The sequence below is a fragment of the Larus michahellis genome, chromosome 3, assembly GCF_964199755.1.
Source record: "Larus michahellis chromosome 3, bLarMic1.1, whole genome shotgun sequence".
Lineage (NCBI taxonomy): Eukaryota > Metazoa > Chordata > Aves > Charadriiformes > Laridae > Larus > Larus michahellis.
Genome location: NC_133898.1, coordinates 17965174 through 18109352, shown reverse-complemented (window position 1 = coordinate 18109352; position 144179 = coordinate 17965174). Strand labels below are relative to the sequence as shown.

At 43.5% G+C, this 144179-nt stretch overlaps 1 protein-coding gene across 2 annotated transcripts; it reads right to left on the bottom strand.

Moving 5' to 3' along the window:
• Positions 1 to 40855: 40855 nt before the first annotated feature.
• On the bottom strand, positions 40856 to 125014 carry FSHR (follicle stimulating hormone receptor). 2 transcript variants are annotated; one of them, XM_074578890.1, is made up of 10 exons: positions 124769 to 125014; positions 95043 to 95114; positions 71268 to 71342; positions 70803 to 70877; positions 62818 to 62889; positions 59722 to 59799; positions 56130 to 56198; positions 55940 to 56014; positions 50859 to 51044; positions 40856 to 43154 (listed from the first exon to the last, which is right to left on the bottom strand). In XM_074578890.1, the coding sequence occupies exons 1-10, from the start codon at positions 124951 to 124953 to the stop codon at positions 41927 to 41929; spliced, it is 2115 nt and encodes a 704-aa protein (XP_074434991.1). In that variant the 5' UTR covers positions 124954 to 125014; the 3' UTR covers positions 40856 to 41926. The 2 variants fall into 2 exon arrangements, with proteins under 2 accessions (XP_074434991.1, XP_074434990.1); XM_074578889.1 differs by lacking the exons at positions 59722 to 59799; positions 62818 to 62889 and having other exon boundaries at positions 124769 to 124986.
• Between the last annotated feature and the right edge of the window lie 19165 nt (positions 125015 to 144179).

The following is a 144179-nucleotide window of genomic DNA, read 5'->3' as shown; positions in this document are numbered from 1 at the left end:
AAGCAGATACTACCTGCTTTCTACCAGGCATTATAACAGACTCAACCTGTTCCTTGGCAGTGTGAGAGAAAAACACCTTCTGTATTTCCTGGCAAAATGTGGACGTGCCACTTGCCCTCTGCTTATTATCATAAGCCGAGAGCTAGCACATACTCTCTGCCTTGTATCAGCAGTAGAGATCGGAGATTGCTTGTTTATTTCAGATGCGCTCTCACCCTTAAATGCATATGATGTCTCATTTTTTGCAAACAATTAGTAGTAGAAGCAGTCATCACAGCGATAACAGCAGTGCTGTATTTGTGCCTGAAAGCTCGGTCTCGGATCTATTCAAGAGGCTGCTGGATTTTTTCCGTAAATAAAACTTCAGGAAAGGTACTAGCTGAGGTTAGGTAGTTCTTCCTTGTTTACCTTGGCTTGTGAATTAAATTTATGGCAGTGCTCATGCAAAGCTTAAAGAATCTGTGAGCGTTTTGAGCATGGCGTTTGGTTCTTGGCGTTTGGGAGATTTGCTTTCTCTCTCGAACAGCTGATCAGCTGGTGGCCGGACCAGGCTCAGGAGGAGTTCAGGCTGGAGTGGACACCCTCATGCTGCAAACGCTGGCTGGAACGAGCCATTAATACCTCCTTTGTAGCAAATGCTTCTGTGGGAAACCTATAAAATTTGCTAATGCTAGAATTAAAAGCTTTGACAGATACTGCTTGAGAGGTCTGGAGAACAAATCAGAGTATCCTGGCAGTTTTCTAGCTGTCCTGTGAAATGCTGTGAGAAGGATAGAATTCATCAAGGATTTTTCCAAGCAAAAGATCCATCCATGCAAAGTACGTGAGATGGGCAAGCGCTACCCTTTATGTACGAACTTGCGCATATCAGTCCTGAACGCTGCTGCAGAGAGAATTTTCCTGGCTGATCCCTTCGACTACTTGTCTCATTTTTTACTTCTCCACAGCTCTCCCTTTTGTGTCAAGCATTAAATATACTTGTTATCTGTCCTCACTTTCACTGACATATCTTACCCTTATGTATTATCTCTCATTAAGGTGTTGCTCCTGCTTCTTTCCTGCCCAAGGCAGCAGCTTGCAATACCTTTGCCTTATTAACATTGCAAACACTTTCCTGTCTTCTCCCATGCTGCCTTTCACGCTTAAATAAACTTCCTGTAAAAATTCACAAACCCCCTCATTATCTTCCTTCAAATCTCTTTTAAAAATACTCCTAGGTTATGATACCCACAAGAAACCCCTTCATAGCAGACCACTGGATGTAGGGACCGTTGCTCCTTGCAGGAGGACCTTGGCGTTTTCTCCCATCAGGTGACATAGTTTTATATTGCCTTCATTACATTTCCCGCGTGAACAGTGGAATTTTGATGCTGCCGGAGCTGGCCAGAGCTCCTGCAGACCTTGGGAAGACACTGTGCTGTCTCCTGCAGAAGTATTTGCCTTGCAGACAGGCTGGAGGAAGCTCTTTTGGGCAACACGAGAGCCAAAAATAGAGTAGCAGCCCAGAAGGATGGCGTGTGTATGCCTCGTTTGAGCCAGGACAAAAGGGTCTAAATTCGTTTTTCTGTTGCCAAGTTAAAATTCAATTTCAGTGGTTTCCAGCTTTCCATTCCTACACAGCTGTTACAATTAGGATCTGGGCCCTCTCAACTACTGACATAGCTTTCGTTTTAAGCGTTTGTGATGCTGGTGGAGCAATGTTATGCCATGCAGCGAGTGCCCAGCAAGCCGTGTGGGCAACGCAGACTAGAGGACAGACTTTCTAAGGAAGCAGGCATCTATTTGAGCAAGCTCTTGGGCACATCAAAATGTCACATAAGATTTCCATGACGAGCTGGCATGAAATTCAAATTATGGGCAACTATTGCTTTCTACTCAGCTGACAATTTATTGGGAATCGCACGGAGTCTCTGCTGCAGGCCACTGCTTTAGCTTAACGTGACCTGACAGACAGTACCCAACGTTGCGTGTCACAACACAAAACATCGCACGGTGCATCTGAAGGGAAAAAGGGCCGATCCCGGGAACAGAAATACTTTTTAAAGGTTTTATAGTAAAAGAGGAGTCTTTCTTTACCAAAGCTCCAGATGGAGGGATTTGGCTCTGATTCCCTTCCACATCCTCAGGAAACTGGTGATGCGCAACTGATATAAAAACTTCGACCACTACCATCCTCCACCATGGATGACGCTTGGGACATTCCATGACCAAATCCCTTGCTTGCCTTCCGGCAGCACATTGACGCCCTATGCCTGGGTGGCAACCCCTGGTGCGTCACACACCGAGCGCATCGCAAGAGCAGCGATTCTCAACCTGGGTTCATACGGCTTTCAAATTGAAACTCGCCTCCAGCCCTTTCTTCTGCAATTCAAATGTAAATGGCACTTAAACGCTTCCTCCTAATTTAATTTGGAAATAATATAAATCTCAACCTTCTCCCCAGGTGGTCAGAACTGCACATGCTGTGTCAGGAAGAGACCGTGCCCAGAAAGTTAGTTTGGCACAACTACCTTCATTGTGTATGAAATATCTAACTGCATTTCAGACCTCATTATAATTTGTCTTGCTCTTCCCTTCTGTACTGCTTTTCCCCCATATATTAGGTTCTGCACAGACTACGAACTCACAAAGCTTGAGGTGTGAATAAAACTTTTCACTGTGCTCTTTTACAGCAGGTTTTAAATTAGATCAAACAGTAAGAAACTTCCCTGACACTGCCCAGTGTCTCAGTGAGCCTGGGTCCCCCCAGAAGGTCCATTCCTGCAAATACCATGTTTCTGTAAGGTCAGTAGCAAAGCGTTAAGGCAAATAGACGTGCGAATGTGAGCTGGCCTCCCTGAACCTGGTGGGGGCCAGCACACCAGCTGCATCCGCAGCATCAGCGGCAGTTGCGTTGCATAGAGACTAGACACTTTGGAGCAGCCCCATTTGAAATGATCCGGGAAAGCCACAGCCCTTTGCCTGACCGCTGTGCGAATACAGATGTCGGCGCGTCCCTGGAGAGAACCGGTGCGCCTTTTCTGATTTCACCGCTGCACCGTAGGGGTTGCGTCAATAGAAGGCCGCAGCGCCTTTCTTGGCCAAGGGACGGCCAGCAGTTTGGTGGAAGGGGATGACGGGCTGCTGATGTAATTACAGCGGAGGAAAGCACAGCAGCAAGTGGCTTTGTGTGCCAAAGGCTGCGGGGCTGTAAGAGGGGAGAAGGGCTGTACGGTTTAGCAGCCGTGCTGCCCTGTCTGTGCAGAAAGTTAAGCACTAGCCTACAGGACCGGAGCTGTTGGCTCCTGATCAGTTCCGTTCAAAAGCAGAGTCGCAGTAAAGTTATACAGAGGCATCATTCAAACAGAGTGGAATTAAGGTTTTATGTGGATTTACATTCATTTACCAATTTCTGATTTTCAAGATGCGGCTTTTCCTGAATTGGAAAATTCCATCAGCCAACCTTAGCTCTTCGCTTTGCGATTCAATCCCTCCTTCTCTCTGGCGGGAATGAGAGCATTATTCGTAAGAGTTAGGATTATACAGGGAGCTGTAATTGCCATCCATATTTTCAGTTCACGTTATGGCATGGTTGAGAGATCCATGTAATTTCCGAGTGTTTTCCACCCTCTTCTGTTTATGCTCTACTGGCAGTGGAATGGGTGCCACGATCCCCCACAGAGGAGTTTCTCCAGTGCAGTGTTGGAAAGCCCCGCCTGTTTTAGTATAAGGAGGTAATGGTAACTCTTGAGTCCTTGATGCGGGTCCCCCACTGCCCGCCTCTTGCAGCCCCTTCCCGCACCCCCTGCCCTGATGCCGAGAGCCGGCTCATCCCTGGCTCGAGGAGCTCACCTGGCACTGAGAGCAGCTCTCCCTTTCCCTCCCTCAGGGTAAATGCTGAGTGATTAGGGTTCTAATTAGAAAAGCGGTTCAGCTGATCGTGTGCGAGAATGAAAATGAGAAGTCTTCATTTCACGGAGGAGTGCGGGTAGGGGCTGTATGCTGGGCACTTCTGCTTTCCACGTGCCTGTGCGGGATAAGCTCTCGCCCTTGTGGTATACAGTATTTCGCCTTTAAACTTGAAAGGGTTTTTTCAGAGGTGCGTGGTGTGCCACGTTTGACTCCACGTGGTGTAGTGAGCTGAGCGAGAACAGCCCATGTTGCCTGACGCAACTGCTGCAAGCAGCGGGACCCCCTCCATTCATCTCTGAGGGTCTCACACCCCTCGGACCACTGCCTGGGCCTGTGACAGAGGTGACATTTGGGTGTCCCTAACATTTCCATCATTTCAGGCTGCTGGGGTTGGAGGCTTCAGTTGTGCAACTCTCAGCTCCTGCACACGTAGGAAAGGCTTTTCCAGATCAAAGTCTGTGGGGCTGCAAGGACGGGGCTCAGGGACCTTCCAAGAGTGGGGACTCGCCACGTCCAGCACACATACAGGACATAGGAAAAGGCGATGCCACGTGGCTGTGCTTTTCCAAGTCCAGCTCACAAAAGGGAACAGAAACCTCCTGGGACTCAGGGACAGTGAGGTCCCAGGTCATACAGGAAAACCCCATCCTTTAGCTCATCTGCCGGAGGAAAATAGACCATGAAACTAGCTGTGCTGTTATTCTTCCTACCTTGTTTGGCTACCTACCCTCATATTGTTTGTAACCTCTTATTATCCTTAGCTGCATCTCCATCCTTTATGTGAGTCCTCTGATCTTTTTTACTTCTCGCACGTCCCATTTCCTCCTTGTCCCCGTCCCATATCCCCTTCCTCTTCCCCTTCCCTAATCCCTCCCTGTAAGCATTTGCACGTGTCTGTCACTTTCTCTTTGAAAATACTTCCGAGCATCTTCTGTTCTTCTTAGATCGCATGTACCCAAGATAAAAATACCATAATGAAACCCCTTTTGACAGAGTCAGGCAGCAGCCACATTCGTTTTTCTTTTCCAGGCTCCTGCCAGCTCTCCGATCCGAGCTGACACTGTCTGGGTGTAGGTCAGATTTGGTGGCTACTGCGTGTCCCCCCAAGCTACCCAGTGGACGTGAAATCTGGCAGGCTAGACAGCCTTTCCGCTACTTGGCCTACACATGCACTGTGCAATTTGTTTGGTCTGTGAGCATTCGGCTCTATCTTTATCTCTCCGCGGAGCTTAACTCTTCACTGGATGTTGTTGGAAATGGCGCTGTCTCCAGGTGTACCGTAGATGCCATTAACTGAAGTAATTGTTGTTTGACCCCATTGTGTGGGAAATGCGAGAGTTCAAGGAAGACACCCCCCCATCTGGTAACAGATGGAAAGGATGGTGTCCAACCGCCTAATCATGCAGCACGTGGGGTAAGTCATGAGTGGTGCCGTACTGCACAACACGGCACCGTCCCGTGCTGCTGTGATACTAAATGAGAAGGAAATACATGTAAATGGGGGGATAGGTACTTTAAAATCCAATGGAAAGATTATCCTGAAGAACACTAATATTCACCCGGTAGGGTGGAAATCTTAACATAAGTAGTAATTACCTCTTGAGAAGAATTTGGGTATCTTCACATCGAAACGTCTGGATAAGTATTGGCCCAAGGGGAGGTGAATGCCCTTCCCTGGCCCTCTCTTAAGTTTCTTGATTACTGCTGTAAAGGTATCTTAATCTTAAACAGATATGGTCTTACCGTTTTAAATAATTCTAAATAAGGCAAAAATTATTTCTGTTGGCTACTGTCCAAAAGATAGTTAGTCTTTTTCTCATTTGCTAGTCTGAGACCCTTAGCTCATTTCTGCTTGGATTTTCTAGCATTTCCTGGGCATCCAAACTGCAATTAGCCTGTCTAATGCTGCGCTGACACAGTCTGACTGCTGTGTTACTGTATGCTAAAGTGATATATGACAGCTGTATGATATCTAAACCAGCTGCATCTATACCTGGATCTATCTGTTCTTGCACGCTAAATATTACTTTTCGGCCTGCGATTAAAGGATGGCTCTATACCGCTGGGCAACCAGACCACTTTGGCCGTTGTCACCACCTGTTTTGAGGCTCGGGTTGGTACTAGCAGGACAGTGTGGTGGTCTGTCAACCTGTCGCTCCTTTCAGCTATGCTCTAATGTCTCCAGATGGAGCTCAAACCCTTCCTTGTACAGCCCCCATGTAAACTAAATGAACACCTGAGCACTCTGAATACTGACTTGTGAACAGAATGGGTTGTCCCCCTTAACGTGGTTAATGCATCTTGCCTCTCTCTTTTAACTGGTGTTTTGCTGTAGTGTTTTACCAGTTAAGCTTAGTTGGTGACCTGTGTTAGGACTTGTGACCACCTGGAGATCCTTTCACTGTAGCGTCTGTCGTTCAAATAAAGGTACTGACTTCGGGATGGATTTACCACACCCGTGGGAAGAGAGCAGCTCATGATAAAGCTAAAATTGGTGGAGTGAAATGGGCAAGTAACACTGGCCCACCAAAGGGTATCTGGAGCCAACTGCAATGGCAATAGAGATCGTTCTTTAAATGGTGTGGTTGGGTGGGGACGTCTCTTGCACAAGGTGGAGCCTCAGGATAAACCGCTGTCTTTACAGGTCTGGAAAGAATATTTAGAGGCTGCACCCAGCCCTTTACCAATGTGTTACATTATTTCAAATTAAGCCAATTTACTCAAGCGATAAAATCTGAGGTAGACGCACTCAGACAATATTCCTGACTGTTGATGAAAATGGAATGAAATAAAAAGCTTAATTATTTTAGCTCTTAGAGGTTAAAAAAAATAAATCCTACTTTATAGCTTTTTCAAACTTGATAATGGCAGATAATAAGAGCTATGGGACAGTGGACTTGATAATTAATGTCACCCATAAAACCCAAAATAGTGGGCCAAAACCTCCTCCTCTGCATGTCAAAAGTAGCAAGTTTCTTTATCAAACCTATTAGTGTGCAAGGGCCGTGCATATCTGAGGTGCAAGATAGGGCCGACGAAGAATCATATTCCCGAGCAAACTTAAAATGCTCTAAAATTAATTCACTATTTATACGTACCAGTTTATGACCTCAGTTTCACGATCTTGATCTGAGTAATTATCAATAAAAAGAGTGGATGATTGAACGTAACTTTGAGACCAAAATCTGTGAGTGTGATACTGCTGACAGTGAGGTACTCTTTCTTCTACAGCTGGCTGGAGCATCCAGCTCTGGATTAAGCAATGTCACCAGGACGCCACATCCTGAGGGAGAGAAGCATCTTTGGACCCCTCCGAACTCAGTGGGAGGAAATTTGGTACCTGTGGGCTGTTTCAGGGCAGAGAGCAACATTCAAGGCTGGATGTGCGTGAGCACAGGAAAGGGCTGGATGTCTGCTGCTCTTCATTATTTTGTGTGTTCGCTATATAGACCAAAAAAACACTGAAATTAAAGCCAGCACCCAATCAGCATGCACCAAGTGGAACTGCTTGGAAGTATTACTTTAGCAGGTGGTTTAAGGATAGCAATTTTGCTAGTTAAAATAAAGCTGTTCCCCATTGTTCCTCTTTCATTGCCTTCACTCTCCACTTGTGGCTCAAGTTTTTATTATTTTATCCTGTTCTTTTGCATCCATACCATTTTTCTTCTCTTTATCCCGCTCTCCCCTCTCATGCCTCATTTCTTGTTCTTCATTATTTTTTTTCTCTCTTCTCTTTTTTTTTTTTTTTTAACGTTACGGTTTTCCTTTGGTTGTGCCACATATGATTTCACTACCTTTGTCCCCTGTAGCTTATTTCCAAATTGCCTACTCCTTTCTACTGTTGATCTGTTCCCTCACGATAATCTACCTTCTCCTCCACAGGACAGTAACGGACATCAGCCACCACCTCCCTCTCCTCCACTGCATGAGGGTCTCAGGGAAGCAGAATTAGAAGGAACAAAGGCGTAACAGGAGCACGGGACCCTCCTTTGCTTGCTGGTCAGTAGACCAGCTACTCTGGTGGGATGGAGATGGGCAGGCAGAATGACTAGGAGGAAGCCAGCTCGTAAAGCTCTCCTCAGGGTGTCCCTGGAGACTGGGAAGCAGTCTGCTTCTCTCTGTTTCTGTATTCTCCTGTAGGCATCTGCTCTTGGCCACTGTCAGAGGTAATGAGCTGGATGTCCCTGTTGTCCCTGGTGAGGCCAGCCTCGGGGCTGTCTGCGAGTGGGCAGTAGAGCTGGGCTGTGGGGAGCGCTCAGGCAAAGGCACCCTCTCCACTGGAGGGGTCTCGAGCTTTCAGTGAATCATGTCACTTCTTCCTCGGTGGCGGAAAGGGTCAAATCCTGACCTCCTGGGGATTTGCACAAGCGTTTTCAGCCAAAAACATACAAGCAAAGTTTCACGTGGGTGGCTGAGTCTTGCAGCTCTTTTCAGGCTAGAGGGACAACTCTGCCTGCCCTCAAAGAAATAGCAGAAAAGGAAAAGCAAAATGAATAGCACAATCATCTAATCAGATTCCAAACATCTGAACTTGATCTCCCTCTGCTTGCGCTTGCTGATCGTCTGTAAGACAGACTTTCCCCACCAGCAACCCTAGTCCTGGTTTGGGATGTGCTCAGCACCTGTGCTCAGGGCTCATCATAGAATCACACAATCACAGAATGGTAGGGGTTGGAAGGGACCTCTGGAGATCATCTAGTCCAACCCCCTGCCAGAGCAGGGTCACCTAGAGCAGGTGGCACAGGAACACGTCCAGGCGGGTTTGGAATGTCTCCAGAGACGGAGACTCCACCACCTCTCTGGGCAGCCTGTGCCAGTGCTCTGCCACCCTCAAAGTAAAGAAGTTCCTCCTCATGTTTAGGTGGAACTTCCTATGTTCAAGTTTGTGCCCGTTACCTCTTGTCCTGTCCCTGGGCACCACTGAAAAGAGCCTGGCCCCATCCTCCTGACACCCACCCTTTAAGTATTTATAAGCATTGATAAGATCCCCTCTCAGTCATCCTTTTTCCAGAGTGAAGAGACCCAAATCCTTCAGCCTTTCTTCATAAGAGAGGTGTTCTAATCCCCTAATCATCTTGGTAGCCCTTTGCTGCACCTCATCAGCAGGAACGGGCAGGTGGCGGCAATGCTGTGGTCAGATAGAGAGGAGGATGCGCGTGGTGCTGTGCTTTTGGGCTAATTAGCTCTTTGTCAGAGAACTATGAATCACTCGCCTTCTTTATTCATGCCTTCTTCACCTCGACCTGGAAGTCACGGATGTGCCACTGGTTACGGCGCAGCATACGTGACTGTGTCTTGTTGCAGCAGTAGCCCATGGAGAGTAAACCTGCAGGTCATGGATGCAAAGATGGGAGACTGTCTGGCATCAGATGATGAGCCAGTTCATGCAACAAGAAAGCAGCAGCAGAAAAAATAGGAAATAAAATATGCTGGTGACTATTTTAAAGGAAACTCATGGTATAACACAAGGAAAATATTAAATTTAATACATATTGGTTCTAACCTACTAACATCCATCCTGGCTCCGTTTTAAATGCTGACCAAAGCAACCTTTATTGAGTGCTGAACCGTCTGCAAAAGAGACAACCACCAGCTACGCAGCCAGCAGCAGGCACCTTGATTCCCCACAAGGATATCCCTACAGACCCAGAACTTTTTGGTAAAAAACTGGGCACCAGGATGAACTCGGTGATCAGACTGCAACAGCAACCTTTCTTCTGACCACCGTCTCCCGCCAACAGGTCTGCTTTGGCTGGCCACTGTCTGCTGCAGCCTCCTCCTGCCCCGCTCCGGTCTTTCTGGTTCGCAGTGAGAAATGAAGGCAAAAGCAATTTGTGACGCCCCCGTTGGCTTATTGATAGTCTTATTCTGGTCAGTCGGTGCACGTCTTCGTCTCAAGGAACGGCACCACGTGCCCGCGTGCCACCCCTGAGCTCCCCCAGCTGCCCAGACTGCATTTTGAGGTGTCCCTGCTAGCAGGGGGTTTGCTTGCCTGGCCTCTAATGGTGCAGAGCTATGGTCATCTTCACATGCCCTCCGTCACCTTGCTGACTACCGGCATTTGAGTTCAGGCTTGGGAATGATGTGCTGAATATAGGAGGTAGGAACTGGACTTTCGTTGAAAATGGGATTTATGGGGTTTTTGTAATGATTTTTTTTCAATCAGTAGGTTCTGGCCAAAAGTTTAGCCTAGAGACTAAAACTGCTTTCCTGCCAGAGGTAAGACAAACACTGGGTACTTAAAAATAAGCTTATAGGCACTGCAGTGATAATCTGATTTTAGAACTCAGCAGTCATCGTTTTCTCTACACCGAGAATGACAGACAGGTAAGAAAATACCTCGGCTGTAGCTCTCTATTCCAGCTGGCAAAAAGGATTCACTTACCTTCAACAGGAATTTCCAATAAATCTATATTTAGTATCTTTCATAGTCTATCACTTGATGAAATTACTTTCCTTCATGAACGTGCAATAAAGTCTGACAGTGATATATGTAAGGACATTAAATTTTCAATGGCCGTTATGAACAAAGGTGATCTAACAAAAAATAATATACTTTAAAGAGCAGACAGCAGGGCCCGGTCTGTGATCTCATTGACAAGGCTTAGCAGTGGTAGACCTCTCTTTACATTAGTAAAATCATTCATTTATATGGATATATGGGAGAGGAGCTCTTTCTTCTACAGGTCTGCTTTTCCTCTCCCACGCGTCTGTTCAAATGCATGATTTTACTGATGTAAATTATATTCTTTTTTGTTAGATCACCATTGTTCATGAGGTCTAGTTCAGTGTAAAGCCAGAGATAGAAATTCATTAATGAAAGAAGAGAACCAATTACATGTGTGACATAGCTTGAAAAAACTGTTATTATCCCGCCCAGAAAAAATATTTGCCTCAGCAGACTATGATTTCCCCTATGCCATTTCCCATTTATGTTTGGAAAGCTAAAATTGTGCTGTTTCTCATACAGAGGAAAATCTTCATGCTGGTAGTCAAGTCTCTGTGGGTTCCTGATGGTTATTATCTACTCCTCTGACATGGTTACAGATCCAGTTCTATTTTTAGAGGTGAGGAAAAGACTAGTATTTCCTTGAGGATTATGGTTTAAAATGATCTATGTGCTCATATGTGTTTTCTTATGACTGGGTACTTTGCATATTCTGTTATTGTCTCCACTTTGCCTAGGAAAACCGACTGTCCTTGCGTGGCCCTTTGCTTTTCTCTCTCTTTTAATTGCGTGTGTTTATTGGATTTCATTTCTGGAGGACCCCTTACAGAAAGGTTTTTCGTATCCTAGTTAAAAGGTGCTGTCCTTTTCTCACTCGACTACGGCTGAAATCCAATTTGAGCCCTCCTGTGTGCCACTCTTTATTTATGGTATCATTACAGTTTGTTTCAGAAGAGCAAACCCTCTGCAAAGCTTTCAGGATACTTATCTAGCAAACACTGTCACTTAGCTACTGCTGGAGCCCAATCCGATGCCTTAAATTCTAGCCTCACATGAAGATAATGCTTTTAATCAGAAAAGTGAGACAAGTTGTAAGAGCTTGTTCACAGTATCTGTCAGCGGGGAGCTGGAGTGAAATCAGGACAGAGTCTAAGTCTTTGTTTCCAAAGATGTTTGTTTCTCGAGCTACGCAGGCTTTTTAACAGCGGGACTAGATGAACGCAAGGAGAGGAAAGGTGAGCGTATGCCGCAATAGCTTGTGCTTGGTAACCGCTGCACCTGCGCTCCCACCCTATAGAAAACGTGAGGTTGTGGGTCCTCAGCCCTAGAGAGGCAAGTGGCAAAAGCGTGGGCAGGGGTGGATGCTGCAGAATCCTCTCTCGGATCCTCCCTCTGGGTGTCTAAGAGAGGCTTGGACAGCTGTGTCACAGGTTTGCTATGGAAGAAGTGGAAGCTGATGGGCCAACAAAGCGACTACAAAGTGTTGGGGCATCTAGGCTTAGCGGCTGTTGTGGGGAGCGTGGGTCAAATTGTTTTCCCTCTTCTTGGAGGCCACCACTAGATTTTTACGGAAAAAGTGTCAGTTAAGGGAATTTGGAAATAGCTGCTGAACCTGTCCTGCTGATTGCCTTCCAATTGCATCTGACATTTTTAATGTGGTATTCCTGTTTCACTTCCAACATTTCCTCTTATATAATGGGTCAAATAGGAACAAACAGAACTGCTCGTTACATTAATGCAGGAGCTGATTCGCATACATGAGTGTAAATTCCTGACTGGTACAGATCGGCCGCTTCTGAGCTGAGGTAATTTCCACAAACTCAGAGTGGTATACTGCTGATGTACGAAAAAAGAATTATTTTCTTAAAAATAAAGAGCCCGATACCCAACCCAAATCTCTGAAGTAAATATAAAAGCATAGTAATGTTCATAAGCTTGATGAAGTTCTACTGGAGTTAAACATTTCCTCAGCATCTCTCTATAAATGAGTGTATAGGGAAGTGCCGTCCTTACAATTTAAAAGAAGCAACATTCTGGGACAAGATAAGCATAATTTTAGCAGTTATAGTTTTAAATATAAAAGATTTCATTGATTTGAAAGTCTAGTTTTAGCTTTCTATAAAAATATAAATATTAATTGGCTTTGAATAAAAGACAAATCAAAAGACATGCTATTCTTAAAATCCAGCTAGGTGTTAGGTATGTATTCTGCAGCATGGATCTGAAATAACAATTTTTACATAAACTGCACATAACGATTAAAATACATTTCTGAACCTCGCTGCCTTAATCTTCAAAGTAGTTTTTTGTGACATGGAGAAATAGCAGAAGTGCTTATGACCCATACCTCATTAAGGACACTCAATTTTTAAGACCTTATGCATTGAAAATTTATACACTTCTCAGATACAAGGAGCTGGAGTTTTTATGTCAGCTGGAACTCTGCTATATATACACCGGGTAAAAAGATCTCTGCAGAAGACAATATCAGATCCAAATGAGACCGGTAAGTGCTTCACACCTAATCACAAAAACAGTGTTTGGTGGAAAATGCCCCTCTCTCAGCAGGAGTGGCAAAAGATGTAATCAGCAAAGCAGGGCAGGATTTGCACATATAGCTTTTCAAAAACCCCTTTTCTGTCCAAGCGTTGAGACACCGTGCGTCCAGATCTCTTCCTGGGAGTTTGCACGAGGCTGAGCCTGAAAAGCAGTTATATGGCTTTTGGCCCACGTCTGCATGAGAGGTAGAAATTGAACTGAAGTTGTGAAGACACTGAGGAAAATTCATAGCATGCCTGGACGCTCTCACTCAGGAGCGTTAAGTGGCTTTAGATCTCTGTAGTTTATGCCTTGGAGAATTAAATTATAGTGAATTAAAGACTCTGCTGCACAAACTCAGGTGATTCATGTTGGGCAGATGTAACCGATTAGCAGTCTGTTCCCTCCTCTAGCTGGAGACTTCTTCCAGCAGGGTCATAACTTGGCCTGCCTTCAGCCTCTCCGCAGTGCTGCAGTTATCACTCTGTCTTATTAATTGCTTGCACAATCAATTGCAGTTTGGATTAACTCTGGAGTCGATGAACTGTGGCACTGGGAAATAGACCTTCCCTGTCTCCTGCACGCTTGCTTTGGTGATAGGAATAAGCGGGGAGGACAGGCAGGTGGAAAAGGCCGTGTCCTCTGTCACACCAGCTAAATCTTGCAGAGCCTATGTGCTAGGACCCTGAAGCCATCTTAGCATCTTCTTGCAGACTGAGTGTGCTTTGAATTATGTGCTGCGTCGCCGCCTGCCTGCAGCCAAGTTTGCCTTGACCTTCCTGAGTATGTCTGCGTGTCAACAGGCCCCTAAAAAGGGGCTTCTGCCCTACCAGGGAGGGTGGCGGAGTGTTCCTGCCACCCAGGGAATAGTTACCCCAGGACCAGTCGCGTGAGAATTAAAAGGCACTTTTGCTGTTTGCCTCGTTGTGTTGCCTGGCTCTCTCACTGAAGACGTAAGCTCCAGGCTGTTGCTGTAGCCAGGGATGCTGAGTGACAAAAGGTCTGTACGACCCACTTCAAGAAAAAATATGCCAGCGTGAGTAGGTGTAGAAGGAGCTGAACCCCACAGGGATGTAAGTTCAGAAGTGCCTGAACACTGTACTGAAGGAAACGAAATAGAAGGGAATGAGGGCATGAACAGACTCGTATTTGCTGATGTGGAGCGGCTCCCCTGCCTGCAGTGGCTGGGGAAGGGGGTGCTGTGGCTGCGGTCCCTTTCTGTGCGGAGGGCAGGAACTGCAAAGCAACAGACTGAGAAGTTAAAAGCAACCATCAAGGTCACAAGACGGCCTCGAGTTAATTCTTCTTTGAATTATTAGTCAAACCAAACCAAACCCTCCCCTTTTAACGCAACCGTTTCCTGTGATGGAGAATCCAATTTACTCATGGTAAATTGGTCCAGTGATTAAGTGCAGGCATTGTTTAAAAACTACACTGGGTTTCGAATCTCGTTTTTTCTAGCTTCAGGTTCTAGCCATTTGATCTTTGATGCATTTGACTACTGGGTAACAGACTGAGATCTGCTCAAATTCTTTTTCCCCAGGTAGGAATTTTTAGGTCCTGTCTGAGTAACCCCTCAGACCTGATGGGATAAATAACGTGAGCCCTTGGAATTGGTTGTTCTTAAATGTGCTTTTAAATCCCCCAGTCATTCTCAGGAAATTTCTTTAAATCTTTTCTAAGTTTTCAGAATTTTTTTGAGTGATAGACGCAGCATTTCCATCACAGATGGGTGAGTCTCGTATGCAGAGAAAATCTAAGCTCCCTACTTCTATCAATACTCTTTAATTATGCACCTAATGACTACATTTGTCCAGGGCCACAGTGCTGTACTAAGAACTCACACTGAACTGATGATCTGCAAATCTGTCCTGCTGAAGATAATGTTTGTTTACTGTAGAGAGCCAGGGGAGGATTTATCCCGCTGCTGCCTTAAAATGCAAATACTTTTTCTAGATGGCTGTGCTAAAACATGCACGATGCCATTCCCCTCAGTCAGAGAGCCAGGATCTCTAGCTCAACTAATGTTTTGCAGTGTTTTACCATGTGAAGACCAGGAGGCTGTTTTTTGCACGCATGACGCATCCCACACTTGGTCTAGGGACATGAGAAAGAGTTTAAATGGACTCATAACTGCCAAGGGAATGGAGGGAGACACAACACAGCAACTGGCACCGCTCCACTCTCACTTGATTTCCCACTATGGCTTTGTTATCAGGACTAGATGCACTTGTCAAATTTCCTCTTCCTTGCAGAAAAAAATGAGAAAAGTTGACAACAATACATCCCTGAGGGCTGCGCGCCCAGAGCTAATCTCTACAGCTCATCCCAAGGCTGTGCAGAACCGCCCGAGGAACACCAGCTTGTGAAAGCAAACTAGCCAGCGTGCGGTTTATTTATAACAACAGTGAGACCCAGAGGAACGGTGCCTGGGGGAGGGTGGAGACCTCCACGTGGTTTTGCATATTAGAGAATGAATATTTAGTCTCCCAGGCCTCTGTTTTTGCTGCAAGTTTGCACGGTGATAAGGTGACTTGCCCATAAGCTGCAGATATTAGAGGAGTAGGAGGTCGTACCCTGGAAGGGGTAATGCCTAACATCCTAGGGGAACGGTGTGATTAGTGGGGCTGGAGGCAACTCGTATGTGCTGCAGCGATGAATTGCATGAATAGTAGACAGCAAAACCAGCGTGGTTAATAATTTCAGTGGCATAGATACATGCCACCGTGACATACGGACATACAGAAGAGCTTTCTGTCGTGAATGTGCTTGGGAGGAGGAGAGCACCTCTGGGCTTAAGCATCATAGGATGTAGACTGGAGACATGAAGATACAGGAGGAATTACATTTAACAAGGGTTTTCAGTGTGATTTTTCACACCATTAAGCGTGCCTTAAGTGAGAGAGGGAGTGTTTTATTCGTCTGTGTGTTGGCACTGCAGAGCTGTGGGTGACAGCACACCGGAGGGGGTGGCAAGGGAGTGCACGCAGCTGGAGGGCTGGAAGGCGTGTGAATTGCCTTGGGTCTAAGACGGACGCCCATCTTTTGGGGAGTTACCTGCCTAAAGTGACCCCAAAGATTTTAAACCAGCGTTCAAATGAGAGCGAACTAAGGGACACTAACATTGTACATTTGCTCAAGTCATATTACTTAAGCTCAAGGTTACAGCAATGTAAAGAACCGAAGTACCAAGGCATTTAAAGAAAAGCAATTCTTTAACAGCCTTTCTATCAACACGAGAAGCTCGAGCAATAAACAAGAGGAATTACACATTCCCATTTGTGAAAAGAAATTGGATCCCATCAGGAAGAGTGAGAGCTAGTTGGAAGACCAAGATAGCTGGAGCGCCCAAATCACTGGCCATAGCCTCTGCAGCAATTTAAATTGGGCAGCAGGGGGTGTGTGTGTATTTTGGGTGCCTGTGGTAAGGCGGGAGGAGCTCTCTGCATCAAAGATGCCATTTGTACCCCAGAGTGATTTATTTCCAAAAGGCTAAGGGCTCTTCTGTGCTGATGGTCACAGGGCTACACACAGAAGGGCTGGGAGGCAGTGGTTGAGTGGAGGAGAAAGATTGAAGGAGAAAGACCTTTGTAGGCCACCAAGAGGTAAGTGAGGTAAGCAGACGGAATAAGCAAAGAAGGTCATGTTTTGGAGAACATGTGCATTCTTCCACTCACACCATAGCCTTAGAGTTTCTAAAAATGGTAGGTAGTTTTCCAAGAACAAAAGAAATACCCGTTTTACATATCATGAAGAAAACCCTGTATTAGATAACATTCTTTTGGATAAGGCGACTTGGTTACTGCAGAAGGAATTAAAAAGCATTGTTGAAATGTGAGTGATCAAACCCAATTGCATTTGCTGATCCTAACTGGAAGGCAGATATATCCAGCAATCTCACTCCCTCGCTTCCTCTCTGCTCTAAAAAGGGATAATTCTCAAAAGACAAAATCATAATGAGAAAAATTGAAACACCGCAGTACAAATGATAATAGAAAACTCTTCAAGAAAGGTTTATTAAATTTCAATCCCCTGCAATTCAGCAATCGGGGAAAACCAAGCTACAGCCTGCTGCAGGTTAGAAACGAGAGCTGCGATTCCATGTGAAACCAACTACATGTATATATGTTCATGCACATTCCCATATAGCAAATTGCAATATGAGGCTCTAAAATTTAACAGACAATTCAGAAAATTGATAAAAGAGACTAAAGACAGTGCTGAACAGCTTAAACCTCTTTGTTTTAAAAGGGTTCCTTAAATGTACGAGGAACAGATGAAACCTTAGCGTTGGTACATGGAAAGTCGTAGACAAGGATGACAAAATTATCAGTCTTGATATTAAAAAACTAGAATTTTTCTCATAATGGTGCCGTTGGAGCCATGATAGTTTAAAGATTCAGGTAAAGCAAATTTTGTAGGGAGTGATAAAATCTTTTATTAGACTTGCTATCAGTATGATCAAAACTACCTGTTAGTTTAAAAAAGATATTATCCCTTCCCAAAAGCTTTGCCTCAGGATTGTTCAATAATTGTTTGCCCAGTAGTCAGAAACAAGCAGAACAATGGTTTTGTGTCTCACAAACACTTTCTCTTCTGTTCTTAATTAGGGAGGATGTTAAACAGCAGCTATTGAAGTTAAACAATTTAAAATCTCAGGGCTATAGTGCTTGTATCCAGAAGCATTGAAAGGATCGCCTGAGGAGATTTATGAACTGCTTGCACTGATTTCTAGCAAGTCTTGGAGCATGAGGGCTGAGGGATGCCAGAGCTAATATTATGCCACAATTTAAAAGGGTAAATTGAATGACCCAGCAAATTACAGAACAATTAATCTAGCACCTCTCTGGAGAAGCCATCATGTAAAAATAGAAGAGGAACCATAAGTGATGAATTAAAAATAATAGCAGAAGTGTTGCTGTAGGTTTATGAAACATCAGTTTGCTCAGCTTAATGATGTCAATGCAGTGTGTTTTGATTTCTGCAAAACAATTGAAATCTGCCATCTTGAGGAAAATATTGGCAGTCTGCAAATATCATGGTGGGCCCTTGCTAGGTGGGACATACGCCAATTAATCCGCTAACTGCAAAATGCAACTGTGAATGGAAAACTGTTACCCAGAGGAGGGTATGTGTGTCGACTCTCCACAAGAACTCATTCCAGTATGGGTTTAACATTTTAGCAACTACCAACCCAGTACTATTCAGCAATTATTATTTATTATTTAGCAATTTTATGAATGATTTGGAATAATCTTCTGAAGAGCTTGCAGCGGTGGTGGAACTGGTGAGGTGGCCAGTAACGTTGGAAGGAAGACCAGCAGGCGTGCAAGGTGACGTGCCTAGGGAGGAAACATGATGGGCATCTCATTAACAGCATTGTATCTTTCAACGCAATAATGCTGAGATCTGCTCAGGGCTGGTAGTGGAAGGTGCATTGAACGTGTGTGCCTGCCAGGCTGTTGAGGCAGAGGGGGTGGGCGCAGTGGTTGGGTGTACGGGTGGGAGGCCGTCAAGAGCAGATGGGGATGCGGCAGGAGCTCTCTGTGGAGCAGCACCGATGTGGTTAACGCTGCACTGCACCCCACCTTGACGTCCTGACGGCAAAGCACTGAGAAACTGGAGAGGGTTCAGAAAAGAGCGACTAGATTATGGGCAAATCTGAAAACATGCCCTGAAGGTAGCACTGCAAGTGAGCTTCTAATCAGGACAGCCCAATCATTCACTGCACAGACAGCTTCAACTGCCATTAGATATTTTTTTTAAAGAGAGATTGAAGTTTTTTTTACTGGGGTGTCTAGTTTATCCAAGATAAAGAGGCGAGCTGTTCGTTGTATATGTCTACCTAGAGGAGAAGATGCTGGTAAAAGCCAGCTCTGTAATACAGCAGGAAAAAAAGAGCAAGAACAGAGATGGGAGAGATATTCAGGATGCACATAAATATAGAAATACATTATTTCCTTTTTTTTTTTTTTTTTTTTTTAAGCAGAGACATAATCACCCAAGTAGGCATCTTATGTTGGGGTCACTATGCTGCTTAGATTTCTAACCACGCTCTTAGATTTCTAACCACCTTTCCTGGGGACTTGGCCCAAGTGCACCAAAGCTGCAGATGGTGCGGTGAGTTTGGCTCGTGCCATGCAGACACCACTTTCAGAATTGCCTTCCTAGCCTTAAAATCTTAGAAGTAAGGAATGTTGCATGTGTTTCGATGAGCAGGATCTTCAGCCTGGACTGCCGAGTAAGCTCGGTTGGCAAAATAGTGGAAGGCCTGGTTTGAAGGGCAGTTGAGGGTGTCCATACAGTGAAGGATTTGGCTCTTTTGACAAAGCAGTTCATTTGTACCGCTGTTTACACTGCCAGCATCACATTAATTGTTTTTTTCTTCCTTCAGAATTTTAATGATCCTGTACAGATTTAACTTTGCCATTATGGAAAGTGGTTCTTTCTTATGAACACAAGTGCTCAGCTTGGAAATCTCAAACCACCTTTACAATCTCCACCCCCGCAATAAAAGTCTCTGGATGGAAAAAACTGCAGAACACCCGTCTAGCTTTTATGAAATCAAACCCTTAGGCAGAACTCATAAAAAAAAAAGCTGCTGGAAAAGAATGATTTTATTTTGAAGTGCCTTGCGTTTTGCTATGTATTAAAATATATTTTGCTCTAATCTATTCCTATATTTGCAAGAAGAATCTAAAAGGAGATAATATCATGCAAAAACCACAGTGACCTGATACATGTACTATTACCATATACTTGTAGAAGCCAAATGAAACAAGTGTGTTTTCAATTCCATGTAAATAAATATGTATTTTAATAACAGTTAATGCCAGTTCATAAAGGGAAGCACACTAGGAGAGTTCTTTAAGAGAAGATTACACTCTCGGTGCAAAATCCTTTCCTAGAAAGTGATTGAAAAGAAATACGAACTTACAAAATATCATCTTCAACACAGGGAAGTCTCAGTTCCATTTTGTTCTTCCTCCCTTAGGAAAGTGGAAAGGCATTATTAAGGCATATCAATCAATTTTGGTAGCACCTTTATTGCCTAATATTATCTCTGTGTACATCCTGATAATTTTTCCGCATATTGTTTACATAGTACATCTTACCAGCCCCTGCTTCCTCTGTGTAAAAGTTATCACAAAAAAGTGCATGTCTTGAATAATGCATGTGCGCCAAGCACCCAGTGATACTTTGACATTATCCACCAGTGGCAGAATCTGCGAGAAATGTAAAGAAGAGAAGGTCTCTCTTGCTTGGGTAGCATAACCCTGTAACGTTAGCCATGGACAGTACTCCTCATTGGCTTTGCCTTCAAATCGTACAAGTATCTTTCAGGAGAAGCATGTCATGCAGTGGTACACGAAGAATAAACTATAGGTGTAACTGGAAATTAAAAAGCTGTACTTTATCACAAATCTGCTGTCAGAGTCTGGATTTGGCCAGAGTTCAGTACTGTTTGGATCTTGAGTGTTATCTCAACTCGCCACGTAGAGTCAAGGTCAAAACTATGAGGGGTTGTCTCAGCATCTCCTTCGGCTCACATTTATTGCTTACTTAGCCTGAAATAGCACATTGTGAGTCAACGCTGCCATAGAGGAAGGTGGGACCGCAAGGAACCAGCTGTGTCTTCACGGCCACTCCTTCCCCATCACAGACAACCATGTTTTAGGCACTTTGTTATAAAGAAGCACTGACACCTCTTGCAGGTACCATTCCTTTCCTCACCGGCTATAAAGCAAACTGAAGAAATGTGGTAAAAGACCAAAACCTCCACATACAGTGTGCCACAGGACAGCTGAGGAGGTTTCCAGTGTTCAACGTCTTGCAAAAGTGAGGTTTTAGTTGGAGAAGACTCCCAGACTGTCATGAAGTAGGCCATACCAAGCAACAGAAAAAGATGGAAAGGAAAGAAACTAAAAGCAGTCAGCCGGGAAACACTGATCATCACAAACTGATCTGGAGAAAAACATTTTTTAACTCCAAAACAGGTGAGGAGTTTAACCCTAAACAAATGAGGAAAACCCACAGGCCAGCTGGACACCTGGGAGTGGGGGTGTGTGTTAATATCACTGAGCACATGCTATACTGTCATGGAATCGTAAAGTCATAGAATCGTTTTGGTTGGAAAAGACCTTTAAGACCATCAAATCCAACAGTTAATGTAGCACTGCCAAGTTACTGTCCCTAAGCGCCACATCTATAGTCTCCTGTGGACAAGCTCTTGTGCTTCAGAAGGAGATGGAAAAAGCCCAGCCCTTCGGAAGCCACATTATGTATGTATAAGGAGCAAGAAAAAAGCAAAAGAATCCCCCACATCCCCTGTCCTTGTACTCTCAGAGATTTGAGGTGTGTGTAAGTGCAGAATAAATAAATAAAATGTGAAGAAGCACTATTAAGAGGCAAGTTCTGATCAACTCCCTGCCCTGCAGTTATGGAGAAAGTGGAGGTCTCAGGACTGACACAGCAATCCTATGTTTCAATCCCTTCTTTATACAATCCCTTCCACAAATTTATCATCCTCATTTTAAAACAATGGGAGATCCAAGTTCCCACTATCTTGTGCGAGGACTGCTTCACAGTTTCTTTTTTTGGTTAATCAGAAACAGTTTTCGAATTTCCAGTCTAAATTTGTTCTTGATCCACTCATATGTATTTGATTTTGTTCCAGGATTATTCTTACCTTAATTGATCTTTCCTTGGTATGCACTTTCAAATCCGTTTATAAATAGTCATGATAATGGTGATGTCACCAAGGAAACCGTATGTTTGAAAACCGGAACTGGGACAGCCCACATCTTCTGGCAATGAGCAGTAACTGTTGACTGACTGCGACTACTTCTCAAACTTACATTTTTTGGCTAGTACTGTTGAAACACTCAAACCATCTCACAATAAACCTCTTGCAAGTTAGAAGTGAGAAGATGACATAAATGTGGCCAGAATTAGCATTTCAGAGAACCTGAGGTCTCATCGTACACGCTATGTAGTATCCGCATTAGCATTTTTGACCAGATTCAGAGTGCGTTTTGAAATTAATTTCCTGACCATCCCTCCTCACTCTACATTTGGTTCCCACTGTGAAGTAGTCTTGGACCACATGGCCTTTTCGGAGCAAACTAGGGACATGCACCTAAGGAATTCTGTCTGAGAACGTGGGCTCAGCGCTATGCGACCAGACTAGAAATAAATAAACAGCAAGGACTATCCACGTGGGTATTGTGAACCGCACACAAATATTGTGGACCTCTGGTCTTCAGATATTCCTCCCTACAGCTCCACTCTTCCTGGGCTGTGCTACCTGATAAGCCTTAGATGTCCTGCACGTCCACGAGCACGACCACATGAGCACGTGATTTCAAGTATCTGTGCCCCATGTTTGCCACCTGGAAGACAGGGCTAACTTGTGGCTTTTCTTGAGTTTGTTAGAATTATCGGGGACTTGTGCTACTTGCTCGCAACAGGGATCACAGCAGTTTTTATAACCTCTTCCTTTATGTGGCACCAGAAATTTCCCATTGCTGTTAATTAGTAACCAACTGAGCAAAGGAAGAAGGAAAAAAAAAAAAAGCTGACAATGAATTTAGTGAAAAAAAACCTGTTTTTGCAGAACTAAAATCAATTACATGTTTGGTTTGAATCTATTAATTATTTTTGAAGCGAAAGGTTTTGTTTTGACATTTTACGTTACTTTTTAAGATTTCCACAAGACATGTTATGTTTCATTTAAAATGAATGTAATTTTTGCTTTAAAATATAAGACCTGATTATATAACAGAAAACTATATCCAAACCATTTGATTTTTAGGTCATATATGATATTTTTCTTACTTCATCCATGTCCATGTCTGTCTCCTTGGAGACAGAGGTGGGGGAGAGCATCTGTCATTTGTCTCAGTGGCCAGTCTGGCTCAAACCATGAAAATCTGGAATATATATTTTCTAGAATTTTTCTTTGTAACTTTTCAGGTAAAAGTGTAAATATTCTGATCTGACCCGGAGAAAACGTCTTATAAGTTTTCAGATCGATCATGAAATCGAGAAGAAAAAAAAATAAAAATTCCATTATTTCCCAAGCTACCCAACAAAACACTGAAAACAAGCAAAACAAACTGGGAGTGAGATTGCTTTTAAAAGAAGAAAAAAAAAAAAATCCTCCCGTAACCTCAATATTCAGCGCAAGCCTCCGGAGGTTGCGCTACATCACCTGAGTGCGGCTTTGAATCCTAGAACAAGGGTCTTTGGTGCACTGATACATCATGAATGTGTCTGCCTTTGCCGTGGAGCTGGCAGACCGTCTCGGCAGAGCATCTCTGCTTGAGACTACGAGATGTGCAGGGTCTGGGAAGAAGGGTTTGCAGCTCGATGCAGCCCCGGCTTGGGCGAGTACCTGTCCTTCCAGGGCTGTCACCGTAAACAACCGGGTCTCATAGGCAGATGTGCTGAATATATTCACACGCTTAAAGCATCCCTCTTTGCACCGACTTAGGCTCAGTTAACAACGTTAATGAACCCTTTTAGCACAGTTTGACGATAGTTCCAAATTAAGCCGGGTTTCTTTCTTTTTTTTTCTTCCTCTCTCCCTGTGTTGTGAAGCTAAGACAAATATATCTGAAATGTTTTCTTCTTGTGACTGCAGCTTGAAATAATGAAATTCAGTAACTCCCTTCTACCCAGCAGTGAGAAAGACTTTCCACCAAACTCAAAAGTCCTGTGAAACTCAACTGGTTTCTTGGTTCCTGACTAGCTCCGGTAGGGACTTTCGTTGAGATCTATTAGAGACTGCAAATCTTCAGCAGAAATTGCAAATGGAATAATTTAGCTGCCTCCAGAGCAGCACAAATTTCTGGTGTCAGAATCCCATTGATTTGTTTCAAGATCATTAATAAAAGTCACATGGCAAGTATTCTGGGCTTGCATTTGTCTGAGCTCACACGCAGGAGTTGGTAGAAATAGTTTCGATGCCAGTCCCTGTTAGGTATTTTTTTATGCACCAGAATCTTTGTTTTCTTGCGGTTTTTCAGACCCCCCCAGTGAGCTGGATGTAAAAGGCTGTAAACTGCCCAGGTCTGTAAACCACAATTCCCCAACCTGCCTACAGGAATGGTCACACTGATTAATTTTGTAGGGAGGCAATTAATTAACACGAGATTTGATGCCATAGAGCATCTGTTCCAATAAAGACAGGCCAGTCACTTCAGGCTCTAGAAGAAAAGTGATAATGTAATGCGTAGCAGTATTGTCAAAGACGACTAATTCCTCCTGTGACCCTCCAATCAAGCAGATGTTAAAGGAGTTTTTTTCAAAATTGGTCGGGCTCGGTTTAGCCATGGGGAACGGTGCTGGGTGGACCTGCATGACTGTCCCCGCAGTACCGCTGCATTGGTTATTTTTGTCCTCCTCCTTGAAGCAACGGAACAACTGAGGAGCCTTGAGCTAGCCCTGAGAAGAATATAGTCTTCTAGCAACCTGGGAAGAGCTACGTGCATGCCTAAGAGCGAAGTGGATTGTTTTGTCCTGATTTACACCGTGATTTAGGCAACGAGTTGCATAGTTTTGTTCTTTTGTGGGGTTAACACCCTACTCTAGGGTGTTAGGTAGTCACACCTAGGGTGTGATTAACACCCTACTCTGATCGTGTTGCCAGAGTGATACTCTGTATGTTCATATGATAAATCAACTATATCATGAAAGCTTCAATGACGGAGGATGTAAGGTAGGATGGCCTCTATCTTGAAGACTTCATTACTCTTTCAAAATCAATGACAGGAAGGAAATTTTAAGGAATAAAACCGCATATGCTAAGAGCACATGAACAAAGCACTCTTGATGTTGCAGATATTCCTTTTCTCATTATTTAACAAAATTCAGGCACTCCCATTGGAATGAGTCTCCAGTCTACCACAGGAAAAGCAGCAAACTTCAGTAATTCAGTATTTTCTTACTACACAAAAAAAGAAAATAATTAATTCGTCAATAAACATGTTTGCTCAATAACACTGCTTTTAAGAAGAAACAAATACTTTGCAGGACAGAGCCTCTGCTCACAGTCCTGGAGCCAACAGCTACAGCTCTGATGGGAGCAACCAGCCCACAGAGAGCCCCTTCTTCCTCCGAGACTGACGCCTCCCTTCTGTGGTCATATTTTTCTGCCACTGGCAACCCGTCTGCACGTTTTTCTCGGAGTCTCATGGTTCATTGTTGTGGATCTGGTGTGTTTGGTGGAAAAAAACCCCAACCCGTTCCCCTGTCACCTTTCCCTTCTGGGTGTCAAAACACGCTGAAGGGTTGGGTAATTTGCTTTGCAGTGTATCTCCCTTTTGGAACATATTATTACGTTTAATCTGGCAGCGTGGTGGGTGTTTGGGGTTCATGCTGAGCAGAATGCTTGCACACATTCCCTCCCAGAGATTTCACACAAATATGACAACCTTTCCAAGAATAGCTCTGGGAACATGGTGGTGTTTTATGTTTCATTTTGTGGGGGTTTTGCCACTGCTGGTTTAATCTTCAGACTTTTATCAAATTTTGCAAAGAAAGCATTATCATTCATAACTAATGTGTGACCATACTAGGCCAATATATGACACTTAAATTCTTGGTATTTCACTAGATAAGAGGGGTACAGCTGGCAATTCAGAAATGTTGTTCCTTTGATTATTAGTTTTCCAAAATATAAACTTGTTTTCTTATTAGAGAAGATTTAACACCAATTTCTCAGTGTAATCGCCGTACTGTATCTGATACCAATCCTCAGCGAGCATCACCACTGCAGCCCTTTGAAACTGTCCATAGGCAAAACTCGGAACGCGGGCATCCACTTTTGTCCAAGGTGATATGGAAAATATTTATTTCCAAGGCAACTCTGAAGATCTTCCTCTTGAGGCATAAGTTAAGCCGTGGAGCATTTTGTAGGAGACACCGAGAACCTCAGAGAGCCAGCCCCCCTACACAGGACTTGGTGTCCCAGTATAGAAGACTTTTTACACCCAGAGCACATAATGGTCTTTTTATTGATATAATTAATCTTTTGTCCCATAAATGGAAATTTCTGGAAATGCATAAAAGCCCCCTTTGAAAGCGTACTCTAAATCTTTACCAACGCACAGAGAGAGAAGTGAATGTGCATCTGTTATAAGGCTGGAAATAAACAAATCTATTTTTCTGAATTTCCTTCTAGGTGAAACGCTTATTTGAGAGGGAGGAGAAAGAGCAACAAAATGACATATTTGCAGCAGTAGGTGACAGAAGATATACCAAGACGAATGTCTGCCTCTTTGCTGTGAACAAATCTCTTCTGTCAGACTCCTGTAAGGGTTCACTCGTGTGCAGCACTGTCTCCAACTTCTCACCTGGTATTAAATGCATCCTAACTCCTGTCGCCTTCAACAGCATGGACAGGAGAAATGAAATCTGGGGATCTTTTACGTAGCACAGGAGAAACTACCACCCCAGTCACGGTCACTGATCTGACTCAGCCCAGTTCTAGTGTTTTGTTTTTTTTTTCCTACGCACCTTTCAGATGCTGTTGACACGCAGAGAGCGGCAAATGCTGAGCATTGTGCTTGCAGACGGGATAAATTCGGTATTACCTGCTGGTGCTGAGGGCCCTCTGACGGGCTAGCAGGGCTGGCCGTGAGGCAGGGCCAGCCACGTGAGCATCCCCTGAGGTGCCCTTTCACCCTCCCATGTCAAACTTGGTGCTTCATGGTGCTTTGCTCTCCTCAGGACCACCCCCCGGAGATGCTGGGCACCTGTGTGCTTTTGCGCAGGTGGGTCACAACGTTGCCATTGCGCTGAATTCCTGCTAGCAATTCTGGAAACGTCTGTGGTACGAGGTGCGATTGCTGCACTGGCAGCAGAGGAGGCCGAGGCACCACAAAACTTCCCTCGCACGCCCCATCCTCTCTCTGACGAGTTATGTCCCACGGGCAGGGAGCGGAGGAACAACACGGACAAGGTCACAGGCACTGGGGTGGAAGGGGCCAGCCTCTCCCGCCCCTGCCTGCCAGCGCCCTTGCATTTTTTTTATCACGCTTTTTCAGACAAGCTTTCTGCTGTTGTCCTTAAGGAAGGAGTATTTCTCAGTATAGGCATGATGTAATGCTCCTTTTTTTTCACTTGGGAGAGAAAACAGGCATTACAGTCTGTACTTCAATAATATCTATGCAGTTAAACAACTCACTCTGCAGCTGTGTGTGGGAGCAGGCGGCAATGTCAGGCGCGGAGTAACTCATTTTTCAGGCGCAGCAGCGCTGAGGAGGAGACTCCTTGGCACAGGGCTGACCTTGGACGCGGGAGACAGCGCCGTGCCGGAGGCTGCTTTGCCCGCTGTTTCCCATCTGGGAGCAACGGCCAATCCAGGCAAAAATCTGCCCACCCCCCCCACCCCCCCCAAAGTGTACTGTGAACTGAGGCAGAGATGAGCATCGTGGCCGTGGCTCCCTGCGATGGGCCTGTGTCACGCCGCTTTGTCTTCTCGCCTTTGGCTCCACAGCTGTCCTCTGAGCCAGCAGCTGCAGCAGGAGGGAGCTGCTGTCCCCTGCAGTTTGTGCCCATTGCGGGGGCATTGCGGATATTTCCCAAGGACGAAGGGGATTGCATCACGGTGGAGGGTGCTCTTTTCCACCACCTCGCAAGGCTGATGTGCACGAGACACGAGCTGGAAACACCAGCATCTTTCTGGGCCATGGGCATCACTGATATAAGGCAAAATTTCCCTTGTGTTCATCAGCTTGAAACACTCTTCTTATTGGCATCAGCAGCACGTTTTCCATAGCCCAGAGCATGGGTGAGCTGCCCGTGCACGCTGATGTGTCCCAGCACGTTGGACATGCCCTTTGGGGTGCTGCTCACCCACCTCTCTGGGACCGCGCACCTCTGCCATTTACGCACAGATAGCCCCAAGAGCTTGATGTCGCCATGGGGCATACCCATCATTTGTACACTAGCCTTCCTGTCCGCAAGCTCTGCTGTATTCCCACAGGCAAAAATGTCTGATTTTTTTGAGACCGGTCAAAAGTTTTGCGTCGCTCAGAAACTTCTGTCAGCTCCTGCTGCTCAGCCCTGGTTTTCATGTCCTTCTCCGAGCCTGAGCCTCCAGCATAAAAGCCTATCGTATTGCCATAAAGCAAGAGCAAAATTTATTAGTATTTTTTTTTTTTTTTGCTAGCACAAAGTGACTGCTGTGAAAGCCCCTGACGATAAATTCCTCCGGGATGCGATGGCCTGAACCTGATCAAAGGCGTTAGGGAAGCAGAGCAGTGAGTGAGCGCTTCCAGCTGATGCACGTGTGCCGGGAGTGCCAGCATCCCTCAGGACTGGTGTGCAGGAGAACAAGAGGTCCCCAGCAGCGTCCTGACAGCAGCCAGCACGTGGGCGCTACTATGGGAAAGGGATTGTGTTTTGTTGTGTTGTGTGGGTTTTTTTTTTTTTAAATGTCATACCTAAAAGCTTTGCAAGGTCAGGAGTTCTCCAGCATAGTGAGCGCATTTTCCCGAGGTGTGAAAGTATGGGATTTGCTAACCCATAGTATTTTTTTCCAATTGAACTGGATAGTAAACAGAAACTTCCCTGCAGGTCAACGGTACCTTACTTTCCAAGAAGGAAAAATAAATCAGAGGTCAAAAAGGATCTCTGGCCTGAGCAACTGCATAACACAGTAAGTTTTACTTCACAACAATCTCTAGCGTGTCAGGACCTTAAGCCTCTGCAGAAAAATTTATACCATTTGTTGTTGGCTCAGAGGTCAAGAGAAGCTTGACTGAACTTGCGGAGTGTATGCTGCAATGTGGAGACTACTGCTGTCTAAACTGAAAGCAACAAGTCAGTCCTGTTTTTCAGTACCATGTGCACATTTTCATCATGCTGCACTAAAATCGCACATCCTTCTACTAGACTAAATCAGAAAAAGCTATAGGTGGAATAATTTTGGTCTAATTCCCCTAAGGGAAGAGGTTTGAAGGAAGAGGGCAACAGTTTCTTCACCCTTCATCATGGCAAGAGAAAGGGTTAACTGAGTTGTCCAGAAAAAAATGGTGTGAGAAAGGAGAAAGCAATACACACTGCTCGGAGAAGGAAGCCTGAAGTCCATTCCTGGCAGACGCATGGGTTGAGTCTAGAAAGCAGAGCAATCAGGTTATAAATAATGCTGAAGGATAGGACAAACCCAGCTATTGAGCAGCAGTGGTAGCTAATGCCATCCCATTCATATGCTAAGCACTGGATGCTGTAGAAACCCAGGACAGCTGCTTTCTACTTTAAGAGGAAAGGGAAGCTTCCGAATTATTAATATGGATGGGTCGAGACTGGATATTCTATGCAACTGCGGGTTAATCCCATTGAAGGGAATGGCTAGGAAACCGTGATGAAGCACCACAAGCACTAAAATAGCAAGTGGCCACAAACCCCTGGTGCTGTCTGAGTGTGGGCGCCCTGCAGAAGCCCTCCCTGTCCTCTGACACCCCCTGCCCCAAGCCCAGCTGGCAAGAGCCAGCGAGCAGAGAGGACAGCCCGTCGCCAGGTCGCCATCTGCAGATGCTGCGGCCTTTCCTCTCTGCCTGCAGGGCTGACCAGGCAGAGAGAAAAATGTGCAAAGAGCTGGGGAATGTGGTGCGGGGGAAAATAAAAAAAAAAAAAAAGCATGGTCGCAGCAATTGCCCAGCAATTGGCACTTCTGCTTTCTGGAGCGGCTGCTTGGTGCTAGGAGCTTGGCCAGGCTACCTGATTTTTGTGGCCAGAGGCTGCCCAGCAGTGTTTTTTTGGGGGGTTGTTTTTTTTGTTTGGTTTTTTTTTTTGCGGGGGGGCGTTCTTTTCTGGTAGGGATTTTAAAATACAGCGGCTTTCTTTACGCTGCTATTGCTCTTTTGGGCTGGCAAATGCCAGCTGATGGCATGCAAATAATGCGATGATCAGTTTTTGTAATTGCTAGCACCTCTACCTCTCCATCACAATGTATCCAAGCCTAGGGTCTTCTGAAGGGTTTAGTCTTTGGTTCCAAAAGTCCACCCCAAATCTGGACACAAATGCTTTCAGGGATCCTTTGGGCTTGGCCAAAACTTCTCCTTCCATTTTTTCTTCTAAATCTCTCAAATTGTCCCACCTGTCAGCCTCTTGTGCACCCTGGGGCACGCTGACCAAGCTCCAGATTCCTGCCTTGAGCCCCCCCCGCCTCAAGTCTCCCCTCTAAGTTTCTTGTGTGCTTGAGGAGCGCAGGTTATTCCCACCAGAAGTGAACCGTCTGCCCCAGAGCCGGGCGCCTGGTCTGCTCTTGTAGGCAGAGAATGGAAAACAGAAAGGGAAAGAAAAGGCAGGCTGTGTTTGTGTGTGCAGGGGAAGGGGGAAACGCACGTGCAGAGGGGAGGAAGAGAGTATTGAAACATCTCCTTTGATGAAAAGTCATCGCTGAAGCAAATGAAAACTATCACAGTGCCTTTCGTGTTTACTAAGGATGTTTCAAAGGGAAAAAGACACGCCAAAAAAAAAAAAACCCAAAGGAAAAATGTATTTTTCTGTTTCAGACATTACTTTGTAACTCTATAACTGGTGTCCCTTACAGGTGGGGCAAGCGCTGAGGCAGGAGGGAGACGCAAAAGCATTGGTTCAAGGAACGGTAACAAGGAGGGAACGGGCAGATAAGGGAATATGTACGCCTTGAGAGGTGGTGGGGGAAAAGTGGGAAATGGATTACAGAAGACAAATGTGGTGCAGCTTGGTGAATAAGGAAGGAATCACGGAATCACGGAATCACGGAATCTTCATAGTTGGAAGGGACCTCTAGAGATCATCTAGTCCAACTCCCCTGCTAGAGCAGGATTGCCTAAAGCACATCCCTCAGGGCTGCATCCAGGCGGGTCTTGAAAATCTCCAGAGAAGGGGACTCCACAACCTCCCTGGGCAGCCTGTTCCAGTGCTCTGTCAACCTCACTGTAAAGAAGTTTTTCCGTGTATTTGAACGGAACTTCCTATGTTCTAGCTTGCGCCCATTGCCCCTTGTCCTGTCGCTGGGAACCATTGAAAAGAGCCTGGCTCCGTCCTCCTTAAACCCACCCTTTAGATACTTGTAAACATTAATCAGGTCCCCCCTCAACCTTCTCTTCTCCAGGCTAAAGAGTCCCAGCTCTCTCAGCCTTTCCTCATAAGGGAGGTGCTCCAGTCCCATAATCATCTTGGTTGCCCTTCGCTGGACTCGCTCCAGTAGTTCCCTGTCCCTCTTGAACTGGGGAGCCCAAAACTGGACACAGTGCTCCAGTTGTGGCCTCACCAGTGCAGAGTAGAGGGGGAGAGTGACCTCCCTCGACCTACTGGCCACAGTCTTCCCTATGCAGCCCAGGATGCCATTGGCCTTCTTGGCGACAAGGGCACACTGCTGGCTCATGGATAATTTGCTGTCTACCAGGACCCCCAGGTCCTTCTCCTCAGAGCTGCTTCCCAGCATGTCCGCCCCTAACATATACTGGTGTTTGGCATTCTTCCTTCCCAGGTGCAGGACCCTACACTTGCTTTTGTTGAACCTCATTAGGTTCTTCTCTGCCCAGCTCTCCAGCCTGTCCAGGTCACGCTGGATGGCAGCACGGCCCTCTGGAGTGTCGGCCACCCCTCCCAGCTTGGTATCATCAGCAAACTTGCTGAGGATACACTCTGTCCCCTCACCTAGGTCATTAATGAATATATTGAACAAAATTGGTCCAAGTATTGACCCCTGAAGGACACCACTCGTTACAGGCCTCCAACTGGACTCTGTGCCGCTGATCACAAGGAGGCACGACAAGAAGGAGCTGTCGCGATGGCAGAGCCGTAGGCACTACAAATGCCACCTGATCCTCATAACTAGCTGGACTGGGTGCTTTCTCCTGCTCTGAACAAGTGGATGCTCTAGCTTTTAACATGCTGCACGTAGAGAATACGTAGGCTTGGGGTGGAAGCAGAAGGGCTAGTCCCCCCCCCCACAAAAAAGCCGGGGCCAGCCCTCAAGTAGCTGTCAGGCTCGACTTGCTCCCGCAGAACCCCCAGACCACGCCGCTGAGTGGTTAACGGCGTTTGAGCACCATCTAATTTTTGTGTCCTGGCTCTTAACGAGTAGCAAGAGCAATGCAGAAGCAAAGCACAACATGTTTATTTCCCCAGCGCCCTTCTTGCTCCCTTGCTCATCATACACCTTTGCATCAAAGAAAATACTGCAGTAGGACGAAGGAGGTGTGTGAGACGGAGAGGAGGAGGGCAGGGTCCCCGCAGCCCGCTGCCTGCTTTCCTCCACGCAGCCCCCCACGATCTGTTTTGCTTTAATGCCCGCAGAGCGGGCAGGGACAACATACGCTCAGTTGTTTCACATGCTTTTCCCTGCAAGTTACTCTCTTGCGGCGTGTGATGAAAAGCGATTCTGCAAAAGCACCAAGGGCTTGCTCTCATTTTGCAGCACCTTGCATGTACACGTGTAGGTTTGTCAGGCTGTGCAGCTCCAGCGACCTCTGAGGAGCCAAGGAGGGGCTCGAGTCAGCCCGCAGACACCGCCGCGATTGTTGATGTCGGCATTATCGTCCCGGGAGTAGTGAGGGACAGGGTCCCGGCATGCCTGTCGCCGTGCAGATGCCAGGCGGGAAGAGAGTTTACTTCATCGCTAGTGGAGACATTAGTACCCTGCGCAGGCACGGGAACGCTGCGAGAGTGACAAATGGGATGCTCACTGCAGACGGGCTTTCTGGCGGGAGGAAGGACTCGGTTAGAAATGGATCAGTTTCATGAAAACGGAAGGAAAAGATGGAGATAAGGCCTGGAGGTGATGAGGCAGTGAGAGACTTGCATTCAGCGGTGGTAAAAGTGGTGCTTGATGATGAAACAGGTTTTTTTTTTGTGTATGTGTGTAATTCAGCAGAGGAGCTCATTTCGTTTGTTTCTAGGTGAGAATACATACAAATCCCTGCCAGAATCAGTGGCCAGCACAGGTGCTTGGCTGTTGAGAGGACAGAAGATTTTCGTGGGCTCTCCTGCCTTCTCACCACCTTCCAACGACCTTCTGCAGAGGGGAGAGTGCTTGCTTGGAGAGGCTGGGAGCCAGGACACCCAGCTCCAACACATCTTCCTTTTGCCCAGGCTTTCTCCTCTCTGTTTTTTTTTTTTTTTTTTTTCCATGCAGTTAGAGCAGACAGGAGCTCAGGTGATCCTGTAGCCTGTTTTGCATCCTTTCTGGGACTTTCAACTCAAAAAAGACCATCCCGATCCCAGAAGACAGGAGTTGCCCATGCAGAGGTGGTAGATGCCCCATCGTTGGAAACATTCAAGGTCAACTGGGCACCTTGATCTAGTTGAAGATGTCCCTGCTCATTGCAGGGGGCTTGGACTAGATGACCTTTAAAGGTCCCTTCCAGCCCAAACTATTCTATGATTTGCCATGCCTTTTTTTTTTTTTTTTTAAATAGTATGTTGTTCTGGTGCTATTTCATGATGCAGAGCCTCGGAGCCAAAAGGGCACATAAACAAATACGTGTTAGGAGTGGCTGGGGGCGATGGGGCAGGCGTGGGCAATTTCTCACGGGCGAAAGGCAAGCAGTCCCTCCTCAACATGCAATTCGCTGCAGTGCAGAGGGCCAGCACAAAACTTACACATCATGTCAGGCCAGGCTTTAAAGGTCATTTATTGTGGAAATGGTCCCGGTGCTGGTTTCTCTGAACAGGGATTAATATTAGTCTCAGCGCAGAGCATTGCTCGCAGGAGGCCCACCTTAGAAAAATTAAACATTGTTTTTTTATGAGCCTCCTCAGCGCAATTCTTTTCACTCCCCTCATAAGAATTATTTATATAGACTTATTTTAAGTAAGAGAAATCTCATTCTCCCTGTCTTCCCTCTCCCTCCTTCCTCAACACTGTTTCTTCAGAGTTTGCCAACATTAAAAAAGGGATAAAGCCTTTGAAAGCCGGACCAGGACTCTCTCCTCAGACAGCCATATTGTCTTTGCTGGCTGAAGAGCACAGGACATAGAAAAATTTTCCCCAATACCATCTGGTTTCTGGGTGCAGCCTTAAGAAAATCATTCTACTTATGACATATGGCAAAAGCTCCTGTTAAGTGTTTTATCGCCTCTTGTTTTCCTGGATGTTATCTCCCCCTTCCTCCCTCTCTCATTTGTGATTCTCCTCACTCTGCTAGCATCAAGTGCTTCTCCAGGCTTACCCCTCAAAAGCCTTTTTATTCTTGTGGTCTTTTGGGAGGGGGAGAAAACCGTGAGGGTAAGAAAGAAGGGCACCGCTGCGGACTAGCCTTTGCATAAGTAAGTGTTAATTAAAATAGGGCAGATGATCATCTTGTCTCATGCAAAACCATAACCCCCTCCCCCAAAACAGTTTTTTGAGACTAAAGGGATGCTAAAAACTCCATTCTTCAAAGGAGGTCTCCTGTGAATGTCCATGAATGCTGGCTACCTAATTCCTTAGGTCCCTCTGAGGATCTCGGCCTACATTCTCCACCATTATGTACATGCCACCATTAACCTGAGCTTTGCAAGGTGAGGGAAGTGTGGAGATTGCAGTAACTCGATGAGCGACGGAAGCGTGTATTATGCACACAGCCTCAGCTCGCTCACAGCCTTCGGCGTCGCCATCTGTGCCTGCCAGGAGAGGGGACGCCAGACAGAGCACCGGCGTTGTCTCTCACTTATTGAAAAAGCGACACAGGAGCTTTAATTATGAAAGAAGTAACGAGAAGCCACTTGGGCTTCTCATGCTCGTGGGCTTCGCGTGGGACCTTTCATAGAAAGAAAATAAATTTACTTGTTAATGAATTATTCCTGAAGAGGAAACAAACTAAAGGATTCCTGGATAGCTGTTTTCCAGAAATTAGGTCAGACCTAATTAGTTGCATAATTAGTTGCCTAATTAGTTGCCTAGTTACCTAACTACTTAACTGTTAGTGACCTTTTTTAACTTGTGGTGACAAATGCGTGCATGCATGCATATTTCACACGAGAGGTCCCACAGTGCTTCACAGACTGCAGCTCCGACATGGCGAGTTCTGGGACACACCTCAGCAATGGTGACGCGGCCCCATGATGCTACGTGATACACGGAGGTTTACCTGAAGGAACAAGGAGAGAGGCCAAACTGTAATTACATATTGGTTTGGCTGCCTTTCAAGAGCCCTTCAAGGTCTTGAGCAATGATAAGGTTGTCCTGGATGCAGGTGGCCTGTTTCCTTCCCAGTTTCACATGATTTCGCAGATGGCTCTTCTCATGGACAAAAGCAGATGTCTTCTGCTGGCACTGATGAGCATCAAAAGAGAACTAGCACCTACAATCAGGGCAGTCAAAATAGGAGGTCACTTTTGAGGAGCTGAGAATGACGATGCTTGCCTAGTTAACGCAGGTGACCACGGGACAGCGAAACCGAGACCAGAGACGCTACTGAGCTGGTGCCATCATTAACGGCACGCTGCAGGACAGGTGCTGAAGCTGAACGCTGGTTAGGATGGTGTTAAATGCATGGAAAAATTCTGTAGGCAGAGTGTTAACATGAGGTAAACAACACCTTTATGTGAAAAAATAGAATACTGACGCCTTGAAAGCTTTTTTGGTGACTAATGAGTGCTTCAGTTGTGACACTGGCGGAATCACGCAAAAAAATGCCACCATCCATGAGAGGAAGGAAAACTAATATTAAAAGCAGTGGTGTGGGCAGCAGCAGTCATTGAAGGAAGAGAGAACAAGTAGTCCAGGAGAAAGGTACTGTTGGGTAGCAGAAGAAGCTGAAGTCACTGGAAAAAAAACCCTCAAAACTCAGTTAAATCAACATGGTGAAAACACAGTGACATCGGTATGCCACCTCTAGGAAAATAAGTCTAGTTTGACTCAATTTTTGCCTAGTCCAGGCAAGTTAGCTCCACTGAGAGAGTATATTAGCACAGGTACAGCTTTGCACAAAACCACTGTTTCTGGTGCCCTTGCTAACTCGGTATTTTGGCATGGCCTCCTACCGTTCGACATATGCAGAGACACCACAGTAGACTGAATCCTGTCTTAATGCAGCCCTTGGCGCAGGAATAAAAACAAAAAAAAAAGAAAAAGGCTTTGGGCTTTTCCTTGATGTGGGTTCAGGGAGTCCTTGGAGCATGTGGGGATTGTTTAAAAGCTGCCCGATTGGACTCTACTTTTCCAGTTTTTGATGGCCCCACTTTCTCCAGACTGTTTCCTCTCTCCTCCTTCCTCAGCCTTCCCCCAAGGCACTTGTGGTTGCCTCATGCCACCCAGACATCTGTGGGACAAGGCAAAGCTGCAGCTGGCAATGAGGGGAAGGAAAATTCTGAATTGCCTGTGTAAAAATACGATTATTTTTTTCCCAACAAAGTCCAGGGAATGTGCAGAAGGCAGGGAGAAGGATCTGTGCTTTTCACCCTTTTCTGTGATTTATTCAAGTCATCTGGCTCGAACAGTGACTGTTTCAAAGCAGAATCTTTTAAGCTTGGGAAAGGGCCAGTTATCCTCGCAACAGTCACTCAAACAAATAGCCAAAATCGGAGATATAGAAACTGGAAAGCAGCGTCAGAAGATGTGTCCACCCCAGTACACAGAGAGCAACGATCAGACTTCAGATATTCCAACTGCTGCTTCATGAAGAAATATTTCTAAGGGACAGGGAAGCTGTTCATACGTGGCTACAGGTCAAAGCTGAACATTTCTAAGCACAGGCAGCACGAACCATCATCATGGAAAGGACCAAGATGGGGTAAAGCCGAGGCAATGAAGAGGCAAGAGTACAGACGTCCCAGGGGCACATGCCTGTCCCTACAGCATAGGCAAGAGAAGAAGAAGAAACTGGGAGTATTTAAAGCTAATTAGGCATTTGTAGCTCACAAACAATACAAAGAATTGCAATGGTGATGATGATGCAGTGTGGAGCTGGATGGCCCCTAAAGAGGATGCTATCCCTTTTTCCAGAGGCAGCATATACACACTATGTGTATATGTTTTGCTTTTTTTCCTTTAATAATAAAATAAAAAAACCTTGACTTGAACTTCCTTTTAAGTTTATCTCTTGATAGGTTTTTCCCATGCAAATTTCTATCGCTTGTTCCCTGGGAACTATACTTCAGCCAAAATGGCCCCTTTAATGCAGAATTTTAGCACTGGATATTTGGATGACTCAACAGAAAAGCCCGTATTGCTCCCTCCTGCCCTGAAATCTTCCACCCGCTCGTAAATACAGCACATGTATTTATCCTACCCGTGCACTGCTCTTATTGAGACCCTGCTAATTTTTTCTGTTCTTTTTTGGTGTGAGTACAACTTGCTGCAGGTGTCCAGGTTGGGGGTAACAAAGATCCTTGTAACACATGGCAAAATCTGCATGAGACAGAAAAAAGAAAAACCAATATTGTAGTTACAACAAGGTTAAGTGAAGCATTCATCTGATGTGTTGGACCAGGAAACAAATTTTTCCCTCACCCAGCATCATTTCTCTTGGAAAACCAATGTTTTATAAAAGATTTTCAATGGACTTGGGTGGGGGTGGGGAGCAAAAGGTCCTCTGCAGTTTCTTAATGCTTGAAATCCATTCCTGAGTACTTTCATGCCTAATTAAAGGTCACCTACTGGTTCGAGAACAACTGTTAATGAAGAGTTTAATTATCCAGATGACAGCTATAAAATCCTTCTCCTGTGCTTGAATATTTTAAAGCAATAAGGCCCAGATTTTCAAATATGTGCTTGCAACCAAGTACTTAGACCGAGAACTCACTCTGAAGAAAAGTGTGTATATGCACTTCACATTTGCATACACAATGGGAGATTACACGTGCCCACATTAAAGATGCAAATCTGCGAGGGGGTTTGTATGTGCTTACTTGACCGTTTGAACCAGCCCCACCTTTCTTTTCTGTTCTTTTCATTCAGGGAGGGGGAGGGATGGTTAAATTATTCCTCGAGGATAAATCATTTCGCATTATTAACTCTTCTTAACAACAAAGCTGCATAAATTAAATGTAAGATTATCTGCTGTGTCCTCAGAGGAATGATTAGGAGGGAATCTACAGGAAAGAAATGTGGTCAAATGATTTGAAGACTTGCTAAATGGGATGCAAAGCCTCATCTTGCATTCTTAACGAGCTCAAATGTAGACCTGCCTTCTAATGAGCAAACCCTGCTTGGCATATCTGTGCAACCCCCAGAGCACCGCTGTAAAGAAAACAGCTCGTGGTTCATTTTCTCTACTGAGTCAGGTTTTTGCTTTTATCGATGCTTTTGACCAGCTGCTCCCATTACCTTTAGATGTGGTGGCAATTTTCGTGATGTGGCCATTGGTCCGCCGAGCCGAAGCGGCCCCATTTCTCACTTCCCATCACAATACCAGATATGTGTTTCTCAGGGAGGTCAGGTATGGGCTCCCTACAAGGTACGTGCCTGGAGGAGTGATGCTTCTGTCAGGCAGATGAAGGCGTTGTTTATTGTGTCTTCAAAGGCAACAAATTCACTGGCAGCACAATCTCTTTACGTCACTCTGATAATGGCACCAGAAGGGCAAAGACAGCCGTAACTCTTTAACTGGGCATTTTCTGGCTCTTGGTGGAGGCTGAAACGCAATGACCGCATAAGGGCAGGGACGAAAACCAGAAGGTATTACAATATTGTCAACAGTTAGATGGTCTTTGGAGTGAGCTAGGAATAGGCTCCACGTTAGGACACCTCTAAGGCTTCTCCTGTGAGTTAGAGCTAGGCTTTGACTTGGTTTCCTCGTTACCTGTGGCCTGTCTCACCTACGCACACGTGCGCACAAGTGCACACACAAATACACACTTATTTGTCTGAACAGAAGACTCAACAAAACAGAGCTTCCAAGCCTTCGATATATAAAAGAGGGAAAGAAAATTAGAGTGTGTCATATGAGACGAGCCATTTATATGTATTAAAAAGGAGAAAAATTCCTATCAAAGTTCTGTCAATAGTTTATATCTTATTTCATAAGAAATGTGAATTAATAGAAGAGATTGGTTAAAATAAAGACAGGTCAGTGATGCTAAGTTATCTGTTTAAGAGGTTTCAAGCATACCTTTCTGCGTTTTGTTAACTCTTCGGGAGGCTCCAGGACGGTTTTCTTTGCAGAGTCTCTCATCAGCTGAATTTCATTCATAGGTCACAGTGACCCGACTGTGGAGGCTGTGCCGCATAAACGGAGCTCTCCAGATAAGCAGTAACATTTATTGCATACTTTGTCAGCGTATCTCTGGCCATACACTTGTTCTCAAGGCACTTTGTTTTGATATTGGTTTTATTAAAATGGACTTCAGAAAGAGAAATGTAAAATGGTTTAAAGATTACACACATAAACATGTTCAGTGCTGACAAAATCCACACCAGACACCAGCAGGCTTTTTTTATATTACAAGCATGAATAAAATCTCTTGCTTTTTTTTTTTCTTATATTGCTTTCTTCAAAGAAAAACTGCTTTAAAAATTGCTATAAATGGACCAATGTCCCACAAAGGGAAATATACAGGTCCTACAATGCCCTCCACAATTTGGAAGATGCTTAAAATTAAAATCCAAAGAACAGTGAAAGCCAAGGAGATCTGAGGACTACAAGAAGGAGGTTATTGTCTTGGCAATGACATGGTCAGCCTCCTAGCTTTGGAGCTGCTGCCAGAGCCTGAGCTGCCACCGCAGCTCCTGCGCAGCAGGCGTGGGCAGGATGACATGTGCCTCCAGCATTTCTGTGCTGTCCTCCTGCTAGGGACGAGGCAAGGTGTTCGGTTATGCAGGTTCTACTTGCGCTTTGAGTATCATCCATCCCTTGCCTGCTCTGGAGGAAGAGCCATGGGCTAGACAGCCTCTTCCCTTGGTCCCTGGTCTAATTGGCTACAAGGCACAACCCTGCAAGGCTGTTCTGGGGGTTTATTTGTAAAGCGTATTTAAGCAGGACCTGATTCTGCAAACGTCTGGGCAGTAGTTTCACAGGAATTCGGTAAGTTGTACCAAGCTTGTGCCTGACGTAGCTGTGAGAGGGTTTACAAGGCTGGCTTCTAGACAATGCCTGTGCTTTCCTGAACTGCCAGGTCCCCCCCTTTTGCCTTTGCAAATGGTAAGGGTGCAGGCAAAAAAGTGAGACGTGCTACAAGAATTTGCCCTATTTATCAACAAAAATGGGCTACTATTTGCCAAAGAATACCCCTCATTTTTGGCCCAAGAATAGATCCGGGATTCTCTCTTTAATGCAACTGAACATTTGTCGTTTTGGAACATCATTGTTAAGACATTTCCATTGGGACAGGTTTTAATGGCTCCACACCAGTACACTGTATATGACATAAAGCATTTGTGAAGAAATGATTCCTCTGAATAGCCAGAAGAGCTTCCCAGAGATGAGCTGTCTTTCTTATTTTGCTCTTTCATTCTTCCTTCTCCTGGATCTTGGAGAAGGAGTGTTACTTGTTTTGAGTAATGAAATTCCCGCCCCCCCGCAATGCACTATCTTTGATCTCCCCTGTTTTATGCACTAGGGAGCTGATACTTCCTTCCCTGGATAGGACTGAATGAATAATCGTCTCCTGGAGTTATTCACATCAGGTTCGGATGCTGAAATGTGATGCTGATGACAGGGGAAATTACGGATAGAAGCATCAAGAATTTCTACTGAAATTTTAGGAGTTGTAGGCAGGAAATATTCAAAGCTCATCATATTTAACCATGAAAACTCCAAAGATTTATAATCTCATGGGTCAAAACCATGAATTGTTTGTGAGATGGGAATGAAACCCAGACTCCTGTCCTGGTGTTTTCTTTATGCCCACATGCCCACACACAGACACACAATCAGCCTGAGAAAACCCTCCCCAACCCTAAATATCTTTGGTGTGATTTGGAACAATTAACCCTCAAAAAAGTTTGATATTCAAATCATGTAAAAAGGCAGTATGTTCATTGAGATGTTATTCAAAACCCCCATAAAATTAGGAAATCTTGATTAAGAGGGGTTTTTTTCTTTTTTGTTATTTCAACATATGCAGTGCATGGTTTCTTTCAGGTTTTTCAATCTGGACCATTGTCTGATAATGTGCTCGTGAGGCTTTTTTTTTTTTCAGAGGGGAAAGGGAAAGAGAACTTTTAGGATTTCACAAAAACTTTTGTACAGGTTTTCAAAAGCCGTATCTGGATCCGTCGTCCTTTACATAGCCCAGACAGTGTAATGCACTAATACTGCTGTATGGCAAACCTGCCTCAGGCATCATGTTAGAGCAGCCCGTTGGCCCAGCCCCACTAACATGATTTCAACCCGACTTTGTGAGACCAACTTGAGAAACATCCCCCTTATCCCCGCTCTCGTTCTTGCTCTTTCTCACCTTGAAAACAAACCCCAAACCAAACTCCTTGATCCAAACTCCGATGAACTCTGGTTCTCTGAGACTGCTAATCTAGATCAACAAAAGTCCTACCCAAAGTGACACTTTTGTGCAGGGTAAGGCAGGTCCGTGCAGTGTGGAACAGCAAACTTCAGCAAAGCTGGAGATGCCTCCTGCCCCTCTGCTGTGGTCAACAGAAATAGAAACAACACAAGATATTGTCAATCCCAGTAAGTCTGTGCTGAAGGGGGGCGTTAAGTTGGCCTTCTGTCTCCTGTAACCCTAGGAGATATGATTAATGAAAACAGCTAATTACCTGTCATTGTTATAACATATTTCACAGGCAAAAAAAATTAATTCTACCTATTTTTTTCTTTCTACCGTATATAAACAGTATTTAATTCTCAATAAGCAGTTAACATCTTCCTAGAAGGAAGAGAATCTCTGCCTGCATGGTGGGAGATACCAGTTTATAATCTCATTTATTTCTTGAGACAATTCTACAAGAACACTTTGGCACGTACTAAAGTTTTGCTCTTTGTCCTTCAAGAACTGATGAAGATGATGTGTCATCTCTGATGGCTGTTCATTGAACAAAAATAGCAAAGTGGAAACCATTTTTTTTCTCATAAAAAATAAGTTTACATGCTATGCTGAAGTCATTATTCAAATTCACAGTTGAAAGTGATTATCACACTGCCTCAGACACAAATTCATGCAAGCATTTCAGTTCAAGTGATTCAGAGGAACCGATGAATAAATAGTCCCATCACTGTTTTTTGATGCAGGAGGGCAATGGCCATTTCTCGTGTGGAAATTATGAGCAGATGAGGAGGTCTCTGTTCTGTAAATTTGGGCTTGCATTTCGCAGCAACCAAACTTGCTCAACAGAATGAAGAAATCCCTGCGGAAAGTCTTGGTGAAAATGGCATAGAGGAAAGGGTTAGCACAGGAATTGATGGGGTAAAACAAAACCAGAAGGATCTTAGATTTGGACACTGTGATGAGAGGAACCCTGAGTGAGGCTGATATTGCAAAAAAAGATATTGGTGCCATGCAGAGGAAGTCCGTGAAGATCAGTATGGCCATGCGCTTAGCAATCTTGGTGTCACTATTTGAAGAGATGACATTAGGGTTTCTCACAGTAAAGTAGATGCAGACGTAGCAGGCACATATAATCACAAATGCAAGTACGTTCAACACTAAAAGAAATATAACGTAGGCCTGAGAAAATGGTGTTTCTATATCCATGGGCAAACAGATGCTGACCTTCATGTAGCTGCTGACTCCAAATATGGGAAGAAGTGCCACCGTGAAAGCAAACATCCAGCCAAAAACCATTATAATCACAGCATGACGAAATCGAACCTTGCGGTCCAGTTGCATGGCGTAGGTGATGGTGTGCCACCTTTCCAGAGTTATCACCGTCAGTGTGTAGACTGAGAGTTCACTTGCAAACACCGTAAAAAATCCTGCAGCATTGCAGCCTGCCCCAGTTTGCCAGTCTATGGCGTAGTTGTAATACTGGCTTTTGGTCTGGATATCTACAGATGCAATAAACAACAGATAGATACCTATGCAGAGGTCTGCAAATGCAAGATTGCACATTAGAAAGCGAGGTACGGTGAGTTTGTATTGACTGCTTATTAAAATAATGAGGACAACAATGTTCCCAGTGATAGCTAAAATGTTGATAAACCATATCAAGACCCTCAGAATGGTGTATCCCATGATATCTTCACACGGATTGAAAGCATCAGGTTTAGGTGAGCAAGCTACATTAACTACTTCATTGCATAAACCATAGTCAAAATCATTCTCTGCTGGGTCAAATCCTATGCCGTAGTTGGAAATAGAATCTTCAGCTGCAGATCGTTTATGTATCTTATCGCCAGGCTGCTCATCAAGGTCTTGCTTGGCCAGAGATATGCTACATATCGGATGCAATTCGGTGCTGAAATTGTAAAAAGAGTAGAGTTGGCAACCAAGAGACACAGCACGAGCCATACAACATACATGAAGTCATCCAGTTTCCATTAACAGCTCAGTTTTTCTCGTTAGTTGATTATGTAGACCACCCTGGAGCCTGAAATTAATAGTCTGTCTGGTCCCTACTTATAAAATATTACATGAAAGTGTAAATGATTTGGAAACATCACAAAATGTAAGGGAAAGGAAAGCCTGATGTCTGCCTTGCTAACACTCATCCAGCTGGATGTGTTATCCAGCTGGATAACACGTTCTGTAAGAATCCTCCCTTATTTCACTGAATTTCTCACATAACCTGTCATTGATAAGCTGATTCTTGCATGGGGACGATACATGATGGTGAATTCTGATGTAAGAATCAGAACTTTGAAGAATGAGTCAATTCAGCTGTGTAAGGGGTCTGTATAATCACAATAATGCTACTATGCCCTAGTATTACTTTTGAATTCCCTTTTTCCTAAAGTTTTTGACAGTTACCGTGCCATATTCAATCTTGTAATTCTTTCAGGCACAGAAGAACTCCAGTTTGTTCCTTTCATTTTAAGTATAGCATATTGATAACTGGCCAGTAACACAAATAAATAGCATAAGTTCATGCAGGCTCCCAGATAACCTCTAGAAGCCAGATGCCAACACAGATACAAACACAAGACATGGCAGAATACTTTGCTTAAAAGTTGCTTTTCAAAGAAAATGGATTAAAAACCAAGCAAAATGAAGCAAAGCCAAACCAAGCCAAGCCATGCTTGAACCAAACCAAACCACACCACACCACACCATACCAAACCAAATTAAACTAAACCAAACCACACCAAAACAAACCAACATTTCTATAGATACAGGAGTTGCTTTTGCTTCTGTTAAAAAGTCTTTTTTTTTTTAGATGTTTTGAGAATTTTCAGTAGCAAAGGTAAATAAAGGAAAAGAGTTTCAAGAAAAAAATGCCTTTTAAGGTAAAACTAGTATTTTTTAATAGCTTTGTGTTTCACTTTATTTCCTAGAGTATTAACTTTATATGCCCTTCTCCATGCCTAGACCAACGGAAGAAACAAATGTTTTGGTCGAGATGATAGAAAGATGACCAGATCCAACAAGCTAAGAAATATCAAGGCGTATCCACAGGAGAGAAAAGGTTAAACTTTAACAACTGATTCTCCTAGGCCACCTTTGAAGTTTGCTGTCCCAGAAACCTGCATCCATAGCTTTGCATAAAGTGGATCCAGACCTAATGTGAGTTAGGAAATAAAACAGCTGGCAATGTGTTGCAAACCCAACACAGTTCAGCTCTGCCTACTTTCGTCTACAGTCCAGACAGCAATTCAGGTGTATAAATTCTAGGACAGGACCCTACCCTGACCCAGGTGTTCCACCCTGACTTGCAGTACGGTTGAGAGAAGAGCTTTCTGGGCAAGTTAGGTTGAAATTTTTAAACAATTGGTAGCAGCTTAAAAGGGAGAATTCTTTTTTGTAACCTAATTTTACCCTTTGACTTTGTGCTCCCACTGCATCTTCAAAAAATTGAGTTTAAAAGGTCTGCAAGAAAGGAAAACTAATGAAGGCCCAGCACCAGAAGGTGAGGGACATTTCCTATGAGGTTCTGAACATCCTCTACTATTATCAATATTTTTTATCTTGCCTGTCAACTGAGGCAGAAAACTGATTTTCTGTGAGGTCAAATATGCACTACAAAGGTCACCACAGCAATAACAAGGCATTACATTTTGATCCCCTGTGTTCTGCTCGCATAAGGAGGAGTGAGGGGTCCAGTGTATTGATCAATATATCAACAGTTCTCTAGCTGAAAGGGAATACATGCTTCCAAGGAGCAATAACGGGAGAGAAAGTCCCCAGTTTTGAGTGCAACAGGCACTCAAGGGCACTGAAAGCCGCTGCAATTGGTGGTTCTTCATAAATGAACTGAGGGAAATGTTTTTATCCAATCATTTCTCAGCTATGAGTTAAAAATAAACCTTTTCCCAAATTATGGAGGCACTGCTTGTAGCTAAATCTATGCCCTGGTAAAACTGCTATGTAAGGCCAATTAAATATTTTGGATTATTACAATTTATTAATTCTTGAATTCTTTTACACACAGAATCACAGAATGGTAGGCGTTGGAGGGGACCTCTGAAGATCATCTAGTCCAACCCCCTGCCAGAGCAGGGTCACCCAGAGCAGGTTACACAGGAACGCGTCCAGGCGGGTTTGGAATGTCTCCAGAGACGGAGACTCCACCACCTCTCTGGGCAGCCTGTGCCAGTGCTCTGCCACCCTCAGGGTAAAGAAGTTCCTCCTCATGTTTAGGTGGAACTTCCTATGCTCAAGTTTGTGCCCGGTACCTCTTGTCCTGTCCCCAGGCACCACTGAAAAGAGCCTGGCTCCATCCTCCTGACACCCACCCTTTAAGTATTTCACAGAATCACAGAATCTTAGCGGTTGGAAGGGACCTCTGAGATCATCGAGTCCAACCACATAAAAAAAAAAAAACAACAAAAAACCAAAAAAACCCACACACACAAACAAACAAAAAAAAGCACCCACCTACTAAATTCCACACCCACAACCCCACACACAACACCCCACCACAAACCAATAATCTTGGTCACTAGAGCATGCCCTGAAGAGCCATGTCTACACGTTTCTTAAATACCTCCAGGGATGGTGACTCCACCACCTCCCTGGGCAGGCTGTTCCAGTGCCTGACCACTCTTTCAGTAAAGTAATTCTTCCTAATATCTAATCTAAATCTCCCTTGCCGCAGCTTCATACCATTTCCTCTGGTCCTGTCGTTATTCCCTTGGGAGAAGAGGCCAACCCCTGCCTCTCTACAGTTTCCTCTCAGGTAGTTGTAGAGGGCAATGAGGTCTCCCCTCAGCCTCCTCTTCTCCAAACTAAACATGCCCAGCTCCCTCAGCCTCTCCTCATAGGACTTGTTCTCCAGACCCCTCACCAGCTTGGTGGCTCTCCTCTGGACACGCTCCAGCACTTCAATGTCTTTCCTGTAGTGAGGGGCCCAAAACTGAACACAGTACTCGAGGTGAGGCCTCATTTATCAACATTTCAACATTTATCAACATATTTATCAATTTCAATATTTATCAACATATCAGCATTTATAAGTGTTGATAAGATCACCCTTCAGTCGTCTCTTTTCCAGACTGAAGAGACCCAAATCCTTCAGCCTTTCTTCATAAGAGAGGTGTTCCAGTCCCCTAATCATCTTGGTAGCCCTTTGCTGTACCCTCTCCAGCAGCTCCCTGTCCTTCTTGGACTGGGGAGTCCAGAACTGGACACAGTACTCCAGATTTACAGCCAATAGTCCAAAATAAAACCAGGGTCCCATGGAGTTAGCTGCTCTGTTTGCTCTGAGGATGGGTGGTGAGGTGTCTCCTAGCTGGTTACCTGTACCGTGAGCAGATGAGATGGGCAGCTGCGAGTTCCAGAGGAAAAGAAGAGGCATCCTCTGGTACTGACTGCTTACCGGTTCTTTGCCCTGGGATGTTTGCCCTTTGGGCTGTGCGGTACAGTCAGAGCCACACATTAAAACATTTTTTTGGCAAGGGATGGGTCCTTGCTTCCTTTGGAGAATTAGTATTGTAGGCATTGTAACCATTTATTCAGTCTTTTTGTAACCTTCTGTTAGTGTTTAACATTGCTTTGCTCAAGTAAACCCTCTGAAAAATAAACTAGAGAAAAAACAACTTAAAGAATAACACTAACATTGGCAGAGTGCTCTGACAAAAATAAACAAAAATGACTACCTTTGTACAAGTGGTTATTTTATGTGCTTCGTCTGGATCCGGTGACAGCAGGATCTTGTGTGCTGAGAAACACGCTCGGCAGAATAAATAGTCCTGACCTGGGTTCTGTATTAAAGCCTATCTCAAACCAATCATCCTCACTGCAAAGTGACACCAAGGGAGTTGTGAGCAACCGGTATTATGTTCTCATGAGACGAGGCCCAAACACGACTCCTGATGCTGCCACATTTTTTAAAAAAAGTAGGATTTCAAGTGACAGCTCCTCCAAAGAATAATGATCAAGTGTAAGGACAGAGTCATATCAATGTCATTCTTTTAGGCAGAAGGTGATCTTTATGTCAAAGAAAGCCAAAAGCCTGCTGAAGTTCATAATGGTCTATGTCAGGTTGAGGGGTTTAACATCCAGCCTCTGCCCCATCCGCACTTCAAGGATATTATTTTCCAGTCACAGGAAAATGTGAGGGGAGCCCCATGCTGCACTGGGCTTGTCCTAAGAAAGTAGTTTACCTTCTGTTAGGCCAGCATCACAATATTCCAGTGTGATAAATCTACAGATCCATACTTAACATATAATCCTTACTGGAATGAAGAAAAAAAAAAAAGCATCAAAACTGCCTATGTTCAGTCTGGTACAGCTCTGCTTGATTCAACATCCTCCAAAGTTTAGAAATCACTGCTGCTATAACTGTTTTAAGCTTTCCGTTAGCACAACAGCCCCTGTTCACTGGTGCAGATGGATTTGGGAGAGGTGATCAAGCATGATCCACTACAGCAACTTCTTTTATCTAAGGTTCTTGAGTGCTGCAAAAGTCTCAAAGAGGGGAAATTTAACATGAATGGGGCAGCCAGAAAGAAGCCACACATCCCTGTCTTAATTCCTTCCTAGATTTCCTGCATGAACACCAACTGCTGCTGTGATCCTTAGAAACGCACTTCTGGGGGTGACGAGACATCTTGCTTATCCTCCCTGGAATACCTGGAGATATTCTGAGACCCAAACGGACAAGGAAGAATGACCTTAGAATCACAGAATGATAGAATGTGTTGGGTTGGAAGGGACCTTTAAAGGCCATCTATTCCAACCCCCCTGCAGTGGGCAGGGACATCTTCAACTAGATCAGGCTGCTCAGAGCCTCATCCAGCCTGGCCTTGAATGTCTCCAGGGATGCGGCCTCCACCACCTCTCTGGGCAACCTGTTCCAGTGTCTCACCACCCTCATTGAAAAGAACTCCTTCCTAATGTCTAACCTAAACCTACCCTGCTCTAGTTTATAACCATTGCCCCTCGTCCTATCGCTCCATGCCCTTGCAAACAGCCCCTCCCTATCTCTCCTGTAGGCCCTTTTCAGGTACTGGAAGGCTGCTATAAGGTCTCCCCGGCGCCTTCTCTTCTCCAGCCTGAACAACCCCAACTCTCTCAGCCTGTCTTCATAGCAGAGGTGCTCCAGCCCCAGCATGATCTTCGTGGCCCTCTGCTGGACGCGCTCCAACAGGTCCATGTCCTTGTGCTGAGGGCTCCAGAGATGAACACAGTACTCCAGGTGGCATCTCACGAGAGAGAGCAGACCTTCTCACCACCACCATAACGCCCGCTGCACTGAACCAAGCACAGCTCTCACCAAAGAAATCATACACGTGGTATGATCAAGCACTGCCAACTATTAATAACTCTTAACAAACTGAGCAGTCTTCAATGCACACGCAGCTTGTGCCAGCTGTCAAGAAAACTGCTTTGAAATGAAAGCGGGTGCAGCTACTGTACGTGTGACTCATCTCTGCTGAAGTGTATGATAATAACCTTCAGTATTCAAACTGAACTAAAACGCATCCATTTTCTCTCTTTAAGCTGGAGACACACACGATGTCACTCTCCCACCAATTTCAGTACAAGACACATGACTATGAAAGAAATTACCATTTTTAATTACGTCTTAAAGCAGTTAAGAGGAAGAGTTGATCTAAATAACTGGTTATAATAATTTTTGCATTTATGCTCAATATTTTTGTAATATCTAGTAACTATTAAAGATATATATAAATGCATTCAACTTCGTTCTGTTGACCAGGGTGATACAGTTCACATGCACATTTATTCAAGTAATCATATATATCATATATCATAAAGAACATCTCCAACTTGCATACTATTTCTTACCGTTGCATCACACCTGATAATATAGGGGAGCATGAAATTGCGACCAGACTTGCTCCAGAAGCAGCACCCACCTCCGTGTGGTGCTCCAGCCCGACTCACTGGCCATCCGCACTTGGCTTATGTGAGCTCTGCACAGTTCATGGGCATTTCTTTGCAAAATTCCCCTTGGCCGGGCTGTGGGAAGGGCTGTCAGTGTCCTCCTTGGGTTCTTACCTCCTGGGGCAGAGGCTCCTGAAAGTGGGGCTGCTCTAAGGGGGAAGTGAGTGCTGTGGGCTTCAGTTCCCTGGGCCAGGTGTGACATGGAAGTTATTTAAAGCTCAAGTGAGGGGCTGAGAGCTTACCAAAAGGTCTGGGACATTTCCTCTTGTAGCTTTCCTAGAATAGTGACTCTTACTCTGTTTTTGAAAAGTCCAGTTGCCTAATTTAAGGGGTGGATGCTGGGATTTGGGTCTTGATTTGTCCCAAGCAGCCCAGAAGCCAAGTACCCCCAAAAATATGAATCATAGTGATATTGAGGTCCCTTTGCAGGTTCAGGACTAAACATGCTTCCATTGGACTCTTTGGCAAATACCACTTTGCCACCAGTGCTGGAAGGACCAGACCCATTTCTATTTAGCGAGTTACTGAGCACTGTACCTGCATAAGCCTGCAGAAGTATGTGAAAATATCGCCGACTGATAAACTGCCCTAGTGAAAAGTTTAGTATTTTGGATCAAAAATGGGCAACGAGGGATGTATTCGGTCAGATACTTCCCTTATCACCGCAGTCTCCACCACCAGGCTTGCACCCTTACACAGATAGTTTTGCAAACACATGTAGGTGATGGTTATTAGTTATCAGCACAAGAAAGATCAGTTATATTTCATTGCCTGGTGACACTAGAATGCTAAAAGTAAAATAAATGGCTATTATAAGTATTAAAATAGAAGCTACTAATAGTTTATGCTTTCTCTGCATGGTTTTACTTTTCTTTGAAGTTTTAGGCAACTTCTGAATTATAACAATGATCCACAATTCTTTTTCTGCCATGGCAAATTCCAAGTCTTTGAGGACATCCAGTAATAAGGACAAACACTAATAAGTGTTTCCGTAAAATTAAAACAAGCATGGAAAATTACTTTGGGAGTCTAAAAAGACACTTCACCCTCCCACCCCACTCTGCTGATTTGGGTAAAAGGCGTCTGCTCTAGGTTAACCATTTCAGAAATCATGTACAAAGACATTGTGTATGAAGACTTGACAGACAACACATCTGTGGCGCTTCGTTGGACAGTTTTCCAACATCAGCGTGGCTTTCTGAGAGAAGATGGCTCAGTGGTCCTGCTATCCTCCTGAACTGAGGCCTATTGACCACCTTCTCTGCAAACACAGCTTTCCCTCCAGCTACTGCTTTTCCCTCCTGAAAAATTAGCAAGCTTTTCCTGTTGAATGTCTTCAGCGTGGCTCCATGCTGATCCAGGACGGCAGGTCCCAATAAAAGATGGGCCTAAGACAGGTGGGGGCTACGGCCACAGCTGGGAAAAATGCTGATGGTAACACAGCTATCAAAATTTATTACTCTGCTGTAATGGAGAGGCAGTGCACTGTAGAGCATGCATAAACCTGTATGTATTGTATATTAATATATTTCTATCCATTTACTTACTTGCACTGAAGAGACCATTTCTACCCAGATTTTGAGGAAGTTTATTTAATTCACTATCAACTGCTGAGAAGCATCAAAATGAAAAAAAAAAAAATGAAATCACTTACTTTTGTCTTTTCCAGTTTGTAAATGCACAGCAATGGCTAGGATAGGTGAAGTTTGCTTCAATCAAAGATCTAAATTTGCTTAAATCAGGAAGCTTTTTTAAATTGTACGTAGACCTTGCTCTTAGCTTCTTAATGAGTTCTAATCCGTGACTTGGCAGGAAACTGATTCTTGTCCTTGAAATATCCCTGTAAGAAAACATATTAAAATCTTGGTAAAATGCAAACTTCCTTCTGCTTGATGGTGGATATGTGTTTTAGACTCTCCTGCTATTTTTCAGGGTAGTGATTGGAAAGAGATCAACTGGAAATCTACACTAAAAGAGGACTCAGGGATAAATTAGGTGTTCCGCCAGGAAACCTGAACTGATATCCATTGCAAACAACAATCAAGTGATGTTAGTCTGGTCTGAGAAAAAAGAAGAGAAACCGATAACCCTCTAGGTAAGAATTAACAGAGACATAAACCATTAGTGCCATATGATTCTGGGTTTAGTAAATACCCAGTAAATGCAACAATCATCCCAGAATACTGTCACCGGATAAAAAAGGCTGATGAAATCACAACAGAGGTTTGCTGCCTGAACATCACATCATGGGAAGGCTGCTGTGGAAAAGGCAATAAACACAAAGAGAGCAGCTCACAGGGGGTACAGGTGTGAGGAGAGGGTGGGGATATGAAGTTTTGTACTCATTAGGAAGAAAAAGAGATTAATCAGAGACCGAGGTGACATGGTTCAAACTGTGAGGAACAAAAATAACAAAACATTTCCAGAGGTTTAAAAAATAAAAGGAGCACAGACTGAAGTGAAGAAAGGGGCAAGATTACAGGAGGTTAGGAGAGATGTATTTATGTGGAAGGCAATTACTGTGTGGGACAGGCTATCAAGGGCAGCAACGGAAGCAGCAGCTATGAATGCATTAAGGAGAGCATTAATGGGGCTTTTAAAAGGATACACATTGTGCAAACACTAAATCTTGACTTGTGCCATGCAGGTGGGGAAGGGGAAGAAGGACCAAGGGTGCTCCATCTCCAGGCTAAGAGATACTCGGGAGCCCATCCCCTTGGCTCCAGGGTTTAACAGCTGGGGCAAAACGTCCCCACATTTCCCTAGGACACAAACTGTGTCCCCTCAGCCTGTGACAGCAGAAGAGCAAACTGCTTTCTTTTAAGAGCAACAGTAAAAGTGAACTGCACAAAATCACCCTGTCCGCCCTTAGCTCCTGTGCTTTTATTGCCTGAGACTGATCCAGGACGCAGCGCTTGCTGAGGCTGCCCTGCTCTTTATTCTCCAACAAAAGAGAGGAATTTTCCCTAATCACGGAATTGGACTGACAATATTTGTAATTTTCTCCATGCCCCCTCCAAGTTACAACTTCCAATTCATCCGTAACAGTACGATATCAGGACAACGTGTTATTTGATCTCTATTACGCAACATGCGCAAATTGTTTTTATCATTGTATTAATGCCGCGTGAGGGGGAGACCAGGCTTTAGCAGCATGTAATAAAATTTAGACAGTTGCTATGTACCACACGCACATTTGCACCTCTGGTCTCCATTCTAAGAAACAACATTATTACCAGGAAATGTCTCTGTTTGAACTCACGGTCTTCAGCTTGGGGTGGCCAAGTCCAACAAACTCACAGGCAGCTAATAAAGCAGTTAGTAAAACTGGCGGTGGGTAAAGATGATCTTTGTGTCCACGCTGTGCCCGCAGCTTTGCATCCGGGCTCTGAAGGAACGTACCACCTTCAACAACTGGACCACGAGCTGTGGCAGCGGAGGAGCAAACACAGACCCCACTCTGCTACCCTGACCTGGGGCCATGGCTTCTACTGGAAGGGCGAGGCAGACCGGCGGAGCCAGAAGTGCTTTGAGCTTCTGCAGGTCAGGCTCAGAGGAGCCACGCTGTGGTCCTGAGGTTGTTCTGGGCCCGACCTCTTTCTCGCAGGAGCCAAAAGCAGCAGCCAACGAGAAATTTTAGGCTATCGATTTCTGACTTAGACACCTGAAGAGGTAATTAGGTTGCAATGAGTAACCTCGATGGTTTCATGCCCTGACTATTGCCCTTAGTACGCCACCTAATGAAAACTGTCACCTAGAGTATATGCTCATGACTCAACAACTAAACAGCAGTTTTCTGCCTAAATCCACAGCCAGCATCACTCGTGGCATCGTTAAGAGCCTATGAAGCCTCACAAGGGCTCATAATTCTGAACAGGAGCATGGAAAATGTTTTCTTTGGCTTGCTAGCTAAAAATCTTTACCGAGTCTAAACTGTTATTACACTGGGTGGAAATAAAAAGGAAACATGAATAGGAATATCACCTGGACCAAAATGTTACTGGATCTCTGGGCATACTAAATGATTTCATAATTATTAAATATTTTTGCACGAAAACATTTTCTTCCTCTTTTAAAAAATTTTCTTTTTATGCTCATTATTGCACACGAACAGAAGCCAGTTAGGAAAAGTGCTCTGCATACTCCTGTGGGGCTTGTTGGTACGTCTGTTAGGGATAGGTACCGATACACCACTGACAAGCCCCTGAACAGCAAACACAGACATTGTGCAGGTGGTTTAGTAACTTACTCCACCGTGTCACCACGCGCAGACCTTAGTGCAGAGGTTCTCTGGGGCGCTGCTCTCTAGTTAGAGGCTTGATAAATTAAATAAGCATGATGAACAAGACGATAAAGTGGTAGAAAATCAAACCAGAAAGCATCAGTGACTGGAATACATATTCTTGTGATATTATTGCTTGGCTGCTAGTCATCAGCCTTGACAGCAGCCGGCGCAGGAACGGCTAAATAAACCTGACTTCTCTTCCAATCACTTCCCTTTCCCACTGGGAGTCTCTCTTGGATTAGCAAAAATACTGACCAACTGATGAGGTTTGAAAAGCACATACAGAAATAGCAAGAAACGGCTGGTGGAGCAGAAATGAGAGAGGGGTAGACTGGTTGGCGAGAAAATTTTCTCTGTACTTGTGTCTGAACTGATTTCTGGCTCTGCTTCGGGGACTCAGCTGTCAAGTTAAGGATCTACTGGAGCTCTCCTGTGGCCCCCATATGTGGGTTTACTCTTGAAGACAAACTGCAAGAACGGGATGGACCACAGACATATCTTGCCCTGCATCCAAGTCAGGACGCAGCCAGAGGGCTCTTAAGGACTTCAGTAAAAACTGGTGTAAGCCACTGCAGCTCTGCAAGCACCAGAAGATGATTAAATGAAACAATCTGTCTGAAAATTGAGGCTATGAAACTCCGAGTTGGAAACACAGTGTGTTTCTGTGTAGAAGGAATGTGTATAGGTGTGGGAGTAATTAGCCATTTGATTTACTTGCCTACTGTCAGTGCTGAAAGCCTTTAACTGAAAACTTGATGTCTTTCCAAAAGAGATATTCTAATTCAGCCAAGTGCTGTAAGCCTGAAGAGGGGAACTGATTCGTGAAACCGTGTAGCCTGTACAAGGGCTAAGATTGGTGCTTTCTGACATTACTATTTGTACTATTTGTGCTTCTTTCACATTATTTTAATATGCTGAAATGTAAAATAGAAGTTGGTGTTAATTGACTGTACAACACTGGTTCGGGAAGACCAAGAGTTAAAACATCCTGACGTTCATTTTAATAAAACGTTGCAGTCTGCAACACAGATTTGAGTGCCACAACACTGTTTTTCCCAGCAAAGATATGATTATGGGTCAATCATTTCCACAAGTGAACGTGCCTTCCTGGTGTACACTACAGTGACGGATGAGTAAGCAGGCTCTTCTTTCATGATCTCAGTCAGGATAAAAAGGTAATTTCCCATCCATAGAATAGTGTATGTATTGGTAACGGAACAGAAAACCTCTTACACAAATAACCCAGTGTTAGAAATTGAACTATCAAATGACTCTGAACTACAGCCAAATCAGATTTATAAACCTCCAGAATACGACTGTATCAGCTACAGCTTGCAAAGAAAACACATTTACTTTTTGCTACAGGACACACTGCTTTTCCAAAGAAACATCAATGATATTATGGCTGAAAAGATGCTCTAATGGCAGTCTTTTCCAAAGAAGGAAGACACCACTTTGAGGGAGTGATGGAAGTAGAGCAGAATGCAGTAACCCATACCATAGGTTTTTATATCATAGGTGCACTGACCATCACAAGGTGGAAAAAAGGCCTTCAGAAGAGCTCTGATCTGAACTCAAGGTTAACCAGTCATTTTTTCTCCCTCTTATTTAGATTTCTAACCACTCTAACCTTTGTGTAAAATCTTCCAACGGCTCCAATGACCCCTTTTCACCCTTTCTCGGTGACTCCTAGCCCTCTGTTGGACATCCAAGGTAGATGGAAAGAGAGAAAAGCTCTGATGAATCAGTGAGACAAGAAAAGACTCCCCTGCCTCTGTTGCCACTTTTACATGTTCTGACTTGTGCTCAGAAACACAAGCAGTTGTGCACACTCACAGGCATTTTCAGACCCCATGGCAAACCGTGGCTTGAGTTAATGGTGACCAAGATCCATGACCATCCTACTGCTGAATTCTCTACTGGTGAGATCTCGTTTTCCAGCTTATCACCCACCAAAGACATCCTGCTGTACCTGCGTGAGATAGATCTCATACCTATTTCTACAGGGGATGGGACGTCCCAATCCCTATACCTGTAGGGGATTCAGAATTAAGCTTCAGAGATGCCCAGGCAGATCTTCAGTGGTAAACAATTCAGATTTAAGCACCACTCACCTATTTTTGCTCAAGCAAAAAACTAACAGCATTTTTCTCTGGAAAAAAACAAAGCAGAACTACTCTCTTACAGACCTTAATCAACTCTGGAGAGGAATCTGGATCTAAATTCCTGGATCCAAATACTCCCAAAAACTTGAGGACAAAGTGAAAACATGGATCGAGACTGAAATTTCAGTTATGGCTTCCAGTTTTTTTCTGTATTCAGAACTACACCTCCAGTTTTGAACTCCAAGATTTGTGAGATGTTGAAATCCAGATTGACATTCATATGTTCTTCTCTGTTCTTTTCTAGGGAGTTAATAATGAGAAAAATAACATCTGAATATTACTTACAAAACAACGGGCCCATTGGCTCCTTGGAAGACCTCATTTGGTAATTTTTCTAGGTTGTGATTATCACTTAGATTCCTGAAAAACACAACAATGTTGATGCTAAAACAATCTGAGATTAAAAAAATAGCTTGCAGCAGTTACTACCTTCTAACGATCACTTTTCAGAATAGTGAACAACAGAAATAGTTACAGCTCATCCAGGTAGGTTCCATTAAATGCGTGATTCTCAATTTCCCGAATCCCATTTTTATTCAACCATCTGTAATAGAGAAAAAAAAACCCAAAGGGTTGTGTTCTTATTCATGCTTCATAACTAAAATGCACGTAATTCAAAACAGTGAAACGGATCTCAAACAACATTATTTGTATATGCATATGCAAATGGTGAAATTTCTATGAATACTAGCCGGTGAGATGCCAATAGTTTGAGGAAGGCTTTGGAGAGTACGGACATGAATAGGGCAGATGAGTGCTACCATCGGAGGTGGTAGCTGGAGTAAGTTTCTGAAGCAAGGGCAGAGCTGATGGAGATGCTCCCAGCTGCCCTGGGAAGGCTGCAGCGGAGGCAGTGAGGCTGTTCCAGGTTAATCCCAGGGGGGTGAGACCTGGATCTTTCCTGCTGGTGTCATCGGTGTCACTTAGTTTTACGTTTTTCAAGATGCTTGTGAAGCACTGGGCCACAGCTTAACCTTTGCCAGCTATTAGAAAAAAATTCCACCGCCTGTGGTGGTCTTGCGTCCTCAACAGGGCAGATGGAGGAGGGAGGGTGACCGTCCCCGAGCCGGGCAGGAGGGTAGCAGGGGGGTGGTGGTGGTGCCAAACTGCCTGGGAAGTGGCTGATTCCTCCTACCCCTGCCCCTCCACAAACCAGGCTCCCTGCCTGCTCTGGTGCCCCGTCCCACCTCCCCGGGCTCCTTCCCCCGAGGGGAGGCACAGGCAGCGAACCTGGGAGTCGAAGCTCCTGGGGCTCTCTGCCAAGTTTTTACTGTAGTGCATTAACGAATTAATGTTTAACGCCCTTCCCTCTCTTCCCTTCACGGTCCTAAAAATTTACATTTGGGTCAGTTATATTTATCATCTTTACGGTGCAATCTTTCATCTTGCTTTAGAGCGTCACTTTGCAGCTCACGCCCTCTCCAGCAGGCACTGACAGGTCTGACTGATGCCAAAAATGGCCCGATTTAATTAAACTGTCAGCAAACCTGGACATTTTGTTTCTAATTCACACTGAAAGCTGAGCATGCAAGTGGCCCACTTATCTCAGGTCCGAGGCGGTGAGCTAAGGTCAGCATGGAAATCAGTTACGGGCCTGGCCGAAAGGATTACCCTTTTGACCATGACAGGCAGATGTACGCAGCTCCGTGTCCGTAATGTCTGTCAGGTCAGATCAGCAGAACTGTCACCGTCCCCTTCGCTTGCAAGCACTATTCGACATGAGCGAGCAGGCACAGAGGAGAGACATGTCCCTGCTCGTAGCATTTAAAGCATTTATTATATTACATCGATCTTATCCGTTCGGAGCTGCCAGGCTGATAGATATGCTTTTAATCACAGTATTAGCACTTACTGCATTCTCTGACCGAACATGATGCTTAACGCAATAAGATACCGAGGTCATAAAATCAGAGTCCTTGTTGCCACACAGCGCGGATTAGACACTCCTGTCACCTGTCTCACTGCATTCGAGTAGCAAAAAGAGCAAAAATAAAAATTACCTAAATCCCAGGACCTCATTATACTACATATAGACAAGTTTCTCTTGAGACAAACTCTCCCCTGACTTCAGCCAGCCTTCTTACCGATTCCACTAGCTCTCATGTTAGCAACAAGTGACAGTGGAGACAGAGGTTCAAAGCTTGGACAAAGGGACTTTTACTCACCATAGTGAGTCACCATACCACTACAGTGGTATTTCTAAAACGCGCTTTAGAGTTTACCCGGTGCAGGAGGCCACTGCCCCTGAGGTACCACTTATAGCCTATTTTAGGGCAGGAAAGCTCTAAGTGGCATACAGACCTGGAAGCAAGGTGAAGTTCTTCCATAAATTTCTAGCACTTTTTTACTACGTGTATCCACAGTTCCAGTCAGTGCCGATCCCAGGCACAACGTAAGATCAGCTGCAATCCACATTTCTGGCTTAAGTACGCTTGGAGCTTGCCACAGCTACAGCTGCTAAAATTGTGCCTCTCCAGAACGTGGGGGCTCAGTGGGTCCTGGGTGTTTTTAACGCCATCTTGACATGTCTGGTTTCACAAACCGATGTTGCTGCAACCGTACCTTTCTATTGCGTTGCATAGCGACTTCGGTTTTGTACAGAAAACCAGCAAATTTAGGTCTAAAATGAGGCAAGCGCATCACAGCACGAGGAAAAAAAACTAATCAGGGACTCTCAAAGAGCACGTGGGACCTCTGCCCCAGGGGAGAACTACTGCAGAGTCAGGACATCGTCTGACCAGGCGGGTGGTGGCCAGATCTGCTTGCACAGATCTTGCTGCTCCCGCAGACACTGGTGGGCGAGGGGAGCCCATGGCAATGGGGCTGTTACAGGAGGCAGGGCAAAGCAGCTGGAAAAAGACATGATCCCCCCCCCCCGCCCCACCCCAAGGCCAATTTTCCTAGCAAACCAGCAGCCCTAAGTCCTCAGGGAGGACTATCCTTCAACACTCAGGCAGTAATAAACAATGGGATGTCCGGGTGAGAGAGGGGAAGCCAATTTCATGCTGCTCAAGTGGCACAGGGAGGCGAAATCACAGTAAAAATCTGGGATATTTACCTCACCCCTTAGCAACATTATGGAAACAAATACAGTACTTGTTGCATAGTGCTCTGAAAAATACAAAGTCCCACCTGAATAGTAAATATTATCACATGAGAAAAGATAAACCAGTGCGTTTGGGGTGTCATGACTTGAATATATATTTGAGAAAACTGTGTGCGTGTTTAAAACTTCAGGGAACTTGATGTAGACATAGGTTGTGCATAACCGACGGAGAAAAAGGAGAGATAGCAGCTAAGTGACTTGTTACTGGCCTCTCTTCAAATATTGATGGTCTGACCTTGCTCCCACCAAAACCAACGTGAGCCCAATCAGTCAATCAGATCTTGCTTGTCTGCTTCGGTATGCGAGGTAAACTGCACACACCCAGTGGGAATTTTTTCCAGTCTGGCCACTGGCTAGGTGAAATGAAGGCAGCTTGTTAGCAAGCAAACAGTACATTTTTGATATACCAACAGAAAGGATCAAAGAAGCCAGATAGTTCATTAAAATACATGACTGTTCAAGTCAAATGTGGAGTTGTCTAACCACACAGCTTGAAACTGCATTGTGAACCGGCCCGTATCAATGCATTAACATTGTGTACAAATATACCGTATTCCCACAACATCTACATATATTTTGCCCAAGTAATAAATGTCTTTGAATGATGTGTCTGACTGTAAATATTTATGAGTCACGCCATCCTTCTGAACACAATTTGTATCACATGGAACTGTTGTTGTAGGTGGAATACGTTTAACCTTAGCATCAGTAATTACTAAATTTGCTCTACACTGTGCTTCCAAAATAAAGAGCAGAACTAGAGTACAACAGAAATCCACAAAAGCGTTCGTTTTTCACAGCAGGGAAACAGAATACAGAGATTTCAGGGGTAGGGGAGAAGTCTAAAACCTTCACGTGAATTTGGAAGCGTATGAAATAGTGCCCATCCCCTGGTTTCCTTGACCTTGGTTCTGGAGAAGGAATGAGCTAACAAAGAAAAGAATGGATTTTGCTTACTCACAGAATCACACTTTCAGAACTCAGTCCCGTGAACGAATTTCTTTCGATTGTACGTATATGGATATTGTCTTGAATATCTCTGAAAAATAAAATACAATAGAAACTACACCTTTTTGTACCTCTGTGAACCTATCAAAATGATACTCTATTTCAAAAACAGTATTTTTCCTTATATTCAATCTGAGGAACTTTTATAGGCAGCGACGTAAGTTTTTAAGACATTTTGTCTGCAGAGCACAAACCTTCCTGGTAAAAAAGGCCGGAGCAAAACATTTCCAACGCCCCCATCCTTTCCTCCCAAATAGGCTAAAATGATTAAAATGCATAAAAGCCCAGCCAGGTCTTATAATCCTGAGACAGATGAAATAGTTCCTCCAGCAAATGTATTGCCCAGAAAATGCAAGCTGAGGGGCTGCGAGGCCACCCCTTCTCACAGCCTCCCAACCAGAAGAAGGAAAAGCCATTAGCCTTTTTGGCCCGATCCAGCAGGGCACCTACCAGCCCACGAATAATTCCCCTGCCGATGTCAATGGGGTTGCTTATAAGCTTTGTATGTGCTTAAGAACTTAAGGCGCGGGACCCCTGTCAATGCAGTTTGTTGAACTGACAAGTAGGCATTGCAGTTCTTTCAGCATTTTTGACTGAGAGGAAAAAAGGAACGGCAGATATACGTTCTGTTGCTTGCTCAAAATAGACCTCAAAGAAGTTAAACAGTATTACTCATAATTTAGACTGGGGATGCAGTTGTTTTCATGCTGTTTCTGTTGGAAAGCATGGAACAAAATGAATTACCTAAAAAGCTTGAAATTAAGCACGATTCCACAATTATCTCATGCTGACAGTTGAATACGGCCACAACTCTGCATTAAGTGACACTTACACAGAGGCTTCACTCTGCAAACTGAGGTCAGCAGAGGTAGGAATAAGGAGGGAGCGTGGCACTCATTGTCCTGGTTTCAGCTGGGACAGACTTAATTTTCTTTCTAGTAGCTGCTTGTTTTGGATTTAGTATGAGAACAATGTCGATAAGACATATTGTTTTAGTTGTTGCTAAGTGATGGTTACATTAGTCAAGGAGTTCTTCTACCTTCCCCTAGAAGCTGAGAGGGAGCATAGACAGGACAAGCTGGCCAAAAGAATATTGTATACCATAGATGTCATGCACAGTATAAAAACGGGGGTTGGCCAGGGAGTGGGAATCCACAATCACTGCTTGGGATGGGCTGGGCAGTTGATCACTGGGTGGTGTATCACTTTATTTTGTATATTATTTTACCTTTTTTTTTTCACCTCTTCCATTACTGTTCTATTTAAACTGTCTTTATAGGATCATAGAATGAATCACAGAATGGTTCGGGTTAGAAGGGACCTTAAAGACCATCTAGTTCCAACCCCCTGCCCTGGGCAGGGACACCTCCCACTAGACCAGGCTGCTCAAAGCCCCATCCAGCCTGGCCTTGAACACCTCCAGGGATGGGGCAGCTACAGCTTCTCTGGGCAACCTGTGCCAGTGTCTCACCAACCTCATAGCGAAGAATTTCTTCCTAATACCTAATCTAAATCTCCCCTCGTTCAGTTTAAATCCATTACCCCTCTTCCTATCGCGTCACGCCCTGATAAAGAGTCCCTCCCCAACCCACAAGCTTTTTTGGGGGGTTCTGTTGGGGTTTTTTTTGGGTGGTGTCCTTCCCCCCTTTCTTTCTGTTCTCCCTACCCTACTGGGCTGTGTGGGGGTTAAACCACAACACCCACACAGGAGCAGTGTATCCCTCTGCTAAGGATCTGCGTGAGCCCTTTATAAACATCAGTGACCCATCGAGACCTGTCTTTGGGATTTAAATATTGGCACAACTGAAGCCAATGGGAATTTTCTTATTGACCTTAGAGGGGCCAGGGTTTGAGCCGAAGTCTGGTTTGGGACTCAAACAGTATCAAAGCCTACTTATTCTAACAGGAAAGTGGGGAGTTTCACCCCCCAAAAAACCCAACTCTTGCTCACCAGGACACGATAATTCAAGTCTATTTCAGACTGATGATAAACATAAAGGTATACAGGAGGAAGGTTCTATAGTTCCATATCTGTTGCATTTGCTTGATAGTTTCAGGGAGCCCTGAACTGCAGTTCATAGAATTATTTATGTCAAGTGTATTACAGAAATTTATTTCTTATTTTATGTGTGTGTATACTATATTCAGTCACCCATGTCTATGTTTTCCATGCATTTTTATTTATATTAATGGTCATTGCAAAGACAAATGCAGGATTAATGTTTCTGCATCTTGAAATCTTCGAATCAAAGATTTGAACATGCAGAACTTTGCCTGTGAATTAAAAATATATCGTGTCCAAAAGAAGCGAAGAAATAGTTGCTTATTTCCTGAGTTTTCTGCTTTCAAGAACTGATAAGAAAAATCTAACTAAGAACTGATAGAAAAATCTATGTCAAGATCTTCTTCAGTGAAAAAAAATCAAGCTTTTTCTGATACGAATTTTTTACAGGAAAAAAGGGTGCTTTTACAGAAAAAACCCCCCGCCTGCTTCCACACAAAATTTCATACAAATGTATTTTTTTCCCTGTTGGCACTGGAATTTTCCATAGAAAAATATTTCATTTTCTGGACAGTTTTACTGCCAGTGAAAAAAATGAGCATGGTAGAGATTTTTTATTTTTTTTCCCTGTGATGTGATCACCTCTCTCCAGAAAACAACTCCGAGATCAGCAACTCTTCCCATGCAGGCCAGAGAACTGTCACCAGGTGGCAACAAATTTCCGCTGCCACCAGCCTGGTTTGGATTTCAACTGGCGAAAGAGGAATAAAAGGCTGTTATCCCTCCCCTGGGCCATCCAGGCACACGCTTGTAGCACAGTTAAAGGAAGAGCAGTCTGTAAAGTGCGAATTATAATGCTTTGTAAAGGGGAGACCAAGGGAGAATTGAGACCTTTTGGGCCACGTTATCATCAATGCCTACAAAATTACAACCCAAAACTGTACCATGAGCGAACACAAGGGGAATCGCATCTTGAAAGGTTTTGTTGGAGCAGGAGAACATTCAAAGGGAGCTTTTAAAAAGTGAAAAGCAGACATTAAAACTTACAGTAAAACTTTCTGGAAAGAATGCACCTTATGGACAGCAGGTAAAAACCGAAGGCCAGTGTTTGATATTAACCTAAGAGGGAGAGAACAGATGAAGATTATTTGCTCTGCCCCAGGAGCGAAGCAATAGTTAACAAAGAAGAAAGAACATTGGACTTAAAATGGCAGCCACAAAAGGCGGAGTTTAGCCACAAATGGGGTGTTTGCCAGTCGGAAACTTGACATTGTAACGTAAAAAGATTTTTCTTCAAAGCACAAGCTGAATTCTGCCCCACTGAAGTCAAGGGAGAAATCCTACCTTGGATAATGACATAGTTCCTTCTGATAATCTCAGGAAACTGTGGGTGTTAATTTCCCAACCATATTCTAAGAAATCAACTGCACTGACAACAGGATAATTATTTTCATAGTAGCTCTTTTAAGACAAAAGTATCAACTCATTTAACACAATTTTCACCTTCTACTCCAGTAGAGGAGACATTAATTCCACTGGAATTCACATTATTTCCTGAAAGTAAGAGAGAATTAGGGCGCTTTATTCCTCAGCACCTCCAATAGTGAGGAACCAAACACATGGGAAAGTTTCAGCAGTTTGTGTGACTGGAAATGGGCCTGAGCCTCCGTATTTAAGTACCTGCACCCTCCCACCACATTGAGCATCGCTGGCCTCTGCGCTGCAGTTCCTGTCCATGAAACACCATCCCAGAAACGCTGACCCGAAAGGACAACCCTGTGCCCACAGCCAGCGAGGAAACACGGTCACAGGTATCCACAGAGCTGTACCGCGTCTAATTTAAGCAAATTTTGTTATCCAGAGCAGTAGCAAGTGCAGGCCAAACATGATATTGCCATGCAGCAGGAGACGGCTGGCGGCTGCTGATGGCTGGAAGGAGGGCTGAGCGCAGGAGGGAGGAGGAGCTGAACTGGGCTGGGCTCCAACCAGCTGGGAGTTTTTCCCAGCCACCAAAATGTCTCATTTGGACTCTACCAAACGAAGAGAAAATTTGAGCTCTTGAAAGTTCAGTTTTATCTTTGTATTTTTAATATGCGAGATGGCAGAGAAGGCAACTTTTCATTGAGAATACTGGTTCCTTAAGGAATGTATTAGTAGTATACGGAAGGTATTTTTTATCCTGGCACTTAAACAGAACAATGTTCTTTCATTACTGGATGCAAATTTTTTTTTGGCAGATTGATTCCTGAACAGTTGAGTGGTGATGAGAAGGACCGGTTGAGACTGGGAAAAAGTAACAGCATTCATTCGATGTTTGTTATGAACCCAGATTATTTCTGGAGAGTCGCAACCTTTCAGGTTTCATAATCTGAACTGAAACTGAACGTCTCCGCGTGACAACCAAATCCTGCATTTTGGGCACTCAGGGTGACACATGGGTCCATAAAACAGTCATTCACTCGCATAAGCACTGCTCTGAGCCCTCCGAGGTGGTAACTGGATATCCTCAGATGTTGAAAAGCCAAGTTCTTATCTGTCTCATCTTATAACAAAACGCAATGCATTATGTGCAGGAAAAAAAATTAAAGAAGTACAGTGAATATTCAAGAAGCCAATTTGTGAAAGTTGCTGAAATATCATGACTGTTTTGTCTCAGGAGTCAGAGTGGTCTGACATCGCATTAGCTTAAAAATAACAGCTGTCACACGTGACCAAGAAAGCTCTGCAAAAATACCTTTGAAAAACTATTACATATAGTTAAATAGAAAGCATGATTAATGAAGCAGGTGGATTTCACAAGGCCCTTATTATTTAAAGTGCTTCTGCACTTACACTTTGTAAAAGGAGTTGGCTGAAAAAATTAGAAGCAATAGAAGAAGAACCTGTAACTCCCCCTTTACAGTATTTAAAGTACACTCTCTAAATTACTGGAGATGTACAGGGTTTCAGTTGAAAGCTGCCTTTAATTTTAAATGAGTCATATGCTAAAAATGGATGCAATTCTTTTTACGAGCCCCTTGTTAAATACAAATTATGGCGTGCATTTCCTTTAGTAGGTAAACGAAGAAGCAAACTGCTGCCAAGTAGTGTGTGGCTCATGCAGGACAGAGGAGAGATGAGGAGCCTTCCTTTCTACTGTACTTTCCCAAGGAAGTCTCGTGTTGCAGTAAGGAAAGGTGACGGCACTCTAACTTACGCTATTCAAACGCTGCTCCCAATGGCAACTTACTCCCAACATCTCAAAACGCCGCACTGGTTGGCAGGGCTTTCACCTTATATGTGTGAACAAACACATCCAAGGCCCTGGGTGATGCCATAGTCCTGGTCTTTCCAGTAATCCCAAAGCGTTCAGGGCTCTGTTTGTACTGGTGTCAACTGAGCGGCATGAGGTGAAGAGGAAAGCATCTTTGACAAATCACTACACAGCAAAGTAAATCTACAGGTGGCACAAAGGGCTGATGGCACAGGGGCACAGAACAGTGATTAGGAGCAGGAGAGGGTGTTCTTTTAATTAATTGCAGAAAAAGAGCTAAAAAAATATTTAGCTAGACTGCAGCCTAGATCTTCCCTCTCTTTTTATTCAACCAGCAAATCTCCAGAGGCCTTTAAGTGGATGATCTTGTTAGAATGTAGATAATCCAGTTTACTGAATATCTTTCCTGCAGGACAGTTTCGTCAATATATTTACCATATAACGTATACATCCTTAGTAGCCTCACTTTAAACAAGTGTCCTCTTTAATCCGTGTTACAACTGAGTCTCCCCCTTGCCATGCATAAACAGCTCGGTAAGAACCTGTTTTTTCAGCTGGCTGGTGGCTGCTTTCCAAAGCGTTAATTGTCTTTCTAAAAAGGCTTACTGGAGTCAGCACTTAAGAAAACACAGCGCTATGATCAGCAGAGAACAAAAAAAATATTTCAGAAACCAATTCCTGGAAGATTCTGGCTGCTTATCTCCAGGTATAGCAACACGCCTGCCCTTTTTTACGCCAAATTGGTAGGAGCTGGTCTGACAAAACCGGGAACGCAGTTTGGCACATCGCCTTATTGTGGGTATTTTGCTAAATTGCAAACCCAAGGTAGGCAGAGATAAACACAACATCACTCAGGAAGCGTTATTTTTGTGTCCCTTAACCATGCTGGTTACGTTATACTGCACGGGAGCCTGACTCCAGCAAGAAATTCCTCTGACTCCCGTGTCCCAGCCTTGCAGGCCACGCTGAGCCTACACGCCACAGCGCCCGCTCCGGGGGCAAAGCCTTTAACCGTGAGGCTGCCGTGCAAACGGAAGGAGGGGAGCACCACTTCTTTTTACTGAAGAGCCAACTCCACACAAAGTCGTGGGCGATTCCGTGGGCTTCGCTGCATCTGCAGCAAACAGCAGGTTTGGGTTTAGGCAGCATGCCACAGGGACACCTGTGTCAGGTCCTCCACGAAAGAACACCAGGCAGGTACAAGCAGCTGCAAGACTTCGGAGTCGGGCTCTGCTCTCCACAATGCAAACAATTTTGCAGATAAAATGCGTGCTTTTGCGACCTAAATTTCCCCTCCCCTCCAACAATCCAGCCCTACGCCCTCAAAATTGATCTGAAAGGGGCGTTACATTCCAACCTTTCTATTTTAGGCTGAGGTTGCTTAATACAGGATGACGACACATCCACTGTAAAAAAGAACTAAAGGACACAGATTACACATTAGAACTAATTTTGGAAAGAAAATAGCTTTGAAAAGCCATCACTACATTATTAAACAGACAACGCCACAGCTCTCCCTAATGAGAGCCAGATAAAAAATCTTGTACCCATGAAAAGGCCAATAAGTTACCAATTTGAAGCAGTCTGTCTCTTTGGCATATATCCAAGACGACCAATTAACAATTCTCTTCACTGCTTCTAAAAGACTGGTGAGAAGGTTAAGGTTGCATTTTTCTAGAAGGTTTAGACCATTTCAGCATTGCATTTTTTTTTTAGCTTTTTTTTTTTCTCTCCTTAGTGTTTTGTTTTTGCCGTACTAGTAATGATGGTGCAGGAGACAAAGGGAGTGGGGTGAGCGGGAAATGTATTTGTACCCAAGTTGACAGCGATAAAAGCATATTAATGTTCAACAGCTAGTGGCTGTAATGAGCCCATGAAGCTAATGAGAGGACTGACAAGGCTAGCCAGAGCTTCTTGCCTGCCCATTAATAAGACCTAGTGCCTGTACAACTATTTTTGAAGGAGCACAGAGAAAGCCTTGCAACCAACATGTTGCAAAGGTCATGAAACTGATGGGCTATGGCGCCTAGGCTCAGTCTCAGGCATTAACAACTGATTAAGTTTTCTCTCTTTTTTTTTTTTTTAAATGAAAATTGCCAGTAAACATATATTTTGCTGCAAGATTTCCTGAACTGTGTTTTAACAGTTTTGTCACAGCCACAGGGCTGTTGCGAGGAATCAGACCACACATCTCGTAGCCTGCCAGACTGCTACCACAGCTGGAAACTTCAGAAGAACCACAGCAAGCCCAGCAATGGGCAGGTACCCGAGTCCCCCTGCTTTGGCGTGATGGTTGCAGCTGGGTCTCGCTAGACCTCTAAGATATGGAGGTGCCTGTGCCAGCTGTTCTGATTGGTGGGTCAGACCAGGAGGGGCTACGGCAGGGTCCGCAGCAGAAGTCTGGGCCAAGGACCTCTCTGAGTACAGGTCTCCATCTCCATCTCTGCTGTCTCAGCGTGGACTCTTTGGGAAGCTGGCATGGACCCCAGCTGGGCAGAAAATACACCACGTGAGCAACAGGAGTGCATCCCAGCGGGACCAGCATCAGGTTTGCTTTTCCACTCACACACAACCCTGTGTATGGTTGGACAGAGTCTTCTGATCTGTTTTGTGTCAAGATATTTATGAAGCCACTTGCTATTCCTTCCTAACTTCCAGCAGTTAATGGGAGAATTAGGCTGTGATGTACAAAGGTTTGTTAGTTTCCCTTCACGGCCTTAAAATTTTTATCATTTCTCAAATAGCCGTTGATAGGTTTCTATCCACACTGATGCTTAACCCTTTTCTGAATGATTTTAAACTCTAGTCCCACATGTTTACAACCTTTTACTTCTGGATTGTGTAAAAAAACCCCACGCAAAACCACAACCAAAGCCCCCCAAAACTGTACGCAAAAACCATCAATACATTAACTCCCCTCAGCATCTTATATTTTACTAATCGTCCCTTCCTTGTACGTCACAGGAAGGTGAATACCGGGACCGGGTTACCTTTGCCAACTGCCATCTTGCAGCCTTCCATCAAGGCTTCTGCTTTCTCACTAACAGTCCTGTTCCTTCCAACAGGAAAACTCTCTGCCTTTTTAAGGAGGGGGTTTCAAAAGGGCAAGCACCAGTGACTTAAACACAGGGATGGAGAAAATGCCAGTCTTTCCTATAGCAATGTGCCAAGAGAGAGCACGAAGGTGTGACTGTACGTTGAGAGAGTGACCTGAGCATGGCGTAACTCACCATCACACTCAGCTCCCTGCTACATGGAAGGCTCCTGCATGGACTTCGGGTCCTGTTCCTGACCCCTGTGGTGTGAACTGATGTAGCTCCACTGAAGCCAAAGGTGTTGCGCTGACTTACACCCCCAGCACAGCTGCCTCAAACCTTGTCATTAGCACGAAAAGACACATTCATCTGTTCAGATGCTCGGAGCCATGAAGCCTGGACCTTTTGCACTATTTATAGTTATACCGGAGAGGGTTTTTTTTTTGCCTCCTGAAATGAAGGCACAGAGGGGATGCAGCATAAATCCATTAGTAGAAAAAACCACCAAAGATGGATTTTATCAACTTAAATTAGAGAAAATCTTTGGCACAAGAATGAATGCAAATTAAGCGGCCATGAATAAAATCAGAGGAAATTTTCTAGTCACCAAATCATTGAATTCCTGGAAAAACCTCCCCTGGAAAAAAGAGAGAAAGCAGGGAACAGTGGAGAACATCAAGAATGTCAATAAAGCACTTAATTAATGGGATGCATGGAGTGGAGCCAGTAAGAAATAGGACACAGTAGTCTGGAGAGTCTCTTCCAGTCCTGTATGCCCACAAGAGAGAAAAACATAAAAAGTACCAAAAATATGTTTTCCTCTGATTTCAGTGGGTCAGTAGAACTTGCTAAAGAGGAGCAGGGAACAGCTAGACCAGCAATACTCTGTATTTTTAATCTGTTGCTTCTATAGGTCATAGTAGAGCTGCTGCAGCTGGATTTTTATACAGATAGCATCAACGTATACGGGAGTGTGCAATGACAAATGTTCAAAAGAGGGAGCATCAACTAATGTTAAGAGAAAGACTTCTGCTACTTCAGATATTTAGAATGGGGTTTTACCTTCTCCTCATGACTTATAATTTGTGTGTCCCACATTTAAAAAATCACTGAAATGAGTGTGTTCATTAGTGTGTTCACATTTCTTCAATTTTATATGACATAAATGTGCTCTCATTCTTTCTATCCATCTATACACCTGACTACTGTACTACCCATAGCAGCTTGTTCTGGGGACTTTACATGGGATAAACAAATGCTGTGGTTTTGCTCATAGTTAGACAGAATTACTTAAAGACAGCAGTAACTGTTGAATGACTCAGACTTGAAACCAAAGGAAAAAGGCATATGATTTCCCCTCACAACAATGCAAATTTAAAGATTTATTTGCCTGCTGCCAACAGAAAATCTGTGGTTCAGTTATACACATACAAAAGTTAAAGTTTATCAAGGTGCCTGGTGAATTTGATAAAGCAGATGTCGATAAAAACACTGGGGAGAACGACAATCCTACCACAACTCTACCACATGTTCCTGTTCAATGAGGGTTTGAATTATAATGGCTTGCGTACCGCTAAATACACCTTATCTCTTAAAGTCCAAACCTTAAATCTCAAAACTCAAAGTTCACATTCAAACCAATGCCTCCTGGCATTTTTGAGCCCAGAACCTGCCAGGTGCTAGTGATTTTCAGAGACTTTAAACACCCATTAGCTTTCGGGGAGCTATACTTGTTAGACCACTGACCTGATTTCATCCCATCTTTAAGAAATTTCTAACCAGATAATTTAGCGCTTACTCTTTTGTATTCAAATGTAGAAATCCTGATCAGGCTTTTTGGATGAGTAAGGCTTCTTGTGTAAGGGAGGAAAACATGGTTAGGTCTACGTGCTCAGGCGGATGGACATATAAAAATTAAGCTAACGTCTGCTGGATCTATATGCCGTTGTTCAGTAAAGAGCACGGTGGGAGCCTATTTAACCTGCAGCCATTATAAACAATTTCTGTTAAATGAAGTTCATTGCATTTCATTGGGGTTTTAATGCAGAGGAGAGATTACTAGTCATGTTAAGATCACGTGCTACAAGCTGTGAAAATATTTTTAGGTAACAGTTTATTTTAAGGATGGATTCAATTATCACTGAATTATGATGGCAACCCCATGGGACCAGATGTGACAACCGCAGTTGTGCAAGTGACATTCTCGATGAGGCTGGCTAATGAAATAAAGCTATACCATACATCAATACATTTGTATTCTAAAGTTTTAACCATCTCACATTAAGTGTTAATGAAAACCATTGCTATAGCACTGCCATTGCTAAAGAAAAGAGAATGTGAACGCTTAAGACCACGTGTACAAAGCATACCAGAGACAGAGCCATAGCAAAGACAGATGAGAGAGATTTTGTCCCAAAGCTCTCTGGAGGACTTTCAATCCAAACCTGTTTGTATAGACATAAAAATGGCCCAGCTCCTTTTCTCGTCACTCAGTTTCAACCTGTTGCTTAGAAAGGCTCAAGGATCTTGTGTGTGGGATTTCTCCATGGACGACATTACGTTCAGCTTTTCTGAGGACTGCGTGCAGGCCTGGGGACGAAACTGTGGATTGACGATGTGCAACTACTGGGGGAAGAGGGGACATTATCCTGCCTTATCACTGAAAATGTTCAGCATAAGTTGGACAAAAAACAACTTTATCATTCAAAATGACTATAGTACTTGCAAAGAACAAAAGATCTTACAAATATCTGAGGCTCGGAAGGTGTTGGAAGGCATCTTGATCAATGTACACAAGGTTGTTGGCCTTTTCGATTCTTCTGCAAAAAGAAAGTGAAACATCAGAGGAAATATATCGATATACTGATCTTAAAATATCTCTGCCCCAGGATGTAGTGGTACTATACACTGAGATTATTTTTTTTTGACAGCAGAAGAGCCGCACAATTTCAAAAAGCAGCCTACAACACACTGGCAGACCCCACCACCTTTTGATATTGGCAGAGGTTTGAGAATAAGTTTCAGGCTGACCAGGGAAAGAAAGAGACAGTTAGATAAGAAGATGGAAAACACAAAGGGAGATTTCAAATGTTCCTGTATCACTATGAATTCTTCAGGGCTTACCTGAGCCAAACTGCAAAACCTTTGATACTTGCCTATAATGAATCTTTATAATTGTCTCCTTTGAATTTAGATTGCTCATTACTTACATTTCATGTAGTTTGGGAAGGTTGGAAAACACATTTGCTTCTATGACCTCCAAGGCATCATTCTGTGAGATCTCTCTGAAAAATAATTTAGAAGTCAAGATATTTCAAGCCATGCTATCAATAAAAAGGTGAAGCAGAGAATGGAAAAGTGAAAAATTCACATGGAACTTCTTCCAAGGTTACTGATCAGTTTTAAAAACAAGGTGGTTATCAGATAAGAAAACAGACCCCAGGAACACTGCTGAGCTGCCACCAAGGCAAACAGCAACGGTCAGGAACAGACACCTTCTGAGGCTGAAGTTTGTGTCTGTAATGGCAGTCCTGCACCTCCTGCTGTCACCATTCCCTGTGTATTAGAAGGCAGCGCCCAACCATCATTGGCAACTGGGTCTCTGACATCACTAATTACTGATAATGAAAGCTTTTAACTCAGTGAAGAAAAGAAGGGGCGAAAGGCCACCGAAATAGGGAAGACAGCTAAAATGTTCCCAACAAATAGGACACAACTTCAGCAGCAGGACACACTGCTGTCTTGACCTGATGTAAACTACAGAGATTAAGATTAAGCCACTAGCAGACACATCCTTATTAACAGGAGCTGGAGACCGCAGACGCGAAGAAGTCTTCCATACCGTGGAGAACACCCTATTTGATCTCTACTGTACACAATTAATGCCCACTTACAGGCACAGAACTGCAGAATAAAAATGGCCGGTTTTCTGTTATCAACACACCAGAATGCATCTCCTGCTCGTCCTGAGTACGTATTTCTTTGCTTCCTTAATCTGTGGGGTGGCAAAGAGATGGCTCAGGCTCTGGTGTAGTTTAGCACTCAGGAGTTCTCCTGATAAATCCAGGGGGAATTACTGCAGTGCAACCTGTCCCAGTTATGTCCCTTATGCTGCCGGTGACCAGGAAAGCCAAAGTAATGACAGCTATGCCGAAAGATTCCCCACTGCCATTCTTGGTGCAGGAAATGGTGCAAAAATGCCATTTTCCCAGGCTGAAGTCAGCTGTAGAAAGTAAAACTTGTAACACAGATATAATTCTGGGATAGTATGATGGTCTATTGGATTTTAATGGCAAGGTAACTGTGCACATCTTTGGAATGAAAGCTTCAATAAATCGTCGGATTGTAAACTGGCCAGCACTTATTCCTGGATATCTTGTTCTTTTGAAGTTACGATGATTGCAAATAGATTCAAACAGGCCTGAGGTAAAACAACAGATTGGAACAATAAATGCACAGTCAAAAAAAGAATCACAAAAATTATTACAAGTAACATAAAAAGTATTCCCCTTCCTTCTGAGTAACGACTGACCCATACCTGACAAATTACCTGTCTATTTAAGACAAACAAAAGCCTTGCAAAAGAAGGTAAGTTGTTCATCTGACCTTTTCCGCTTTAAAAAACGCCTCAGTGGTTTGATATTTTTTAGTTTAATACAAAGCTCTCCCTCTTGTTTCCTCAAAGATCTTTACAGAAGAAATCCATCTCTCCTCTGCTCTGGGAGCTCTAAACTGACCAGAGAACAAGAAAATAAAAGTACTGACAATAGGTGCTTGGTAGGGTGCGATGAGAACTGGGTTTGTTCAGCAGTGCTGACCCACCAGCTCACATGTGAACGTGTTCCTCTATTATTTGGGTTTCAGCAGCAACAAAATGCTTCGGCTCAGACTCGTATTCCTCCATGCCATGCAAGGTACACAGCCATTGCAAGGGATGTTTCAAAGAATTTCTATTATCTTCCTGTTTTCTTCAAAAATAATGCAGTATAAGATACATGGTAGAAACAATCACTCCTTATGCTGTATTTACATGACAGTACAACTCACTTGCTTAACCACAGTCTAGAAGATTTAACAACATGGGAGGTGTCTCAGACTTTTAAAATTCAGTTTGGATTTGCTTGTGCTCTTTTTGGGCGGTCAGCAGTATATTTGCCGTTCCCCACAATCTAAAAATCAGTTGTCTAGAAAAAAAAATTCACAGAAAAAGCAGAACATTTAATACCAAAAAATCCATTTAGCCAGAAAAGATTTCATGCCACTAAAGAGCTCAGGGAAAAATGTTGCAGATTTGTTGGCCTTACACAGGCAAAAAAAGTTTATTAACAAACCACAATATAGTACTGACCTCACCCGACAGATAGGGCTGTCGAGGGTAATCATTTTTTATGATCCAATCTGCTATCTAACTTTGGAACAACTTGGATGGTATACCTCTTTTAATGGAATGCTTAAAACCGAATGTTTCGGCATCAGGAGAGTGTTTTGGCTTCCTAAGAGTGGGATGGGTTCTGGGCTTTGTTTCAGTTTGAGAAATGGGAGATACAGATCTGATTAAAGTAGGGCACAAGCGGGTCACAACACTTTGGAAGGCTTGGAGAATGCATGGTTAAGGAAGGAATGAAAGAAAGGTAGGAAGATAGGAATCTCTGAACTGTTTTTTACAAGATTAAGTTTTTAAAGATTAAGTTTTTGAAAGATTAAGTTTTTAAAATAATTAAATAGCACTCGTATGAGGAGAGTGTTTCAGAGATTTGGGGAATGACTTGGCTTTAGTTCTACTATTACCATTCACATGTTCAAAGACAACAGTCATTTTTTCATAACAGGTAATGAAAATATGTCCATTTAAAATTATTTTTGCTGTCTTATAGCTCAAGCAAACAACTACTGCAGCCGTTGTAGTTATGAGCCTCTCAAAACAAGTGAAGGCAACAAAAGGGAAACTCATCAATGGCAGAAGGCAGTAACTCTTCTGGTGTCGGGCCTTGTCCTCTGTGTTCAGGGGACCGTGGGGGCTGAGGGAAAAGGACAAGACCCTCTGTCCCTTGCAATGAATTGCGCGTCCTCTGCTGCACGCTCTCTGGGAAACCCTGGTGGTGATGACCTCACTCATCATCATCGTTCTTCCCAGATGAATCACAGTTTACAGCACTAAAGTGCTGTTTTCTGACACAAGGCCGTTGCTATTCTTGGCCTTTGGGGTATCCACATACCTGTTACAGGCTGTCATTCAGGTAAGAAGCATAAATTAACAAAAAAACCCCATTCAGTTTAGGAGATCACACACTACGAAGAACGGGCAGCACTAGTCTGGGTTTTGGTTGTGTAATTTGTGTGACCAAGTTATTCGTTCCTGGCAAAAAATGCACAGGCTGCTCGTGGATAACCGCAAGAACACTATCTTGGATACAGGCATCTCTGGCACTAAAAGTACAAACCACTGCTGCTCAATCAAACAACCAACTCAGCAGACTCAGATCCTCTGTAGAGGAGAGAAAATAATACCTGCAGCAGGAGCTACAACCAGAAAAAGGGGATTGCTGGCTAGTATTTGTGCAAGCTATTTGTCTCACAGAATAAATACACACAAACAGATGATTGCTCATAATGCATATCTTATTATATGTCATCACCAGAGAAGATGGGACTGTTATTACGTTGTTTGTTTGTAATGAATGATACTATTAGCTCTACTGCTAGCTATCACAGCAAATCCAGACAGCAATTTGAGCATCATTTCTGATGCACGCAAGCCTTTGAATAGACGGTACGCAAAACAATCAGGGGCAATTTCTTAAAAAAAACGCTAAACCTCCAAAACCCCAAACCACCCAGTGGTTGCAAAGTGCTTGGGCGTCCGCTAAGCTTAGTTTCCACTGAATGCACAGCTCTCTTGAAATCAACAGCAATCCTCAAAAGCATAAATTGTTTACTCAAACACAGCCTAAAAGAGGAAAAACTATTCAGTAAAAAAGTTTTACACAGGCACAAAGGATAATTGTTTTTAATTTTTCTTCAAAGAGAATGTAAGATTTTTAAGGTGTGACAACATCACACGACTAAGAAATTTCCTCTAATTTGCCACTAACGTAGCCAACTGTAATCATTATTCCCTATTGACAAGCAACTGGCTGCAGCGTAGCATTTCCATTTCCATGTGCCAGAGCCAGTGACAGTCGGGAGAGAGATGGAAAACGAAGAGGAGGAGGAAGGTGCTGCCTCGTGGCAGTGCAGTCTTGGCTGGGTTTATCCCGGCAAAGCTGCCCTGAGGCAGGGCTGGGGGTACATCTTCGTGACATCTGCGACGGAGCCCAGCGGGAAGCATAGGAAGTGCTCCTCTTCAAACCAGCTGCGCTCAAAGCGCGACCCATAAACCTCAAGACACATTGAAATGGCCTTTTAAACAATTCTATTACAAGGGATTTATAGTTCATGGCGGTTTCTTTGTAGTCCTCTAAACAAAAAAATCTCTTAGACTAATCAAAGTCTTACAGCAAAAGCAAGACTGTATTAAACTCACAAACTAATGGCCTTGCAGCCAAGCGGTCTCACATTTCAAAATAATGAAAGAATAAAAGACTGGACATTTATGTCTTTTATGATAAGAATTCCTTTCAGGATCAGAGCGGGGCACACAGACAAGGATAGGATCATTTTTCCCCTGCTAGGAAATGTGCCTATTTAAAACAAATATGTGTGTATGTGTGTGTGCGCCTATATAGAGATAAAGAAGTTTAACACAGATGAGTAAGTGGGAACTTGTGTCAAAAGAAGAGCAAAGCATACGCGTGGCAGAAGACCAGCTTAGAGGCAGGACATCGCATCAGTCTCTCAAATGCTGCCCAGGGACGTACGCTGTCGCGCATGAAGACCTTGTAATACCAGCAGCAGGAATGACATAGAGTAACTGGTGCCCGCTTGGTGAGCTTGGCTGCATGACGGCCACAGTAAACGTGGGATTTATGGACTTCTGCATTCCGTCTCCTGGTGGCAGACGAGCAGAGGGGGCTGCCCTGTGTGTTGAGGTTTCTCAGGCACTTGTTTGGTGGCCTGCAGACATGGCACATGGTGCGAAGGGGGCATTCCTCCCCCTCCAGCCACACTGCTTTCCTCTGTAGTGCTGGGAGTGACCCACTCCCTGCAAACGCCTCCAGTTTTCCTTAAATTCCCTTCTAGAGCAGGTACGTACATGGGCTCTACGCTTAATCTGTTCGCCTCATATTTCCTGCGGTACATCATAATTGGGCCTTTTGGCCTTTTATCCTCAGCCTTTGAGGCTGTGGATTCCTGTGAACAACTTTTTCACTCTACGGGTACCTGCAATTAGCAGCGATGCTGGAGGTATCAGGTACTGGTTCCCAGAGCAGGTGGCCTCACTGGGCTCTCTGCACTGCAATAAATCAATAGTTTCACATTGATTTAAGGGAAAAGGGAAGGGAAGAAAAAAACAAAAAGGCCAAAACTTGTTATCTTTTCCCCCTTTTCTTTAAATATAAATAGTCTTTTAGAGAAATTTGCCAGGTTTGACTGATGCCACAATTTATGTCAAGCTGAAGAAGGAACTAGCAGTAGCGTGGGGTCACACAGGCAATCCTGCCCAGCATTCACTGGGCGAGCACCCCCGGAAAGAGCCAGCCATGTGTCTGAACTGAAAAATTAAACGCCTGGCTACCTCGGTCTCCATGTCGTAGATGAAGGTGCTCTTATTTCTTTCAGTCTCATCAGAAACAAGCCAGTCTGAAATCTCCTTTTGAAAACTTCCCTCTAAAGTGACAGCAAAATGCCACTACATTGATTTAAACAGGCTACAAAAGAAAAACTATTTTTCTTAAAAGTATTAGAGACTTTTGACCTTTTAAAAATAGATAGTTGACACTTTCTCCTGCCACTTTCCTTGTGAACATGAAAAACTTGTCTCCTTACCATGATTTATCGAACACGAGGGAGTTACAGGCTAATATATCTTAGCAGTTATTGGCATTTCAAAAAAGGGATTCAAGCACTGACTCTTCTCATCATCTCTTTACTTTGCTCAAGATATACACACACGTTGTACTGACCTGACTATATAAGTGGAATACCCATTTAACCAACTGAGTACTAACAGTGATTTCACACTCAAAGCGAAACAGTGTATACGTAAGTCTCTGAAGGAGATTATCAGGAGGCACCAATGCTGCATCTTCCTGCCTTCTCCAAAGGGCACGACACCATATTCTCAAATAAATCAATGCAGGCACGGGAAAAATAAAATGCAAATTTCTGCACAGCAGACAGAAGCAAAGGGGATTTTATTTCTATCGGTGCTTTAGCACCATGCCAGCAATCCAGATGAAAGCCTGTCGAGAGTTTGGTTGCATCAAATTAATTGTCCATGTAACGGTTTTAAATTGGTCTCTCTAATCTGAAAAAGCACGCGATTAGCCTGCAGAATTGGAACTGATAACGACCGGATCCAAGAGCAGAAGCCACATTGTTATAAGAATTGATTTTATAATCAGTACAGTTTGGGAAGGTAGACACCTCCTCATACTCTAGCACGAAAGGGATGTATTATACTAGTCTTAGTTTATTGCCAGCAAAGCTGAAAATAGGTGAAGCTTCGTAAAGTCAAACAAGGAAAGGCTGGGTCTTTGGAGGAAATGTCAGCTTTCTGCAGAAATGCTGGCTCCGCATAGGTGGGACAGAGACGTGGGGTTTGTAGCTCGGTGCCCTCCAGCCGCTGAGGCAGATGAACCTGCTGCCCCCTGCATTCGGGCACCGCTAAGTTTTACCTTGGACTGTGAAAGCTTGTAGGGAAGGCAGAAGAATGTCCCCAAAATAGAAACACCCACCCTAGCAATGGCACTTTTTTCTCAGACGTGATGGGCTCCAGAGGATCTTGAGGCCACACTGGCAGACAAAGCTGGTTGTTCGGCTGAGGAAGGGACCTCCTCGTTCAGAGACGCTGGCACAAGCTTCATGCCCACATCATAACTTCTTCCACGGAAATGGGCTAGCAGCACTTATTGCCACTTATCTTTTATTACTTCTCTCTTGGCTTTGATACCCAGCTAATGATAAAGAGTTTTATTCGGATGTCCTGGCCAGATGAGGAGATTACCTTTGGGATAATCACTCAGGAGAGCAGCTGAACAAGGAAAACGGGAAAATAATTTCTGGGGAAAATCAATAGGGAGAGTGTCTTGGATTGGGAGAACGAGTGGCTTCCAGGACCCAAAGTCTACAACAGCCTTTCCAAACAGACCATATTGAAGCAGATGTTCCCAGACACTTCAACAGACAGTTCTGAAATGCTTTAAGGAAGCACACATGCACAAGAGGTGCCTCTGGAGGACAGTTCATTACTAACTCCAATGCATTACAGAAACGGGAAGATCCAGAATAGCAAGTGCCTCACATATGCACAATTAAACTTTTTAGCTAAGAGGGAAAATTGTAAAAAAATCCATCTTACTCTTCAGTTCTGGCATTAAAAACCTTCCCAGGCTTATGAGAGGACTCTGAATATTCACCAGAGCAAATCATGCAGGATGTTACACCCACTTCAGTGAAAATAAATCTCCACGACTTGACCCATCAGGAGAAAAATACTAGTATTGCCTAATGTTAAATGCAATTACGAATACAGACATTATCTTCCTGCTGCTAACACCATTCCCTACATCTTTCAAATGTCCTCCTGAAGGGATTTAGGTTTCTCTTATTCAATGTTATAGTCTCCCCCCTGTGAAATACCTTTTTCCAGCACAGAGATTTCCTTCTGTCTTCTTTTCTATTTGCATTCTTCTTCCCTTCCATAAAAAATACTTGCTGTTCTCGTGGGTTGTGTCTAACTGAGGCCTTGACCCTACAAACTCTTATCCCTGAGCTTTGGCTCCAGGCTCAGCCAAGACCTTACTGCATAAATATTTGCATGATTGGGGCCCTCAGATATAACCTACCTGGGAAAGGGATCTTCTTTTATGCTTCCAAAGATAAAACCAAACCTCTGCCTTGTAGCAGACTGCCAGAGAAAACTCGAGCACCAGCAAGAAGCTACGAGTCAAAAGCTTTACGGAACAAATGTGCAATGAGGGTTATTTATCTGATTGTGATACTGTGCTATCATAAGCAGAAAAAAATACCATTAAGCCCAAATTTTCAGGTTCTGTATTGGAGGATGCCGAGATGACATTCTATACAAACATGGGAGTCACATCCAATCCCTAATCCTTTTGCCAAGTGGCTAATGACAGCAGAGAGGAGCCGTTTTCAATACATCTAGAGTCTTATTTGACAAATAACTGAACAGATCTCCATTATGAAACCCTGGAAAATCAGATGCTTCCACCTGAGGTTTCCCTGAGACAAATAACCCTTTTCACTTGCAAACACTGCAAGACTGCGCATAGACAAGAAAGTCTTAATAGGGCGAAGGGAACACATCATAAAACTTTGGCCAAAATCCAATCTATTAATGTGTTTCTATGTTTGTGACTGTATACACAAAATATTCTAATAAAAGAAATGGAAATAATAGACCCATTTCTACGCAATGGTGCTTACTCAGTTATATCAGTGAGCAGGAGCCTTTCTGCACATCTAACCCCATTTCCAAGGAAGCTGCTCACGTATGCCACAAAGGGCTTCTGCCGGAACTACGCTGTGCACTCAGGCTTGTGGAAACGCCAGACAAAAAAAGGCTTCCTGCTATCATCTGCTGTCGTAGTGCTTAAATAAGAAAGCCCTGAGACTGGACTCAGCCCTTTGAAGGGGAGTCCTCAGTTCCAGCTCCCCCAGAGGAGTCTCCGTAGGAATGAGGCAAAACTGTTGAGAACCCAAAGGCAATTCCTGGCCACTTGGGAATGACCAGTTTCTCCTACGTAAGAGCACTTTGATCTCCCTGGGAGCCTTTCTCCTCCACACTATCCTGGGTCACGTCAAACTGGGGACGTAGAAAGAAGTTGGAGCTAGAGAGGTTGCAAAAAAACCTTATCTGAAATAGTACTTCCTTCTTCATCAAGGGAAAAGTAAGTGGAATCATCCTCCCTAGCCACAGCACTTAAACAAGGAGGCTGAACAAGAAACGTGGTTTGAATAAAAAAAAAGGATGTTTTCCTTAGAAGCTGCTGTGCCTATTCCTTTGCTGTACTGCATTGCATATACTTACAAGATTTTTCTGTCTGTCCTGCTATATTGATGTAAACAAACTGGAACTTACAGTGTTTTCACAGCACACAAGCCTGGCGAAGCCTCTTTTGTTTCCAGTAAAACATTTTGAAAAAATACTACTGATGAGGGAGGAGGGAAAAAAAAAATCTTGAAGAGACCCCAAACCACAAAAATTACCATTTCATTTGGAAAAGTCATGTTGATGGAATACACTTAAAAAAAAAAAAAAAAAAGAAAATGAAATTCATCATTTCTGATTACCACCATTGCTTTAGTTGAGACTCAAGGAGATTTCAGACTCTGCAGCAGAAGGCATGGAAATCAATTGGTTTTAATATATTGGATCTGTATTTACATTAAAATTCTCCATTTTAGAGGAGTGCATATTTTCCCGTAATTTTAAATAAGTATTGTCTCTAGAAAGCACACAGCTCAACACACAAAAGGACACACGCTCAAAGGCAATCCTGCGAGAGCAATTTAGTTTTCAGATTTAAAGGAATGTTTTGAGTATGTTAAATACCGAATTAAAAACAAAAAGGCAACTGCTATTTCGTTTCATCCATCAGACCGAAAACAAAATATGTATTTTTGGATTATTTTAAGACAAAAATTAATAAACAAATATAACAGATATCACGGAACACAATCAGAGCTCCCTCTGAAAGATGTTCTGTCTTGAAGATACCCAGATCCCTAAGGATTTGTACCGCATCCCTGGGCAGGAGTGCATTTTTCTTACATGCAGAAAGGTACAGCAAACAGAAAGCAACCAGCAGTACCAGCACACACCTCATTCTCCTACACAAAGGTAACAGACTTTCATTGTATTCTCTCTATTAGTTTGAAGATGGCTCTGCAGGATGGCTCTGGTTAAGAGACTCCGCAGGTGAATCCTTCGTGCCCTATGTCAGGCCAGGAGCTTTTGGTGAGGACAGATCAGGCAGCGGTTAAGTACAAGGGCTTTTAATTTATGTTTTCCCTGGGGGCTACATTACTAGTAACATGAAGTGGGTTATTCAAAATGGCAAGCTCAGGACTTTTCTCTACAGTGGCACCTATTCAACTTGAGGAGCGTGCAAAGCCTCCCCAAACCAGATGTTTTGGTTTCATTGTTGGAGTAATTTTACTCCGATTGAGTTGATCCTAATCAAATTTAAACATGCTTCTGTCTTCTGGGGGGTTTGTTTTGTTTTGTTTGTTTGGGTTTTTTTTTGTGTGGTGGGTTTTTTGGGGTTTTTTTTGCTTTTAAGTGGCACACACTTCTCAGTAATCAATTTTATATCTTATTTTCGGTTAAATGAATGCAACTCTGCGAGCATCCAAGTCTCAAGAAGCCGTAGAGAGAATACTCCATTTATTTACGAGACCTGTTAAAAGAGATTCGTGCTACACAGTGGCTGCATTTCTGCTCACTTTTTTCTCTATGTGTTGCTAAAGTCAGTTTGAGGACATTCGTCCACTGAAGACTGAGAGGGGCAGAGAAACTCCTGTTCACTTGGATACGACGACCTGAACTCAGTACACCCCTGTCTGCCATCCAGTCCTGTGACTCCACTAGACACATTTTGCCTCATCATTCGAACTGTCCAGAAGGGTAGCAACAGGATGCACGCTCTTATATCCTCCTCCTCCTTAAAGACATGCAGATGGAGACTCGTTAGGAGAGCTAAGATTTGTGCGTGACATGACTAGTTAGTAAGGTGCCAAAAGAGGAGAAAGAAGACCCCCTTTAAACAGGGAAGAACGCCCTTGATTTTCCTTCGGGTCGCGTTTAGTTAAAAATAAGGCAAAAAGACTCAATTAGATGTGACTGGCAAAACCTTCCATGTATCTGCAGATGAGGCACAGCGCAGCCAAAGCAATCCAACCTTCCCACAGTGCCCCACAACGGAGCGTGGTCACCCACTGAGACGCCGGCTCTGCTGCAGAGCCATTTCTAAGTCTGGCCAAAAGAGGCTGAAGCTGAAAGCCAGCTGCAGCAGCCCTAGCTTGCATTGAATCACCATCTCCTGAGGGCACAGGCTGAGATCACCATCTCATGGCACGTAAACCATCAACCTACCCATGCGAAAATAAACCATTCATCACACACATGCGGGCTGGATATGAACAAGTGACCTAGAAATCTGGGGGGTTCCAAGTCCTATTAGCCTTTGCCTGAGTCATTCTCCTGTCACATGAAGCTTGTTGTCACATATTTTGTGTGGGCTGCGGGGTGTGGGGGGAAGAACAACCCAAAGTCTACTTTGTCATTTAGTCCTAAAATTACACGTAACTCACTCAACAACAAAGAAAAGAACAAAATGACTACGAAAGAGAAAAATGTGGTAGCAAGGGAAAAACTTCCTTGTTGCACATTGTGTCTTCATTTGAACTCCAGAATAAATCTGAATGAATTATATTTTTTAATTTGTTTAACTATGCTAATAGTCACCACGCACTAGTGGTTTTAGCGGCATTTTCTCTTTATATGTATGACTCAAGAATTACCATAGCAACTTGCTTCCTAATTAGCCTTCAGTTACTAACCATCAATACAATTAGACAAGGTCAGCACTGGAGTAAGCTCTATAGATTTTTAAAAAGGCTACTGAGAGTCAATAACGGCAAGAAGAGGAGGAGCAGGTTCCTAAACAATCTTCCCCAAAGGATGGTCACTGTTCTGCTATTACTCACTCTCCTATGAACAAAAGGAGTTGTGGCAAAGGAGAGCTTTACTACTTACCCATGCAGAAAGCTTTTAACCTGCCAACAAATTCACAAAATATGGAAAACAGGAGCATCCTTAGCTCTACAGATTAAAAAACACCTTACTCTCACATTGCTTGGACTGATGTTGACTGCATACCATCAAAATCAAGAATAAATGTCATAGGTTTTTATCAATGTAGCTGCACCTGAAATCAATCTCCCTGTGTTGGAAGGATGCCTGAAACCTGGAATAAGGTGATCCTGGCCAGTTCACAGGAAGATGCTCCCTGGGATTTAAACCTGTGCAGTGCTTAGCTGAGATCCCATTAGGAAGTCCTCCTTCTAGTGACCTGAGCAATTGCCCATCAGTGACACAACCTCCACCTCATTTTTACAGCCTGTTTCAGTCCTTAACATGTTCTCCCTTACCCTGAAAGCACAGTAGGATGAAAATATCATGTGCTATTCAGAGGTACTCTGGGTCCTGGAAATAAAAAACAGGCTCCTCGGTACTGACAGATGAAGGCTCATGAAAAGCCGCTTTACTTGTTAGCATGGTTAAGTCTGCTACCAAGAAACGCAGGCAAGAAGCAGCTTATTTTTAAATAGTGTGTTGTCAATTACGCCCGGGGACACGGGTGTCGCAGATGAACTATGATCTATTTACTTGCCTCTAAAAAAGTGCTGCCGCTTGGCTCTTTCCTCTGTGCCCTGCCGGAGGTTACCTCTCTGCTGTGGCTGTGCCTTCAGCCTCAGCAAATCCCGGTTCACAGCTCCGGGTCCCCAAACAGAGGGTCGGTCCTGGGGAATGGAGGAATCAAGGTGTGCCACACAGGGAAAGTGTAATGCCAAGACAGCCTGGATAGTGCCGTACGATGGCATTGCAAGCCACGAGCTTTGAGGCAGCATGTCTTTGACCTTCCTCTGTACAGAATGCCCCAAAGAACAACAAAATGATTTTTAAGCTCAAAAAAGGCATTTTTTTTATTAGAATAGAAACTAGGATAATTACCTTAAAAGCAAAACAAGCACAAAGGGAATTGGCTAGATAGAAGAGAATAGAGAAGAGTTTATACCCCCTCTCCCCTGACGTCCAGTGCCTTTGGAGGTTTGGAGTTCCTCGGTGATGTATTCAGTAATCTTTACCCATCCCTCCTGCAAAACCCTGTTCATCACCCCTGGGGCTGCTCCTTGCTCCCCAACACAGTCTTGGAGTGACACACATCCATCTCTGGGATGTAAACCTCCCGCCACTTGTAGTACCTCAAAGCTGCTCCCCTCCCAACACGCCCATGAGCCTGCAAAGGGAACGCCCAATCCCCCTTCCTCCAGGGAGCTCTGCCGCCGCCAGTTTTCATAAGGAGTGTTATCTAATTGGAAACAGAGGTAATAAATAAACAAATCCTTTTCCATGTGTTGTGCTCACCCCTTCTCACAGCACAGATGGGAAAAGCCAAAATCCTAAACATCCAGCACAAGAAGTCTTTAAAATACGGAAAATAAAGCTGAAAAACACATCATCATAAAATCTCATTTGAAATAAAAGGTAAGATTCACAAAAGGATTAGACGTGTCTAATAAGCACCTTCATTTCATAATTACAGTAGAAAGGATAAACATTTCCAGATAAAGATGTAAATCTTTGTGCTCTTGAGCAGACAAGCAAGACAGAAGTAAATGATGCTTCCAAACAACAAAGACTAGTTCCATTCAGTCCACAAGTGAAATTCTGCATTATTCCTTGTTTTAGTGGAGAAAATTCACAGCACGAAGGCAACATGGAGAGACTATTCCACGAGTTTGTGTTTAACAGCTCATTATTTGTGAGGTGCATTTCTCCTCCTCAGAAGGAAGCACCCTATGAGATGGACAAAACAAATTCTCCATATGGATGAGCTATTCCATAATTGTTCCAGAAACGTTTTCTTTAACGTCCTCCTTCAGCAATTGCCATCAGCAGCTCTCAGGGACGAGGTTCTGAACCAGGAAAGCCACCAGCCTCTCCCTGTTCCCAGTCCCTAAATCCTCTGCTGACTGCGTTGGAAAATGCACGCACACCAACAGTTTTTCAGCATTCTTCATTTCTCTCGCAATCATCTGTAATTTCCATCTGCGGTGTTGGCTCCCCAAGCATTCAAAATATTTTATGGCTCAGTATCTGTCTTCTGTTCTAAATCCTAGCAATTTAAATCTTTCCCAGACTACTCTATGTGTATATATACACATACACATGCATGCAAGGATATATACACATATCTATTCTACCATGCAGTATGGAGTTTACTCACAAAAGGTACACCATTCTTACTTATTTTTAAAGCATCTGGAACTCTTCATCAAAAACATGTTCCTGCCTGAGAAATCAAACCAAATATTCACGGTATTTTGTGAGCAAATTGTTCTTGGCTTGGTCACAAAACAAACAATGGACACAAAGAATCTCTGGTTTTACACCTGGGATGAATAGGGGCCAGCAGTGTCTTTGATAGAAAAAATCAAAATGCAGCTCACTAATAATGATAAAATGCTCAGCTGCCTCTCCACTGAGCAAAGCAGCCATCAAACTAATGATTAAATCCACATCAATCATTTGGCATAATAGAAATAAAGGCCACGCAGTATAATGTTGTCAGAGAATCAACAGCTCCCGCTTAGAAAATAAATGTCTTGACTTCATCTCAACATTTGTTTTCCATAAACGCTGAGGTTTGTAGTAGCATTTGTATAGTAACGGGAAACAATCCTTCATTGCAACATGCCAATTCCACTAACATTATTTCTAAAACAAACAGAAAAGCTAGATAAAATTAATAAGAGAAGGTGTTTCTGAAATCCTCCCGAAATTGAATTACCACTTCCAAATTGGTGCCAGCCTTCCTCCTTCTAACAAACAATATTTAGTAGCAGCAACAATAAATATTGAAGAAAATCCTATTTAGAGCAAATCGGGCATGATTTCGAGTAGGTCACGCCTTTTGCACTCAGCTCACTGGTATGGTTAGGATACGTACACAAGTTTAATGGAAAAAAATCCTACAAAAACTTGTTTTTATAGGATTTTTGTAGGGGGGGGGCTGCGGGGCAGACACGACGTCACCTGAAGTCCCACAGACTCCCAGCCCCTTGTCTGTCAGGCGGAGGAGGTGGAGGTCCTACCTTTTTGAGCTGAACAACCAAGCAAGGTGCAGCCGCTGAAATTCTGAATACACGTATTTCCTGTCAGAATTGCTTTGTTATTCAATTTCACACAAGAATGCAGATTATTATTTTTTTTTTGTGGTAGAAAGAAGCCCTTTTATAATAATCCTCTTACAACTCTTTAAAAAGAATATTTGTTGACTTTAATGCTTCTTACATGTATTAATTTTGATTTAACCTTGTGTTTACAATTCTCTTCTTTTTCAGGTCAATACCTTTTACTCTGAATTCTTTCCAGAAATTTCAGAGTTAATATGCAATTAATGCACAAAATACAATTGGTATTATTTTTTACAAATGATTTAGGGATATTAGAACTGAATCTACTTATTTTAACGAGAAAAAGGGAATTATTTACATCAGAGCAATATTCTGAAAGATCACATGAGAAGACCCATCTTTTGCCCTGTAGGAGCTATGAATTACATTTGAAAATACAAAATGTAATTAGAACCAGCAATTCTGAGTTCACATTTCATTTTCTGATATACATAAGTTTAATAAATGTATTGCTCAGCCAGCATAAGAATTATTTTATGTTTCTTAGCAAATATGTAATGTTATGTTTACAAAGCCACTTAGAAGGTCACTGATTCTACTCTGAAAGTACAAGAATCTCACAATAAACCACAACTTGAAACTTCCTTTACTTCAAATCAGAGTGAAGCTCTTGGAAGGAAGAGATGGAACCTGAAGGTGTGACACTTTTGGGGGAAAAATTTTCGACCATACCAGCAACCATCTTACATTTTACAACACCAGTTCTGGCCCCTCTTGAAACAAAAAATCCACCCAAAAGCCCCTGAGATGAATCTCAGAAAGCTGGCCAGTAAGTGAACATATCAGCCTCTTCAGTATGCATAAAGCATGTCCCACAGGACAAGAGAAGAAAGATTATCGTATTAATTCTGCACCACAGGATGACTGTCAATTCTGAGGCTCCTTGCTACGTTTATCAGTTGCAATAATCACCTTCATGGCTCTGATGCAAGGACCTAGAGTGAGGCTGCCTTCCAAAACCGAATGATTCAGAGAAAGCAAATATCTCCACCCTAACAACCACAGCATGCCAAACCTGAAGTCCATCCAGCCCAGTGTCTTGCTCTAGCGGTGGTAAGGGAAGCCCAGAAAACAGTGCAAGAGCAGGGCAAGCCTCTTGAGAAAGTTCCTCTGAATACTCAATCAACTTTTTGGGGCGTAATTTGCAGCTCAAGTCTTTGTGTTTGGTATCTAAGGAGGTGAGATACATTTTCTCCCCCAAATTTTACCAGAGACTCTTTGTATCAGCAAAGTCCCAAAGCAGAGTTGCCCAGCTGGACCATGCATTGTGTGAAGAAGTACAGCCTTCAGGGGTTTTTTTTGATTTCTCACTGGTTTTATTTGAAATCCTGTCCTCCAATTATAGTATGAGAAAGGGCAGGAATAATCATTCCTGTCCCCCTTCCCCATACTAAACCTGCCGTACAGACCACTCCAATATCCCCCGTCAAAGATCTTACTTCCAGACGGAGTAGTTTTGTCCTGTTCCATTACTCCTCAGGTGAAAAGCATCCATGAATGTCTCCATCTCACTGAATATTTCCCGGTTTGTTCCCTATCCTTTTCTTAATAATTCCTAACATCTCCGTTTGGAGCCTTTTTTTGACCACGGGGCTGAGACCTTCTTTTTAGAAATGTTCATTTGACCCTCAAATCTCATTTTGAATGAACGCGGCTTATTTGCAGCCCGCATTTGGATATGCAAAAGAGCGACCCTCATTTAGCCTGCACTTAATTTTATCTGATTTGGTTGTGTAGAGGAAGGCAGAAGAACATTGGATCAAAGTTTCCTCCTAAAGAAGAGTGGGAACTCACACAAACATTTGCCCACGTTTCATCTTTTTGAATTCAGGTAATCTGAACAGTATGTCACTGGGGAGAAGCATTAAAGTATTTAGCATACGTTCAGGCAAGCGGATTTCCCTTTTTTTTGCTTTACCTGTCTATGTGTCTAGACAGCTGTAAAGCAGGGACCAGAAATTATGTCCAAGACGATTCTTCCATTAAATGCTTCAGACTCTAATGCTGCCTTCATATCAATACAGTTAACAAATAAAGATTCTGCTAACATTTCATTACCACAAAACTCATTCTTGCTCAACAAAAGGAAGTTAATGACAAAATGCATCTTCTTTTTTCTTCTTCTAAATATATTTTATCAAAGAAAGCAAGCAACAAGATACCAAACCACACAGAAAGAATTATGGAATACTTCCTTTTTTGTACTCTAACATGTTTCAATTAAAATATGCAAATATTAGCATGATTTTCTGGGACTTTTTAAAGAGGAGAGTTAGAAAATATTGATATGGACACTATGAACTGATTTCCTAGCTTCTTCTAAGGGTTTTTACTTTATTTGTGATTTTGTTCCGCCCAAGCATTAGCAAAAGATTGAGATCAGGTTATGCATTTACTGAAATATCACAAAGCTGTAATTAAAATCTCTGCTCTTCGGCATCAGCAGTGAGCTGCTGACATGGATAATAAATGTCTACTTCACATTTTTGTAATTGTGCAAGGGATGACAACCATAACTGCAAGTGTAAGATCTCTTCCACAGACAAGCTTTGGCAGGGAAAAGCAGAATGCCAGGTGATGATGCAGCAAAACATTTATAGGTTATAATAAAACTACCCGCATCTTCTTTCGTTACTTGTTATGTTTAGAACACAAGGCGTAGCTTCTACTTTCAGGAAATGAACTGAATTAAGAACACACCAGGCTTCCTACGTATTCATACCAAACACTTAAGTTTGCTACCCAAGGAACGGTATTTGCAAAGGCTGCAGAAGGGTCATCTGAAGTAATTGCCCTCCTTCGAGAGGAAAATGTACCCAAGCTGCTCATGGCCGCACTGAGAGACAGCGGCACCAGGCGCAGCTTTGCCCGGCTCATCCACCACCAGGACCTCTGGGAGAAGGTGGCATAGCTGTTCGCCTTTCAAATCCCATTTGTAGGAACCCGTTTCAAAGGGCAGAGTGTAGCAATGGGCAAATGAAGACTGACACCCTGGACGCTGTTGGGCCGGGGAAGGCGTTCAGCGCGTACAGCAGAGGATAAGCTTTCTTACATGATTTTGCTGCTGATCCGGAGGCCTGAAGTGCAAGCAACCCCTCCAGTACAGAAAAGAGCCAGTTCAAAACCACTGATCACCATCAGACGCGGACAATCAGCTGGGATGGGGGCATCTGGGACCTGCGAGTCCACCTGCAGGAACCAGGAAGCCTCCTGTGATTGCCCACTGCCCGACCACCAGCCTGCGGTGGCTGGGCAGCCTTCAGCGCCTGCTGACTCGCGCAGGATTAGACCAGGCAGGCAGAGAGGAAAGACCCATCCGTATCACAACAGTGGCCCCATCAAAACATTTATTCTTTGGGATGTCAGCCTGAACTTTGAATTTCTTTGCTTATGCTGGTTACTCGCCTTAAATGTTTTTGAACTGTAGGCCTCTGTTCCCTGAGAGAAAATATATATTTAGACTAATTTAAATGCATTAAGTAGCATACTTATTTTCATGCCCTGCCCTTAAGATGCAGAATGTTACACATAACTTCCTATAATGTGAATTAGAATTTAATATCCATGGAGCTGCACCTTGAGAATATACCCTGGAGTATTTATTACCAAAGTGTGATTGCTACCTGATTCAGTACATATTTTGGTACACCTAATGCACCGTGTCCCCCTTTCACCTTAGGGATGTAAATAAATATTTTTGTAAACAGGCGCTATTTAACTTATCTATCACAGCAGACCCTGCAAATCTATATTTTGCTTCTCGCAAAAAAAAAAAAAAAAAGCAGATTTATTCAAATGATGCAACAAAAGATAGAAAGGAACTCCTGCTTAGATTCAATTTCCAAACGTCTTGGCTACAACTGAATCCTAACCATTTTCTCAAAATAGCTTTAATGATCTTATTTAATCACAGCCTTTTGCATACCAAATGAGGCAGCACACGATACACTGTCCAAGAAAAATTGAAGAACCTGCAAAATACTGACCACCTTTCTTGGTAGCAGAAAGCACAGACTGCGCGTCCTTAGGTGATCGTGTGATTTCTGCCTCCCTCCCTCCCTTCCTTCCTATTTTTTTTGGCCTGTTACAGAATCTTTTGGCCTTTTTGACCAAGTGTTGTAGAATCACATGCCGGGGCTGAATTCTGATTTCAGAACCGATTTCGTGAGCACATGGGATGATGGACATCCCTTAGCCACTTGCTAGACCAGGCAGCTTTGACGGCTACTGCTGAAGAAGGTCTGGATGGTGAATCCACCACTTTACCAGGTTGTTAAAAGTTGCTAAATAAAGTGAAGACTTCCCACTATGGCAAGTTCTCCTGTTGAGACTTTTACAGTCAAGCCAAGAACTTTGCTCCTTGTCCACTCACAGGAAGAGAGATATGCCTTGATTCAGCAATGTACTTTAGACGTGCCTCAAAATACTCTATTGAGTGGTCTCCACTGTCCTCAAGCACTTCACCTCAGTTTAGATAAAACATAAAAGGTAAATCAGGCTGATTAATTAAGTCAAAGGGAAGTGTGACTGCCTTCTAGCCTACAGGGGCAAACAGGCGAGATTGCAGCATCATACATCAGGTTGGCTGTTGTATATGAAATAAGCTGGCGCTCATGTATCTAGGTCACAGGCCAGCAGTATTTGTTCTTATGAACCATCGCTGGATCAACAGTCCCAGCAAAAAGAAACATAAAAGCTTGAACGCACCGAGTGATTAAATAAATACATGATTCAGAGCTATTTTCTCTACAAATCCATGAGGAAGATGTAGGTAGCTGGTGCCTATATTCCTGCTGTCTTCCATAGACAGAAGACATCAGTTTCCAGGAGCATCAACTCTGGTAGATTCCATCAGCTCTAAAAGTTTTAACACTTTGCAGGGTTTTCAGAGCTCATCGAGGACTTAGCTGTCCAAATGCTGTTAACCGTAGCACAGTTCATGTTCTTAAAATGTCCCTTTGCCAAAATCTGCTAAGGAAATCCCCTTGTCCCCTTACTCCAAACTACAAAGCAGGGCCAATAAAGAAGATTTTTCTCTGTGACATCTTCTAGTTCAAGAAGTACTTTATCCACACAGCTGAATGTCATTGGAGCACACACAGGATAGATTTGAGAGTGAATGATGAAACAAAGCATTATTTTTTAGCCTAAACCCTTCAAAAGAATAAATAACTGTTGATTAATTTTCAAGGGGATTGTACCTCAGGATACAAATGTGAAACCTCTTTGGCTTGCATAGGGTAAGGCAATCAGAGCAAACTTCCTATAAATACGATGCCGGAAGCAGTCCCCGTTAGACCAACATTCACAAGTCTACTTTGCTACGTTGTCGTAACAGGAGGAAACTCAACAAGAGAAAAAGGGAGAGTTAATATTGCTTCAGACTGTCTCTCCGCCAAATTAAGCACTTTCAGTGCAGGCTGAAGATGACGTAGCAGCTGCAGAGCATGTTGAATTGATTTTGCCAGGCATGTGCCTGCATGGTGCTGATTTTTAATTTAGTAACTGGAGGGTTAATTAGTTCTGGGAGTGTAAACAGGTTGGTTAAGCAGGAGTCCAGACAAGCTGCCACGTTCCAGTTGGCTAAGACTTAGGAGTAGGCTAAACATGTAGCGAGAATAACTGATCTGCTTCCCTGAACACCTATTTGCTAAATTAACACGAAGCCAGAGCTGTGCAGAAGTTGGAGAGCTGATAGCAACAAGCTGGTGAAGCTGTTCCTCAGATCTCTGGGTTTCTGAAGTAGTTTTCTATAAGAAAATTCAAGTTGCACCTAAGATAATTAGAGCCTGTCAGTTTATTTCATAACCTCAAACATTTTATCTAAGAAGAAAAGAAGCTCTTTCTCCTAGAACATTCTTGTGGAATTTGTTTCTCTATATGACAATCTACAGAATGGACATTTCATGGTTTTTCAGTAACTGAAGGAATTTAGAAGGGTGCAAAGAAAATGGCAAGCTAGAGGTGGTTCAAAATGGGCTCTCATTCTTTCAAAGAACTTCAAAATGGCTAAAGTCTTCCACTGACAATTTTGCCAAATAAAGCTCCAGTCTGTATTTTGCCAAATAAAAACAAATAACAATAAAAAAAATCAGATAAAAACCAAAAGATTTTGTCTTTTGGACTGGAGCTTCACAAAGGACGACGGATCAGATGCTCCATGCCAACGTTTCCAATTCATGCTACTTTTTTCCATTATGAGTCACGGTCACTAGTGTCCATTCTGCAGAGTCCTTGGACACTCCAAATGGAAAACAAACAAGACCTTTCCTGGGTACTATGACTGGAGCCTGACTGGAGGTATCTGGAAGTATTTGACATTTTGTAGCAAAATACATGCGTTCAATCAAAGCTCTAAGCTGTTCAGGAGGTTAGGAAGATACTAAACTGCATAGAGAAAGCAGGAACACTGAAAAATGTTACTGAATGATTTATTTTTTTTTTGAAAACCAGAAATTTTTGATCACTGCATTTGAAAGTCTTCATTCACTTTGACCATTAATACAACAGAGTTAAGATTCTCATGGAGGACTCATCTCTGATTTAACTTGTACTCAATCAGCTCATCCCCAATGGATGATTCCAAAGCCCACCACCTGCCTGCAACTTCTGGGCTTTAAAACCTACCCTGTTCTCAGAAATACATTTGGAAATGATCTAGCAAAGAGAAAAATCATGTGTATGGATATGCTGGACTGTATAAGATACTGTTTTGCTTCAGCAACACGCTCAAGAAATTTTGTCACTCAGTTTTTAGTCTACTTACTTCTAGGTGAGCACATACATATACTGCATTGAAGTATCTCATTTGTATACATCAGGCTATCCATATTTTACCATATGGAGGCATCACATTATTAATAGCTGTTTTCCTTAAATAGACTACAGTTTGCTTTAATCTTGCTTTCTGTGCATGAACTTGCAAGAGTAAAAAGGCTTTCGTACAAAGGCTGTGTTTTTATATGCAAATCTATCATTTGATTACACACTTTCCTGTCCCTACATTATCATGAATATTTCTGATGAATGCTTTATGGGTTAGGTTTAGGATTTGTGGGCTATTTCAAATTTTGTCTGTTTGCCATATCATCTGCAAATACCGTATCTTTGTTGATGTTGATTGGTCTCATTTACATATTTATCAGACTTTTATTTTCAAGGATGTTTTGCTATAAACTGTCTGTCCCCATTTCTCCTCCATGTACTAACAGTACATGGATATATTTTCAAATTGAGCTCATTTCCATATATAATTTTTTTGGCTAACAATAAATCACCACTTAGAGACATCCTATTCAATGCAATCGCTACCTTCATACATATCTGACATATGGTTTCTGAGTAATTAAAGATAACGGCGCAGTTTACAATGCGCTTTGCAACCCACTTGATAGTCCAGAGAGCCCAATGATTTTCCACAAGGACTAGGCTAAAAGGAACCCTGCAGGACCAGGGAGAAGCACGTGCCAACAAAACTAGTGACGCAGAGCTGATCTTATTCCTAACTGGTATCTCTTGGCCACAAAACCCAAGACTTTCTTTTTCTTTTCTCAAGAAAATACTCTTAACATCAGCGCTTGATGGGGTTATGAGGGTCCGAATCCACGTGTGGGCTGCAGGAGATGGAGGCTTTTTAGTGTGTACCATGTGCCACTAGAAGACTCCTGTACCTACAGTGGTGCCCTGAAATGGATCTCATGGTTCAGAAAAGGCCAGGTGCCGCGTGAGCTTTACCACTGCCTGCTGACCAGCAGCTCTTCAATCCTTCTTGCATGTTCCCTGCTTGTTCTCCATCCATCCGTCCGTCTGTCCGACCGTCCATCCATCCATCTCTAAGTTCAAAATCCTTTCCCCTTCCTTGCCATACCTTCTGGTGTGTTCACCTTCTTGCTAAATCCCTTACTTATGGAAGAATACAATGGAAAAAGGGTAGAAATGATGCAGAGAAATTATGGTAGTCATTTCCTTTTTGGTTTTGCCGTTAAACACACAGTACTGAAAATGGCAATGCCTTTAAGTGCATTTCCCCACTCAGACTCCTCTTGGCTAAACAGCCTGTTTGTGACCCTCTCCTGCCAGGGTGCAAGCATTGGATGTGTTTCTGAACAAACTGCTGTGATTTGCCCACATGTGAAATAATTCAGAAAAATCACACATGGCCCATAATAGCTCAGGTTGGACAGTGACGGCACCAGTTAACCCACGGATTTTCTGCTGCTAAAGAATAGTCGGAAACACATTACTAACTTCTAGCGGTGGAGGGCTGCAATACATCCACAGTAGTGTACTAACGAATGCATGATACATCTGCTCATCAAAGGTGCTCATAATTGTACCTCCAGGCTTATCACTAAAATTCACAGAAACTAGGTGCTTACACCCTTAATGTGCTAAGATTTTCAGATCTATCACTCATAAGAAACTTCTCTCACCCATCCTGCCAGCTGACTCTGAACATGCACAAACCAATCCTAGTTATTCATCAGCGAAAAAACAACTGGCTGTCCTGTTATGAACAGGAGCGCTTTCCTCCCTAATCTTTCCGCTGTTTCACTCCAAAATTCTCAAAATAACCAGTTTCCCATGATCTTCTGCTATGGCACTGTATTTATTAATTGCAATGACGCCCCATGCTGAACCAATCCTTTGACCAAGGACTGCCCGCTTGCTGACATAAAAATGTATTTATGACAACAATGTTTTGGAACGTGGTGTTAAAAAAAAGTTTCTTTTTTTTTCTTAAACAGAAAGATGAAACTAGATGAAGCTCAGAGAAACGGATTTGCTCTCAGGACATAAAAGAAATAGCAATCAGAAGCTGCTGTTTGGAGTAAAATAGTTGTTTCCCACCCAGTAAATATTGACATAATACCTACATTTTCTCTAGGTCACCCAGTCCTGCGAAAGCTCCTTTTGGAACGACTCTCATCTTGGTGAGGACAAATCTCCTGAAAATAGAGAAAATGGGGTGATTATTCACTATTCATAACACAGGACTGCGTGGTAGCCTTGTCAGCACAGGAGAGTCCTTTATCACAGGTATCAAGGACAGTCTCCAGGCTGAAGGCTTCGGCTAAATGCAGCTGTAATGTTCAAAGGCTTCGTGGGACTCCAACTGCCTGCCCAGACCAAAATTACAGCGTTGGGCTACCTCTGGAGCTCCTCGGGGAAAAAAGCATCAGTATGTGCCATTCCCCTGTTTGCTCCAGTAAGAAATCCAGACCCAGTCACGGCAGCTTTGCTGCGCGCTGGGAGGGGACAGTGTCTTTCTCATCCCGACCTCTCTTCTGAGAGATGCTCAAGCACAGGGTGAAGCAGCCCTGCGGAGCCAGGCTGTGGTGAGTTGCTTACGCAAGGTTGTAAGGTGGCACATTCACACTCACGCAAGACAAGCCTTAACCGGCCGCACAGATAATTTAAGGAGTCAGCTACTATCTCCCACCAGGGCAGCTTTAATACCCTTTGTGGCTTCTCACAGTCTCTCTTCTAATTAGTTCATAATGTGCCACAAAATTGGGACTTTGGAATACGCAACATGGTCACACATGCACCAAGACAACGCTTTAAAAATTTTTTAAAGGTTACAGAATATGCTTTAGGAAGAAAAAAACCCATTTAAAATATCATATAAAGGATTTTCTTAACCTGGACTCATCTCCTTTTATCACAACAAAGAGGACTACACAACTTGTGATGGCACTCAGCAAATGAAAGGTAGGGTTTCTATTACTCCTCGGAGAAATTAGATGTTATCTGGGTAATTGTTTTCTTTCACGCATTTAATCATTCATAGGTAGTGAGCACAAACAATTGCATATATTAACACAACCTGCTCATCAAGGTACGTGCTTCCCATGGTACGCTGATGACTAGATGCCGGGTCAAGAAAGCATAGCTGAGGCGTGATAAAGCCCACAGGGATTTTGTAGGGAGAAATATTGTATTTTTGTATTTTCTGTTGAGAATAAAAGTCATATTCAAACTCCCAGGTACTAAAAACCAAGCAGATAAATAAGCAGGACATCAGATAATATTGGTTGCATTGAGCAATCGTTGTTAGAAAATGGAATTTTCTTTTTAAAAAAAAAACAAAACATCAGCTGTGTTACATACATGAATATCACCCTGTGATTCGGTTTCCTTGTCTCTTTTCCCAGGGAAATGGAAATGAATTGTTTTCTGAATCGCTATGGAAGGTTTTTTTTTGCAGTGAGCATGCCTGCCAGACCATCCCTCATTTTTATCATCTCGGAACTGGTTTTGCATGGCTGCTTGGGATTGCCGTTCGGCTCCTGTCTGTGCTGCCTTATTGTATCGCCTGCAGGAGGGCAGAAATGGGAACTCAGCCTGCTATTACCTGCTGGGTAGTCCTGCAAGTTTTAACACAATACGTCAAAATTAGAGACTTACTTTCGTACCGTTCGCATAAAGTATTCATGCAATCCTCATCTATTTTTTATTTCAGCTGATTAGTTTAGAATTTTCATGGGAGATTACCATGTTTTAATCAAAGTCTTAGGAGGAAAAAAAGTATTATTCTGATAGAATACCACTGTGAAAGGTTCCTATTTTTTAATTGTAAGTCTTCAGTAGAATCTACCCCCTCATTTAACTTCCCAAATATGAGTTAATATTTACTTAAATGGGACAAAGTCAATGCACGCCTCACCTAGCTCTAGAGATGTCACTGTGATTACACCAGGAATGAACTTGCCCCCCCCCTTTTTTTTAAACATTTAAATTTATGGTGTTCTCAGTCCTGAAAGATGATGAAGTCAATTTGGTATTCCATTACTCTTGTACTATCATTAATGTAAGTCAGAAAGAGCTTCAACACGCTGTCACACAAGAATTACAGTACCGAGATCATTGTGCAAACGTTAGAAGGATTAAAGAGCTTCCAGAAAAGTGCTACCCTGGATTAGGCAATTTGTAAAGCCCCACTGAAAACACGGCCGGTGTAATGCATGCAAAGCTACGGCTGTGCTTTCAGAGTGCAGATAGGGACAATGGATCCTTGCAGAACACCCAGCGGGCTTAGTGCTACAAAGCTGATCCGTCAGGAAGCTCTTTAACTTTGATCTGCTTTGAAACCTCTCCTAAACTCTCCTTTGTAGAAACGCACGCCTAATTTTGGAGCCCTAGAAAGCGGGCTCTGTCTGAAAAGCCACCTACAGTTATTTTACGGCAATATTCTAAAATGAATCCTCTCTCTGCAGGAGCGGATCATCGGGAGGTTTGCCATTCTTTAATTAAACACTGGCCTAGGCCATGCTTCACCACAACAAGAATTTACATCCTGATCCTGGACCTAATTAAAAGAAGGGAACCTCATTCATAGAGGAGGTTATCTACATGAGTAAAGCCACAAGCGCACACAAGTGAAAATCAAACCTCGTGTTTCTTTGTTGAATACCTTGCTGTCCTGCACAAATAAGGTGCCAGAATCCAGGAGCCACATGTCTAATGCTCCAGAGCAGTTAAGGCAGAATTGAAGTTTAATAGCTGAAGTCTCACATTCCACTTTAAAAAATTAAGGTTAATTGTTTTTAAACATCCCTGAGTAGGCTAATAAAGTCAGCTTTAATGGTATTACGAACACTGAAAATTAGAATCTGTTACTTGTTGAATTATCAACTGTATAACAAATAGGAGTCTATTATAACTAGCCAAATGCTGTATTGTCAATAAATCTCACCAATTAGGCTCCAAGAATCAATCCTTACTTAACTTGAGATACTGGCTGTTCAGTACCAATTCTTTATGAGGTACGTGGAGAAAATAATTGAAAAGCATTTCCTTGGTTTTGTTGCTGGCATTGTTTTAAGGTCAAATAAATGAATATGGCTGACCTTTGTTCAAGCACGTTTCATGTCAAGACAAACAAGTAAACAAAAACATGTGCTTAAGAGACATATGCAGTATTTGGTCCTAAAAAATTATGTTAGCACTTAAGCACCATCAAGAAAAGCACTGAAAAGCCTAAACTCTAAGTGCACGGCACGGAATTGAAAACCCAGAGCCAGATGCCCAACTAGGGCAAAACTATCTCCTACTGATATATGTATTTCTACTGCGACATCTAAACCTGGTTATTTAAAACAGTGGGGTCTCAGTTAATATGAAGCCACTGACACAGGTGACTTACACCAGCTTATATCACCATGAAGAGCAAACAACCCAAATACATCTTTGTTTCTGTATGGCTGTGTCTAGTTTGAGAGAAACATCATACAGTCGACTTAATCTCAAAGCCTACATAGGACACGATGCAAACAACAGAAATTAGCAGCTACTGGTAAAACGTTCCTAAAATAACCCTCTAACATTCCCAGTTATGAAGAGACTTGTGGAACTTTTCCTAAAATAGAGTCTTCTGCAGCTGACGTAGTTCAGACTGATAGAATATATAAGATATGAAGGGGAAAAAAAAAAACAACAAAAAAAAACCTCCAGAAAAATTAATATTCTTCCATCCAGCCCCACACGAATCCAGTGACAGAGATCAGACTGACCTCATCATGAAGGGATGGAGGACTGGATGTCATTATTTGAGTATCTGGTGCCAAAGGTATGGGCGATTAAAAAGACTGGGCGAATTACAAGATAAGAAAAGTGGACGCATATGGGTCATTTCTGCTAGACGTCTCTAAAAATAAGTGCATAAGAGACATGTGAAGTGTGCACATTAAGCAAATCAATGTAAATACGCTGTGTTTGTGAGGTTAGCCGTTTATGTGCAAAATGATGTATTTTGCATATTCATCAAATGAGTTCTCAGACCCTGGTCCCACAGATTTTTTCTTGAACAATTATGAAGATGGTCTTTTGCGTAAATTCTCCACCAGAACTTACTCCCGCACTGCGCTGGTGCCCTCTCCTCCCAGCCCCCTTCCTTGGCAAACGCCCACCACCACCGGCAATAACCTTGCACAACAAAGGACTGCACTGATTATCAGAAATTAGACTAGTTAAAAAAAAAAATTAATTTCTGCTTCATAAAGCATGGCTGTATTTAGGTCTTTCAAAACACTCTTTAAAACTCATTTCTCAGATCTACTTAAGTCACACACAGTTAATCAGAAAGTGCGTGCATTGTAGAATTATCTTCCCTGGCTCATGTAAATTGCAAATTCGTGATGTTAAAATGAACTGTATCAAGCAGATACTATAAACTTTATAACTTAAGGACCAAAGGAAAATAAAAAAAAAAGCCAAAAAGATTTGGTGACCATAATGCTAAATCACTAAATTCGGTTCCAAAGAAATAAATGTGATAGGATTTTGAAGAACATTTTACTTTTATCTCTGAGCTAATGTTATCACTAATGTTATCACCTTCTAATCCTCTGCAGCAACGTGTATTTTGTCAAACAAAGATTTACAGTGAAATCTAATTTACTCTCTGTACTTTTTTTTGGTTGTTTCTTTGGTTTTCTTTCTTGGTTTGGAGATGTGCTGGAGATTCCAGCTCAAGCAACAGATGAGTCTTTGCTTCATATCAGGAGAAAATAAAACGATGCCATGACCTATTTAGTGTAGCCTTGATTAAATACAAAACCCAACAAAATCCTGCCCCCTGTTTTTTTCTAGTGTTGCTTGATTAGCCAATGCAACAGTGAAGGACTATTTTGCTTTTCATGCCGTAACAGGAGACAAATAGATACTGAAGACTGTGTCCCAGCTGGTGTAAATCAATCCAGCTGTGTCATTTTGGCCCTAAACTTTTGTCCTAATTCTCACTGGAATGCATCATGAGATTCCTTTGAGCTAAATGCGATTTAACTTAAATTTATGAAGAACATTTGTAAGCCCCTAGCCCATTGAAATGCGTTCACATTGCCATACGACTTGACTATGACTAGGGTCTGGCTCGAGTAAACGCCTCACTAGGAAGGGGCATATGCAGATATACATGAACATGGAAGTATTTTTCCTAGTCGGCTGTCTAGGTGGAAGATCTCTGTAATCTATTAAGCAGTTTGTTGCTGCTTTCAGACACAGCTATGGTTTGCCCTTCCTGTCAGCAGGCGGAGAGGAGTCCAAAACTCACAAATCAGATGCTAAAACATCAGACTTCAAAAACCATCAAGCTAAACGCAAAAAGATTGGTTTTATTTGCTTTCTGGTTTTAAAGCCTTTAAAGTGCATTCATATCACGCTGGAAAGCTGTTTTCAACACTCATGAGGCTTTAATTTAAAAACAGAGGAAGATTTATATTAGTTGCCTCAATTCCAGGAGGTGCAGAGGTTGGGACTTCATAAGGCTGACAGGATCACACCCACCATCCTACTGGCTTGTCTTTTCAGAAAGCTACTTCATCATCTTAAGGGAAAACCAAAGCCAAGCAGAATATTTTTCCAATAATGACTATTCATGTAACTACAGATTCATTTCAAAAAGGGGACCCTGACGGCACAGGCATGCTTGAATAATGGAGGAAGAGCTTTGCAATTCGTTTTTTCAACCGAGACAATGATCCACGCATTTGAGAGTCTGAGAGCCCCTACTTTACACACCTGTAAATGGATTTACAAGAGAGAGATGGTAATCCCGCGCCAATATGCACAGTCTGGTTTGAAGCATCTAATCACTGCATCCACCTAATGTGCTTAAATCGGCTGCTCATCTCCTTCGAATGCTTGTGAAAGGCCAAGTTATCTAGACTGTACAGCTGGTTTATTCCTTTTGAGGGATAGTAAAAGCAGGTAAAGGTGAGTATTCCAAGGAAAAATTAGGCAATATACGTTTCACGGAGAAGAGAGAAACCAAAGATCCCCTCCTGAGTTTCAGGCTGTACAGGGCCTGGCTAGGAGAGAGTTAATTTTCTTCATGGCAGCTCATACGGTGCTGTGGTTTAGAACTTTGACCAAAACCGTACTGATAACGCACTAATCTTCCAGCTTTTGCTGACCAGCACTTGCACAGCATCAAGGCTGCCTCTGTTTCTCTCTTTGCCCCCGCAGTGAATAGACTGGGGGGTGGGCAGTAGGCTCGTGGCGGGGGGGGCCGACACACAACCGGGCAGGTGACCTCAACTAACCAGGGAGATATTCCATACCGTATAACATCATGCTCAGCAATGCAAGGGAAAACCATTCTTTTATCTGACTGAAAAAATGCAGGATAGCCCTGTGAGGGCACACGTCCTCCTTTCAGGTATGCCACTCGGGAATCTCTTCAGGTCAGGGAGCGATGTAAGGGGCATCTCTGAGAAAGAAACTACTGTGGTTTGTGTGCTGTTAAACAAAGAAATGTACAGCCAAAGTAAACACAATTAGAACTGAAATGATAAAGTTATTAGCCATGCCTGTCTGCTTTGCAGGTCTGAATCTAAAAGGCAGTATGTGCAGTAGCTTGTGAAAAATGACTCCTTAATCTTTACCAGTGGCCTCCTTTAAAAATCAATTTCCTTTTCTTTTTTGAATTAGATTAAAAGGATAATGAATAGTACTGATGGCATTCCTGTTCTAAATTTAGTGAGGACTTGCTCGGCGTAGTAATGCCAGCCAGCCACAAAAAAGCTGAAGGGAAGCATTTTAAGTTGCCACAGCTGATGTCCTGTTGGCATCTCACTTGCAGAGTGCCCACGATACCGTAACAGGGATAAGAGAATGCCGGTTTCCCCAGGAGAGCAGTGATGCTGCTCACACAGGCACACAGCAAAGTTGCTGTGGGATTTGTTTTTTCCCCCAAGACCTTGCTTAGGTCAGCTAATAAGTTGCACAGAGTGGCCCCTCAGCAGCTAACAGCTGATAAGGAGAGATAAGGAAGGATAGAAAATTGTTGTGAGAAAAAAAAATCACCAACATCTAAAAGACTGCAAAAGTGGTTAAGCAACATACTTGTAAAGCTTACTGCCCCCTACCCAAGCCACCCCCCCTCCGCCCTCCCATCTTAGTTTTCCAAAACCACGGAATGTTTAGTCTTAGCACTGATACCCTTTTCATTTCTGGACAAAGACTACACTGTCCTCAGTAACGCTGTACATCCCCCCACGACGCTGCAGATAGCTTCTTTCCGAGGTCACACATGCAGGCAGTTAAAAATAAAGCTCCACGATGCTTTTAAATACCTCTGCTTGAATAGAGTGGGATGAAGCTGGAGACGGGGGGTTAAAAAAACACCCAGAAGGTGGAGGGAAAAAAAGAAAAAAGGTAAGACTGCAAAATTCACAATCAGAAAAACAGATGCTACATCAAGACTTTTACTTGATCTGAGATGTTTAATGGTCTACACTTAATGCAATTACTTCACTGCACTTAGGCTGGGTTGCTTTACGCCGTGGAACAGAGCTGTGACTATTCAAGACCTTACGTCAACTGATTTGGAAAAGTGTCAGTCCAACAATTTTGTTGAAGATTTAGGCGCAAGTAGCAGTAACGCACAAGACAGGTAACAAACACAAGCGGCATCTGCCCGGAGCAGACCCACAGCCGGGCACCCTCTGACACGGGGACGTTGGTCCCTTCAGTGGATCTGGGGGGCTGCAAGTCAAAGGGCAAAGTTTACGTCCTGCCCCCCAGCAGCAGATAAAGCAGACCGCAAAGCAATGCCGCCTCCGCAGGAAGGATCTCCTCCTTTCTTTAAGCTTGCCCAGAGCTCAAGCAAAGCAAAGCTGGAGCTCTGGACTCCTCTACAGGACGTACACATGGCAAAAAAAAAAAAAAAGGTTCGCCACTGAGCACAAATTACAACAACAAACAGGTCCTCTTTAGGCCTACGAGCAGAATCACAGTTATCATGTTCGCATCCGGGAAGAGTTTAACTGCCTGGAATGAGTTACCCACAAAAAAGGCCAGCGGTAAGCTTGAAAGCCCAGTTGAAATTGCTTCTATTAATGTCAAAGGCATGCTGTGAAAAGTGTTTTGTGTAAGATAAATAACACGAGTGAATGAAGTTATCCCTTCCTGGTTACAGAGAGCCAGAAAATAGTGATTGCTTTATTTTTACAAATAGCTATACTTTATTAGTATCGATTATCCTGTAAGACACTACACTACTTCTAGAAGAGCACATCCTCATTCTCCACAGCTTACTCACATGGGCCTTTGAGAAATGTACAGTCTGTGATAAATGTGCAACTTCCTTAAAATCTGACCTTGATGTCTGCAACCATCTTTATGGTGAGGAGCCATTAAAAATTTATTCACACTGAGCACACCCTCCGTGTTGCATCTATTTATATTAATATGTCTGCGTACTTTCCTAACAAAAGGAGTATTGTACAAGAACTGGGTATTTTGTTCTTGCACAGAGCGTTTTACTTTGTGTTCTTTCTTGTCTGTAACTTCTCAAGGCAAATAAGGTTATGGAAAGCATCCACAGTCCAGCCGGATGGGGGGCTTTTTAGGTATTGTCCTCAAAACTTTCTTCCCCTCTTTTGATTCAGAGCAAGAATAGCCATCCTGCTCACACACAGCTGGCCACTTCAACTCTTTTCCTGTCCCAAGAATGTGTCAAAAAAGATCTTATTCCGCAGCAGGGAGAGAAGAGTGGTTTGTTCACCGGTTGAGGTCGCAGCAGAAAGGTGACGAGCGTTCTTTGTGTGTAGTGTTTCTGCCTCTAAGACCTCAAGACTTTCTATGTTGGCAGGCCCTCCACACATGATGCTATTTTTATTGACTGTGACAAATTGTACAGAGACCGAATTCCTTAAGTTCTGGGTTGGATGCCTTAGTGAAGGTAAAAGAGAAAGAGAAAGCTTTTCTGCAAAATGTCTTGCTGAACCATCGTTGTTCAGCAAAACACCAAATAACTTACCTCTGTCACTGCATCTTTCTTGACAAATTCATAAGAAAGAGTTAGTGAGCTTTTTACCTCCTTTCTCATCCATACCCTCATAGGCACTATACCTACCTTGCTTAATGGGACACAGCTGAAATATCACAGAATATTAATAAAATGAAAAGAAAGAAAGACACTCGCTGTTACATTCCCTAACTAGCAGACAAAGCCTAATAAGTAACAGGGTCCCCACCAAACATTTGGATTAATTTGGATGCATCCAAAGGCTTGTTTGAAGGATGTAATGAGATATCTGATACTCCTTGAAGACACAGCAGACAGAAACAATTTAAGGAATTGCAGCTGGAGACTTGATTGTACTCTTTTTTTTCCTCTGGATCTGAGTATGAGCTTTGTAAAAGTAAATACTCTCTCTGCTATCTAATACGTGCTGTATTTTCCAAAGAGCAGCGCGTGTGCCAAACACAGCTAACTCCACTGGCAGCCTTGGGAAAACAGCATCTCCCGAATGAGGGGTCCTGGATGCGAACGGCACGTACTCCGCTGTTCTCAGGGCACCAGCTAGGCTTGTGCTGACATAACTATACTGAAACCCAGAAATATGCTGGGCCTATACCATATGCTCCCACTTCTCTCCCACTGTGGTGAGTGGAGCATTTCCTTCTTTTCACTCACTGAAGCATGCATTTACATTTCAGATAATTACGGTTTGAAATAAGACTAAAAGTGACAAAGGTGAAAAATCCCCGCCTTTTGCTACTCTAGCACCATGCAAAGAAGCAAAACCTCCTACTAATCCATCCCCTCTCATCGTACCTTCCTCTAGTCTGGATGTCTCAGCTGACTACTGCCAGGGAGGCAGAAGGTGGCTCCTGGAAGTGCTGCTGCCTGTGCACGAGGATGAACCACCCAGCACACTGAGAAGGGGAGCACCCATGAGGTTAACACGAGCAACGGGCTCCGGCGAGCATTGGAGAGTCCTCGCACTGTAATGACAACTGCCAAGAGCAGGTTTATCCAGTACAACCTGCAACACTTTGCACTTTTTATTCAAGTCCTGCAAACGTTTCCACTTACCGCCATTGCTCACCACGCATTCCCCATGTCACTGGTGCTCCTCCTAGCTGCGCGGTTTCCACGTCAAGAACTTTTCTCAGCTCATCTATTAGAGATGGCTGAGGGAAACATTCACAGGGATATGAATTGCAGCTGGATAGACTCTTTCAATTTCATCCTGCACTCTCCTGAGAGCATCTCTTCTCCCTCACAGTCTTTCTCGGTTATTGAGATCTCTTCCCCATAGACTTCACTGATTTGATATAAAGGGAATGACAAGGCCAGGAATCCTTATTACTTCTCCTTGTACTAAAAAAATCCCCCCAAACACTACGTTTTCCATTATTTTAGCAAGGATTAGCTTGCCACTGCAAATGCTGATTTTTTCTATCTACCTTCCACTAGCCATAGATTTACTTTCAGATGTTACAATGATGATCCTGAATAAATACAGCATAGCAGCTAGTGTACCAGTAGCCTTAAAAATACTAACTGAGCTATTTCCTTTAAGATTGACAGGTCTCTTCCCAGTAACACACAGTGCAAAGATTGCGCTGGTGTCAAGCATGGATCTTTAATGCATTTGAAAGTGAGTATTATTGTTTCAGAAAGATGCCAGCTTGACCACACTGGCAACTGAAAGACTGGCTTACAGTCAGAATAAAGACGTGCTTAGCGCTTTCACCTTCAGAGTGCTTCTCGAACGTGAACCCTCTACGGACCACTTAAAAATAATGAACATACATGGTCCTGCTGAAAAGGGTGAGAGAAAAGTGAAATAGAGACAGGAGAAACTTGACCTGCTTATGGCACAGCTGCAGATTATGAAAGACCTCTAAGAAAGAGCTTGCCTGGGAAAATATATTCCTTCCAACATCTATCCTCAGTGGATGAAACCTAGACTTTCTGCTCCCTTCGTACACATCCTTCCATTAGGCCTCTAAATGACTGTGATAGGCAACGTCTTGTGTAAAATTGGATAACACCTGACTGGAAGAAACAAGGATAGATATAACAGATGTACCTGAGTGAGGGAAGGTCATGAATGGCATCCCACGGAGAACTGCATGGGGCCTGCATACCATAGCCATAAGCGATCTGGAAGGGGAGTGAGGAGCAAGGTCCCAAACACGTATGATAACGAGGGTAGTAAAACAAGAGCTGGGTGAGAAGATCTACAAAGCAGGAGGTGCTCTGTCTTCACACAGCATGTAGTTAAGCTACGCAACTCTTTGTTACGGGACATTGAGGATGGCAGACAATCAAGAAAAAAATTAATAAATACATGAAAGCAAGATATCACTCTACTCAAGATGTCCCTGAGCCAGGCAGAGCTGCAGAGACACACACCTCTCTGATGAGATATGCATCAGAGCAGCAAAGAACCTGAACTACAGCCAGCCTGGGACAGCTCTGCCAAAATGGGGATCGCCACTTGACATACCCAGTTCAGCACAAGCAAACATCACCTATCCCGGCACCCTCAGAAGCAGGCCACCTCTATCTAGAGCGACGCATTGAAGTATTCTTCAATATTTACAGCCAATACAAGTTTTTGTACATCACAGAAGAAGGGGTTGCTCCTTAGGTTAAAACAATTAAAGGATTAGAGCCCTCCTTTTGCCAGAAGATCAAAGGGCAGAACTGAATCAGGTGTCATGTTTTCAGTGCCGCATTCAGACTCCTGTTTCATTGCACAGAATTGGCTCTACAAGACATTTCCAAAATAAATGCGACAAGAACACTATATCATTCTTTAATAATAAAAATTTTAAAAGAATGCTTCAGGTCTCCACAAATTCTTTTGCTAGGTCATTTTGATAATCTTTGTAAAAAAAGGGGAAATGCACCGCCACTGTGAAATCTCAAGTTTTGCCTTACTGTCCTCCCCCACTTTGGGAGGTGGGCTATATGCCAGACTCAGGCTCATAGTACTCAAAATGCTTAAGGGCTTTGTGTGACCTGTTAGCCGCACTCTTTTTCTAAAACCTTCCTCCCCCTTCTCTACAGTAAAAAAAACAGTGGTTCACTTAGCCTTTGAATAGAGGGTGCAGTTCTGATCCCTTTAATCTCAAAAAGAGTACGCTGGTGTTAGGAAAGGTAAAGAGAAGGGCAATAAGACTGATCAAAGACATGAACTGGCTTCCATAAGAGGAATAACCAATTTGTCTGGGACTTTCCAGCCTGGAAAGCTTAAAGGGATGCTAAAGGTCTACAAAATGTCTTGGAGAGGGTGGGCAAGGACTGATACTTTATCAGCTCTTCCATTAATAAAGCTCAGAGGTGAGGCCACAGGCAGCTAGAGTCAAAGCAAAAAAGAACACCTTGCTCTTCAGGCAGCGTACGCGGGCTGCCAGAACTCCTTCATGCAGCTTGCCTAGATGCAAGAAGCTGATGTGGGCTCATGGGTAGAACGTACAAATAATTTGAGAAGAGATAATTTAGGGTTACTAAGCAAACACCAAGAATTTCAGGAAATCCCCTGGGCTGGAATTACTTGGAGGCTAGTGGAGTATTGTAGTAATACATCTTAAACACTTGCCCTAGTCTTACTCTACCCTTGGCAGCTCTTCAGAATCCCTGTTGTACGCAGGATACTTGATCTGCTTTACCATAGCCATGGCTCATATTGCAGGGAGAGAGGACGCAAAGGAGGGGCTCCCTTCCTACAGTGGAAAAAGTGATCGCTCATCTGCCTCTGCTGGGCTATCTATAGTCCTGCCCGGGGGACAGGGAGCAAGGCAGGGGAGCGTGGAAAGAGGATCTAGCATGCACTCATTTGGTGCTGATGGGCCAAATTTGAGCTGCTGACCACTTGGCAGGAGATCCCTGCTGGGCTATAGAACATCTCTGTGAAGTGTTGGGGCAAGATTGCGTCGTAAACAAGCAGAGAGGCTTCGCTTTCTTACCGTATCGGAACAGCTGGGGTTTTGCTTAAATGTTGGTTGCAGCGAGTATTCAATCAATACCCTACCTGTGGCTCTCAAGTCAAAAGAAAGGTATCTTCCTACAGCACTACATAAGGCATTTCTAACCTACAAAGAAATATTCAGCAATACTGACTCCATCTCTCTGTGTCCATATTGATTCTGAAGTACAGCGTAGCGTTTTTAAAAGCAGACGAAGGCTTCGGAGGCTATTACCCTATGCCTGTTTTCTTTATGACGGTATCTAGGCTTATGTTTTGTCTGATTGATTCCAGCTGATAGTTATGACATATTGCGCAAGAAACCACAGGCTGTAGAGTGAGAGGATGACCAAGCAGGCCTCGGGACAAATTAGGAACAGACTGTGAGTGTTTTTACTGGGGAAAGAACATGGTACGGCAGCAAACACTGAGAGATGCAGCAGGCACAGCACGCGGTCCCTGCTCAAGCAGGACTCCTAGAGAGCTTTTAACCACCTGAAGAATTTGGAGGTTGAAGATTGAAACAATTGCGTTAAACCAAGCGAAAGGAGGTTTCAAAAACATCACGAGCAAAATGCACTGACAGTAAATAAATGCTACTAAATGCTGATCCTTGGCCAGAGACTCAAATCCAGCTTGGTGCTAAAATGTGCCTAGCTGCTTAAGGCTTTATTTTTTATCTGTTTTTAATAGTAAGGGCTTTATTTGATTTCTCTAAGTCTGAATAAAGGTATTTATTTTTAGAGAACTATCCCCCAGGCTCTTTGACAAACCCGTGCTTCCCTGGAAGAAGCAGGGAAAGGATTTCCTCTGCTGGACCTTCATTCAGGAACATGGTAAGTCCCGTTAACTCCAATATGGCAAGACGACCGCATTTAAACAAGTGCACGGGTTTCTTTTCTAGCATAAAGGCAGAGCTTTGATTAAAGACAATAGAGAACAATACACAGCAGGCCACCATCCGAACAAAAACTGCCTGAATATGAGCCAGGTAAACTTTCCTGAGCTCACTTCATATATCAGAAAAAGGAATCTAGACCCCCCCTGCTGTAACTGGAGGTGTGAAATTAAATGTCTTTCTTCTCAGAGAGAAACAGAGGACAAAAAAATGAAACACCGAACAGAACTCTGCTTGAAAACAGAGGGAAAATAAATCAGCAGTGAATGGATTAGCTTCAGATCAGACTGCCCAGAGCAGCCAGATCTGGAACAGCCGAGCACTCAGGGCTTGTGTTTTTTAAATTAGTTTTAATAAATAGAATCAATAGCTCAAATTATGAAGAAGGACAAAAGCACAGATCAAATCGATCAAGGCTGTAGCTTATCGTTATAAGCCAAGGGGTGTCTTCTCTTGTCTAAACGAGATAAGGTGGCACAAGAATCCACTTGCAGCTTTTCAGTATCTCTCCCAGAACAGCTGTATGCGGAGTTGGATACCGAGCCTGAAAATGCTCCTGGTTATCCAAACATAAACACAACCTCCCTTTCTTTTTCCTTTCCCCAACAGGAAAAAAAAAAAAAATTAAGAAATAAATCAGGAAATGAATCCTTTGTCCTGAGAATAAATGCATGAATTTACAGGGAGGATAGAACCAAATAGGCAAACAAGCACAAAGTATCCTTCATTATATATGAGATTCAATGCTCAGATGAAGAGATTCTTGTTCAAATCACTGGAAAAGTATCTCTCCAGAAATTAAGTTAGGAAAGGGTGTTGGAGAGCGTTCAGGAGTTCTCTCCCCCCGAGTCAGTCAGCCAAGAATTATCCACTGGAGGGGAGTGAGGGGCACGTCATTAACTGCAATCGGGTTTTTTGGCAATGGGAGGGGGCATTTGCACGCAGGCACCCTGTTTTCCTCTTGGTGTTTGGTTGGTTGGTTTGTTTTGTTTTTCCCAGAGTGACTTTGCTCCTGGGAAGCTGCAGTGTCTCGCTCCAGGGCCAGGTCTGCTGACGCGGGGCCGGGTCACCACGGAGCCAAGCAGCAGTGTGCCAGCAGCGTGGTTCCCCGCTCCGCATGGGGCCTCCTTCCTCAATAATGAAACCCAGGAAAAGCATATTGCGGCTCCAAACAGGTATTCAAGTCTCAGATGGACTCCAGGTCACCAGCCTGGGCCTGCACGAGCAGGGCTTCTACTGTTCATCACCAGGAGATCACCATGAGCTCCCCTTTCATCACAGGGCTTTCATCCTCAACACTCTGAACATCAGCTCTGCAGCATGAGTACTGCACAGGAGAGTAAAGCACTTAAAAAAACCCTTCCCCCCCTGATATCACTTTCTTATTAAAATTTAGCCAAGTACAAACTACCAGCCCTGAATTTATTTTGTCATATACCATATAACTGAAGAAGTTTTTGGCACACCACATGACACCCTAGAGGTGTGAGAACAATGCACGGTGCTGATAACCTCTGCTAACTCCCATTCATCCTCAGGTTGAAAAGCTGGCATCAGTTACGTGGGCTTTGTGCCCACATAGACCACGTAAGAGTCTTTTGCATTGTTGTGGTTGAATCATAGATAAACAGCAAAAGGGGAATAATAATCTTACAATAATAGAAGATATGACAGATGTACTACTGAAAGTCATTCACATGCCCCAGTGATGAGCATGGTTCAAAGCCTATCTGGAATAGCCTTCCATCTTGCTAATAAATATTCAGAGACTTTTTAATCTTCAAGGACATAATATCGAACATCTGACAGAAAATTCAGTGTAGATCCATAAGCGGCTTTTATTACGTTTCAACTGGAAGTAGATTTCGTTACGTTTTATAGCAAGCGGTGCCTTTGCCAGAACACGCAGACCTTTCTTGGCCAAAGTAGTCAGCAGTTAGCTGCGAGGCCGACAAAATAAACAAAATATCAATTATGATTCAAGTGTAGTGTAAGTTATTTTCTATTCAGTGAGGAAGAATTGATTTTCCCAGCAGTGTCACTTACACCGTAATGATTATTGCACATACGACAACTTAAGAAAATGATGGAAAAACAAATTAGATGGGCTGCAGATCATTGCCTTATCTTGACTGTTCACCTTGAGGACAGAGTTAGGGAAACGTAATATACAGTACCGGATGTCAGGGTGCTTGAAACCTCTCCTCTCCCTTCCACCTCCCTGATAGTGCATATTAAAATTTCAAAACAGAAATAAACATTTCCAGCAGGGATAAAGCATGAAGCAGCACATCTTGCCCGTCTTAAGGATGTTTGCTTAATTAAAAACAATGATAACTCGCTGTGACAGAAGATAATTAAGGGGGTGTAAATTGTATAAGAACTTGGCTTTGTCTAGTGCTCTCCTTTTATATACACAGCTATCCACGCGTCACGTGAGAAAAACGTCCACAGCTCCGTGGCTTTTGTTAGCTGACACTTCAGTACTGATGACCATGTGCTAAAGCGATGCAGTGAAAGACTGGGCCCAATATTATGGCACAATCTAATGGAAATCAACAGGAACTCTTCCACTGATATTTCATCATGTATTGGATGGACCTTTTATCGCATGCATAAGCCTGAAAAATGGGAACAGAGGTTAACCAATCAGCGACGTAATGATAATCTTTTTATGCGGAGATGGAATCGTCCCGATCAGAGTTTGTAACAAAAAAAATGAGTTGGCCTCACATTCTTCTCCGGTGACATCCACAATCAGCCAATGTACTGTACATTAAGTGCTGAACATCTTATCTGGCTGATGGAATTCGCGGCAAGAGGCTTGGTTAACCATGTTTGCTTTTGCTTTAAGGCCAGCAAAAATGACAGTCAGCAACACCACCGAACCCGAAATGTCATTGCAAAGTTTCACACATACCCTTCCAGAATTGTTACGTTTTCCCTCAGGTTAATTTCAAAGGTCTGCATCACTACTTTACTATATACTAATTGCAGCTTCCTTGCAGGATCTCCTTTTTTTTTTTTTTTTTTCTCTGTTTTTACATGGTAAAAAGTCTCAAGTTTTAAAGACGAGTTGGTCTTGCAAAAAAAAGGAGAGAATGTATGAATTTTGTAGTTGATTACTTTGTCGAGAAAATGTGCCACTAATTTATACCCCTTGACCTGTTGGGTTAGATGTAGTGCTTGTTATTTCAGCCCTTTTGATTATTTCATCTCACTAGTCCACCACTTTTTTTTTTTTAATGTAACATCCATATCTATTCTCGCAAATAGATTGTTCAAAGAGTAGGCATGATAGTGGTCATTCTCTCTCACTTTCTCAGACTGAAGCATGCTTTCGGCAATGAGAAAATGAAAGTTTGCTCTGAGTTTGACAGTTGTAAAGGATGTTTATTTCCTAGGGCTTTGTTTATAAGACTGCAGTGTTTAGAAGAGTGTTTTATGCCGCTTTTGGCAAAAGTTGCCGTTTGCCTAAGTGCTACTGTTGTTATAATTCAACAAACCAATATTTAGGGCCCATATATTGAGTTACAAAAGAACAAATAACATGTGGTGAAAGTATAGAAAGCCACAACAAACATATTGTCTGCCTTTGTGTGTGCTTTTTGATTTTCCTTCCTCCTTCACTCAAGGGTAATCCTCTGAAACACGCAGATGTTTCAGCTGATTATCCCTTTATCTGGCAGAAGTAGCCTCTGACATAATGAGTACTGCTATTTCAGAATTGAGATAGCATGGAATAGTTAGTGATCCGTTTGACACCTTTTTTTTTCCAGAAAGGATTTGCCATCATCACCTCTTCAATAAGATCAACAAGAGTGAAGAACATACAGATGACCATGCAAGCCTAAGTATAACTTGGAAGGATGCTGTTAGGCAGGCTAACAGAGGAAGCACGGTCATGGGTTTCTGTCACAGCAGCTGCTGAAATACAAACACTGACATTGGAAAAGGACTTTCCAACTGGGGGAACTCAACACCATGGAAACTCCTACACTGTTGCTATAACTGATGGTCAAGGTGAAATGTAGACCTCCATATAGTCTAGGTGCTCTTTTTTCCTTCTTTGGAGTGTTTTAAGGAAAGCAGTTGACATCTTATTGAAGATTAAGGCCTCTGGGACTGTGGGCTTCTAGGATCAAGAGCCAACCTGAATCAGTTGACTTCAGGCTAACAAAACCCTGAGTGTTCTTTCTACGCAACATACGCTGAAGCCCAAAGCTGTTGTTCATATAAGTAGGATACTAGCATAGGGCACTTTACAGAAACGTATAAACTCCTTTATACGACGAACACTGTAAAGATGTACTCTAGCTGGCAAGTAAGGCACTGCTAATAAAAATAGCAGCCTGCCACCCCTCTAAAGCAGAGGTTAACAAGCTTTCTGTGGAATGCAGAAAATCTTCAAGGAGGCGCCAGCAGGAACTTCTGAAGCACCCCCTGCCTCATTCCCTATTTTCGCTGATAACCACCACTACGTGTGTTCAAGCCTGGAGGACGCTAAACAGATGAATCTATACCTAGAACCAAGGCCACCTCTTGGCAGCCTGACGTGGAGGGGGGAAAAAAAAAAATAAATAAAGTCTTTCAAAGCCTTGAACAAAGAGCCAGTCTCCCTGTTTTCTAGCGCCGCTGGAACGTTTCTTCTAGACAGCGTTCATACCTCTGACAGACAAAATGGCAAAGCCCTAGCTGCTGCTGGTCCACAGCCCTGAAGCTACGAGGCTGTCCCCACCAGATCAGGGCATCAATAGGTCCAAGGGCAAGCGCTCCTCGATGGGCGCTTCGTGGGGACTTGGGCCTGAGTGTCCAGCCCCTGCAGTGCTCCTGTAAAGCCCGGGATGGACGTGCTCTGACTTCTAGGCTAAAGTGATCAAAACCCAACCCGATCTCATGGGACCCGGTGGGCCCATGCAATATGCTCAGCTGCACCAATATAAGACAGCAATAACATGTACGGAAATAGAAGGAATCCAAAGTAATATTGTTTGCTACATGAATAATATATATAAAAAAAATAATCCTGTAGATATGTTATTCATGCATTTATGAAGGGTTCTAGCTAAGGAGACATACACAGATAGTAGCTAAACTCACAAACGGGTGAAAACCTTCCAATTAGTGCTCCACAGGCAGCCCTACTGACCATAACAGAGCCAACAGTTATCCGTAATTGAAATGCCCACAAAAATCTCCACCTCAGCTGTCTTTAAATTACTGACCGTAACACTACTGTGAAATGCCGCTCTTCTAATACAGTGACGGAAAATGATACAAGAAAAATAGAGACATAAAGAAAGTGGAAAAGGTGATGATGCAGAGGTACCACGTCAGTAAAAATGTATTTGAGAAAAAAAACCCTGAAACTGTATACGCATCACTTAAACATTAAAAAGTAGTAGAGCTATGACTTTGTACTGCCTTATTTCGGAGATTCACAGCAGCAGGACTGTGTTTCGTGCTGCTGAGCATAAAGCCTTCCCATGATGAAAAATAGTTATTAGAAAGGAATATGAAGGTGCAAGAGGTAATTTTTTTTTTTCTTTTGTATAGGGAAATATATTGCCACAGGAGCACGGTCTGGTGAATAAGGTCTTGAAGGGGCTATAGTCCCAGCTAAACCACTGATTTGTTACCCTGTACTCTTGGGAGATTACTCGTCCTTTACATCCTATAGCTTTGCTGCTTCTTTAATGGATAAAATTATGTTTACGTACTCACCAGAAATGTTGTGAAATCTCTTAATATTTATAAAAAATTTTGTGAGCCCTAAGAAAATCTTATCATCTCCATATGGCTCATTAAAACAATTAAAATCTCCCCTAATAATTTAAAATAAATTTAAACAGTTGGCTACCTATTTCATTTGTTCTTTCCACATCCGTTTTATTTTCCCCTAGAGTGGTTTCCTGTCTACGGCAATAGCACAAAGTCCTGAATCTGCAAATAGGTACAGATGGGTAGTTTCACACCTGCGCTTCGTCCCACTGGAAGGCAGCGGAGCTGCTTGGGCAAGCAATTAGGATGTGTACAAATGCCGGTGGAATCAAACCCTAGATTTTCTTGTAGGGTATTCCCTCACAGGGGCCACTAACACCGATTTCAAAGCACTGAGGAATGAGGTCTGGGCTTCATCTGCCATGGCAACAATATACTGCAGACAGAAAATTACAGCTCCCGGGATTCAGATACAGCGAGAATTTCCCCAAACCGGTAATTCCACCTAGAGAGAGTTGTTGTTCTGCCGGGGCACTTCTTGTTTTGCTGTCATTTTCTGACATAGTCTGTACTTCTTTTATGACTCTCCACTTGACAAAAAAAGAAAAGCAAAAATTTCCATAGCAGCTCTGTTGGTCAAAGAAAACTTCAGGGACAAGGCAGGTTTTTTTAGCATCAACCCACTGTCTTCCCATAGCAGGGGCGTTTATAGCCCCTCTCCTTACACCTTGCTTGTTCAGAATATTCTGTATGTCTATAAATATTCCTGCTGGGAGACTGGACTCCGAGGAAAGACTCTGCAGAATTGATTGCTTTCTGGGAGTTAACAGGAAGGAAAAACGGGATTCGGCTGACCTGTGGTCCTTTTTTTCAGCAGTGGAGAGACTGGAGATGCCAGAGAAAGCAGCATGGGCAGTGCTTTCCACTGCTGGAGCCAGATTTGCTTTCTTGCCTCGGTGAGGGTCTGTGGCTCTCACGGCCATGAGCGCTTCTCGTTGAAATAGGGTGCCCTTTGACAAAGGCTCTTTCCTCAAAAATTCTTATTAGGCTAGTAAAGGCAGGAACCGAATATATTTGTGTCATGTGACAGTACGAGTGAAAAAAGAAATCAAAGCTTACCCTGAAGTTAGCCCTCCCAAAGCCAAGAGTAGGGAAGAGTGTTACACCGAGGATCATTTCTAAGCACAAGGCACAGCACAGGGTATAAAACCATCAAAAGGCTTTCAGAAGGTGTGTAAAGAAAACCATTACAATGCTTAGCCTGCCCACGTGACAACCCTTTTCAGTGAAGAAAACCAACCCCAAATAACTACGTATCACTTCTTCCCATCCCGTGCTCCTGGTTTTGGGACAAAGGGACAGGCAGACGGTCCCTGCTTCCTTTGCTACTCTCTCCCACCTGAACCTCGGTGGTTTTATCAGTTCCAGCTACATATACGTGCTGCTGTTTTCCATTCTCATCTTCTTTGCCCAAAGCCAAACCGGTGGAGGAAGAGGTTCAACGCACAGGCACGCTGTGCACACGCGCAGGGGTGTGCATGCACACCATTCCCTTCACTCCTTTGGGTAGGATCTGGCTTTGGGGTAAGGGTGAGGGGAGGCTTTATGAGTATCCCACTGCATTCCACAGTTTTATGTTCAGATCATAAATGCAGGACACCAGAAACTCTCCTGACAAAACAAGCACCACTTCCTTTTCCAGTTTTTACGCAGTCAATCCAGTTCTTCATTGCACACTACTGTTTCAAATAAAATAAATCTGCTGACCATAACTTGAAAGTATATTCCCTCCTTGCTCCACTCTCATACAAAAGAGGAATCAAACAATGAAAACTTGCAAGTTTTCCACACTACAATGTTTACGCCCATGGTGTTTTTGGAAAACCACTGAACATTCACAGATTTCTTACAAATAAATATTTACAAATTAATCCCAATTAACTGACTGTATTTAGACAAGGATTCGTATCAGAAAGTACATCTTCACATGTGCTATGGGGAAACTTTATGTCAGTAGGACCGTTACCAGAGCAATGTTCCATAGGTGTTCACAAAACGGGATTTCCAGGCAAATATGCTAAAATGCTGACTAGTGACTGCATTCTTGGGTAGATAAGAGAGCAGACAGAGGTGAAAGCTTCAGCCCGCAGCTCACCCAGCGGGCATATGTCAAAAATTGAGGCTGCCCTGTCTATAGCAAGGTCTGAATATGTTACAGTCAAGGATATAGCATTATTTAGATAGTCCAGGCGGAGAGAGGGGCTCAGAAAGCTCAAAAGTTATGGAAATATAGTTGTGGGGAAAAAAAAGACTTGCTCATACTGAGTTGGGTTGAAGGCATTTCACTAAGAAACATATCTCCCTCTGCTTATAATAACAGGCTGTAAATTCTCCTTTAGCTAACCAGGAGCAAATACATTTGCGTGGCTTGATAAGGTAATGGGAGATAAGAAGCATCCATACTTTCCAGGCTAAGCTCCTGAAACACCTAAGGATGTTTGGAGGAAAACATTAAGAAAAAGCAAACGAATCACAAGCTTTCCTGACTCTAGACACCCAAAATCAAGGAAGCTGCACCTGAGTAAAAGCAGAAAATGGGCTCCTTATTACAGTGTATGCAAGACAATTAGAAGAAATAACTTTCTATACTCTTGTATGAAATCCAGGCTTGACTCTGACCTATAATTTGAAATAAGCTTCATTTTAATGAGTTAAATTTCACTGCTAATAAGAGCAGTCCAATCAAACTACAGGCAAAGTGTGTGAAATAATTTACAGGTTTTGTCTGAAAAGGTCAAGCTCTTAAACAAAGAAAAGTGACTTTTCCTACCAAAGTGCTTGCCCCTCACTGTGTAAAACTAATAGACTGAGATGAAAAATAATACCTGTCTTTTGTGCCCAAAGTATCTTGTTTACCAAACACACACACATATTAATTACCAATCGGCTGCTGCCAAAATGAACAACACGTGCCTGACAGAGGTCCTCATCGCCAGACAGTGAAAATGAACTTAGTTCTTTCCACTGAAGTTAACGAAGCTATGATAATTTAAATTAGCTGTGAACCTACCTCAATTATCTTCTAGCTTGCCGGCACAAGGACACTCAGGAAAGTTAAGCAGAACTAACTAAAAAGCCATCAGGTTAGAAGAGATTGAGGCATGTTGAACTTTGCATGGATTTCTTGCGGTCCTCAGCTGGGCCTTTAACAGGTTTGTTTATTTTTCTTTGCTATGCCAGATAATTTGGTTTGGCTTTGCGGGATGCCCTCCTGCACACCAACTGCTGGCACTCGGAGCAGCTATGCCCTGCGGGATGTGTACTCACTTGTCATCTCTCTTCTGGGCAACTGTTCTCTCCGTTCTCGTGGCGTTCCCTCATCCACTCTCTTCTCTCACCCTTGTTAAGCTCTCCACATACCCACTATTTTCAGTGACATGCCAGCCCCATGAGACCCCCTTGGCATCTACAAAGGAAGCCCTTGAGCTGCACAGCAGACTTTCCTGGTGGCTTATCAGACAACACATTTTGTGTGTGATGCTCTTCTAGAGGAATTCCATTTGGAGCTTTTAAAGACATCTTCCACTGGAGATCTCTGTTACACCTCAGAAATGCTGCTGAGAAGATCGAGGAGTTGAGAAGTTTTTTTTTAATTTAAGAGGCATGGCCTGGGCTTTGAGGGAGATAATAAGCTTTATGCTTCAGGACTGCAATGCTGATATGACTTTGCTAAGAGCCAGATCCAGAAAACGATTAACTCAAATTCCCAAGCTGTCACTTATAAGCCCGAGTGAAGAGCTGAAAGCATATTGCATGGACAAATGCAGATACAGGGATAACGAATGAGTTGTCCTGGCTTTGAGGCTCTTAGAGCACAGCAGCTTGTACCCCGCTGGGTCAGAGCACGAGGGGCACACACACTGCCCTTCCTGCATCTGCCTCTGCAGAAATACCCCAAGCTCCCTATGCAAGGGATGGGAGGGCAACCCGTCGAAGCTGAACAACCACAACAGAAACACATAAGCCCTTTAATGTCTTTCAAACTCCTAAAAACACTCTTCAGAACTTTCCCCTATAGCTCTAACTCTGCTCTGCTCTCCCAGCTAGCGACAGTCACATTTGAGTATCGACAGGATTCCCCGAGCCAAAGTGTCTTGGTCTCCCTGGGTGGGATGAGATATGAAGTCAATACATTTTAATATCAGAAAAGCGAAGGCAACAAAGTCTAAAATACAACGTTTTAATTCTGTGCAGTGAAAACTGATGAGTTGTGAGAAGCTGTAGTAAGGGGAGTAAATGAAGCTAGGAAATCATCCATACAGTTGAAGAGTTTTGCGTGGCATATCATTCAGAGCAAAGGGAAATTAACTGCTGCATAACACCGGTGAATTCATGATTCCTCAAGTCTGTTTTGTGATTCTTGTTCTTGTCCGAGATGTAAAAGGCCTCCATCCTATTTTGAAATGTCCCCTAGCTTACCAACTTCCCCATTTTAACCACATTTTAGTTTAAAAGCTACTTATTTCTGATCTTACCAGGACTTTTCTCTCTTGCTGTGCCTCTAGACTAAATCTTGGTATTTACCAGCTTGCATCTTGTGAATAACATTACTGTCAAACTCTCCACGGTTATAATTACATGAAACAAGATTTGAATGGGGAGGCACCCAAGATGAAGACACCCTAATTCAAGGCAAGAAAATATAACACCTACAAACGACTAGTCTAATCTTCCAAACACTTTAGAAAAACATTAATGACAATCTCATTCAATAGGCAAGTTTTCATTCTTTGCACAAAGTGAAGCAGAATACATCTAAAATGTCTCACGGAGAGGCTATATTGTGCGACATGGAGGTGACCAGCCCCAGGAACCCATTTTGCCTGGTAGGAGACATGTGGGGATGTGACACGGGTCCTCTGGTTTCTGTGTGCGTGCACGAGACAGAGGCGGCCAGAAAAGCCAGAAGTTGTACATCGGGAGAGTCTCTCTGTAGCTGACCCCAAAGAAAGGCATCAGCTGGCAAAGACCCTGGTACCCCCTCAATGCTGCACGCAAACGAAATCAATTCTTGGCTTTCACCATGCGTCCCTGCAAAAAGCTTAGTGATTTAAAAAGTCATATACTTGCCATTAAATTTTAAGTGACTGCGCTTTGATTTCAAAGATATATCAGATATATATGCACACATCTATACATCTTCAGACTCGATCGTACATCTCTCATAGACGCATCAAGCTGCAGCCATTATAAGTCAGGTGAAAGTCATGCCTATGTATTTATTGCCATGGCATCACGAGGAAGCCAGCAGAGAGTACTGCACTGCAGAGCAACTCCTATCGCGTGCAGCACACCTCCTTGCGTTGAAAACCTCCTGAAGCTTTGGAAACTGGACGTTTCTATAGAGATATGCACTTTGTAATTTATACTAGCTGAGGATCTGCCCTGCAGAGTTTTTTATCCTTCTTTAGTGTCACTTTCTTCCTTTTCTTTTTTCTCTCTTATGCTCTGCCTATTTCTTTTTATCCTCGCAATGAAAATGTCAAATACAGAATCCAGCATAAGCGTTGGACCACTCCACCAATATACAGCCAGCGATTGTACAGCAACCTCTATAGCTTTCTGCGTCAAAGTGTGAACTGATCATAAATTCAGGAAGAGAAGAATGTAGCACTATCTGCAGATTTTTTTCTACTCTAGCAGAAAAAAAGCTGGTTTAAATTAAAAAAAAAAAGAGAAAAATCTTTAGAGAGCATGTAATATGTTCTGAATATGCTCTGATGTGCAAATATTCTCATCCCCTTCTGGTGTGGGTTTGTTGATTAAATATGTGATTGATTAGCCAGCATAACACAAGGACTTGAAAGCTTCATGGGTCTTCATTTTGTTAGCTTACTTTAGCCTCCCCACAACCTGCCTGCCTTAGATTAAGGTCACTCCACCGGTATAAACACCTGAGCAAGAAACTGCAATTGTTTGCAGGTTTCAATGTAGTTTCAACTTGAAGTGTGAAAGCATAAAAAAATTTCCTAATTTCAGCTCTCAATAAGTGTTGCAGCTACTGTTCACATCATATACAGCTTCTGCCGCAAGGAAGCACGTCTGACTCAGTACCTAACGCAGAACTTGCTATTTCAAGGCAGCCACTGTTTTAGTGGTCAGACATCTACTCAGCCTTGACTTGATAGTCTAAAATAAATATCCTTGAGCAATTGTAGAAAAACACCTATGCAGAGGGCAAGTAAGAAACCCCACTGCTTATAGTTTCCAGATGCTTGGGAGAAACCACTCTTTATAACATACCTCTAAACCACTCTGATGATGGCTAAACTGGCTAGTGAAGCCAGAGAATGGGTTTTAAAATACAAAACACCACGTGATCAAGCCTAGGTCTTATTTATTTTACCTGCGGTTTCCTCTTAGCACTTTGACAGATGGGTGCCAAATGATGGACCGTATCTGTTGTCAATTATCTCAGTCGTCTCAGCTGCTCCTTTCTAAAACCGGCACCACTCTCCTGCTGAAGCCTCTGGCAAGCTAACACGTTAAACAATTCCTTTTAATTAGCTGAGTCACATTTCCAAGTTTGCAAGCTTTCTTTGAGGAGCTCCCATTCTCAAGAGATGTTTCGTATATCGTCTCCACGGTGTGGAAACAGGCAGAGGGAACCAACTGGTCAACATCTACACGCAGCTGCCGGCTGCTGTGCTTGTAGGCCAGCAAAAGAGGGGTAAACATCAAGGGAGTAAAGTTCAGGAGGAGGAGGAAATTAGGAAAGTAACTGACTTGGAGACAGTTTCTCTTTGTAACAAATACAACACCATCAAATTTTATTTCCTGATACCTTGTTATCCCAGCACTAGTTGCAGGATGCAGTTAAATGCTGATATTAACATTTCTCTCGCATAACTCCAGGACTGCAAGCAGAATTGGACCAAGCAGCCTTTTCCACCTCTTTTCTTAAGCTGTCTTGTACTGTGGCTTTGCTTTGCCAAATCAGAGATATAGTCTATTGCCCAAATGGTTGCACCTGGCTGCTGGGGTAGAGCTTTCTGGTTCCCTGGGTACCACAGAAGCGATTTCAAGCACTGCTGAGAGGAGCAACCCAGAAGCAAGGAAGGCTGCTGTAAGAGAATGACTAAGCTTTTCCTGGCATTTTGAGTTGTGTTCCCAGCTGATATTCATATGCTTCTGTTTAAAGTAGTTTGCTAAATCTTAAGAAGAATCCCTTCTATTCTGAGAACAAGTTATTTTTGTTTGCGTTACTTTCTCAAAGCAAGACCTCTAATGACTAAATGAAATCTTAGTGAATACTAAGGATGGATTACAAAGCTTGACACCGGATTTTAAAACTGCTTAAAACCGTTAAACCCTGTTATTTATAAAAGCCAAAAATTCTTCCATCCAACTCCTCTTCCAGTCAAAGATTATGAAGCAAAACAGCTAATAACCACAGTCTCCCCTGCAAACATTCGCAGCACGCCAGCTGCAGAGTGCTCGCAAGTCTGCAAGAAGCAAGGTACAAACCAAGCTGTGACTATCGTCTCATGAGATTTTGGCCTGTAAGTGAAAAAGTAGACGTGGCAGCAAGAAGAGTAATGAAAACCCACGGTTTCTGATCTTTGCTCTGTTTCCACATGGTAAGTACAAACTGAAATCCCTCCCTGTAAGAGGCTGCCGGCCCTCCCCTCTGCAAGACCCTCGGCTAAAGCAGACGCTCATCCAACCAGGAGCAACACCCCGGCTCCTCTATCATGCCACAGAGCTCACGTTCACTGTGGAGCACAAGCTCGCGCTGTTGGCAAACCAGACACAAAGAAACCCATCACGGCAGCATGTGTCAGTGGCCAACCCTCAAAAAATAAAGTTAAAAAAAAAAAAATCAGCCACGGCAAACAGCAGAGATAATGGTTGTTGAGGGCAATATTTTTACATTTATCCTGAGTTTTCTTACCAAGTGACAGAGCTGGCTGCCACATGCCAGCGTCCCAACTTAAGAAACAGCTGTAGTGGAACAGAAACACACAGCAACAGGAGAAGTGCTTGAGGCTTATCAGGCTCCTATTCTCTCTCCAAAGCTTTCACCGGCATGTTATTCAACATCAAGAAGGCACTAGGAAAGCTATCAAGACCACATAAGAGAAGGTGAAGAGCTCTAAGTGTACTGAAGAAAACCCCCTCCTTTGCGTCCAATGAACATCAGCTGCATCCGGCACTCCCAGAATGAGCTCTTACGTGAAAAATGTACCTTGCAGGAGCTGTACTTAGCAAGAAGTCTGTGCTTGTGTCCTATACAGGGTCCTTAGACATGGTGGCCATCGACGCTCAAGTTGCTACATGGATTTTAAAACACTTCTGATTCATTGAGGCTTTTTGAAAAAACATAAAGCAAACTTTTCCTGTTACCAAGAGTGCATTTGCAACAGCGCCTGGACCAGTAAAGTCTATTTTAGTCACCCAAATCACCCCTCTGGGCACTCAGCGGAGACATGCGTAGGAAGACACCTTTCTAGATCCCTTTGACCTTGAAGGAAAAACCTACGTTTATCTGTCGCGTAATAGCTCTTCAGCTAATGGATCTGGATTTAGCAACACTAACATTCGGTATGTTCAAAGCAACTCTACGTAGTTTTCATGGACAAATTCTTAAGCCATGCTGAAAGCAGTCCCAGGGCTACCCTGGTTGAACGGGACCAGAATTACCTCCTGAGGAACCAAAAGTTGGTGTTAAGTGAGAAGAGAGTCAAGTTTAGAGATTCCAACTCCGATATTTGCGCAGCGCTGCCAGAAGAAAGGATTCGATCGCTGTTCTCAGTGGCACTAAGGTGGTAGTCTGCCTGCTTCACAGAAGGCACGCTCGTGCTGAGGAGCCCCCAGATCAGCAGCCTCAACAAACCCTCAAGAAGTTAACAAGGTTCTGCTGCAAACAAATCCCATTTTACTAACAGGTGCTTTTGGGCAGTATAAAACTCTACTTCTTTGCAGAAATAATTATAAACTGCTTTTTCTTAATCCCTAGAAGGCAGACCTTAACTGTGTAATCTAAAGCAACAATCAAAGCAAAATGAAACAAAATTAGCAGTGTATGCCTGGAACACAGTTCACTCAGGATTTAGATGACCTAAATCACAGATGGATTATTTTTCCCTCTAGTTGCGAGAATGATTTAAACTTTTACTGACCTTTTGCGGTTAATTCAAACATTTTTATAAAGTTCTTACCTCAGTCTACTTATTCAGTGAGCATAACTCCTCTTTCTGAACGAAACAAAACGTCTACCCTAAGAAAACTGGGAGGTAGTAACCACGGATATATTGTGGTGTGTAAAATCGGGACAGGGGTATATTTTTCCAATTGGCGACATACCACTCTTCCTTGTATCCTCCCTCCAAACTTGCCACTCCACTTATTAATCAAAGGGTTTATCCGGGACTACTCCTTTCTTTTTTTGCCTTAGGTTGTAACGATGTCAGACGGCTGTGGGTGTAGGCAAAGGGTGATATAACTTGCTTTAAAAAAAGTTAAAATGAAAACAATCGCTTTGCACAGTTACGTACTCGCCATTGCGTAAGCTCTTTTGCTCGCCTGTGCTACTGAACAGAAAACAGCTGTCATACAGGATTGCTCACGTTACTTTATGGAAAACAAAGAGAAGCTTTAAGATAGATAAAACCCTTCCTTGAGTAACGCAGTATGGTATCTTTCTGTTATTCACTCTCCCCAACTGCAGTCGTGCTGCTTCTCAGATAGAGGAGGATCGCTCTCTGAATGTTTATCAGCGTCCTTTCTGTAATGCCTTCGTGATTTCAAAAAGAAAACGTAAAGTTGCTTCTTGGCAAACAAGCACAAACCTTTGGAAAGCACCCGCAGTACAAACAAACACTCATCATCAACTTGTTTGGGGCAGACAAGTTGCACGACACGTTTCGACAATGCTAAAGCAAGCTGTAAAGAACGCTTAGGCTTTATGCTTCAATTTACTGTCACAGCACCAAGGAAGCTTGTTTAAAATTTAGTCTGCGTTTTGCATTATAACGTACCACATCTTTTCTTAACAGAGATCTTAAAATGAGCACGATCAGAGTAATGGAGAGGAGCTTTGAGATGTAATTAAGCAAGTGTCAGAGGAAGGGCTGTGCTCTCCAAACAGCTGGCGTAAGTCTCCCGAGCGACTCCCTGCGAGCCCGACCCTTGGCTTGCCAAGCAGCAGTTTGTTTTGAGAGCTAGCAGCAAGGCTGCAGCTTGCAACTGTTCCCATCTCCCTACTTACAGTTCGGTGGTGTTGGCAGGGATGTCCCGGGGAACCTGGACCACCTTGCTCTCCTGACAAATGAAGACCCTGCCGGCGCAGCGGCAGGCGTGGTGCTGGCATCCCCAGCAGCCTGCCAGGAAAACCAGCAAACAGGCGAGGACCCGAGACATCTCTGTCTTCACATCTGTGCCTGTCTCCTTCATCTCAAAGGGAGGAACGCAGAGACCTCCCAGCCCAACTCCCTGAATGGAAGATCCGCCCCAAAAGCTGGGATGAACCACGTGGCTCTTGGGGGATGACTTCTCATCAAGTTTCGGTTCATGGCCCCAGATCCTTTATGACCTTAGAGCAGGGATGGAGATGAGCAATCCTGATTTTCCATGACAAAAATATTTCATATTTAAAGTGGTGTTGAAATCACGGGCCCCAGCCAAACTAACCAGGGTGCTTTTGACACACTGGGTTTCTGCGCTGGGAAAAGTTCCTTCCTTCTCAGCTACGCTATTTTGCATGCTTTGCTTGGTAAGACCAAGGGACAGCAAAGCATTTTTACTTTCTACAGCCCAGGCGCTTTTGTCCCTAAAGGAGAGACACTATTTATGCTCCCTTTCATGGATCCAAGAGCCCCTGCTTTTGTATTGCTCCCAGGCAAAAGAAATGTGTTATTTTTTTTATTGGGTATATAAACTATCTGATAGGTTAAAAGCTATACAGTCCTAAAGCCAGAGCTAAATAACACGCCTTTATTTTCAACTGTAATTATTCTTCATGCACTTACTGATTCTACTCCTCTTTTCCCTGGCACCTCTATAGGAACCTAAACAGGAGAAAATGCCACAATCCCAATGGTCCCTGGGGGTTGGTAAACTGATTTCATCATCTGGAAAAACACCCAGAAATACACAGAATGGCTATTTGTGACACAACAGGAGGAAAACCGCTTCAATTATATCATCATAAGGCCTGGACGTTGAATCCCCATCTTGGAGTCCTTATTTGTTTTGTTTACTTTTTGACTGAGCTAAAATATCTTTCTTCTTACAAATACTAATCCTTGGGGAAGGGACCTTGCCAACTCTTTGCTGTCACTCAGTCACACTGTACCAGGCTAGCATCTGGAACCAGGATTTGTCTACAAGACACCTGAAATGAGAATTTTGAGATACAAAGGTGGGTTTTTTTGTTAGTGTTGGGGGTTTTTTTTGTGGATTTTATTGTTTGGGTTGTTTCTTTGTTCATTTCTTCTTTTAAACCGTAAATAGGTGTTTCAGTTCCACAGAGCTTTTAAGTCACGTGCGTTTTAAATGAGCGCTGGAGCTGGATTGCCAGGGGTAATTCTACTGAACTTGACCCACATTCAGTCCTTCACATTGCTCAGAAGGATTTAAATCTTGTTAAAAGCAGATGTTGGTTTTTTTGGGCGGGGTAAATTGTTTTTTTTATTTATTCTGCCATAATAGAAAAGCAAACGCAAATGTTAGGAGGCACAAGACGGCGTCTTTTCTCTGAAGTGTGCTGACCGAAAGACTCCACCATTCTCACCTTTAAAATAAGCACCAAAATGCAGGTGTTTCTGAAAGGAGCTAATTATGATTTTCAAAACCAATTCAACTGATTCTTTAGGTTACCCTAATTTTACCAAATCTCACCAAATATTTGTTACTTTCCCCCCACTCGTTTAAACCCACTCAAGATGAAAAAAGTGATTACTTAGATAAAAAAGGTTAAAAAAAATCACGACCATCTCTTCTTTCTAACAATAGTAGGCTTGGAATAAATTGTAGGAGTACTCATGTGTAAAACAGAGTCTATTTTGCTGAGGTGTTAAATAAGTTTCATGAGAATGATACTGACTGCCAGAAAAAAGATTTTCTAAAATATTAGTGACTTTTTCCTCCTATGTGTATATATTCCTTGCTTTGAAAGGTATTAGACCTACAAGATCTTCTGAAATGAGTGTCACCTTTACTCTCCTTCGTACTCAATGGGATGAAAACTGCAGAACTATGTCCTATGGTCGAAGAAATTCCCGTATAGTAAGAAGTTGCTGAAGTCCGCTGCAAGTTGGACTAACTATACACTTCAGGATTAAACAAATGCCAGGAAGACAACTAACTTGAGGTTTTTCTGTTTTGTTTTTTTTTCTTTTCAATAGCAAGTCTCTACTTTCTACAGCTGTAGACTGAAAAAAACGCCAAACCAAAAGGTGAAGCCTGAGGAATATGCAGGGCACAAGAACATTTGGGTACAAATGAATGTAAAAGCCGTATCTCTTCATCCTGAAATACATCAATATAAATGGTCGTGTTATACTGATGAAATGGATAGTAATATTTACGACAATTTAAAAAGTGATAACATTTTCTGAATGTCAAAATAATTTGCATTGATATGAAGACACTGCAATTTGATTAACTCTGAGTTTCATATATCAAACTACAAAATTTGTTTCAGATGATAATAACAATTCTTCTGTATGCAAAAGTCAGGAGATCAAAAAATATCACTAGGGCTACAAGAGATCTTTCCAATTATTAGTGACTTTCGAAACTATACCAAATGTGCTTTATTTTAACACAACTGATAAAACATGGATATTTTAAAAATATCAGATGAGGACCAGCAGCAAACCATTAGGACAATGAAGAAAAATTGGAGGGAGGCTAACTCCTCCTTGTTTTTGTTTGGTGAGGCCATTTTATCCGTACAGTATACACTGCTTTGCTTTCACTTAAAACAGTTAAGAGTGAGATGTGAATTACTAAATAATAAAAAACAGTAAGTCATAAAAAAACCCCAAGATTCTCTTGAAATACTACGGAGATAAGACTTTTAGGGACATACCCAGTTAAATCCATTAAATTCAATAAAATCAGACTAGTATGCCAAATTGAATTGACATTTCATTCATATTAGAGGAAGAACTAATTCAAGACCATGCTAAAACTATCTATCTGAGATTCAAAAGGGTTTCCAAGTAGTTTTATATATGCGATCTACAGTCTTGAAGAATAGACTCTAGTGTCTATTGATTTTGTGAACTGGGAATCTCTCCCAATTTCTGTTCACGACTGCCAAAAGACACACAGCCACATCACTACAGTCCCCTGGATGGATTAATCAGCTGAGGATCCTCTCTTAACAGCTGCGTTACCAGTTCAGGAACACAACTGTCTTGTCTCAGGAAGAAATTCTATGTAAAGGAGGGGAAAAAAAATTACCAAGATACCTCCCTGGTGGCTTTCTGGGAGGTTGCACTCACAAGCCTTTCTTGAGCACCAGGTTGGAGCTACCACCGTGCCTGAAAACCCAGAGGATCTGTCGCAGGGGATCCGTGAGAGCTACTTAAAGCTCATCATAAATATGCCCCGCATCTTTGTGCCGTAACGGGGTTTAATACTCTTTCCTCAGTAGCTTGTTCCAGGCAACACAGGGGGTAAACCCCGTGGCTCCATAGACCTGCCCCAGCTACGCACTCTGCCGCCTTCAGAGCACCATGTGCTACGAGCAAGGGCCTGTTTTGAGGAGATGGCTGACTGTGATGTCATTGGCATACATACAGTTGAAAGTATAAATGCAGAGATGACGGTGCTTTCACATGCTTATGAGCCTTATCTTTGCACCCCTTTGCAAAAGAACTACGCTCCAGCTGGCAAATTAGTCTTGAGAGCGCAAACTGTTTTTCCTGAGTAAGGAAACAGAAATTTCCCCAAATTGAAGCACTGCAGCAACAGACATACAATTAAGCGAATTATGACAGCAACTCAAAGATGATATTACAGATTATGTAATTAGATGGCTTCTGGCATAGGCAGTTAATTCAAGGTTAAATGGTCACCGAGGGATTTTTTTTAAGACAGTAGTAAAGGGGTCTGGTTGGCCTCTAAAGTTAGCATCGGCCCCTAAATTTAGCATTGGTCTAATTCTGCAAGCACTGAGCTAGAAGCACTGAGATGTTTTGCAGACCTCATTCTTTGACCAAGCGGCGCTGCCTGTCCCAGGCCACACCGCCGCTTGGATTGCTGGGGATACAGCGGGACGTAAAATGAACCACCCCCAGCTCTCTCCCTCTTGCCCTCACTAAACTCGCTCCGAATACTGAAACGACTCTAGGTCCTTCCACCGCAACGCAGACAGGGTTGGCTCAGCATCGAAACCCAGCTGTCGGAGCTGTGGGAACAGCTCTTTTTCGTAAGGCAGGAAGCTTACCACGTGTTGGAGTGTATCAACCTGCAGGCAAGCAAGTTTGCAGGTGTTTCTCTCTTTTGAAGCAAAACATGACAGCTAATTAAGTAAATACTCTTTCTGCTAATGTTTCTCAGCCTCAGAATAGTGTTTAATTACTGAATGCCACTGTAACACTGCTTAACCGTAAGGATTCTATAAAAATGCATAGGCAAAGAAATTGACTGTATGCACAGATGACATACAGACCACATCCAAAAGAAGTTTATCCTTCAAAGTGTGGAGATTTCTCACTCCGTTGGTGATTTCCAGGACACAGGTTTCTTCCTATGGCTTTACAGGCAGCAATAGCATCTATTGTCCTGACTAGCATGTCCTGACAGAAAAAGGTTTTTTCTGTCCAGAAAAGCTTGCAATGTGAGACATAACAGATAGACACCTATGAGGAAATTAGTAAGAGGGACTCTGACACATCATTGATTTACCTTTTGTGAATGACCAACTTGGGTTTTAAAAAAGCATAGCACTGAGGCCAACAGAACGTTTACCCGATAGAAATATAGTGGTTTAGGCTTCTTTCCAGAAATAGTCTTTCTGAACAGATTTTTTTTTAGCTTCATCTTTTCCCATGAATGGGGATTATTTTTAAATACATCTGAATGGCCAGACTTTATCTGTACCCTCAGTGCTGAGAACATAAAACATTAAACTAGCCTAAAGAAAGCAGTAGCTCATTGCTCTCGCAGTTCTTTTAGCCAACGGCTTGCATGCAACCTTAACTCGAAAAAAGAGAGTGAAATGGAGATAGCAAATTAGCCACCAGAGGGAGCGCATTCACTCGAGAAGAGAAAACACGCTAGTATAAGGAAAGAATTAGAAATTGTATGGAATTATGCTCACGCAGATTTCCTGTGACTGACTGGCTTTTGACTTCATAACTTGGCCGTGTTTAGTTCCCTTATTAAACAGCACCTCTGCAGACCGCAGAGCAGCACGCCGCTCGTCATCGTGTCTAATGCAGCAATAACCGACCGCGCTGTCTCTTGCTTCCCTCCTGTTATCCAGCCCCCACCCCGCTCCTTAAAACCCAATTAGCATCTGATGTAAATGGCCCTGTCTCTCTGTTTGATGGGGGAAGGACACTGCCCAGTGTGGAAGGGCCTCGGACACTTCTGACGCCTGAGGTGACGCTTCTCAGCAGCGAGCGTGTGCTTGCGTTACGATGAAGGGGAGCAGGGGAATTGCGGCTCTTTTTTTTCCACTCCGCCCCGATACTTCTGTGTTTTTGATGGCTGACAAGCTCCCACCCAGCCCTTTATCTATATGTTTTTTCAGAGGCAATCTGAGGATATAAGCACCTCGTGTATTTTCAGACCATGGGAGACATATGCAAGAGACAACAGTGAAGTCAGAGAACGGTCTTTGCTACCCCATCTAGTACTGCTCCCCAGGTTCGGGTCTGTTCATCCCCAGTCGCTAATAAAAGACACAGCCCATCTGCTAGGTTTCTGTCACATGTCTGTAGAAGCACAATTATAGAAGTACTTTTTCTTTGCACTGTCCATGAGTGGGTTTGACTAGACCAAAATAATGCACAAAAGACACCGAAGCCTGCCTAGAATCGCACTTTGCATCATATATTCTCCCCCGATGCCTTTCCCAGCCAGCAAAGCCTATCTGAAGGCCAGAGATGCGAGGCAAAGAAAACTTACCTAACTGCAGTGTCAAGTAGACCTGCTAGGGACAACGATAACCATACACTGTTCACGTTAGCACCAGTAGAACCTCATGAAATCCAACAGGGACAAATGCGAAGACTCAAACCGGGGGAGGACGAACGCCCTGAGGTGACATAGGCTGGGCACTGCCTGGCTGGGGAGCAGCTCTGCCAGTAGATTAAGAGAAGAGATTATTCCCCTTCACTCAGCACTTGTTAGGTCACATGGACAGTACTGCATCCAGTCTGGGATGCCTAGTAGAAGAAAGACATCTTCTAACGGGGGGGAAGTTCAGGGAGGGCCAGCAAGATGGTCAGGGCAGGAGCTCTTGCCCCACAAGCTGAAGCTGCAAGACCAGGGCTTGTTGAGCCTGGGGAAGGGATGGCCTGTGGGGACCTAAAAGCAGTCCCCAGGGCCTGCGAGGACGTGATCAAGAGGTGGACCCAGGCTCATTGCAGAGGTGCAGGGTGGGAGAACAAGACACAATGGGCATGAGTTGAAATAAAAGATGTTCAGCCTGGCTACAAGGAGATAATTTTCACTTTGAGGACAGTCAAGCAGCGGCACAGGTTGCTAGAGAGGTTGTGCTGTTTCCTTCTATGGAGGTGTAAAAGACCAGACTGAATAAGCCCCTGAGCAACCCAGTCTGACCTCACAGCTGACCTCACCTGGAGCAGGAGGTGGGACCAGAGCCTCCTGAGGTCCCTTTTTCACCTGAATTCTTTTGTGATTCTACTTATGGCTTAGAAAAAAAATCTCCCTGGGATGTTTAAAATAGAGACTGACTATTCACGCCTTTCCTCAGACCTACACTGTCACTTGCTCTTGAGCACAGTTACAATGTACTACTCAGCTATTAGTCTTTAATCCATAAATAAAGGAGAAATGTTCGTCAGCATGAAAAAATAGGCTGGCAATGCTTCCTCTCCACCATTTGCAAGTTCATGAGCCTGCCATCCAGGAAGCTATGCAGTTTAGCAGCAAACCTAAACTTCTTACTCATTGAAATTCAAGAGGCCATTAATACTTTCAAGTACAATTTATTACGAAATAAAATGAATTAAAGAAACTTTACCCTAATGATGCCTCCGCAACCTGTCATATAATTAGCATTTCCTGTTAAAGAAAGAGAGAAGCCTGGCAGAGCATACATGAGGAATTTCAAGGATTGAAGTATGGAGATATCTGTAAGGAGAAAACTTGCTTAACTGTTCTAGTACTTACAACCTGCCCACAGACAGTGCAAACAAGCTGTTGTTTGGCCAGAGCAACGAAGTTTGCTGAAATTCATTCAGATTAGATGAGCATTTCAGGCATTGAAATACATTAAAGAGGTCTGAAATGGAAGTATCTTTACAGCATACCTTAGGTCACTTAACTTTCTACTTCTTATGTCTTTATTTTCAAGGTACTCTGCAATGCGTAAAACTATATCTTCTCTTTTCTTGACCTCATACAGCTTAGGAAAAACCACCTCTGCATGAGAAAAGGAAGAGCTCAGCCCTGATTGATACATGAAAGACACTAAATACCCTTCCGGGAAATTCATTTCATTCTGACACTTTAAAAAAAAAAAAAAAAAAGGAGAGGTAAGAATGACAAATTAACATTTGTTAAGGCCTCTAAAGAAGATGCAAATGACTAACTAATCCCTGTAGCAGATTGAAGAAAAAGGAGAAAAAAAAAATGAAAGCATTGTGCAATTAGTGTAGGTTATTAATATTGATAGAGAAAGGCTAAAAAAGTGGCTCAATTACTTTGCAAGAGTTACAGTGTGTTGTATACTTTTTACCTTCATGACAGGTAGGCTAAACAAGGTGCCTGAGGTGATAATTAGGAGCCAAAGAGCCACCAAGTCTTTTTTTAACACTATAGAGTGAGAACGAGTATTGCACCTTTGTGTTAAAGCATCCCTAGAAGGGCATCCAAGGTTTTTCCTACTCTTGCTGAAGCTTTTACAGAAAATTAAAAAAATAATTTTACTGCATTCGGTGACTGACGCGGAGCTACATTAAAACCTAAATATTGATCTGATCTCTGGCAGACATTTTCTTCTTCCACTCCTCCCTGCTCTTCCCGCTGGGACTCCTCAGCTGCTGCCGAACAGTATTATTTTCCACAAACAGATCCAGTGAAGTTAATAAGATTATTTATGGAACAAGGTTCTGCCAAACATGACTAAAAAATTCAGAATCTGCCCCTTAGCGTATAAAATAATGAAAAATGACACGTGCACTTAAATGTAAGCAAATGAGCATTGAAAGGAAAGCTGGGCATGTCTAAGTCTTTATGCAACTGCAGCCCTGGCAAAATAAAAAAGGAGCAGCTCCCAGTTGTTTCAGCAAGCTTGAACTGGTGCTATAAGGCTGTCCAGTGATATATTCCTCTTCGGAATAGTTTTCACTTGACACTTTTTCTGCCAGGAAGCAGGTTGTTGCATGGAAGGTGACAGAGAGGAGCCTCCGATTGTTGATCTGCCTGCAAGTGCTGGCAGTGCAGAGGGAGCAGGTCAGTCACAGCCCTCTGCAAAAGCAGGAGAAGAATAAGGTCCTGCCATTGCTCCTAAGGCAAAGAAAGAAATGGCAGGTAGACTAATGAGATTCTGCAGATGATGAAAAGGAAACTTCTCCATCTCTCTTAGGTACCTTATAGTCCTCATTACCGTGTTATCAAAGCACCTCGCAATTCTAACGCCCGTTTTTGTCCCCACTTCTATGGCATAGAAAGACCTCTAGCATCATTTTACAGATGATGCTGGTTAAGTGTCAGGGAGACTAAGGGCACATCCACAGCCTGGTGGATCCACCAGGGTGCAGAGCAGAGATCTCCAGAGGCAGATCCCAGGGAGGCTTGGGTCTGTGCACAGGTGTATCCCCACAGTGATGTGCCCAAGCCTGGAAGCTGGGCACCAGGGACCCACAATGCGAACACACACGTAGGACTCCTGACCTCCCCCTGGGCTACCTGCAGCCACTTTTGGCATCTGCATTGTGCTTCTCTGCACATCCAGCTCTGACCTGGCACTGGAGAAGCAGCGCTGCTGCCTGCATCCTGGGGAACTCACTGGCATCCATCGGGAGAAGCCTGGGGAAGGACAGAGTCGCACTGAGGTTCCCCCTCACATCCCAGTCAACACCTCAGCTTCCCCTTGTCTCTAAAACTCCATCACACCTGACATTTACATAGGACTTCCTTGCTATTCGAAGGATTCAAACAAACTTTACAAGCCACAGTTGAAGTCCCAACAGATGTATAGCTACCCACATTGAAACCCAGCCGGTGTACCAGAAGATCCTGACCTGTGTAGGAAAAAAAAGCGCTAACAGATTTGTGTTAGCCTGCCCACCTGCACAGCCTGACAGATTACATATCTTCCAGTCAGAAGGGCTCTTCTGGCTGGCGCCACCCTTGTCATGATGCTGGGATATGGTTCACTGATGGGTTAGAGGAGAAAAGTGTCAGATATCCAAAAAAGACTTACATCTATTGAATGCTGTAAACTGAAAGCAGAAAGAAAAGTCACACTCCACCAACATATTTCAGTTTTCTTACCTCTACTACGATTTTCCTTATCTTTTGACTCACGTGACATGGTTTAGCACAATATAATTTATCACCAAATGACACATCCTATTGTGTTACATCTGTCCCAGATGAAAAAAAACAAGTACCTTTTGGACTAAGCTGACAACTGTTTGGGCACAACGACCCAAACCCGAACTGCCGGTGGAAGGCTGCGAGATTATTTTACCTTTCACGATCACCTTTCTTTGCTGTTTTTAAGATGGACCGCAAAGGCAAAGCACAATCTGCTAAACACTGCCAAACCAAATGCTGAAGACCACACCTTGGCTAATTATTGCGAGCCCAGGTCAAGTTCAAAACGCCTGGAGACCAAAGAGCTCACAGGTGAGGTTTTGTACTGTGTCTCTTAAGAAGTATCTTCATGGTATTTTACAAGCCTGTTCTGCATGTGCTCCAAGCTGAGCAGAAATCTCATTAGGACTCATTAGTTCACGCTCACTGCTAACCAATCTTACTCACATAGCTCCTGATTGGCCTGGCACGTGGGTAAAGTGACCTTGGCTCTGCTTGCAAAATAATGCGTGGTGTGCCCTTGGAGAGAGAGCATCGCGTTGCCAGCCTCAGGGAGATTACTGTTGCTTGTCTAAATCCAAAGCGAAAGAACATTGCTTTGCACCCCCGCAAACCACAGCAGCTTTGGGAAGTGGAAAGAAGGCTCCTGGCCACATAGGGATGCCCTCTTACAGAATGCAGGAAGGCTGAAAGTTTCCTTATAGATTCCCCAGCCCAGCATAACCTGGTAAACCTTTCAGGGAGTTGTAGAGAACGATAAGGTCTCCCCTCAGCCTCCTTTTCTCCAGGCTGAACAACCCCAGCTCCCTCAGCTGCTCCTCATAAGACACGTTCTCCAGACCCCTCACCAGCTTCATTGCCCTTCTCCGGACTCACTCCAGCACCTTGATGTCTTTCTTGTTGTGAGGGACCCAAAACTGAACACAGTACTCAAGGTGGGGCCTCAAAGATGAACGTGAAAATAAAAGAAATGGAAAAGTACCAAGAGGATACAACTAACATTACGGAATACGAAGGGATGTAAGTGAGAAGGAGCCAGGCCATATTTCCCTTGACTTCAGTGCAGCTACGCCAGAGCACCACTGCTGAAGATTTGGCCTGCAGCAGTCTGGATAAACAGCTTGCCTCGGGATCAGAGAAGCAATAATGAGATATCAAGAAGGCAGCAAATCTCACAGAACGGTGCTACAAATGTGCTGCTGGGCTCTAATATAATCAGCTTTTATGGACAGCTTTCCATTGCTTGCTCTGAAGGCCTAATTGCAAGGCATTATCTGGCCAAACAGTGTATGGAAGTAGCACGTAATAATGACTGCCCGCAGGAACCTCGGCACACAAGATGAGGAGCTATTCTTACTTCGCTTATTGCCCAGGAGCTGATTCAAGGAGTAGTTACCGTTGAGCCATTAAGCCACTGGTCACCCTAATATATCTCAATTCAAATTCATTATAGGAGTGATTTTACCAAATGCTAGCAGTGACACTGAGCTGTGGGAAGAGGACTGAATTTTGAATGAGGAAGAAAATGACTAAAAAAGACTCTCTGGGGAGAAAGAACACTTTAAGAAATTAAAATCTTTAGCCTCTGCACGGTTGTTATGCAACGCTGCCATACTGGCATAACAGGAGGCACACCTATGCCTAAAGAAAAAAGATGAATAACAATCAAAGTACATGAACTGCTATAAAGGTGTATAAAGTTTTGGGGGAAACGGAAACCCAGACCAAATATACCCTTCAGATAGGACACTTGGCCAAATCTGAAGCTAGCATCAGCTGACAGAGCACCAGAAAGTCATCCAACTTCTGGGCAGAAAGCACGCCAGCTCCAGCAGGAAAAAGTTCCCAAGGCTGATCGTGGCCAATATTCACACTTTCACATCCTACTACAAACTCTGGGTTTCATCGCTGACAGACCACAGCTGTTGTAGGGAGCATTCTCCAATGTGTGTAGGAGAAGGTGACATTTCTGCCATGTATGAAGGTGACAGCAGCAAAGTTAAGCCTCGCATCTGTAAATAGCTTCTCTTTCATCCCTTTTCTTCTCCTTTGTCTCCAACTGATCTGTTAGAGGGCAATGTGGCACATCTCTGGCAGTCAGACAAGGCAGAAGAGTAAACACTGTTTGCTCCTGCTTAGTCTTCAGATCCCATGATGAGATCAGAGTGCCAGATTCATTAAAAAAAAAAATATAAAAATCAAGCATTTCTAAGATACAAAACTCTGAATCCACCCCATTCTGCAAAAAGCTTGAAACAATAGATCCCACAGTCCCAACTGTGTTTGGCTTCTCAGCTCAACCTAATTCTGAAGCCAGATGTTACCTTCAAAGGTAACATCTTTGTTACCTATAACAAAGGACAATAACAATATGGGGCAGGGTCAGGCCAGATGCAGAGAAAGGTCCATCATCCAGCTTTTCTTCCATTTATTTTTAAATGCTTTTTCCCAGGAAGAGAATGGGGAGAGGCTTTTAGAGGACTATTAGCTCCAGAAACGTAATTGGAAAAGGCAGAGGGTGAACTGATCACACTGGGCTACATCCATGGACCCTGCAGCGATAAGGCCATCCCTTAGGAAGCATCTCTGTTACCGACTGTCCTACGAGCCTGGTAACAGCGACTGCCCTGTGCTGAGCGGAATCAGAGAGGCAGTGAGGGTAGAAAATACAATTGCACCGGTTAACCTCGGCTCCAGGTGAGAGGTAACTTATTACAAAAGCCAAATGGCTGTCACCCAGGAGGCCTGAGAGAACTCAAGGTTCAAGTAGCTGAGTTACTAATGGCAATATGTAAGCATATTAACCATTTAAAACATCCCCCAATCTAAAGAACGTGGGTCAAGTCAGTCCTTAAGAAAAGATCCCAGGGAGACCTGGGGAATCACAGCCTGTAATCATGGTGGCAACACCGGGTAAATTAACAGAAACTGTAATAAAGGATGCAGCTGCAGAGCATGAGAAAATGCAAGACTTGTGAGGAACTACAAAGGGAAATCCTGCCTTACAGATTCTTGCAGAAAGATCTAGTTGACATAGTCTATTTGTATTTCCAAAAGGATCTTGATAAAGTCCTTCATCAAAGGCATCTAAGGAAGCCAAATAGCTGTGGGAAAAATGGGACAACTCTGACCTGATAAAAAAACTAGCTAGGACACAGGAATCAAAGTGAAGAGGCTTGGGGGAAAAAAGCTGATTTGGAAGAATTTGGGACAAATCTACAAAATAAGGAGCGTCATGCAGTTGATAGATGGTAATCAACTTTATTACCATCTCATAAGGTGACCCACTTAGTGGATGAGGGAAAAGCTGTGGATGTTATCTACTTGGATTTTTGCAAAGCTTTTGACACTGTTTCCCACAGCATTCTCCTGGAGAAACTGGCTGCCCATGGCCTGGACAGGTGTACTCTTCGCTGGGTAAAAAACTGGCTGGATGGCCGTGCCCAGAGAGTGGTGGTAAATGGAGTTAAATCCAGTTGGTGTCCAGTCACAAGTGGTGTCCCCCAGGGTTCGGTGCTGGGGCCGGTTCTCTTTAATATCTTTATCAATGATCTGGATGAAGGGATTGAATGCACCCTCAGTAAGTTCGCAGATGACACTAAACTGGGCGGGCGTGTTGATCTGCTTGAGGGTAGGTTGGCTCTGCAGAGGGATCTGGACAGGCTGGACCGATGGGCTGAGACCAATGGTATGAGGTTCAACAAGGCCAAGTGCCGGGTCCTGCACTTGGGTCACAACAACCCCATGCAGCGCTACAGGATTGGGGCAGAGTGGCTTGAAAGCAGCTCGACAGAAAAGGACTTGGGAGTGTTGGTTGACAGCCGGCTGAATATGAGCCAGCAGTGTGCCCAGGTGGCCAAGAAGGCCAACAGCATCCTAGCCTGTATCAGGAATAGTGTGGTGAGCCGGACTAGGGAAGTGATCATCCCCCTGTACTCGGCACTGGTGAGGCCCCACCTCGAGTACTGCGTTCAGTTTTGGGCCCCTCGCTACAAGAGGGACATTGAGGTGTTGGAGCGTGTCCAGAGAAGGGCTACAAAGCTGGTGAGGGGCCTGGAGGACAAACCTTATGAGGAATGACTGAGGGAGCTGGGGTTGTTTAGCCTGGAGAAGAGGAGGCTGAGGGGAGACCTTATCACCCTCTACAACTACCTGAAAGGAGGTTGTAGAGAGATGGGGGCTGACCTCTTCTCCCTGGTGACAAGTGATAGGACGAGGGGAAACGGGTTCAAGTTACGTCAGGGGAGGTTTAGATTAGATATTAGGAGACACTTTTTCACTGAAAGGGTTATTAAACATTGGAATAGGCTGCCCAGGGAGGTGGTGGACTCACCATCCCTGGAGGTGTTTAAAAAAATGGTAGATGGGGCACTGAGGGACATGGTTTAGAAGTGGCTCTTGTCAGGGTAGGCTAAAGGTTGGACTCGATGATCTTAAAGGTCCCTTCCAACCTCAACAATTCTATGATTCTATGATTCTATGACTACTTGGAAGAGAGATGATTTAAGGTTGCTAAATGGACAAGCAACAAGAGACTTTGGAGATCCCCAGAGCCGTATGAAGCTGGAAGCTGAGAGAATATTAGGGGAAAGTATCACATAAGTTTGCCTTCTCTTCCTCTTCGTTAGGTGTTAGGTGTTCATTTTCTGAAGATAGAATCACAGATCCTCAATGTGAACACTGTCCCCAGTTTTAGGCACGTGAGACCCTGCAATGGTCAATCCTGGCTTAAAGGGAATTAGCTTTCTACAATAGCCAAGGACCTTCTACTATGTTAATTGGAATACTTTATTTATATTAATCTCCTAAATTTTCTCCCTGACATATCCACTGCCTTGTGTAGAATCTGTAGCACTGAAATATGCCGATACTGATAATTCTAGAAATGAGAGAAACTTTCTAGTAGTTAGCTCTTGAGTCATATATCCCTACTGCCTCCAGATTCATGTAAGGACAGCGGTTCATTACTAAGAGTTGAAGTCATCACTTGCCAAGTACATGTCAAATTTTATGCATTTGAATTGTTTCGTGCATATCAAAATGACAACTCATGCTTAAACTTGTATACTTGCTTGAGAATACTCCTCAGTTAGGGGCTTGCACTGGCAAGGGACGGCTTCCCTCATTTTGAAGAAATGCATCAAAGTATTTTCTTTCTCCTTATCCTTTGTTAAGCTAACCTACTTCTGAGAACCTATAACCAAAAGACCACCTCTGGTGTCTTGCTGCATGAAGAAAACAAGGGAAGAAAGATGTTTCTCTGATCATTCACTCCAAGCGTGCTTGCAAAAGAAGGAAGCAAGGCCACCTGAACTAAGATGTGGAACAACCACAGCCCTGCCTTAAGCAATATTACTAGCAAATTATTGCAAGCATAGAAATCATCAGAGCAAACTTCAGCTATAAAACACATCCTTCTATGTATCCCCTACCCTAGGTTCTCTTCCAGAAACACAATGACGCAAGACGTGGCATGCTTTTTTGATGGTTTATGTTTTCAAGCTAGTAGAGAAATTAATTTGCCAATTGTCCTTGCTTTTGGAGGCTTTAACAAAATTTCTCTGTTCAGTGAAATAGTGAGATAAAATGCAAAAATGATGCTTTTGTTTGTTTGTTTTTTTCAAAACTACTTTTTCCTAAAAACTGTATGCGGTCATGAAAAGGAGAGAGATATTTTTAGAAACTGCAGAGTTCCCTGAAAGAAAAAGGCTTAGCAAGTAAAACATTCAGAGGCAAATACCTCAATCCAATACTTCTGATGTATTTTAACGTTATGCTTTTTATCCTTTGATAATGATTCATGGAATTTTAGTGGTTCTACAAAATAACGCACTGATAGCAGTCTGTATAGAAACAGTATATGAACTACTACATTTCCCTATAGAGCTCTGCAGTTGCCTCTAAGTCCTGATATGTACCTAATGTTCATGCCATTTGCCGAGTCTAAACAGGGACCAACTACTGTGCTAGACTATGGATTTTTGGTCGTTAATGTTTACCCTGATTTTTTTAAATTTTGTTTTAGCCTAATTGATACTTAGTCCATTGAGTCTATGGGGCATTTTGTCAATAAACGATGACAGTATTTTGCATATGTGGCACTCCTTGCCCTTGTATGTCTAGCAACTGAATTATCTGGCCACAGTCTCTGGGAAATTCATAGAATCAGAGTTGGAAGGGACCTCTGGAGATCATCTAGTCCAACCCCCCTGTCAGAGCAGGGTCACCTAGAGCAGGTGTCACAGGAACGCGTCCAGGCGGGTTTGGAATGTCTCCAGAGTTGGAGACTCCACCACCTCTCTGGGCAGCCTGTGCCAGTGCTCTGCCACCCTCCAAGTAAAGAAGTTCCTCCTCATGTTTAGGTGGAACTTCCTATGCTCAAGTTTGTGCCCATCACCTCTTGTCCTGTCCCTGGGCACCACTGAAAAGAGCCTGACCCCATCCTCCTGACACCCACCCTTTAAGTATTTATAAGTGTTGACGAGATCCCCCCTCAGCCGTCTCTTTTCCAGACTGAAGAGACCCAAATCCCTCAGCCTTTCTTCATAAGAGAGGTGTCCCAGTCCCCTCATCATCTTGGTAGCCCTTTGCTGCACCCTCCCCAGCAGTTCCCTGTCCCTCTTGAACAGGGGGGCCCAGAACTGGACACAGTACTCCAGGTGCGTCCTCACCAGGGCAGAGTAGAGGGGGAGGATGACCTCCCTCCACCTGCTGGCCACACTCCTCTTGATGCAGCCCAGGATGCCATTGGCCGCCTTGGCCACAAGGGCACGTTGCTGGCTCATGGTCCTCCTGTTGTCCACCAGGACTCCCAGGTCTCTTTCCAGTCAGCTGCTCTCCAGCAGGTCAGCCCCCAACCTGTACTGGTCCATGGGGTTATTCCTCCCCAGGTGCAGCACCCTACACTTGCCCTTATTGAATTTCATAAGGTTCCTCTTTGCCCAGATCTCCAACCTGTCCAGGTCTCTCTGTATGGTGGCACAGCCTTCCGGTGTGTCAGCCAACCCCCCCAGCTTTGTGTCATCGTCAAACTTGCTGAGGGTGCCCTCTATCCCCTCATCCAGGTCATCGATGAATATATTGAAGAGGACTGGACCCAGTACTGACCCCTGGGGAACACCACTCGTCACTGACCTCCAACTAGACTCTGTGCCCCTAATCACGACCCTCTGAGCTCCGTCTTTCAACCAGTCATCTATCCACCTTACTGTTCATTCATCAAGCCCACTTTTCCTAAGCTTCCCTATGAGGATGCTGTGGGAGACCGTGTCGAACGCCTTGCTTAAGTCAAGGTAGACCACACCTACGTCCCTCCCCTCATCTATCCATCCAGTCATGCCATCGTAGAAGGCTATCAGATTAGTCAGACATGATTTCCCCTTGGTGAATTCACGTTGAGTACTTCCGATAGCTTTCTTTTCCTCCACATGCCTTGAGATGCCACCCAGAACAACCTGTTCCATCATCTTTCCAGGGATGGAGGTGAGGCTGACTGGCCTGTAGTTCCCCGGCTCCTCCTTCTTGCCTTTTTTGAAGACTGGAGTGACATTGGCTTTCCTCCAGTCCTCAGGCACCTTGCCTGTTCTCCAGAACCTTTCAAAGATGATGGAGAGCAGCCCAGCAATGACTTCCGCTAGCTCCCTCAGCACTCTCAGGTGCATCCCATTGGGGCCCATGGACTTGTGAATATCTAATTGATCCCTCATTTGATTTTCCTCAACCCAAGCGAAGTCTTCGTCTTTCCCCGTTAACTCCCCCAATGCCTGGGACTCCTGAGGGCTGGGCTGAGCAGTAAAGACCGAAGCAAAGAAGGCATTCAGTAACTCCGCTTTCTCCGCATCCTCCGTCACCATGGCTCCTGTCTCATTCAACAGTGGGCGCACAACTTCTCTGGTCTTCCTTTTGCTTCCAATATACTTGTAGAAGCCCTTCCTGTTGAGCTTGACTTCCCTAGCCAGATTTAATTCAAAGGCAGCCTTGGCTTTCCTTGTTTCATCCCTGCACGCTCTGGTGGCATTCTTGTAATCCTCCCAAGGGGTCAGTCTGTTCTTCCACTTACTGTAAACTTCCTTCTTCCACTTGAGCTTTTTCAGAAGCTCCCTGCTCAACCATGCAGGTCTCCTGTGTCCCTTGGCCGATTTCTTTCTCTTAGGGATGCACCGATCCTGAGCTTGGAGGAAGTGGTCTTTGAATATCAACCAGCTTTCTTGAGCCCCTTTGCCTTCCAGAGCCCTAGCCCATGGGATCTCTCCAAGCAGCTTCTTGAAGAGGTCGAAGTTAGCCCTCCTGAGATCCAGGGTTGTAATTTGATGTTTTGTGCGTGGTACCCATGATCCTGAACTCTATCATTTCATGATCACTACAACCTAGGGTGCCCCCAACCTTAATGTCCTCCACCAGTCCCTCTGTGTTTGTCAGTACCAGGTCCAGAAGTGCTCCTCTCCTTGTTGGCTCCTGTACCACCTGTGTCAAGAAGTTATCATCAATGCACTGGAGGAGCCTCCTGGACTGTGCACGCCTGGCTGTGTGGTCTTCCCAGCAGATATCGGGGTGATTGAAGTCCCCCATGAGAACCAAGGCCTGCGAGTGTGAGGCTACCTTCAGCTGTCTGTAGAAAGCCTCATCAGCTTCCCCATCCTGATCAGGTGGCCTGTAATAAACACCCACAACACTGTCCCTCATATTTGCATGTCCCTTAATCCTTACCCATAAGCTCTCAGTCCTCTCTTCATCCGCCCCTAGTGAGAGTTCAATGCATTCCAAATGCTCTCTCACATAGAGTGCAATTCCACCACCACGCCTCACTGGTCTGTCTTTCCTGAAAAGGACGTAGCCATCCATGACAGCATTCCAGTCATGCGAGCTGTCCCACCACATCTCAGTAATTGCAATTACTATTTTCTAGAGCAATTACTATTTTCTAGAACAATTACAAATTCTATAGAAAACAAATCCTGCAGTTCCTAAGGGTGCTTCAGCTTCTAGAAGAAGCCATCTCTGACTTGGATGCACCAAGCTCTTACTAATGAGGTGCTTTTGCTCCCTAAAACCAAGGTGCCCAAAACTTGCCATTGGGAATAAGATGTTCCAGTTGAGTATAGCTGTACATCCTCCTCAGGGTACCACATTAAATTATTTTGCATAGGATTACACTTTTTTTTCCTAGGACTGTAAATGCCCACTGACACAAGCTGGATCGCTTAAATTAAAGCATGGCAGATACTGCAAGCAACGCCACTGCTGGTGGGAGATATGAGCAAAAAGCTGGTGCAGGCCACAAGGTACATTGGTTGGTGAGCATCTGTGGTGTTGTTTTCAATTATGTTTTATGATCTTTTAAGGAGACAGGACTTGAAGAGACCTCTGAAGGGAGGAGAGATGATGTCTTGCCTGGGGAAGATCTGGGCATGCTCCAGGAGAGAAGGCTGTTGACCACGCAAGGTATGGCAGGAGCAGCAGAGAAGCAGCACAGCCCAGGGCTGGACACCTGCAGCACACGCAGGGGCTGCAGCAGGAGATGGGAAGCCACCAGTCCAGCTCCAGAGGGGACAGAAAGACCCTCAGGAAACAGAAGAGGCTGGAGAGAGTTTGCTGCTGTTTATAAAGTAGCAGAAACCAAGCCTAGAAATACATATCAATTCGTAAGGGCATAGGGCATGGAAGAACTACGTGTAAAAAACTTTTAAAACTTCTTTTCTGTCTATCCTATTTACTTTGATGTTTCTCTATTAAAAAAAACCAAGTCATAGTTTAATTTCTAATGAAATTTGCCTCTTACATCTTTAATTTTTTTCGTTTCCATCTCCTTTGAGACCTTCTCACTACCACAGATGCTCAAAGCCCTGGCCGGCTGGGGTTCCCTTCTTCCAGAGGCTGCGGGTTCTCTGTGCACTGGTGCGTGCACAGCCTCTGGCTTTGTCACCTCTCTG

What these genes read in the sequence shown, in the direction of transcription:
- FSHR (XM_074578890.1), bottom strand. Translation starts at nt 124,953, where the DNA reads ATGAAGGAGACAGGCACAGATGTGAAGACAGAGATGTCTCGGGTCCTC. An exon ending in AGTTCTGAAAGTGTGATTCT is followed by an intron (nt 56,199 to 59,721) that starts GTGAGTAAGCAA and finishes TCTCTATTACAG; the next exon opens with ATGGTTGAATAAAAATGGGA. An exon ending in GGAACCTACCTGGATGAGCT is followed by an intron (nt 56,015 to 56,129) that starts GTAACTATTTCT and finishes TGTGTTTTTCAG; the next exon opens with GAATCTAAGTGATAATCACA.